At 50.6% G+C, this 120,154-nt stretch overlaps 4 protein-coding genes, 3 long non-coding RNA genes and 1 other non-coding gene across 15 annotated transcripts; 4 read left to right on the forward strand and 4 right to left on the reverse strand.

Annotated features, from left to right (window-relative positions):
- Window positions 1-6,260: 6,260 nt before the first annotated feature.
- LOC142871006 (uncharacterized) lies at window positions 6,261-10,129 on the reverse strand. Its single transcript, XR_012919358.1, has 2 exons — window positions 9,612-10,129; window positions 6,261-7,183 (listed from the first exon to the last, which is right to left on the reverse strand). It is a non-coding gene; the product is annotated as an uncharacterized LOC142871006 (long non-coding RNA).
- A 13,450-nt stretch (window positions 10,130-23,579) lies between these two features.
- Window positions 23,580-28,449, reverse strand: LOC105855403 (uncharacterized). 2 transcript variants are annotated; one of them, XR_012919360.1, is made up of 4 exons: window positions 28,305-28,449; window positions 27,586-27,835; window positions 27,279-27,413; window positions 23,581-27,181 (listed from the first exon to the last, which is right to left on the reverse strand). It is a non-coding gene; the product is annotated as an uncharacterized LOC105855403 (long non-coding RNA). The 2 variants fall into 2 exon arrangements; XR_012919359.1 differs by having other exon boundaries at window positions 23,580-27,181; window positions 27,279-27,835.
- Window positions 28,450-47,831: 19,382 nt separating this feature from the next.
- Window positions 47,832-61,296, reverse strand: LOC142870906 (uncharacterized). Its single transcript, XR_012919230.1, has 2 exons — window positions 60,624-61,296; window positions 47,832-48,334 (listed from the first exon to the last, which is right to left on the reverse strand). It is a non-coding gene; the product is annotated as an uncharacterized LOC142870906 (long non-coding RNA).
- A 14,712-nt stretch (window positions 61,297-76,008) lies between these two features.
- Window positions 76,009-77,343, forward strand: IER3 (immediate early response 3). Its single transcript, XM_012736355.3, has 2 exons — window positions 76,009-76,284; window positions 76,400-77,343. Exons 1-2 carry the CDS (start codon window positions 76,075-76,077, stop codon window positions 76,658-76,660), a joined length of 471 nt encoding a protein of 156 aa, XP_012591809.2. The 5' UTR covers window positions 76,009-76,074; the 3' UTR covers window positions 76,661-77,343.
- Window positions 77,344-77,732: 389 nt separating this feature from the next.
- FLOT1 (flotillin 1) lies at window positions 77,733-94,675 on the forward strand. 3 transcript variants are annotated; one of them, XM_012736352.2, is made up of 13 exons: window positions 77,733-77,891; window positions 78,227-78,283; window positions 78,555-78,630; window positions 78,709-78,799; window positions 79,031-79,174; window positions 79,305-79,424; window positions 79,520-79,615; window positions 79,770-79,922; window positions 87,641-87,822; window positions 87,897-87,942; window positions 88,046-88,183; window positions 88,404-88,568; window positions 89,761-94,675. In XM_012736352.2, the coding sequence occupies exons 2-13, from the start codon at window positions 78,241-78,243 to the stop codon at window positions 89,788-89,790; spliced, it is 1,284 nt and encodes a 427-aa protein (XP_012591806.1). In that variant the 5' UTR covers window positions 77,733-77,891; window positions 78,227-78,240; the 3' UTR covers window positions 89,791-94,675. The 3 variants fall into 3 exon arrangements, with proteins under 3 accessions (XP_012591806.1, XP_012591807.1, XP_075859657.1); XM_012736353.2 differs by lacking the exon at window positions 78,227-78,283 and having other exon boundaries at window positions 77,734-77,891; XM_076003542.1 differs by lacking the exons at window positions 77,733-77,891; window positions 78,709-78,799 and having other exon boundaries at window positions 78,228-78,283.
- On the forward strand, window positions 84,855-84,962 carry LOC142871223 (U6 spliceosomal RNA). The gene has a single exon (XR_012919485.1). It is a non-coding gene; the product is annotated as a U6 spliceosomal RNA (small nuclear RNA).
- Window positions 93,448-97,022, reverse strand: TUBB (tubulin beta class I). Its single transcript, XM_012736351.3, has 4 exons — window positions 96,772-97,022; window positions 95,347-95,455; window positions 94,984-95,094; window positions 93,448-94,674 (listed from the first exon to the last, which is right to left on the reverse strand). The coding sequence occupies exons 1-4, from the start codon at window positions 96,826-96,828 to the stop codon at window positions 93,617-93,619; spliced, it is 1,335 nt and encodes a 444-aa protein (XP_012591805.1). The 5' UTR covers window positions 96,829-97,022; the 3' UTR covers window positions 93,448-93,616.
- Window positions 97,023-100,582: 3,560 nt separating this feature from the next.
- On the forward strand, window positions 100,583-119,926 carry MDC1 (mediator of DNA damage checkpoint 1). Of its 5 annotated transcripts, none has more exons than XM_076003543.1 (15): window positions 100,583-100,667; window positions 103,591-103,729; window positions 104,269-104,646; window positions 104,730-104,805; window positions 105,133-106,631; window positions 106,785-106,850; window positions 107,018-107,110; window positions 112,897-113,688; window positions 113,800-113,843; window positions 114,377-116,338; window positions 116,414-116,533; window positions 116,653-116,835; window positions 117,055-117,180; window positions 117,288-117,398; window positions 119,184-119,926. In XM_076003543.1, exons 2-15 carry the CDS (start codon window positions 103,594-103,596, stop codon window positions 119,349-119,351), a joined length of 5,754 nt encoding a protein of 1,917 aa, XP_075859658.1. In that variant the 5' UTR covers window positions 100,583-100,667; window positions 103,591-103,593; the 3' UTR covers window positions 119,352-119,926. The 5 variants fall into 5 exon arrangements, with proteins under 5 accessions (XP_075859658.1, XP_075859662.1, XP_075859661.1 ...); XM_076003547.1 differs by having other exon boundaries at window positions 117,115-117,180; XM_076003546.1 differs by having other exon boundaries at window positions 107,021-107,110.
- Window positions 119,927-120,154: the final 228 nt, after the last annotated feature.

Raw genomic sequence — 120,154 nt, forward strand, 5'->3', positions numbered from 1 at the left:
CTGGTTTAGAGAAATAACATCGATTTGTGGCCCGGCTCTGCATTGCTAAGCTACAGGGTGTGGTCCCAGCACCCGGCGTGGGCTGCTAGGCTGCTTCAGGTGCGGCTGCTTGGCAACAGCACGCGGTTTCCAGGTGGGTGCGCAGCTCACAGGTGGAAGAGCAGCGTCACTGCCATCTCACTTTAACGTCTCTCTGGGTCTGGCAATTTAGGAGGACTCCCATTCCTCAGATAAAAGCTCTTTTCTTGGCCGGGCACGGTGGCTCACTCCTGTAATCTTGTAATCCGTTCCCCATCACTAGACATCCCTCCAAGCCCGTGGAAAAGCTCTTCCATGAAACTGGTACCTGGAACCAAAAGGATTGGGCACCGCTGCCCTAGAAGATGCGAGGTAAGTGAGTGGGGTTGGTGCCTGGAAAGCAAACAGTGGCTCTTACTCAAGACAATGAGCTTCTAAAACACAGGTCCTCAAACTTTTTAAACAGTGGCCAGTTCACTGTCCCTCAGACTGTTGGAGGACCGTAGGAGAGTGCGGGCACATTCCACACATGCACACCGTGGGCCCAGGACGAGTCGGCTGCTAAGCGGGACAGGCAGCGGTGGCAGAAACACCCGGCATGCCGGATAAATGTCCCCGGCGGGCCGCATGTGGCCAGCGGGCCATAGTTTGAGCCCAAGCCACTCAGGGCTTTTGCCTCTGCGCCATTTGCAGGTGGGCAGGTGCCCAATCTCTTGGTGGGGAGGGCTTGACCACTAAAGGAATCTGCACACATATATTCGGTGCTGAATCTCAGCACGATCGTGTTAGGGGGAAAGAAGTGGAAGATTGGTGGTAATCCAGATGGCTTTGGTAATAACAGAGTGGTAGAGCTGGCTTGGGAAACAAACCAGGTGGTAATATGGGTGGCCGGATGGACTTTGGTGCTTTCAGCATTAATCCAGCATAGGTGGCCGCAGCCCAGGCAGCGCTGGGCTTGAAGTGAGGGAACAGCCCTCGCTGTCCTAGATTTCCTCAGGAGGAGTAGCTCCCCCTTCCTGCTCCAGCCTACAGCCCCACCTTTATGGGGACACTGGGTGTCCTGAGACTGCAGAGGTGTTCTGCTACCTGAGGACTCCAGCCCCTTCCCTCTTTATTCGCCTCTCTTGCATTTAGGAAGTAGTTTAAACGTTTTAGAAGCCCAAATGCTTTACGCGAATTTAGTAATCTTTGGTAAATAAGCTGTGTTATTATTAAAAATAAAATAAAATAAAAGATGTTATTAGTAAAGTAATAGTAAAAATGCTTTCTAATTGTCAGCATACATTTGTTTTTGCTTGGGTTTTACTGGATATTTTTAAGTCCTTGAGGTGTAAAGATTTGATATAAAGGTTATAAAAATGTAAACTCAGCCAAAGGCAAAGTAATGTGTGACTTTTAATAAGTAAAGTAAATTTAATATTTGGTCAAATGATAATCACTAAATCTGGGTTACCAACAAAAATACTCATGTGTTTAACTTTAAGGTAAAAATGCAAATGTGCCTAAGTGTCAGCAAATTAAAATAAATAAAACACCAATAGAGCAAAAAACCAAATTTAATCGTCAAAGGTTTATAAAAAACATTTAATTTTGGTCTTTTAATCCTAACTGCAGATACAGTTTACTTCCATTAATTCAATGCCTACCGAGAGGTACACAAGGTGTGTCTGACTCACTATCATCTAATATTAACAGTACTGTTAGAAATTCAAAGTTGTCCTAAAAGTTGTAGTTAAAGAACTTAAATCGGAAGCTTTAGTTTTCCCTTGGTCTCGTCCATTTTTGTCCTACTCTTTACAAGCTAGCTGGTTATGCATACATTATGTTACTGTAACAGAATTTTTGCCTAGAAAAAAAAATTCAAAATTATTAATTTTTGTATAGTAATTTATTTTAAGATAAACAACAAATGATGGTTAAAATCCATGAAATCTCAAAGCAGTCTAACTCTATAAATGTGCTCAAGTTTATACACTAAAAAATTGTTTTGACACTATTTAGATTTTTTTACAAAAAACAGCTTAATCTTGATCCTCATGTAAAAAGCATGTTACCACTTTGTATCATTGTTTGAGGTGCTAACAATTGGTGCTACAAGTTTTTCTTTTTTCCCTCAGTCTACAGCCAGGTGATCTTATGTTGATGGGATTCAAATAACTAACTTAAAGGCTTCAGAAAAAAAATTTCTGACCTTGCCTGCCTCTTGTGCAAATTCTTCCCTTAAGCTAGCATAAAACCTAAAATTATTCTATATAAAATGGCCATAAAGTAATTATCTGAGAAAAAAAAAGAAATGATCAGAAGCAGAGTTTTTTAAAACAGATATAAGAAATTAACCATTGTTTTTATTATAGGGATATTGTTTAAGATTTCATTCATTTTTATCACTTTTGTTTTTTTTTTTGTTTTTTTTTGAGACAGAGTCTCGCTTTGTTGCACAGGCTAGAGTGAGTGCCTGTGGCGTCAGCCTAGCTCACAGCAGCCTCAAACTCCTGGGCTCAAGCAATCCTGCTGCCTCAGCCTCCCGAGTAGCTGGGACTAAAGGCATGCGCCACCACGCCCGGCTAATTTTATATATATATATTAGTTGGCCAATTAATTTCTTTCTATTTATAGTAGAGACGGGGTCTTGCTCTTGCTCAGGCTGGTTTGAACTCCTGACCTCGAGCAATCCGCCCGCCTCGGCCTCCCAGAGTGCTAGGATTACAGGCTTGAGCCACCGCGCCTGGCCCCATTTTTATCACTTTTTAAACTAGTATACTTTTTTTTTCCACCAAAAGCAACACATTTATTAGATATAAGGCACAATTTCCAAATTATTAAAGACAACAGCTTTATCAGATGCTTTTCTTTTTTAATTTGGCTTAATTCTTTTTTTAATTGAAAATTTTTTTGAGAGTATTTTTTTTATTTTAGCATATTACAGGACTAGTATACTTTTGATGAGAAATTAATGATAATTTTAGAACTTAAAATAGTACTTATGTTAGTCTAGTAAGAGGAGTTGATAAGCAGTAGTTGTTTACTGTGTAATGATTTCATCAGAATTCATTTGTGGGCATTAGTAGCCTGACCTACTTAGAACTTGGAAGTTACCTTTGATATTGAACAAAGAACACCACCAACAACGAAGTCTTTCTTCTGAGACGTTAGTTATAAGAGGTTTTCTGGGAGCATACTGGGTATAAGAAGAGTTTCTGAAAGAACTTTTAAGAATTCTAGGTCTCAGCCCGCCTCACACCGGTAATCCTAGCACTCTGGGAGGCCAAGGCTGGAGGACCCCTTGAGCTCAGGACTTTGAGGTTACAGTGAGCTATGATCAGGCTACTGCACTCTTCTGTTGCCTGGGCAACAGAACAAGACCCTGTTTCAAAAAAAAAAGAATTCCAGGTCTCAATCCATGAGGTAAAAATTTAATATGAAGTTTTAAAAGAATAATACACTGTGACCAACTAAGAGTGCAGAGACAACTTAATATTTTAAAATATATTCATATTTATCATATCTATAGGCCAAAGGAGATAAACCATATGATCATCTTGACTACCAACATTTGATAAAATTGAACAATCAATCCTATATGTAAATATTAAAAGAATTATTAGAATCTAGGAATGAAAAGATACTTTTTTATCATGCTAAAGAATGTCTCTTTCAAATCCACAACCAACATAATACTTATTGAAGTATTCCTATGATAGCAATAATTAGGTAAATTTCCCACTATAACCACTATTATTTACAATTCCTAGACAGTCATATTCAATACAATAAGATAATATAAAAGTAAACATATTGGAAAGAAAGAAGATATGAAAATATTCTTACTTGTAGATTTTATTATCTTTCTAGAAGATCAAAGAATACCATCTGAGAAGCTATTAAGTTCAGAAACGTGTACAATTGCAAAATAATATATAAAAGCAATAGCTTTTCTATTTATTGGCAGCAGTCTATTAGAAAATATAATTCAAATAATCTTCACTCACAACATCAATATATAAAATAGTTAGGAATATACTTCAAAGAAACATTCACATCCATGTAAATAATATTCCCCCCAAATTTTTTTCCCTGAGACAAGACTCTCACTCTGTTGCCCAGGCTAGAGTGCAGTGGCAACATCATAGCTCACCACAACCTCAAACTCTTCGGCTCGAGTGATCCTCCTGCCTCAGTCTCCCAAGTAGCTGGGACGACAGGTGTGCACCACCACGTCTGGCTAATTTTTCTATGTTTAGTAGACATGGGTCTCGCTCTTGCTCAGGCTGGTCTCGAACTCCTGTGCTCAAGAAATCCTCCCACCTCGGCCACCCAGAGTGCTAGGATTAAGGGTATGAATCACTGAGCCAGCCTATATTACAAATGTTCATAAAGGGCCATAAACATTAATACAAATGTCTCAAGTTCTTGAATCTGAATCCTTAACACTGTAAATACATTGATTTTCCACATGATCTATGAATATAAGGTAATTCCAATAATAGGGTTTTCTTTCTTTCTTTCTTTCTTTCTTTCTTTCTTTCTTTCTTTCTTTCTTTCTTTCTTTCTTTCCTTCTTTCCTTTTTTCCTTCTTTCCTTCTTTCTTTTTTTGTTGACAGAGTTTTGCTCTGTTGCCCAGGCTAGAGTACCGTGGCCTCAGCCTAGCTCACAGCAACCTCAAACTCCTGGGCTCAAATGATCCTCCTGCCTCAACCTCCCGAGTAGCTGGGACTACAGGCATGTGCCACCATGCCCGGCTAATATTTTCTATATATTTTTAGTTGACCAATTAATTTCTTTCCATTTTTAGTAGAGACAGGGTCTCATTCTTGCTCAGGCTGGTTTTGAAATCCTGACCTTGAGCAATCCTCTTGCCTTGGCCTCCCAGAGTGCTAGGATTACAGGCGTGAGCCACCGCGCCTGGTCCAAGTTTTTTTTTTTTGTTTTGTTTTGTTTTTTGAGACAGAGTCTCACTTTGTTGCCCAGGCTACAGTGAGTGCCATGGCATCAGCCTAGCTCACAGCAACCGCAAACTCCTGGGCTCAAGCGATCCTCCTGCCTCAGCCTCCCGAGTAGCTGGGACTATAGGCGTGCGCCACCATGCCTGGCTCATTTTTTCTATATATATTAGTTGGCCAATTAATTTCTTTCTATTTATAGTAGAGATGGGGTCTCACTCTTGCTCAGGCTGGTTTCAAACTCCTGACCTTGAGCAATCCACCCGCCTCAACCTCCCAGAGTGCTAGGATTACAGACATGAGCCACCACGCCTGGCCTAGGATTTTTAATATAATAAATTTTCAATAGATTTTTTGAGAATAAAAATAATGGAGTATGAGGCCCGGTGCGGTGGCTCATGCCTGTAATCCTAGCACTCCGGGAGGCCGAGGCGGGCGGATTGCTCCAGGTCAGGAGTTGGAAACCAGCCTGAGCAAGAGTGAGACCCCGTCTCTACCATAAATAGAAATAAATTAAAAATATATAGAAACTAGGCCAACTAAAAATATATAGAAAACATGAGCCGGGCATGGTGGCGCATGCCTATAGTCCCAGCCACTCGGGAAGCTGAGGCAGGAGGATCACCTGAGCCCAGGAGTTGGAGGTTGCTGTGAGCTAGGCTGAAGCCACAGCACTCACTCTAGCCTGGGCAACAGAGCGAGACTCTCTCAAAAAAAAAAAAAAATGGAATATGAGATCTATTCAATGTTAACAGTTATTGGAAAGTCCTACTAATAAAATTAAATGCTACTTGGTGCAAGAAGAGTTGTACTAGTGAAAGACAACACAAAGCCCCTGTCAACGGAAAAAAAGCCAAGCTCTGCTGTCAGGGCGTTCCACCAAAACCCACCTGTTTCACTTATCCCGCTCCTAAATTGAGCAGCTACTAATAGTCATAGCTGAGAGGTGATTTGGGGACATACTTCTGATTGGTTGACTACCATGTAAATGAAGTAACTTTGGGGACATACTTCTGATTGGCTGACTACCATGTAAATGAAGTAACTTTGGGGACATACTTCTGATTGGCTGACTACTATGTAAATGAGGTGACTTTTGTGAAAACTTCCCATTGGCTAACCGTAACCCCCCAAAAGGTATAAAACAAAAAGAAAACGAGAAAGGGGCGCTCAGGGTTTGGTGGCAGATATGCCTCTCTGGGCCCGCCGGGGAAATAAAGCTGACTCTCCAACTCTCCGTGTGCCGCTCCGGTTGTTCTTCGGCCAAGAGCTGCTCACGCCTGCTGGAACACTGCAAAATAATTTTTTTTTCCTTTTAGCAGTTTTTAATGAAAGTTGTACATAAGATTATTTTATTCTTGCATCTTCTCAAGTGTTTCTTCCTTGTACTTGCCCTTTTCCTTTCCTACTTGGTGAGCTTTCGCTTTCCCCTCAAGGATCTTTTTGCAGTCTTTGTCCAGTTTAACCCTAGTAATAACTGTAAGGTTTTTCGGCGGTGGCGAAAAGAAAAGAGACACAGAAAGAGAAAGAGTGGGGGGCCAAACCACGTGGCTTTATTATACACTTGTGGATGAGGTTCTGGGGCCCCAAGAGCTGGGGCCCCGGAAGTCTCCGCAGTTTGAAGGGGCCCCGAGGCCTTTTATACCCTTTGGGCGGGGCTAGGGACTTGTGGCGGGAAGAGCTGGGATTCTCTATTGTGACCTTGGAAGGTCGTTGAGAAATAGGAGGGGCTGGAGGTATTGTGGAATCCAGGAGCGAATCCAGGTGGAGATCTGGGTGTGGTTCCTCTCTGTGGGGCCTGGCAGTTTGTCCTTGGCAGGTCAGGTCACTAAGCGTTTTCTTTTTCCATCTAGGGAGGGGAGGGGGCCTCTGCCACCAGCCTTACAATAACCACCTTGCTGGGGGGATGCCGTTGGCCTTTTCCCGCTGCACCCGTTCAATGTAAATGACATATTTCTTCCTGCAAACCTGGACCACTTTGCCGATTTGCTGACCCTTAGAGTCCCCGAACCACCTGAACTTCATCATCCTTTCGGATGGGCATGGATCGAACATTGTATTTCTGTCTCAGCTCTTTGGAAAGAGGGGAAGACATAATCTTCCTGGGAACGTGGGACGGTGCATTGAAATGCCTTTTCTTGCTTCGGTCTGAAGTCACAAAGAGATTGAATTTCATTTTGGCCGCTGCCACTCCGTGATGGCCACCAAAAGGGAAGAGCGGAGCACTGCAAAATAATTTTAAAGAGGTTTATTCTGAGCCAAATTTGAGAACCATGACCCAGAGCCACTGCCAAGAGGCCTTGGGCAAGTGGACTTGCTGTGACTGGGTTATAGTTTGGTTTTTATACATTTCAGAGAGACAGGGCTTACAGGCAAAGTCATCAATCAATATGTGGGAGGCATACATTGGTCTGGCCCAAAAAGGTGGGACATCTCAAAGGGGGAGGTGCTTACAGGTTATAGGGTTAGAGCGGGAGACCGTAGGACCACGGAACAAAGAGAGAGGGTCACTGAGGCTGAAATCATCAAGAGGAGTTTTATTGACTAGCTCGAGCTAGGGTCTAAGTCCCAGAGCACCGACACAGCGACCTCTATTGGGACAAAGACCCCGAGCACTGTGGGACGGAGCCCTTTATGCCCCAGGTGCATAACCTGACCACGCGCTTGACCTTCATATTGATTGGTTGGCCCCTTATGCCCACGTGCTTGACCTTCACATTGATTGGCCCCTTGTGCCCACGTGCTTGACCTTCACATTGGCCCCTTGTGCCCACGCGCTTGCCCTTTACATTGATTGGTTGGCCCCTTGTGCCTGCGCGTTTGGCCTTTACATTGATTGGTCCCTTTTGCCCATGCGCTTGGCCTTTACATTGATTGGTCCCTTGTGCCCATGCGCTTGACCTTTACAATGATTGGTCCCTTGTGCCCATGCGCTTGACCTTTACATTGATTGGTCCCTTGTGACCATGCGCTTGACCTTTACATTGATTCGTTGGCCCCTTGTGCCCACACGCTTGCCCTTTACATGGATTGGTTGGCCCCTTGTGCCCATGCGCTTGCCCTTTAGTTTCATCCCAAAATTTACTGTGATCAGCCTGCTCAAACCAACTTCCTAAAACCAAGCAATATACATAAGCTAAAAGAAAGCATTTAGGGCCGGGCGCGGTGGCTCACGCCTGTAATCCTAGCTCTCTGGGAGGCCGAGACGGGCGGATTGCTCAAGGTCAGGAGTTCGAAACCAGCCTGAGCAAGAGCGAGACCTCGTCTCTACTATAAATAGAAAGAAATTAATTGGCCAACTAATATATATAGAAAAAATTAGCCGGGCATGGTGGCGCATGCCTGTAGTCCCAGCTACTTGGGAGGCTGAGGCAGGAGGATCGCTTGAGCCCAGGAGTTTGAGGTTGCTGTGAGCTAGGCTGACGCCACGGCACTCACTCTAGCCTGGGCAACAAGTGAGACTCTGTCTCAAAAAAAAAAAAAAAAAAAGAAAGCATTTAGCCTGAGGCTTCACATTCCCCCCTTCTTTTGGTCCTTTTTTTTTTTTTTTTTTTTTTGAGACAGAGTCTCACTTTGTTGCCCAGGCTAGAGTGAGTGCTGTGGCGTCAGCCTGGCTCACAGCAACCTCAATCTCCTGGGCTCAAGCAATCCTGCTGCCTCAGCCTCCTGAGTAGCTGGGACTACAGGCATGCGCCACCATGCCCAGCTAATTTTTTGTATATATATTTTTAGTTGGTCAATTAATTTCTTTCTATTTTTGGTAGAGACGGGGTCTTGCTCTTGCTCAGGCTGGTTTCCAACTCCTGAGCTTGAGCAATCCGCCCAAAATGCTAGGATTATAGGCGTGAGCCACTGCGCCCGGCCTGGTCCTTATGAGCATTCTTGCTGGTCCTGGGGTCTCTGACCTCCTGCATATCTACGCAGTCACGCCCAAGGCTTTGATATTGCTGCTGCAATACCATTAATTGAACAGTACTTATCTGCTCTTTAATGAACGCTATTAACCTATTTAATACACATGGTCCCAAAGTGAGAATTAGGAGGAACACAATGAGTGGACCTAATAATGTGGACAACAAAGTAGTTAACCAAGGGCAGCTATTAAGCCATGATTCAAACCATCCTGGTTGTTGTTCACGCTCCCGTTTCCATCGTGCAAGTCCCTCCCTGACCTTAGCCCTTAGCTGTCGACTCTCTGACTACCCCAGTGTGGTCTGCAGAGAAGCAGCACTCCTCTCCTAGGGCCGCACACAGCCCCCCTGCTGGAGGAACACTAAGTCCAGCCCCCTCCGGTTCTGCAGCACCCCTCAGACAGTGAAGTTAGGGCTTTTTCTAAATGGGAGATGGACTCCTCTAGTCTGGCTATGTCTTCAACTATCGCGGCCCTTAAGCTATTGAACCCTTTATGCTGCACTGCCAAGGATGAGATACCTGTCCCTGCTCCTATTGCCCCCAGGCCAAAAGGAGTAGCCAAGGTTATGGCTGTAAATGTCTCCCTTTTTTTTCTAGTTAACCTGGTGCCTTCTGTGCCCTTTGTCCATGCATCATATATTGTATTTTCTTGGTGGCAACTAATCTTAGGGAATACTAGTACCATAATGCAGTATTCCTCTGATTCATTAAAAACAGACAGGCTAAGACATGGAGTCAGACCTGTTTTGGAGCAAATCCACCACCCATCAGCGTGGGGACTGTCCATTTTGCGGCGGGTGGGCTTTGGCGCAGGGCGGCGACCAGAGGCCCTTCCTCAGCAGTCCCCGCGGCAGAGCGGGCGTGCGGGCGTGCGTCCTTCCTCAGCAGTCCCCGCGGCAGAGCGGGCGTGCCTCCTTCCCGCCTCTCCGCCCGCGGCCCGGGGCGCCCGCAGCGCGCTGCTTCCCTCAGCCGCAGCCCGATGCGGCCCAGGCGCCCGGCAGTGGCTCCGCCCGGCCCGGCCGCCAGGCTGACGCGAGAGTTAGCCGTCGCAGCCGGCGTCACACCGTCACTCCATTTCCGTTTCGCGGGAGCTGAGAAAAGCAGGAGATCCATTCAGGAAGCCATGAAAAAGGTGACCGCCCGTCATCCTAGCTCTCCGGGGCCGCGGCGGCGACCCCTCGGGTCAGGAGTTCGAAACCAGCCTGAGGGAGAGCGAGACCCGCCTCCACCCAAAACAGAAAGAGGGCGGCCCGAAGAAGGGGCGGCGCTCGCGGGGCTCGGGAGCTGGAGGTCGGAGGTCGGAGGTCAGGGCGGGAAGCCGCCGAGAGGGCGCCCGGCCGCGGCAGTAAGGGAAGGACCGAACCACATTTGTGACCAAAGAGGACCCGAAACTCCAAGTACGCCGAGCTGGTGGCGGACGACCGGACGCCAAGGGAACTGGGGGCTGGCGGCGAGGGCGCGGCGGTTCCAGTCGGCCCTCTGCGGCCTCCACCTCGGACGGAGCCTGTGAAGGGCTGCTGCCCGCAGAGCAGCCCGCCGCGCAGGAGCGTGCGGAGGCTCGGGCCTCCACCCCTGCAGGAGCGTGCGGAGGCTCGGGCCTCCACCCCTGCAGGAGCGTGCGGAGGCTCGGGCCTCCACCCCTGCAGGAGCGTGCGGAGGCTCGGGCCTCCACCCCAGCAGGAGCGTGCGGAGGCTCGGGCCTCGACCCCAGCAGGAGCGTGCGGAGGCTCGGACATCGACCCCAGCAGGACCCAGAGGAGGCAAGAAGCCAGCAGGACTCCCATAGGAAACGGTGCCAACCCACCCTGCCAAAAAGGAGGCCCCGGTCCTCCACACAGGGCAGCCTTCCGAAGCGGCTGCTGCCTCCCTCCGACAGCGCCTCCCTCCCGACAGCGCCTCCCTCCGACAGCGCCTCCCTCCGACAGCGCCTCCCTCCCCACAGCGCCTCCCTCCCCACAGCGCCTCCCTCCGACAGCGCCTCCCTCGACAGCGCCTCCCTCCCGACAGCGCCTCCCTCCCCACAGCGCCTCCCTCCCCACAGCGCCTCCCTCCGACAGCGCCTCCCTCCCCACAGCGCCTCCCTCCCCACAGCGCCTCCCTCCCCACAGCGCCTCCCTCCCGACAGCGCCTCCCTCCCGACAGCGCCTCCCTCCGACAGCGCCTCCCTCCCGACAGCGCCTCCCTCCGACAGCGCCTCCCTCCCGACAGCGCCTCCCTCCCGACAGCGCCTCCCTCCCCACAGCGCCTCCCTCCCCACAGCGCCTCCCTCCAACAGCGCCTCCCTCCCCACAGCGCCTCCCTCCCCACAGCGCCTCCCTCCCCACAGCGCCTCCCTCCAACAGCGCCTCCCTCCCCACAGCGCCTCCCTCCCCACAGCGCCTCCCTCCCCACAGCGCCTCCCTCCCGACAGCGCCTCCCTCCCGACAGCGCCTCCCTCCCCACAGCGCCTCCCTCCGACAGCGCCTCCCTCCGACAGCGCCTCCCTCCCGACAGCGCCTCCCTCCCGACAGCGCCTCCCTCCCGACAGCCCCTGCCTCCGGACAGCGCCTCCCTCCGACAGCGCCTCCCTCCCGACAGCGCCTCCCTCCCGACAGCGCCTCCCTCCCGACAGCGCCTCCCTCCCGACAGCGCCTCCCTCCCCACAGCGCCTCCCTCCCCACAGCGCCTCCCTCCGACAGCGCCTCCCTCCGACAGCGCCTCCCTCCCCACAGCGCCTCCCTCCCCACAGCGCCTCCCTCCCGACAGCGCCTCCCTCCGACAGCGCCTCCCTCCCCACAGCGCCTCCCTCCGACAGCGCCTCCCTCCCCACAGCGCCTCCCTCCCCACAGCGCCTCCGGACAGCGCCTCCCTCCCGACAGCGCCTCCCTCCCGACAGCGCCTCCCTCCGACAGCGCCTCCCTCCCGACAGCGCCTCCCTCCCGACAGCGCCTCCCTCCGACAGCGCCTCCCTCCCGACAGCGCCTCCCTCCCCACAGCGCCTCCCTCCCCACAGCGCCTCCCTCCGACAGCGCCTCCCTCCCGACAGCGCCTCCCTCCCGACAGCCCCTCCACCGGACAGCCCCTGCCTCCGGACAGCGCCTCCCTCCCGACAGCGCCTCCCTCCCGACAGCGCCTCCCTCCCGACAGCGCCTCCCTCCCGACAGCGCCTCCCTCCCGACAGCTCCTCCCTCCCGACAGCGCCTCCCTCCGACAGCGCCTCCCTCCCGACAGCGCCTCCCTCCGACAGCGCCTCCCTCCCGACAGCGCCTCCCTCCCGACAGCCCCTCCACCGGACAGCCCCTGCCTCCGGACAGCGCCTCCCTCCCGACAGCGCCTCCCTCCCGACAGCGCCTCCCTCCGACAGCGCCTCCCTCCGACAGCGCCTCCCTCCCCACAGCGCCTCCCTCCCGACAGCGCCTCCCTCCGACAGCGCCTCCCTCCCGACAGCGCCTCCCTCCCGACAGCGCCTCCCTCCCCACAGCGCCTCCCTCCCGACAGCGCCTCCCTCCCCACAGCGCCTCCCTCCCGACAGCGCCTCCCTCCCCACAGCGCCTCCCTCCCAACAGCGCCTCCCTCCCCACAGCGCCTCCCTCCCCACAGCGCCTCCCTCCCCACAGCGCCTCCCTCCGACAGCGCCTCCCTCCGACAGCGCCTCCCTCCCCACAGCGCCTCCCTCCCCACAGCGCCTCCGGACAGCGCCTCCCTCCCGACAGCGCCTCCCTCCCGACAGCGCCTCCCTCCGACAGCGCCTCCCTCCCGACAGCGCCTCCCTCCGACAGCGCCTCCCTCCCGACAGCGCCTCCCTCCCCACAGCGCCTCCCTCCCGACAGCCCCTCCACCGGACAGCCCCTGCCTCCGGACAGCGCCTCCCTCCCGACAGCGCCTCCCTCCCGACAGCGCCTCCCTCCGACAGCGCCTCCCTCCCGACAGCGCCTCCCTCCCCACAGCGCCTCCCTCCCCACAGCGCCTCCCTCCCGACAGCGCCTCCCTCCGACAGCGCCTCCCTCCCCACAGCGCCTCCCTCCGACAGCGCCTCCCTCCCGACAGCGCCTCCCTCCCGACAGCGCCTCCCTCCCGACAGCGCCTCCCTCCGACAGCGCCTCCCTCCGACAGCGCCTCCCTCCCCACAGCGCCTCCCTCCCCACAGCGCCTCCCTCCCCACAGCGCCTCCCTCCCGACAGCGCCTCCCTCCCGACAGCGCCTCCCTCCGACAGCGCCTCCCTCCCGACAGCGCCTCCCTCCCGACAGCGCCTCCCTCCCGACAGCGCCTCCCTCCTGACAGCCCCTCCACCGGACAGCCCCTGCCTCCTGACAGTGCCTCCACCCGACAGCCCCTCCCTCCCCAAAGCGCCTCCACCTGACAGCGCCTTCACCCGACAGCGCCTTCACCAGACAGCCTCTGTCTCAAAAAAAAATAAGGTGATCAACAGGACGACTGATTCCAGAAAGATGTCAGGAAGGAGAGAGCGAAAGTCCTTTCTGACTGAAATTCCGCGCCCCCAGCACCGCCATCGCCGCCCCACCCCGGCCTTGCTCCTCAGCAGAGACCCAGTGCTGGGCACGGCGCACAGGGCACTGAGGCGACAGCAAGCCACACCTTCATCACGCCATTCTGCAGCCGCCTTTTTTCGCGCTTAAATCTTCTTCTTTCTTTTTTTTTTTTTTGAGACAGAGTCTCATTCTGTTGTCCAGACTAGAGTGAGTGCTGTGGCCTCAGCCTAGCTCACAGCAACCTCAGTCTCCTGGGCTCAAGTGATCCTCCTGCCTCAGCCTCCCGAGTAGCTGGAACTACAGGCACGCGCCACCATGCCAGGCTAATTTTTTCCGTATATTTTTAGTTGGCCAATTAATTTCTCTCTATTTATAGTAGAGACGGGGTCTTGCTCTTGCTCAGGCTGGTTTCGAACCCTGACCTGGAGCAATCCGCCTGCCTCGGCCTCCCAGAGTGTTAGGATTACAGGTGTGAGCCACCGTGCCTGGCCTTAAATCTTCTTTAAGATGTGTTTTATTGGCCGGGGGTGGTGGCTAACACCTGTAATCCTAGCACTCTGGGAGGCTGAGGTGGGCCAATCACTCAAAGTCAGGAGTTGGAGACCAGCCTGAGCAAGAGCGAGACCCCATCTCTACTATAAATAGAAAGAAATTAATTGGTCAACTAAAAATATATAGAAAACATTAGCCGGGCATGGCGGCTCATGCCTGTAGTCCCAGCTATTCGGGAGGCTGAGGCAGGAGGATCACTTGAGCCCAGGAGTTTGAGGTTGCTGTGAGCTAGGCTGACGCCACAGCACTGTAGCCTGGGCAACAGAGTGAGACTCTGACTCAAAAAAGAAAAAAAGTGTTTTATAGATACAGCATACATACAGCAAAGTGCACACGTTGTAAGTGTACAGCTTGATGACCTCTCACAAACAGCCCACGCATGCAACCAGCACCCAGATGAAGGAGCAGACCACTCCTAGGGTGCTAGGGTCCCTCCTGGCCCTTCCCTGAGGGACACCCACTCTCCACCTTCTACAGTCTTGCCTCGACTTGAGCTGTGTATAAATGGAATCATTTCCTATTTGTTCTTTTGTGGCTTCTTCCACTCGATCTTATGTCTGCAGATTTACCTGTGTTGTTACACTGTGAACTAAAATAAAATATTAAGGCTCCCCCGAACTGGCTGACTGAAGGGACCCCCTCGTGCCTAAAGGAATATCCTAAAACTAAATTGCCTGCCACCAGGAGGGAGGTCAGACAAGCCTCATCACGCCCCCTCCCTTACTGGGGACTTCCTTTGTAACCCGTTAACAGGCCTAAGGGTATGCAAGACAAATCTGAAGGTCCTCAATTTATACAATAAACTATGTCTGTGGCTTATCTCTGATAACAGCTCCTCATGTTGAAACATTCCAAGCCTTTAGACAAAGCTTCCCGCCGGCCGCGACACCTCGCCACAGCCGCACTCGCAGTCCGCAGGATGGTCCGTGCCGTGCGTTGACGAGTCCGTGCTGCTCTTGCGTGATTTGGAAAGCTTGCAAGCGCTGAGAGCGTGTTTGACTGTACAGGCAGCTTTCCTTGTGATGTAACTATCAGAATAGGTAACATATACATATATGTTTTCATTACATTATTTTTAAATGTTCACAATTTTATTTTGATACATGAATACTTAGAAAAGTCATATCGTAGCTGTCGGCTAAAGTCGACGCTCGCATTCATCTGTGCCTGACGACTATAGTCGGTGCTGGCGCCGAAGTGGTTTACCAATCACAAGTCAAAGAGTCTTTAAGCCCACCTACAGCCTGTAAGCCCAGCTTTGAGATGGCCCACCTTTTTAGGCCAAACCAATGTGTGCCTCCCACGTATTGATTGATGACTTTGCCTGTAACCTCTGTGTCCCTGAAGTGTATGAAACCAAACTGTAACCCAGCCACAGCGAGCCCACTGCTCAAGGCCTCTTGGGAGTGGCTCCAGGTCATAGTCCTCAAATTTGGCTACGAGTAAAATCTCTTTAAAATCATTTTACAGAATTTGGCTTCTCTTCCCGTTAACAGCACATAGTTGCAAACAGATCCATTCTTGTTGCTGAGAGATGTTCTGCTACAAGAACATGCATGGTCCCTCCAGCCCCCACCTCCTGCTGAAGGCTGTCTGAGGGGTCCCCAGGTCCCCTGGTGGACTCCAAGAGCAGCTCTGCCCCTGGCGGAGTCCCAGGACACACTGCAAGGCTGGCTCAGCCCACACGGCACTCCCCACTCAGGGGTTCAGCCCCCGTGGCTCGAAGAAGCAGCAAGACAGACCCCACAAACCTTTGTCTGACCCCAAAACCTTTCTGCTGTCTTTACCACCTCCCCAGGGCCTAGCCCAGAGACCCTTTCTCCAGCACCCGCCGATGTGCACATCATGTCGTGTTTCTTCTGCCCTCCAACCCAAGGGAATGCCTTTCTGGTGGGGTGGGGAAGGTGGCACTCAGTCCCCATTTCTGAAAACTAGCCAGGGCTGCAAATCCTTTCCCTTCCCACAAGGGGCCGCGTTGAAACCGGGGAGGCAGAGGACACTGCTTAGATCTGCTAACCCCTCCCTAACTGCTGCAGGGGATGTGGGCGGGGGAGACACCTAGGAAAACAACCAGAGAACATTGCAAAATACCGTCCCTCCACGCCCACAGCTGAAAGGGTTTGGGCCAAGCCACGTGCGCCGTCGCTCTTAGGCGTTTGACACTGACGGTTACGGTGCCCTTAATTGGCTTCCACGAGGGCTTTTCCCACTCTAACAAGCCCAGCGCCCGGCCACTTGCACCCAGCCCCACGGCATCTGCGTCCGTCCGTGTCATTTGTTTGTCTGGGGCTCCAAAGGTCTCTGTCTGGCCTGGCGCAGAGTGCAAAGCCCTCCTCAGCCCAGCGGTCTCTCCTCAGAGCCTGGGGCCCTGTGTTGACATGGCCGGATGCTGTCTTCAGGCGCTTACACTCGGGTTTTGTTCCCGTGTTTTGCCATCGTTCCTACCGCATTCCAGGAAGCCTTTGTGTGTCCGTGGCCTAGAGGTGGCTGCAGGACACCCGCCCACCACCGGCCGTCTGCCTGGGAAGAGCCCCGTGAAGGCGGCAAGCCGCCCAGGGAGTGGAGGGAGAGTCACCGATGCTGGGGAAGGGGTGGTTTGGGGGCGTCCTTGGAGCGGGGAGGGCAGCCCCCTCCCGCACAGGCCCACACAGCAGTCGGGAGGCTGCTCAGCCTCCAAAGGAAACACAAGCTAAGAACTTTGGCCTTGGGAACCACAAAGAAAGACTCCAAGTTCCCAAGCTCAGCAGGGAAGCCCCAGCGCCCTAAACCTTCCAGAGCGGGACTGCATCCACTGGCAGAGGGCCCAGCGCTGGGGTTCTAGGCTGGGCCAGAGCCCGGGTAGTCAGTGGACCCCACAGGAGAGGAGAGAAGGGAGTCCTCACAGCACGGCAATTACACTCCCTGCCTGCTTCGTAGGTTAGTACTAAAGGCAGATGATGTAGAAAAATGAAGTCTGGCCGGGCGCAGTGGCTCACACCTGTAATCCTAACACTCAGGGAGGACGAGACAGGTGGATCGTTTGAGCTCAGTTCAAGACCAGCCTGAGGAAGAGTGAGAACCGTCTCTACTAAAAACAGAAAGAAATTAGCTGGACAACTAAAAATATATGGAAAAACTTAGCCAGGCATGGTGGTGCATACCGGTAGTTCCAGCTACTTGGAAGGCTGAGGCAGGAAAATCGCTAGACCCCAAAGGTTTGAGGTTGCTGTGAGCCAGGCTGATGCCACAACACCCTACCTAGGTGACAGATCAAGACTCTGTCTCAAAAAAGAAAAAAAAAAAAGAATTCGCCATGCTGTAGGGTCACGCCCAACGCTGTGGGGACACGCCCAACGCCGTGAGGTCACACTTAGGCAGGTGTTAGCACGCTCCTACTCTGGGCCCCGGGCCCACCAAGGAGACCAGGGCAGTTGCAGGCCCCTGCTGCACCTGGCAAGGAGGGCTTCATGCTGGAGGTGAAGGTTTCCCCACAGTTCTCTGAGTTACAACAAAAAAATTGCCTTTACTTTTTGTCCTCTCACCCCTCCGGTGGTTGGGGTAGAAGCATTGACACCTACTGATTAAATGTGTCTCAGTCTCTATCAATTTTTTTTTTTTTTGAGACAGAGTCTCACTCCGTTGCCCAGGCTAGAGTGAGTGCCATGGCGTCAGCCTAGCTCACAGCAACCTCAATCTCCGGGGCTCAAGCGATCCTCCTGCCTCAGCCTCCCGAGTAGCTGGGACTACAGGCATGCGCCACCATGCCCGGCTAATTTTTTCTATATATATTAGTTGGCCGATTAATTTCTTTCTATTTATAGTAGAGACGGGTCTTGCTCTTGCTCAGGCTGGTTTTGAACTCCTGACCTTGAGCAATCCGCCCGCCTCGGCCTCCAGAGTGCTAGGATTACAGGCGTGAGCCACCGCGCCCGGCCTCTAACAATTTTTAAGCAATCTCTTTTCTGTCTAAGACGTAGTGTCTCCAGTAAAGGGCCAGCCTGTGAGGGTCTCCTTGTCCCCTTTCCTCCTGGCGTGTCTGGCCGCAGGGAGAGCCGCTCTCTCCCTGCAGTGTGGCCGTGAAGAGCCAGCACCGCGCCGGGGCCTGGCGTCGTACCCGGGCTCTGCGCCACCAGGCGCCCTGCTGTCCCCTCCTGGCGTCCCTCCCCAGACCCGGCCTCGCCTGGCCAGGCTGCAGGTTTGCCCACCCCCGCTCTCAGGGACGTTGCACTTCTGCCGTGTCCTCCCTCTGCCCCGGCCTCAGCTGTCCACCTTGTCACAGAGGCCACGTGGGAGGCAGCCCACCGAGCCACCTGCCTGGTGCCCCAGGAGGACCCAGCCACCGGTGCTCTCCCACTGCCCTCAGGGCCGCAGGCCCTGTCTCCCTCCTGTCGTCTCTGCCCGCCTGGACCGTCCTCGCACGCCTGCTCACAGCGTGGGCCGCTCTGTGTTGGACATGGTGCCTTTTCTGGAAGAATTCGGCGTTTTCTCAGCCTGCACCAGGGAGTAACAAGCCCCGGTTACCCGGAGACGCCCTCAGACTTGCTGGGTCGCTTCCAACACCGTCACCTCCAGCACTTGCACCCCGCAGGGGCGTGGTGCTTTCCAGGGAGCCAGTCACGGCGGTGACGGGGCGCTCTTCTGTTCGCGGGTTCGCGCTGGACCAGCCGCTGGACCTTGCCTCTCCCTGCTCAGAGGTCTGCAGCCTCTCCCGCTCCCTTCCCTCCTCTCCCGCTCCCGCGGCTGTGCCACGCCATCCCTTCCTGAGACGCGGCCACGCCCGCCCACGCAGGGTCTGACTTAGCCGTCCTCCCCGTGTCCGGCCCAGCCTCGCCCTCGGGCACCTGGCGAGAGCAGGAAGGGGGACTTGCTGATGGCCAGAGCTCTCGGTCCTGCTGCAGGTGCCTTCTGGGGGCAGCGCAGCTAATCGAGACGCGCTCTCCTCCCACTGCCTGGGGCCCTAAAGCTAGAGGACAGTCTCATGACCTTGGTTACCAGCGGAGGGGACGGAGTGGCGTTGGGGCAGGAAGGACACGTTGCCACTCTCGTTTCTGCGTGGCCACACTGTCCTGTGCTGCTGCAACCCCGCGTAACTGCACCACGGCCGTGTCTTGAGCGGGATGGAACCTGAGCCACAGCAGCGACTCAGCTGAGCACGCCAGTCGGGGAAGCTGAGTCAGAATCCCTCACTGTGACCCTGTACAGACTGAGTCAGACGCACGCACGCACTCTGCCCCCAGCGAGACCCACACACCGAAGGAAGGCGAGGAAAGGGACGCCTGGTGCAACTGCCAGAGGTTCCCGCGGAACTGCCGAGGCCAAGCAGAGCGACCTGCTGTCTCAGCGGGACTGGCAGATGCTCGTTTGCTCCAGGGCCGCGTTATGAGCCCTGGCGTTCTCTGTGCTGAGGTGACACCTCGTTCCAGGAAGAACTCGCTTCTGGGACCAACTTGCACAGGCACCCAGGAGACCGCCTGGCCATGCGGGCTGGCCAGTGTGTCCGGTGCCAGGGAAGACTGCCCACATCCGCTCCTCAGTCCCTCCGGCCCGGTCGCAGGCCACTGGGTGTGGGACTCACAGCCAAGGTGGCTCCAGCAGGAGGCCAAGCTCCATTTACTGCAGAGGATGCACCGCTTCCGATGGCACTCCCTGTTAGGGCGCCTCGCCCGCGCGCCCTCGCCCGCGCCAGGGAGAAACGTCCTGCTGCAGCAGGAGAGGGATCGAGCCCGGGCCATGCACGTGCCTTGCCTCCATCTGGAAACAACTGCTGGAAGTTGGACAATTTACTCCCCGGGCTCTAGAAACAGAGCTACACACGCCCTGGCTGCGTCCTGGTTATCATGTGACCCTGGGAGGATCCCATCACATATGAAACTTCTAGACGTGCATCCAAGAGCCATGTTGAACTTCCGTCATTTGCTTGAGATCCTTGCGTGAGACCCTCCATGGAATGTCTGCATGGAGCTCCCTGGCAGAGACCGCCCTGCCCTGCAGCGCCCGCCCGTCCCGTGGGCCCAGGGTTCCTCTCACGCATCCTCGGTTGGGGGCTGGGCAGCACCACTTCCTCAATTCTCAACCTCAGGTGATGGCTACAGAGCCTCCCACCGGACCCAGCCTTGAGGCAGCGACTAGACTATGACTGGAGAAAACTATCAGAGTGGTCCCTGAATGCACATTGTAAGGCAGCAGCAGTTAATGCTTGTACAGAAATAGACACAGGAGTGACACGTAGGAGATGGCCTGGGACTTCCAGCACAGAGCACTGAAAGATACAATGTCAGAGGAAATAAAAAAGCCATCTGGGATATTCCCAGAAACGGAATACAATGCAAAGGACAAACAAGGCTGTGGCCTGCGGGGCTCTGGCTCAGTGCAGTCCAGGGCAGAGTCCAGGGCCTGTCGAGTGATGAGAAGGAATCAAACTGCCCACGAGGTGGGGGCCCAGCATCATGCTCACTGCTCAAAAGTCAGGGGCAGGTTTGCCCCTTCCCCACCCTTCCACCCTCCTCAAGAGGCTGAAACGAGTTGCTGCCGACTTTAGGGAGGCCCCTGGACACCAAGCGGAGCCACACCCGGCTTGGCTCGGCCTCCCACCACCGAGGGGCTGATCTGAGTCCTCCCAGGGTCCTCAGAAGGCAGGAGCTGTGACTGCCAGGCAAGACCCAGCTCTGGACGGACGCCAGCCCCTGGGAAGGGCAGCGCACAGCCTCTGGGTCGGGAGGAGTGAGGAACGGGAGGACTGAAACAGGGAGAGGAAACCTGGAACGAACCTGGAAACCGAAATTCCAAAACACACAAAAAGTAACGCTGAGAAAGGCAGCCAGCAGCACCAGCTCGTTGTAAGATCCTGGGCTGTACGGACAAAGGACACCTTCCAGCTTCTGTTTACTGACTTCTGTCTGCTAACCGCAAGGCATTGTGAGTACATTATGGGATTGAGGACTAAACTCTTAATTTTTTGCTAAAAACTCCTTCCTAAAGAGGCCAGCTGGGTTAGGCTGGCAAATGGTAAGAAGGCCAGTAGGGTTAGGCTGACAAACAGTAAATTCCCACTAAGCGGCTTTTGTTAACCAAACAAAGCAGTAGTTTGCTTCCTGACCTAATTCTGGTATAGCATTAACATCACCTAAAAAATAAGAAGCCCCTGTCTTAACTCAAACATCCTAGCAGGCGCCTATTATAAATTTAAAGTGTCCTCCTGTCTAGACCTCCCAGAGTGCTCATACCCTTATCTTAAAGTAAGCATATCCTTTCTGGTCTTCTAAATAAAGACTAACTCTCTCAGCCAATTGCCAGCCAAAGAATCTTTAAACCCACCTATAACCTGTAAGCCCCCGCTTAGAGATGTCCCACCTTTTTGGGCCAAACCAATGTATGCCTCTCATGTATTAATTTGTGACTTTGCCTGTAACCCCTGCCTCTCTGAAAATGTATAAAACTGAACTGTAACCCAGCCACAGCGAGTCCACTTGCCCAAGGCCTCTTGGCAGTGGCTCCGGGTCATGGTCCTCAAATTTGGCTCAGAATAAATCTCTTTAAAAATTATTTTACAGGCCGGGCGCTGTGGCTCACGCCTGTAATCCTACCTCTTGGGAGGCCGAGGCGGGCGGATTGCTCAAGGTCAGGAGTTCGAAACCAGCCCGAGCAAGAGCGAGACCCCGTCTCTACTATAAATAGAAAGAAATTAATTGGCCAACTGATATATATATAAAAAAATTAGCCGGGCATAGTGGCGCATGCCTGTAGTCCCAGCTACTCGGGAGGCTGAGGCAGAAGGATCACTGGAGCCCAGGAGTTTGAGGTTGCTGTGAGCTAGGCTGACGCCACGGCACTCACTCTAGCCTGGACAACAAAGCGAGACTCTGTCTCAAAAAAAAAAAAAAAAAAAAAAAATTATTTTACAGAGTTTGGCTTTTTCCATTAACAGGATGCAGAGGAGAAAGAACGCGGAGACCGGGGTCTCGCAGCTAGGACCGGGAGCAGGTTAGGGCCTATCAGGGGCAGGATGAAGTAAGAACCACAGTGGGGCGGATGCATGACCAGTGTGTAAACAACTGAGTTATAAAAGGGGACTAACACACAAAGGAGGGTCCCTGCCCAGAGAAGAGGCCACTGCGCTGGCACTCTGGGGGCTGGGACCCTAGCTCGAGCTAGACAATAAAACTCCTTTTGATAATTACAGCCTCGGTGACTCTGTCTCTGTCCTGCGGCCTTGTGAATCTCGAATATAACTTCGTGAGACAGAGTGTGCCAGGTGACGTGAAAAGAGTGGAACATTGCAAAGAGACTTCGGTATCCTCAAATAACTGGACACATAGTGCTCATGTAAAAATAATCCATTATGAAATAAAAGCCAAGCTGAAACATGCCCTCATTAAAAAATATTAATAGAACAGGAAAATATTATTCAATAAATGGTTCAGGAGCAAGGGTTGATGGCTGATTGTTTGAGAAAATAGATACAGTATATGTAAATTCTTACTTCATCTAATATATCCCACCAAATCCAAATATTTTCAATCTGTGAAAAGGGGAGCATGTTCTAAATTAGCTGAAAGAAGAAATGGGCCAACAAAAGAACAGACTGATAGATTTAACCACAAAATTTTTTTAAATGGTTGTATTTAATAGAAAAAAATGAAAGACAAATAAGAAAAATATTGGCAACAGGCTCTGAATCCAGACCTTCTGGGCAGACCTCAGCAGGTTTCTGGCCTCCTTGCGCTTCATGTCTCCCATCACATGAGGCTAAAGGCTGCACCTGCCTGGCAGTCAGGGCTGACTGAGTCTCTGCACGCAAAGCTCTCAGATCACTCGCCAGCACACGGAGAGCACCCCGCAGCTGCTTCTGTTGTGTGTCGCCCTATGTGAGGAGCTCAGACAGACAATTTGTGACACAGACATCATAACTAACAATTATCATGAAAAATTCGACTTCACTAATAATGAAAGAAAATTAAATTTTAATTTTTGCCTTTGTAGTTGGTAAAGACTGTTAAAGTAGCAATAGAGTATTCCTACCCCAACCACAGGGGACATGTTCCTAAAAATCTTCTTGGATGAAAACATTGTAATTAAGAAACTCAGGACTTTATGAAAAGTTAGGAATAGGGGAGATTACAATCTTTAGCAAACCTATGTTTTTAAAAGGTTTTATGTTTAAAAATAGTTTCTATTTGTACTAAATAAACTCAAAGAGATTATCAACTTTATAAAAACTGAGATTGGTAACTGTTTACCAACAATTCCACTCACCTGCCTGCCTGAGAGCAGCCTTCTAAGTCTCCCTCCCCGCAGTTTCAGTGTGGTGGTCTAGTTCTGTGAGCCTGTCAGGAAGGATTGAGGTGTTTGTTCGTTTGCATTTGGCTCCTCATCTAAACACTGGGTTCCTCCCCAATTATCAGCTATTGCATGCAATGTGCTGTTATGAAACAGAGAAAGAGGAAGTGTGGTCCAACAAAGAAAAAGAAATGAGAAATGGGCTGGGATGTCATCATGAAGATTTGCCATTTTGATTTATTCACAGTGAACAAAGTTTTGTTTTGTTCTGTTTTGTTGAGACACAGTCTCACTCTATCATCTGGGCTAGAGTGCCATGGCATCAGCCTAGCTCACAGCAACCTCAAACTCCTGGGCTCAAGCAATCCTCCTGCCTCAGCCTCCTGAGTAGCTGGGACTACAGGCATGCACCACCATGCTCAGGTAACTTTTTCTATATATTTTTAGTTGTCCAGCTAATTCCTTTCTATTTTTAGTAGAGACAGGATCTCACTCTTGCTTAGGCTGGTCTCGAACTCCTGAGCTCAAACGATCCACCTGCCTCAGTCTCCCAGAGTGCTGGGGTTATCGGTGTGAGCCACCGCGCCCGGCCTCAGCCGAGTTTCAAAGCACTTCTTTCAGCAGGAGAGCCTCTCCTTTCACGCCTCTGAGCATCGAGTGTCCCCTGGGGTCTCGACCAAAGAGCCTGTCCTGGGGTTCTGCTTTGTCCCCGTGGGACTAAAAACCAAAATTAGAAAACTCCTTGAAGGCTAGAACACTAACTTATTTGCTATTTATCTCCTGGGATATTTGTTGAATGAATAAATCCCATCACCTAAAACAAACATTAGAAATAGCTCTTTAAAATTCTCCAGGGTCAAAAATATAGGGAAGCACAAAACAAGCACTGAATGTGTTTACTTTCGCAGTTTCCTTCTTTCTGTAACCCAAATCCCGCAAGCACCAAATTGTGTCCAAATGTAACCAGAAGGGACAGGCTAACACTCGGCCTCATTCCTACGGGCTGTCAGCACTTCTCCTCGCAGGACGTGATGCATGCTGTGGTCCAGCCAGGCCACTGCTAGGGATGCTCTCTCATCGCTCCTCCGCCCACTCCGAGGTCGAAGGCCTGACAGCAGGAGTTCACCACAAAGGAAGGTGCAGGGTAGAAGCATGTAAAGACACACTCCTTTCTCATTCTTCCTCCCAGGTGGCTTTTTATGCACAGGCAAGGGAGGCCCATGTTTGGAATTTGAAGGTTCAGAAAGGAATTTGTCTGTACCTGCTGGCCAGAACACCACGTTGGAATGTCCACTGGCACCAGGACAGCCACGCGGCATGTGCTTTCTCACGGACTCTTTCAGCAATAATTATCTAGGGCTTTGGTTTTTGTTTCAGAGTGGCAGCCTCCCTCTTTTCTCTTTTTCATCTTTTTTGTTTAAGGCACTCAGTTATGCCATCTGGTGGCCAAAATAAATTAAAAACATGCACTTACACCATCAGTGGGCGTGGCCAGGGCCTTTGCAACTGCAAAAGTGCGAAGTGTCCTGTCCAGCCCCCATAGCACAGCCACTGACTGCAGGAGAGCAGCACCTGGCACCTCAGGCTTCGTGGTGTCTGGATGCCCACAGGGGAAAGGCAGGGAAGTTTGGTCTGGGTATGAGTGACACTGGTCATGACAAGAGGAAAAAGAAGGACAAGTTAGGGATGGGCCTTGCTCAAGGCCAATGCATGAGGTTTCCAGACAACAGAGAGAAAGCAGGACTTTGCAGTGCCCTGGCTTCTCAGTAAGAAGGATGGCGATTGGCTAGAAAGGGGTACAAGGAGCACTGGTAAGCGAGAATCAGAACCCAGCACCCGAGGAAGAACATAAGAGAAACCCCAGTGGCTCTACCTGTGTTCAAATCTCCTGGTCTGGGCCGGCGCGGTGGCTCACACCTGTAATCCTAGCACTCTGGGAGGTAGAGGCAGGCAGATAGCTCGAGCTCAGGAGTTCGAAACCAGCCTGAGCAAGAGTGAGACTCTGTCTCTACTAGAAATAGAAAGAAATTAATTGGCCAACTAATATATAGAGAAAAAATTAGCCGGGCATGGTGGCGCATGCCTGTAGTCCCAGCTACTCGGGAGGCTGAGGCAGGAGGATCGTTTGAGCCCAGGAGTTGGAGGTTGCTATGAGCTAGGCTGATGCTGTTGTGGCCCATTTACAGGATGGAGGATGAACACAGAACACAAAACACAAACTCAGAACATAAAGAAAAATGCAGACACATGTACAAATGGTTGATTCGAGTAATAATACACCGGGTCAGTTTTATTTTTATACTCTAAAAGATTAAAGTTGCAGTGGCTCATGCCTATAATCCTAGCACTCTGGGAGGCTGAGGCGGGCAGATTGCTCAAGGTCAGGAGTTCGAAACCAGCCTTAGCAAGAGTGAGACCCCGTCTCTACTAGAAATAGAAAGAAATTAATTGGCCAACTAATATATATAGAAAAAATTAGCCGGGCATGGTGGTGCATGCCTGTAGTCCCAGCTACTCTGGAGGCTGAGGCAGGAGGATCACTTGAGCCCAGGGGTTTGAGGTTGCTGTGAGCTAGGCTGACACTATGGCACTCACTCTAGCCTGGGCAACAAAGCAAGAGTCTGTCTCAAAAAATAAATAAATAAAAGATTAAAGTTAGTTCCTTGTACGTAACCACCCAGGCATGGCAGCGATAGCCATAAATTCCAGAATGGGTAGCCTTAGGGAAGCAGTTGTCCCCTGACTCGTAATCTCAAGGTGGTTGCTGTAGGCACTAGGCATAGATAAAGGACCAAGATTAGCAAGGATGGACAAAGTGAGCCACAGGGGGCATTTCTCATCCCCAGCTTCTCTTAGGATGACCCCCTAAGATCTTCGGCTGAACCCCGGCGGCTGTGCTGGCTTAGGTCGCCCCTCCCTTGAGGGGTCTTAACTGTCATTAACTAACCAGCCATCTTATGGGGTGTACGCAAAAAATCACAGGAACAATGTGTTTATCGTGTAGCCTCCTGACCCCCAATGCTGTGGGGTGAGGTAGCTCTTGCTTACTTACAACTCAGGTCCTTTGTTATGCCTCTAGGCAACACCTTGTTTATCACAGGGAGCCTGTCCCGAACAGGCTACTTTCAAACGCTCTGGGCAGAACACGTACATTACTCACTAACTTTAATTCTTAAACTAGGAAAATATATGTCCGTCCCCTCCAGATGCCACGGCACTCACTCTAGCCTGGGCAACAAAGTGAGACTCTCTTTCTCAAAAAAAAAAAATCTCCTGGTCTGGATGGAACACAGCTCAGAGTACCAGAACGAAAATCAATGAAGGGTAGCGCCAAGTCAGAGAGGCAGCGAGGTGTCAGAAGTGTAAGGCTGGTGGCAGCCCCCTCCCCTCCTTAGATCGGAAAAAAAAAAAAAATGCTCACGTGACCTGACCTGCCAAGGACAAACTGCCAGGCCCCACTGAGAGGATCCACACCCAGATCTCCACCTGGATTCCACAAATACCTCCAGCCCCTCCTAAAATCCCCAGCTCTTCCCACCAAAAATCCCTAGTCCCGCCCAAAGGGTATAAAAGGCCTCAACCACTTCATACAGGGGCGACTTCTGGGGCTCCCCTCTCTTGGGGCCCCAGAACCTCATCCAGGAGTGTATAATAAAGCCACATGGTTTGGTCCCCACTCTCTCTCTCCCTCTCTGTCTTTTCTTTTCGCTGCTGCCAAAAAACCTTACAAGACGGCTGGAGATAGTGCAGCTCTGACTCCCAAAGATGGGAAGAAAGATGAATGTTGGAAACTACAGTCAGTGGCCTTGACAATGATTGTAGGCAAAAATCCTCAAATAAGACACACAAAGGTATTTTGTGAGCCTGAGAAGAACTGAGTGTGGCCACCAGGGGCCCATGGGGTCTCAGCAAGGGCAGGGAACACCGGATTGTTCTTGTCTCGTGTCATCCTGCCGGGTTGCACACTGACAAGGCAGCGGCGCAGGCAAGGGGCTGCCTTTGATGAAGCATTTCACAGCGTCCCGAATCATATCCTGCAACAGATGGAGGAATATGGAGTAGGTCGCGGGACAGCCAGGAGAAACTGGAGCTGATTGGGTGGCAGTATCCAAAGGTGCTGGAGGGTCTCACCTCGATCTGGCCCAGCTCAATACTTCCACCGTGTCTTATGCATGACGAAAAGGGCATGTTTAGCATATGACTGGATGGCACAGTTTGAAGAAATAGCAAATCCTTTGAATTCTGGAATCGGTACACAGAATCCATCTGGACAGAACGAACAGTTTCTAACAGGATGAAGTCTTTCCTCTCTCTGCCCACAGCCCATGCTCCTACTTTATGGGTTTTGCCCAAGGTTTCTCCTGTGTTTACGACTGTGTCGGAGCCTCCCCTGCCTCCCCACATGCTCTCTCCCTGTGGGAAAAAGCATCTTTCCCACCTTAACCTCAGGAATCCTCCTTTCATCTCTCCAGTAATTGGCTGGACCGTCATGGCTGGAACTGAAGCCGCACGGCTGCCCAAGCACGCCCTCACGCTGAAGCTCCGGCGGCCACTCCTCTGTCTTGTTCCAGGCGACTCTCCCTGAGCCCTAAAGGCCAGCCCTCCGCTCTCCCCCCACCTGGCCCTGTCAGTCATCTGCCCTCTCTCCTGTAGCTTCAGGGACTCCTCCTCGGCTCCTTCCTCGCTTCCTACTCATAAAAGCAACAACAAAAACAAAAAACAAAAACAAAACACCTCTTTTTTGTTTTGCTCTCACCCCTTCTCAATCAACCTCTTCAAGAGACTTGTTTCCGCCACTCCAGCGACTGGGCTGTCGGAAGCAGACTCCGGGGACGGAGCTTGGGAAGCAGGACACTGGCTAGGAACGACACTGGCTAGGAACGACCCGTGAAGAGCGAGGAAGAGGCTGGGCTGCAGCCTCACGCCTGCAGCAGCTCCAGAGGGTAGCCCGCCCCCCGGAGCAAGCCCTGTGCCCCCGCGTCTGGGTCCCGTCTGCTCCGCAGCCGGCACCTGGCCCTTGGCGGGATCTGGGCGCCCCCTTCCTTTCTGGCACCACTGAAATCCACCTTCCGCCTCCACTTTCATTTCACTCATCCGATCCCTTGGCCCCCGTGAGGGATCCAATGGGCATTTCTTGGTTCTTTCCTTACAGCTCACCTCGCTTTCCGAAGTCTCGGCTCCCTCGAGTCCCACAGTAACGTCTTGCCCTCCCTCTTTGGACTGCTCCAGCCACAGTCCCAGCCCGCTCCGGGCTCCAGTCCTCCATGCACCACCCAAGTGCGGGGACTCCACCCTCGATCCGCCCTGCCCTTCCTCCACACCCTCCCGGTGACCTCACCTGCCACACGAGTTTCAGTGCCGGTCACGTGGCCTTGACTGAAATCAGCTCCCAGCCCGCCCTCGCTCCTCAGCCGCAGAGCGCCGGGCTCACTGGCGCTGGCATCTCCATGCTCCGGCTGTCACAGCGGGGAAGTTCTGCTTCTCCTTGCCCGCCACGGCCCCACCCTGCAGAAGGCTAACTTTTGCAGTGCGAGAATTCGGGGATCCTTTGAACCTGCACCATCTTTGAACCTAGAAAAGTTCCTTTTCTAGGCAGCCAGCCTTGCTCGGTCCTGCCTGGTGTGGTGTGAACTCGGCCTGACAACGTCCGGACCCTGCGGACGGAGATTCGCAGCGCTGGCGTGTAAATAGCCGGTGCTGGCTGCTGAGGCCAAAAGGGTATTTGTCACCGATCACACCCACTGCTTGCCCAACCAGGTGTGGGCCTCTGACTCAGTGGGTCCCCAGGAAAGAGTTATTCAGAATTTTCTTATTACAGGTGATGAGAGGTGATAGTGATTTTGTTTTATACTTTGCATTTCTCCTGAAGAAAAGAGTTCTCTGAGCAGGTGGGTTTTAGCCACACCTTTTATTCCCAGTCCTATGCCAACGTGGCAAAGGCTTGCAAAAAAGGCATTTCTCAGGGAAAATTATCTCCACTTCATTTAAATGTATCATGCTTGGTGTATATCTGTCCTTTCCAAATTGGACTTTCCGGTTGTGTTCAAGAGATAATTATCAAGTAAGTTCAATGTGCCGCTAAGTACAGGACAATTCTTGACTTCAGGAACCCAAAGGGTGGTGAAAGGAGTAAGTCCAACGCGAGCACACGCGAGTTTGCTGACCATCACAAAAGCCATCGCGACTAAGTGCTGTGGACTCTGGGCAAGGGAAATGTCTCCGTCTAGGCTGGCTTCACGAGGACTTAAATGATAGGGACCAAAAAGAGAGATCAGATTTCAAGGAGTGAGCACAAGACAGAAATAAGCAAGAAAAAATGATGACACACAAGGAATAAAGAGGAAAGAGTTCCATCAGAAGAACATCTTCAGAGAATTGCAAAATAAACAAAGTAATAGTAAGGAAATTTTCTTATAGCTGAAGCCAAATACTGAGACCATGGAAATACCCTGGGAGGTTAGACAGAGGCAAAGTCATGGGGGAAAGATTCTTAAAATGATATTACTAACAGGAGGTGGGTGGGAAAGGCCAAGGCCTCGCCCCATCAACCCTTCCTCGGCCCTAGCTTTGGCCCAACCTCTTTTTGGACTTCCCTTTCCGCCACCACAGGCAGCTTGGGTGTCGCAGCTCTGAGACCTCTCCCATCTGCTCCCCAAGAACAGTGCTCACTAAGAGGAGACGCTGGGGTGTTGATCTGTCTCTTCTGGCTTGGCAGAATGTTGCCCCTAATGTTGCCCAGGTGGGTACCTCCCACCTAGTTGTAATTAAGCAAGAACACTCTAGTCCTTGTTCTTAAATGAAGGAAATGAAGATTCATGAGGACAAGAATGTTTCCAGCTTGGTGACCTCCCAAAGTGAGCTTGGCAGCCTGTCTTCCCATTCTGGCTTTGGAAATACCCTAAGGAAACTGCGGAGGAGTGGAGGATGCTGATAGCAGTTATAATTGCTAAAGCGGTTAGGGATTTAACACATTATGTATGCCTGAAAAGTAGTTAAAGTTCCCATCTTACAGAAGAGGAAACCGGAGCTCAAAGATGCTACATCCAATGCCACTATGCAGAGATGCAGGGGCTGAGTCTAGTTTCCCAGAGGTCTCGGTGGGGCCCGAGGGACTGGGTAACATGGCCATCTCTTGCACATGCCTATGGATTCGCAGCTGGGAAGCAATCTGGGGAGACGGCAGGTAGCGCAGGGATGGATCAGACACTGTTAACCCAGCTCCAGACAAAGCTACATAGGCAGGTTGAGCTAGTTAAAGTTGCGTGTGGCTCTTGAGTAAGAAAAATTCAGTACCATGGCATGACTGAATAGGAGTTTACTTTTCTCTTGTTTCAAAAAGACTGGAGCAGGCAGCCCAGGGGCGAAACAGCTGATCAAAAGGGTACTAAGGGCCCAATCTCCTCCTAGGCATCTCCACATCTGTCTTCTGTGTCGCGGACACGAGACAGGTGTTCCACCTGCGGACATCACATCCACATTCCAGGCAGGAAGGAGGAGGAAAGAAAGAGATGTGTCCCAACTGAAACTATCTTTTAAAGAAGAAAGAGAAACAGGAAAGCAACGCTTCCCTGAAAGCCCCACAGCAGGCTTCCGCTGACGGCTGGCGTGCGGACGGTCACGCTGCGCTCTCGGTGGCAGGAGCCTGGGGAAGGAGGGGTTTCCGGGCGTGGGCATCACAGGCAGAGTCGAGGTGCCGCTGTTGAGAGGAAAGAGGCCCGCGGCCTTTGAGGAGGGATTTGGCTACGCCTGCCACAGAGGGTCACGGGACACCCAGCCAGAGGAGGGCTACCGAAGGGGGCACTCAGTCCAGACGAGCAGGAGATGCGGGAGAAATGCTCCGTCCGGGGAACGTGTGGGGCGGCGTCTCGTCCTCCCGCTCCCCAGGGTGCCGGCAGCCGGCGGACGAGGGGCCGCGTCAGCTGAAGCTCGGAGCACAGCGCCGCTCGGGCCGGCGGGCTGCCTGCCCTGGGCACGAGGACACTGGAAGGACTCAGAGGCGGCCTCGGAACCAAGGCCTCTCCGCCCTCTCCCGCCCTGTCTCTCACCCTCATTCTCCCCGAGGACAGGCTCGCCAGAGTCCTCTTCCGCCAGGCGGGCCATGCAAACCAGGCCCCTTTCCCCAAGCAAGCAATGAAAGCCGGAGTCATTACTCGGCCTTCCCACCCTCTGTCTAGGAGCTTGCCATAAAGACATTCTGCGTCCCTTGTCTCGTGGTAGGTCCCGAGACCCTCGTTCCAGAGGGGCCTGCCCCAGGCCTGGGAGGAAGAAACCCTACGACCAGAGGCCAAGGAGAATCTGAACAGACCGGCCCTGCGGGCTTCTCTGCCCCTCTGGCAGCATCACTTAGCCTCGCCCTCTTGTTCAGCCACGTTTCTACATGGCTGATCCTTCTTCATCTGACCTAAGCATTAAAATAGTTTTATGTGTCACATAAAACTTTTTTTATGGGTTTTAAAATTTTATTCATTTATTTATTTGGAGACAGGGTCTCGCTCTGTCACCCAGGCTGGAGTGTAGTGACATGACCATAGCTCACTGCAACCTCTAACTCCTGGGCTCAAGCGATCCTCCTGCCTCAGCCTCCCCAGTAGCTGGGACCACAGATGTGTGCCACCATGCCTGTTAATTTTTAATTTTTTTGTAGATGGGCTCTTGGTATATTGCCCAGGCTGGTCTCAAACTCCTGGCCTCAATCAAGTGCTGGGATTACAGGTGTAAGCCACCACCCTAGCCCATATAAAACTTTGATTAAATAACTATCTCATGTTTTTCTCTCATTAGCCTGTCTTTTGTTATAGACGTGTCACTGTGACCCCTACGACGGGGAGAAAAAGGATCACACGCTTTCTGCCCCTCGTTTCACCTGCCCCTATAAAGGCAAGGGGGACGAGGGAAAAGTGAGGAAGGGTGACTGGAGACAGGAGGCAGCGGCTGCCGTGGCAGAGGGTGAGGACTTAGAGCGGCGCGGCGGGGCGGACAGGAAGGCAGGCGCTGTGGGGGGACAGTGCCCTGCGTGGTGGAAGCGTGGCCACAAGCTTTGCCGCCTTGGGCGCCTGTGATGTCATGAGCTGCCTCGTAACATACTCAGCACAGGTTCTGGCTGTGGTTTCTGGCTCGTAACTGGCCGTGTGCCTCCGTTGTCGTGTCGGTGCTCTGGGCCCCAGAGCAGGCCGCAGGGAGCCAAGCGACTCTGGCCTCCCCGCCCTCGTCTCACTCGCTTCTCTTTCTCCCCAGGGCAGGGACCTTCTCCTGCCTTTCTACCTCAGACCTGCCTTAGCTGACTGTGGGTCAAAAGACCCTATTTCAGGGGTCCTGAAAGGGGTCCTGCCCCATGCGCTGGAGGAAGGAGACTGCATGGCGAGGCCACGAAGAGTCTGGACAGGCCTTGCTGGGTCTCCCACTCAGCCTGTTAGTGTTGGGTCCCACCCCTTCGTCCAGCCATCAACACCATTGTCTACATGTCGATCATGCCTGGCCAATGAAGTCACCTAAGAGGAGCTTCTGGGCAGCTGAACATGTGGGGGCTCCTGGAGACCGGGGAGGCCGTGGAGGCGGCAAGCCCCTCCCCCAGCCTCCACCCATGCTAGCCTTGTCATAAGCCAGTAAATGTGAGTGAGTGCCTCCCCGGGTTTCCAGAGCCAGTCTAGCAAATTACCGAGACCCAAAGAGGGGGTCAGGGGAACCCCAGCTTGAAGCTGATCTGTCAGAAGTTCCAGGGGCCCGGACTGGTAACTCAAAAAGCCAATAGCTAACCCTGGTAATAAACCCTGATGAAAATGTGAAATAACTGAGAAAATGACGATTCTCAGCAGTTGCAATCAGGTCAATTCGGCCGGGTGCGGTGGCTCACGCTTGTAATCCTAGCACTCTGGGAGGCCGAGGCGGGCGGATTGCTCGAGGTCAGGAGTTCAAAACCAGCCTGAGTGAGACCCCCCGTCTCTACTAAAAATAGAAAGAAATTAATTGACCAACTAAAAATATACATACAAAAAATTAGCCAGGCGTGGTGGCGCATGCTTGTAGTCCCAGCTACTTGGGAGGCTGAGGCAGGAGGATCACTTGAGCCCAGGAGATTGAGGTTGCTGTGAGCTAGGCTGACGCCACGGCACTCACTCTAGCCTGGGCAACAAAGCGAGACTCTGTCTCAAAAAAAAACCAAATCAGGCCAATTGGAGACTGGCACGGGGACCCTGCTGGCAGCTCAGCTCTGTCAGCCCACACTAAATGTAGATATTTGAAAAGGAGTTTGAGAAACTGTTTCAGGAAATGTTTCCAGTCAGCTCAAACATCTCTCACAGAGTAAGATACATAACTTAAGAGAAAGCAGGAACAGCAGTTAGTTAAATCGCCATAGGAGAACACAAACAGGAAACAGCAGCCTCTCGACATAAATCCAATTGAGAAAGGCCTAGAAACCCGGAGAAGCGTGTATGCATCATCTGCTTTGAAGACTCACAAAGACCCCTGGTGCCTTTTGAGGAGGTCAGGCCAGGGCAGCTCCCTCCCTGCGAGCACGGCCAGGGGATGCGCGCGAGTGGATTTGGGGCCGAAAGATTCTGAACGCCCCAAAACAAGACTGTCTCGTCCGTGGATGAGACGGAGGATGTCGTGGTGGGAGCAATCAGCCTGCCAAGCATCGCCCTGTCCAGCGGGACGTCTGGGCTGTCCTCCAGGGGCTCGTCCTCTTCCTGCCCACGCATTGGGCTGCCACGTGCACACCCGCCTCCCTTCCTCCCTGATTTGTTATTTTACTCTTGTTTGATGATATCCAGATTTATCATACTTATGTCTTTTCTTTCTTCCTTTTTTTTTTTTTTTTTGATTGAGACAGAGTCTGGCTCTGTCACCCAGGCTACAGTGCCGTGGCGTCAGCCTAGCTCACAGCAACCTCAAACTCCTGGGCTCAAGCGATCCTCCTGCCTCAGCCTCCCCAGTAGCTGGGACTACAGGCAGGCGCCACCATGCCCGGCTAATTTTTCTATATATTTTTAGTTGTCCAATTAATTTCTTTCTATTTTTTTTAGTAGATACGGGGTCTCGCTCTTGCTCAGGCTGGAACTCCTGAGGAATTTCAAACTCCTGACCTTGAGGGATCCGCCGGCCTCAGCCTTCCACAGTGCTCGGATTACAGGCCTGAACCATCGCGCCCGGCCTTATGTCTTTTCTTGTAACTAGCAGTGTCCTTTTGGATATCAGTTTGATGTACATAAATAATAACAATGGCTACCAAGTATTGACTAGAATATTCCAAACAATTTATTTGGTTTTCATAGCTAGTAAGTGGTAGACTCAGGGTTCAAACCCAGTGGGAAAGAGTCTGGCAGGACTTGTTTGGTGTGCGTCCCATCCGTGCCACTTTCTCAGCCACCGACAGAGCATTAGCAGTTTACGAAAACTGTTAACCAAGCTGAGCTGAAGGAGAATTAACTACATCACACACGCACGCACACACACACACACACACACAGGCGTGTGCACATACGCAGACACACATACGCATGGAGGCATGCACACATATGCAGACGCACACACGCACACAGGCGTGTGCACATACACAGACACACACGCACACAGGCGTGCGCACATACACAGACACACACACGCATGCGCACATACACAGACGCACGCACACACGCACACAGGCGTGCGCACATACACAGACACACACACGCATGCGCACATACACAGACGCACGCACACACGCACACAGGCGTGCGCACATACACAGACGCACACGCATGCGCACATACACAGACGCACGCACACACGCACACAGGCATGCGCACATACACAAACACACACAGGCGTGCACACATACACAGACACACACACACAGGCGTGCGCACATACACAGACACACACGCACATGCGCACATACACAGACGCACGCACACACGCACACAGGCATGCGCACATACACAGACACACACGCACAGGTGTGCGCACGTACACAGACACACACGCACACAGGCGTGTGCACACCCTTCGTGCAGCCATGCCACTTCATCCTTTCGACCGCACGTGCTGGTGCCGCTGCGCCCAGACGCGGGCACCAGTCAGCCAGGCCGGCGGCCCGGCCCTTTGGAGCTGTCTTCGCCGCGCTGCCCCGGATGTCTCCAGTGTGTCTCCTCCCAGGGCGTCCTGGCCGCCCTGCCCTCAATCAGGCACCTCGCTGTGCGCCCTGCACTGTCCCTTCTGACAGCCAGCCCCTTTAATGTTTGTTCAATGTCTTTCTGCTCATTGTCCTGCGACCTCCATGGGGCGCGGCGGGCTGTGCGGTCCGCCGCGGCGGCCAGAGCCCCGTGTGGCGCCCGGCACCGGAGAGGACCTCGGTACGTGTCGGATGAACGACGCAGCAAGCAGTCGGACCGGCTCTCGCAAAGGCTCTGGGAGACGGCGCACGTTGGCGACCAGCCAGTGCTCAGCGGCTCCTCAGTGTCCGGCCGCAGAGGCTGACCCCGCTTGACAGAGGCCGCGGCCCCCACACACCCTCTGCTGCCGCCCCAGCAGTGAGGCCTGCGGCAGGACGAGCCGGCGAAGCTTGCCTTACACAGGGACTGATCGACCCTAAACAGCACGTCAGCCCCACAGCTCCCGCCCTTGCGCACCTGCCCGGCGCAGGTGTCCCTTTGATCACAATCTCGAGCCCTGGGTTAAACTCCATGAGAGTCAACAACGCCTGGAACGAATGACCACATGCCCGCTCCACCCTCGCTGTGTGGGGACTGCCTGGAGAGGGCGGCTTCCCCAGTCGCCCTGCAGGACAAGCTCACAGGGCTGGGAATAAGTGTGGTCTCTGAAAGAGAGGAACGTTCTGGCACCAGGCAGGCCTAGGTGAGCAAGCCTTCAGAGAGGGACCTAACTCAGAAAGGGAGCCTCAGCAGGCGGGCTGGGAGGTCTGGGTGTCGCCAGCCTCTAGTGACACTGGCGTCTGCACGAAGGGGCGGCAAGCCAGGGAAAGGAGCGGCTCCTGTGTGGCCTTGGTGAGCCAGGCCGCCTCTGCTCGGTCTTGCGTTCCCTTTGCTCAGCCCTAGGCCTTTAGGGAAGTCCTATTTAATCATTCCGGGTCTCTGTGGTGCCCACGGCCTCTGCTGTGCTTGTTCCCAGGCACAAAGGGACGAAGCCTCTGCAGGTGTGGCAGGGCTGTGGCCCCAGCGTGGAGACGCCCCACGGCCCGTCAGGAAGGACGTGCCGCCTGCCCCGCTGCAGAGGCGGCGGCCCAGGCTCGCAGCAGCCGCTGCTGAGGGAGGCGCTGACTCCAGTCCTCAGGGGAGACACCCTGAAGCAGAGGGGTCCACTCTGCAGGCCCTGCCGCCCTGGGCAGTCTGGGGGCCGGCAGAGGAAGGCCACCTCCCGGCAGACAGAGGGACACCTACAGTCGTCCCAGGGCCTCTTGTCCGCAGGCGGGTCCCTCGCCTCCCGCTTCTGTGCCGGGCAGCACCCCGCCCAATCCAGCGCACTTCTCCAGCTCGTGAATTGGATCTCCCCTTTCATGGCTCTGAAGGAAAAGGACTCAGATGACAAGCCACAACCCTCCCCCGCCAAATCGCTGTGATTAAAAACATCGGTGCGTTGTTCATGTGCGAATAACCAATATTCTACAACCTCTTTTCTCTCCCGTGAGCACATGCCCTCATCTTCCGGCGGACATGCCTGCTCTCCCGCAGTCTCCAGCTGAGCCCTGACAGCGGCGGCCTGCCTTCCTGGCTCCTCTGGGCCTCAAGGTCGGTGCTCTGCCAGGGCGTTTGCAGCCTCGGAGAGTCCAGGACGGTGGTGTGCTAGTGACAGCTGGCGGGGGACAGAGACCCGTGATTGGTAGCAGTTACCAATTTCTGTGGTGTGAATACTCCCTTCCACGCCACTTTCCAACCACCAATAGTTCACCAAGCTGCCGGTAAAGTCCCTGAACGTTTAACGTTCTCGCCAGTGGGTCTGAGCCAGCTCCAGCACACCACTGATTCAGGGGAATCCGAGACTTCCCTAGGCCCTGAGATGTCTTGCCAAAATGAGTAATAGATCCATGGAAGTGAAGGGAGGGAGGGACCTCGCCTGACCTTTCTGCCCACTGTTCCCTTGGCTCAGAAGACTGGAAAGAGTTAGGAAAGGTCTGGGTTCAAATCTTATTTGACTCTGGGCAAGTTTCAGCATACACCTGTGCACAATAGGACTGATAAAACATGCCTGTAAGATGGCTTAGAGGATATGATGAGAACCCTAGATGAAATGCCTAACGTATACATGAAGCAAGTTCTTAACAAATGTTCTTTCTTTTACCTCTATCCCTATCCTGATTTTCCTGTATTTAACCACTTCCGTACGGCGCTCACCGGCCGCGACGCCTCGCCCACAGCCGCACTCGCAGTCCGCAGGGCGGCTCGTGCTGTGTGTTGGCGACTATAGTATCGAAGTGGTTAAAAGAATTATTTTCCATCGGGTCCAACAAGAGGAGCCCAAACTCAACACTGTCAAGATGGGGGCAGGTGAGTCAACCCAACTCACCCCAGTTTTGGCTTTAACTTTGGACTTCTTTGAGGAGTTGAGCTCTTTTTCCCTTCATCATTCTCCTCTGTCCTCGTTCCAAGGGGTGAGTCTATCAAATTTTCTATAGCTGGGGTTTATGCCACCTGGCTTCATTTTCCTCTGGTATGGCCAGCTGCACCCAGAATCAGAAACCAGAGGCCAAAAGGGTCGCCTCGCAGAAGCAGGGCAAGGCTCTGGGCTTCACCAAGACTGCACCCCACACAGCACACAGGCTTGCCGTGGCCCCAAATGCCTCCCATATCAAACCAGGCCCCATAATCAACAGTGTCACCAAACACTCGTGGGGAGTTATGGTACAACTATATAGCAAGAGACTGTGGCCAGAGATCGAGAAGAGCTTTCCAACTATAAAACAGCCATGGAAGGAAATGGAATCTTTGTCTCTGTGGCTGGGGTGGGGAAGGAGGAGTAAGAGGCAGATGGGATGCAGACTCACTAGATTTGAGAAGTTTGGCTGTTCACAAACAATGGAATAATTGAGATGACACAAGCAGAGACAGTGAATAAAACTTTGAAGAAACAAGGTTTCTTATAGCAAATAGCTTTTGTAAACCCAAGAAAGCTTCAGAAACTTACAAGTACAAAAACTCTTAATTAGAAATAAGTGGGGGCCAGGTGTGGTGGCTCATGCCTGTAATCCAAGCAATCTGTGAGGCCCAGGTGGGTGGATCGCTCAAGGTCAGGAGTTCGACACCAGCCTAAGCAAGAGCAAGACCCCATCTCTACTAAAAATAGAAAGAAATTAATTGGCCAACTAAAAAAATATATATCTATAAAAAATTATCTAGGCATGGTGGCACATGCCTGTAGTCCCAGCTACTCGGGAGGCTGAGGCAGGAGGATCGCTTGAGCCCAGGAGTTTGAGGTTGCTGTGAGCTAGGCTGATGCCACGTCACTCACTCTAGCCTGGGCAACAAAGCGAGACTCTATCTCAAAAAAAAAAGACAACCCAGGCCGGGTGCAGTGGCTCACACCTGTAATCCTAGCACTCTGAGAGGCTGAGGCAGGAAGATTCCTCAAGGTCAGGAGTTCGAGACCAGCCTGAGCAAGTGTGAGGGCCCATGTTTACTAAAAATATAAAGAAATTAGCTGGACAACTAAAAAAACATAGAACAAATTAGCCGGGCATGGTGGTGCATGCCTGTAGTCCCAGGTACTTGGGATGCTGAGGCAGAAGGATTGCTTGAGCCCAAGCGTTTGAGGTTGCTGTGAGCTAGGCTAACACTACGGCACTCTAGCCTGGGCAACAGAGTGATATTCTGTCTCAAAAAAAAAAAAAAACCAAATTAATAGTGGGCAAAGGATCTGAGTCAACAATCCAAAAATATACAAATGACCAATAAACACACGAAAAGATGCTCAACATCAACTCATCCTGCTCAACCACCAGGAAAATGCAAATCTAAACCACCACCAGATACCACTTCATACCCACAAAGATGGGTAGAACCAAAAGGACAGATGGGAGAAATTGGAATCCTCATACACACTGCTGGTGGGGTATCAAATGGTGCAGCCACATCAGAACAGTCTGAGGCCGGGCACGGTGGCTCACGCCTGTCATCCTAGCACTCTGGGAGGCCGAGGCGGGCAGATTGCTCGAGCTCAGAAGTTCGAAACCAGCCTGAGAAAGAGTGAGACCCCCATCTCTACTATAAATAGAAAGAAATTAATTGGCCAACTAATACATATAGAAAAAAAAAAATTAGCCGGGCATGGTGGCGCATGCCTGTAGTCCCAGCTACTCGGGAGGCTGAGGCAGGAGGATCGCTTGAGCCCAGGAGTTTGAGGTTGCTGTGAGCTAGGCTGACACCACAGCACTCACCCTAGCCTGGGCAACAAAGCGAGACCCTGTCTCAAAAAAAAAAAAAAAAGAACACAGTCTGGCAGTTCCTCAAAAGGTAAACACAGAGTTACTACATGGCCTAAAAATTCCATTCTTAGGTATATGCCCAAGAGAAATGAAAACATATGTCCACACAAAATATTGTACATGAATGTTCATACCAGCATTATTCATAATAGCTAAAATGTGGAAACAATGAACATGTCCATTGACTTGCATTGGATAAATAAAATGTGGCATATCCACACAAGGAAATAGTATTCAGCAATAAAATAGAAGCAAAGTACTGATACATGCTGCAACATCAATGAACTTTGACATTATGCTAAGTGAAAGAAGCCACACACAACAAAATGCCACGTGTTATATGATTCTCTTTGTATGAAATGCCCAGAATAGACAAATCTATAGAGACAAAAAGTAGATTAGTGGTTGCCTGGGCCGGCGCAGTGGCTCACGTCTGTAATCCCAGCACTCTGGGAGGCCAAGACAGGGAGGACCACTCGAGGTCAGGAGTACGAGACCAGCTTGAGCAAAAGCGAGACTCCATCTCTACTAAATAAATAAATAAATAAATAAATAAATAAATAAATAAATAAATAAATAAAATAGAGGCCAGGCGTGGTGGCTCACGCCTATAATCCTAGCACTCTGGGAGGCCGAGGCAGGCGGATTGCTCAAGGTCAGGAGTTCAAAACCAGCCTGAGCAAGAGCAAGACCCCATCTCTACTATAAATAGAAACAAATTAATTGGCCAACTAATTATATAGAAAAAATTAGCCGGGCATGGTGGAGCATGCCTGTAGTCCCAGCTACTTGGGAGGCTGAGGCAGGAGGATTGCTTGAGGCCAGGAGTTTGAGGTTGCTGTGAGCTAGGCTGACGCCACGGCACTCACTCTAGCCTGGGCAACAAAGTGAGACTCTGTCTAAAAAAAAAAAAAAAAATAGAAAGAAATTAGCTGGACAACTAAAAATATATAGAAAAAGATAGCTGGGCATGGTGGCACATGCCTGTAGTCCCAGCTACTTGAGAGGCTGACGCAGCAGGATTGCTTGAGCCCAAGAATTTGAGGATGCTGTGACCTAGGCTGACGTCACAGCACTCTAGCCCAGACAACAGAGCAAGACTCTGTCTCCAAAAAAAAAAAAAAATTGTGTTTGCCTAGGGTTGGGGAGGGATCTGGGGTAAAATTAGAAGTAATTGCTAATGAGCATGGGGTTTCTTTGGCAGGGGGTGATGAAAATTTTATAAAATTGTCCCAGCACTTTGGGAGGCTAAAGCAGGAAGACTGCTTGAGGCCAGGAGATCGAGATCAGCCTGGGCAACATAGCTAGACCTCATCTATATATATATATATATATATATATATATATATATATATATATATATATATACTACACCCAGCCAATTATATATAATTGGCTGGGTGTAGCAGCATGCTCCTGTTGTCCCCGTTACTCAGGAGGCTGAGAGGCAAGAGGATCACTTGATCCAAGGAATTTGAGGTTACAGAGAGCTACAGTAGGGCCACTGCACTTCAGCCTGGGTGACAAAGTGAGACCTTGTCTCTAAAAAAGAAAGTTCTCTCCACCTCACAGAAGGCTGACAAAAAAAAGTTCTAAAATTGACTGTGGTGATGGTTGCACACAATATACTAAAAATGACTTCAATTATATGGTACGTGGATTTATGTGGTATATGAATTATGTCTCAGTACAGCTATTATTAAAATCAAAGAAAAAACTTGAACAGATATTTGTAACTCACATTCAAAGTAGCATTATTCACAGTAGCCAAAAGGTGGAGGCAATCTGGGTGTCCATCACAAAATATAGTACGTACATATAATGGAATATTATTCAGCCTTTAAAAGGAAGAAAGTTCTGGCACATGCCATGTGGACAAACTTTAAGGATGTTATGCTAAGTGAAATAAAATCCAGTCACTGAAGCAAAAATATTAAATGATTCCATGTATATGAGGCACCTAGAGTGGTTAAACTGGCAGAGACAGAAGTCGAATGGTGGTTTCTGGGGGCCGAGGGGTGGGGGATTCCTGTCTCCTGGACACGGAGCTTCCGCTGGGGAAGATGAAGGAGTTCTGGAGGCGGTGACGGCCACGGACTCGTGACAGGTGGATATACCTCACACCACCAACTCTCGCACCACTGAAAATAGTAAATTTTATGCTTTGTATGTTTTGCCACAATTTTTAAAAATAAAGGCATAGTAATAGCTCTTACATCACGGGGCGTTGTGATGAGCGGAGGTGACGGGTGCGGCGCGTGGAGGCATGCACGCCGGGGAGCAAGGGGCGAAGGACAATTGAACTTTCTACCTTCTTTCATCTGTCTGTTGTTTAGGTTTGTCCCACACACTGTACTTTTTTTTTGAGACAGAGTCTCGCTTTGTTGCCCAGGCTAGAGTGAGTGCCCTGGCGTCAGCCTAGCTCACAGCAACCTCCAACTCCTGGGCTCAAGCAATCCTCCTGCCTCAGCCCCCCGAGTAGCTGGGACTACAGGCATGTGCCACCATGCCGGGCTCATTGTTTCTATATATATTAGTTGGCCAATTCGTTTCTTTCTATTTATGGTAGAGACAGGGTCTCGCTCTTGTTCAGGCTGGTTTCGAACTCCTGACCTCGAGTGATCCGCCCACCTTGGCCTCCCAGAGTGCTAGGATTACAGATGTGAGCCACCGCGCCCAGCCTCAAACGCTGTACTTTTATAGTTCAACAAAGTAAAGATGTGGGGGCTGCTTATGTTCCCGGGTTGCTGATTTGCCCAAGACTCAGAGTCCACAGAAGAGCACAAGTGGCTTGGGACCAGCAGTGCTCTCAGCCTGTGTTCGACCTTCCGTGTTGGTTTCTTTATATGTGTCTCTCGATTTACATAGCTTTGCTTGCCTTCTCCTCGTCCGCCCCCAATTTACTTGTGTCTGTTAGTCACGAAATCTTCAGCCTCCCAGCCTGATCACCGGATCCTCCCCTCCTGTCCCAAGAAAGGCTCCAGGCCCCAGACAAAGGGGTGCCCTGTCCCCTTTATCCAGTGTTCCTGAACTCTTCTTCCCCATTTTTACTGGATTTCCTATATCGAAATCTTCCCTGAGATCTGATATTTCAGTTCCTCACTTTGAAAATTAAGATCTGCCCCTCCAAGATGCCGGACATGGCTCGGAGCCCAGCCAGCCGGAAGCGTGTTCCCGGGCCGGAGAACACTGGCAGGGCTCCAGGCCGCTGACGTCACCTGGTCCAGATGGCGGAAGCCATTGCCCAACCGCAGGAAATTGATGCCAACTTCACATGTCTCTGTGGCTGTCCTCCGCAGTCCTGAAAGGCGTGTTCCCAGACGGGAGGCAGCTGAGCAGCAGCGGGAGGCGCCCGGCCTGCGAGCCGCGTGGCCTGCTGAGAGTGAGGCCGGTGAGGTGACCCGAGCGCCGGACCGCAGGCCAGAAGGCGCAGTCTGAGTAGGAGTGCTGCCACCAACCCCTGACCTCCGACAAATCGCTGGGTCTCCTTCCGTTGGCTTTGTAAGCTGTGAGTAACGAGACACACAGAAGCCGGCTGCGCGGCCGTGCCGGGCAGGCTGGAGCGCCCGCCCAGGCCGATCCGCGCCCGCGGGAGGCCAGCGCTGTGCGGAACAGCTGCAGCTGCCTGGCTCTGCCCCGGATGTGTAGCTTAACCCTCTGCGCCCCGTTACTCACTGTCAAAATAAGGATGATAAAAACACTCGCGTCACAGGTTGCTGTGTGACCGAGTGAGTTGCCCTACATGGCACGCACAGCACAGTGCCCAGGACGTGGCAGCAGTCACCAGCCGCTGGCTGGGAGGGTTCTCCCAGGGACCACCCCGTCCACTGGCAGGCCCCAGGCTGGGCATTCAGCCCAGTGCCAAGAGACCTCACACGGACAGGCTTCCTCAGCCTGCTGTCCACACAGCAGGCAGAACAGCTTCGCTGACATCTGACCATGTCATTTCCCTGCTTAACAGCCCAATGTGCCCCAGCCTACCCATTAAAAGACCAACATTGTTTTTCTTTTTTTTTTTTTTTTTTTTTGAGACAGGGTCTTTGTTCTGTCACCCTAGCTAGAGTGCAGTGGCATCATCATAGCTCACTGCAACCTTGAATTCCTGGGCTCAACTGATCCTCCCACCTCCGCTTCCTGAGTAGCTGAGACTACAGGCATGCACCACCACACCTGGCTAATTTTTCTATTTTTTGTAAAGATGAAGTCTATGTTACCCAGGCTGGTTTTGCACTCCTGGCCTCAAAAGCGATCTTTTCGACTCAGCCTCCCAAAGTGCTGGGATTACAGGTGTGAGCCACTGAGCTTGGCAGAAAAACTGTCATTTTTTTTAAGTTTTTTTTTTTTTCCAGACAGAGTCTCACTCTGTTGCCAGAGCTAGAGAGCCGTGGTGTCAGCCTAGCTCACAGCAACCTCAAACTCCTGGGCTTAAGCAATCCTCCTGCCTCAGCCTCCCGAGTAGCTAGGACTACAGTCATGCGCCACCATGCCCGGCTAATTTTTTCTCTATATAGTTTTAGTTGTCCAGCTAATTTCTTTCAATTTTTAGTAGAAACGGGGTCTCACTCTTGCTCGGGCTGGTCTCGATCTCCTGAGCTCAAGGGATTCTACTGCCTCGGTCTCCCAGAGTGCTAGGATTACAGGCATGAGCCACTGCGCCGGCCAAAAAACTAACATCTTAACATGACATTTGAGTCTCTGTAACAGGCCCCTGAGTCCCTGTCCAGCCTCACCTCCTGCTGCCCACAACCTCTCATCAAGGCTCCGGCAACCCCTAACTACCTGCAGCTTCTCACCTCCACCACCTGGCTCCTGCTGCCCCTCTGCCCGGCTTGTCCCTCCAGCCCCATGAGCCCCACCCTTGCTAACTCCTAGGAGTCCTTCAACACACTTAAACTCACGTCTTCCAGGAAGCCCTCTCCAGCCCCGCCCCTGCCGTAAGGCTGGTCCCCTTCTCCCTTAATTCCTTGCAGGCACTTCCGTCACTGAGCAGGCCAGGTGCGTCCTAACTGCTCGCGCGTCTGTCTCACACCAGACCGGGGCTCCAGACCGAAGGCAGAGAGCAACACTGGGATTGCTTTTCTCAGAAAACCCAGCAGGAGCCAGACACACAGTAGGCAGGAAACACTGGGTGAAAAGACTGAGAAATGCATGACCAGGAGCCACATTCGCCAAGGCTTGTTTGTTCATCAGTCCTAATAGATGATGTTTGCCCGGGGTTGGGGCGAACAACTCAAAGAGATACAGTTTCCATTTGCCTCAGCGGTTCGTTTCTTTGTTTCGCTTTTCTGAGACGCACCTGTGGCGATGTCTGGGGAATCCCTGTACCTCTCTCCCTGTTCTTACCTTTTGTCTTTCTTTATCACTTTGTTTCTTTTTCTTTCTCCAAGTCATATTTTTGTGCCCCTTGTGGCTTTGTAGCCTTTCCTCTGGCTCTTTCTTTGGTGGTTGGGTGCTGGCCGTCTGTCCTGCGGCTCTGGCAAGGGCTCTGGCTGGTAAAGGTGTCCCTGGGTCCCTGACTCCTCAGAAAGAAAGCAGAGTTTGAAAGGAGGGAGACCAAACCTGCTGTGCACCGACAAGTCCCATGCATTTCATTTCACATAACCTCGGTAATAAGTCTGTAACGTGTCATCTCACCCAAGCAAGTCAGGTTACGCTTCAGTAACAAACAACTCCCAAATCGCAGTGGTTTTGTGCAACAAATGTTCACTGACTGCTCCACCGTGGTGTGGCTGGGGCTCAGGATCCAGGCTGGTAGAGAAGCCACTATCTAGAATATCACCGGATCCCATGGCAGAAAGAGGAAGGAATGTGGAAAATCACACACTAGCTTTTACAATTTCCACATAGAAGGGATACATTTCAATCGGCCAAAGCAAGTCACATAACCATGCCTGTGTTAACTGGCAGAAGTTAAATGAAGTAGCAAAATACAGTTTTCCTATACACCTGAAAAGAGAGAGGGACTCTAACATATTTGTGATCAGGCCCCATAACCATAGGGGATATTACCCTTCCCACTTTACAGATGAGGCGGTGAAGGCTCAAAAAGATTCTGTGGTCTGCCCAAGAACATGCAGTGAATGTCAGAAAGAGGAACTGATCGTGTCTTTTGATTCCTGGGACTGTGCCCATGCCCCTTCACTGGATTTTTAGGGTGCCTAGGCCTTTTCTGCCATTTTCTGTCAACTTGTCAGACCCTGCTGTGAGGCTTGGCCTGCTAGCACCCAGGAAGCAGAAGGATGAGGATCCCAGCTCTGTTCACCAGCCTCCCATAGTACCTGGTGGGGCATCAGAGTCTCTCTCCAAGAGATTGGAGATCATGAACCAAGTAGGTCATAAAACTTGAAGTACAGTTGTTAGAAACTTTCCTGGCAAAACCAATCTATGGTGACAGAAGCCAGAATAGTGGTTATTTGGGGGGAGGGGACAGGAAAGAGGGTGCTGCATATTGACTGGAAAGAGGAACAAGGGAAATTTCTGGGTTGGTGTTATCTTGTCTGGAATGTGGTTAAATGGGGAGATACAAATGTAAAAATGCATGGGTTGGTACACTCGAGATTTGTACACTTTGCTGTGTGTCAGTTATAGTGCAATAAAAACAAGTAATAAAAAAGAAAACTTCATGAAAATAAAAAAATATTTACTGCACCAAAGATACTATTAAGATAATGAAAAGACACCAAGTGGAAGAAAGTATTTGCAACTCACATATCCCATAAAGGACATGTATTCAGAATACGTAAAGGACTCTCAAAACTCAACTGCAAGAAAACAATACAATTTAAAAGTACTAGTTCTTTTAGGGCCAGGCGCGGTGGCTCACGCCTGTAATCCTAGCACTCTGGGAGGCCGAGGCGGGAGGATTGCTCAAAGGCAGGAGTTCAAAACCAGCCTGAGCAAGAGCGAGACCCCGTCTCTACTATAAATAGAAAGAAATTAATTGGCCAACTAATATATATAGAAAAAATTAGCCGGGCATGGTGGCACATGCCTGTAGTCCCAGCTACTCGGGAGGCTGAGGCAGCAGGATTGCTTGAGCCCAGGAGTTTGAGGTTGCTGTGAGCTAGGCTGACGCCACGGCACTCACTCTAGCCTGGGCAACAAAGTGAGACTCTGTCTCAAAAAAAAAAAAAAATAGGCAACAGACTTGAACACCAAAGAGGATATGAGAGGCAAATAAGCACTTAAAAAGATATTCAACATTATTAGCCATTTGGGAAAGCAAATTAAAACCCTGATGAATTACCACTACAGATTTACTAGGATGACTGAAATAAAAATACAGCACTGCCAGGTGCTGGTGAAGACACAGCAACCAGAACTCTCCTACTTGCTGGTGAAATGCAAGATAGCACAGCCACCTGGAACACAGCTTGGCCATTTCCTGTCAAACTAAACATACACTTATCACATGACTTAACAATTCCATTGGTATTTACCTGAGAAAAATAAAAAATGTGTTCATACCAAAACCTGTGTACTAAATGATCATAGCAGCTTTGTTCGTAATTACCAAAAACTGGGTTAAAATGGGTAAATGGACAACTTGGCATAGCCATTCTATGGAACACCATCCAGCAATAAAATGAAACAAATTACTGGCACATGCAACAACTTAGATGGATCTCAAAGGCCTTATGCTAATTGAAGAAAAGCTGGTCTCAACGGCCAGGTATGGTGGCTCACGCCTGTAGACCTAGCACTCTGGGAGGGTGAGGTGGGCAGATCGCTCAAGGTGAGGAGTTCGAACCAGCCTGAGCAAGAGCAAGACCCCCGTCTCGACCAAAAATAGAAATAAATTAATTGACCAACTAAAAATATATATAGAAAAAATTAGCCAGGCATGGTGGCGCATGCCTGTGGTCCCAGCTACTCGGGAGGCTGAGGCAGGAGGATGGCTTGAGCCCAGGAGTTTGAGGTTGCTGTGAGCGAGGCTGACGCCATGGCACTCACTCTAGCCTGGGCAACAAAGCGAGACTCTGTCTCAAAAAATAAATAAATAAATAAAAAAGCTGGTCTCAAAAGGCTACATACTATATAATTCCTTTTATGTGACATTTCTGAAAAGATGAAACTGTGGCAAGAGACTGGATCAGAACAGCAAGGGAAGCGTGGGGGCGGGAGGGGGCACAGGGGACTTCCGGCCGGGCGGGAACTCTCTGCGTCAGCTGTGCCGATCACATGACAGAGTGCGGTGGTGATTGCATGACTCTCTCCATGTGTCAAATTCATAGACCCTGGACACTGAAAAAGTCAGTTTTACTACATGGTAATTTTTCAGATAAAAATATTTTTATTTTAAATTTTAATTAAAAAGAAACTTTCCAGCCCCTCAAACAGCACATAGGAGTTCCTGAAAGGAGGCACGAGGGACCGGCTGCCGTGGAACCTCAGCCCGCTGTCCGCACCCGGCCCACTCCAGGCCTGGGGGCTTCCTGGGCCGTCTGTGGCCCTCACGCTCAGGCTGTCCGGCGGGCGGGGGGTCCACACATCCCTCCTCTAACTCTGCGGCTGGCCAGGAGCCCAGCCTGCTTTGCTCACGCTGCGCCCTTGGTCCCCAGGACACAGGTACGAGGTGGGTGGTCATTGACAGAGGGAAAGAATGTTCTAGCACCAGGCCTGCTCCATCTCGGCGAACTTCACAGCCCGTCCTGTGTTTGCCTCCTCTCCTGCTGCCCAGAGGACACGCCACAGCTGAAGGAGTCACGGCCCTCCGACGGCCCAGGCCGGGTCACAAGCTACCCTCTCTGGTGAAGCAGGGTCAGCAGCTGTCCTGTGGTTTGAAGAATTCTGATGAGTTTATTGTGGCTGTCATTTTAATTTCTGAAGTACGTTTTTAGTATACAAATAATAACATTTGTTCAGTGTTTAAAAAAGCCTCAAACAATTAAAAAAAAAAAAAAGTCAAGCCTGTCCTGCTTCCCAGAAGCCACAATTGTTCCTAGTCTCTTCTCTGTCTATCTAGAAGCTTTCTGTGTAGGGAGGTGTGCACGTCTACACAGGCAGCAAGTGCGGCTGCTCCACAGCTCCTGGGTACAAGTGATGTCTTTATCTCTTTGTGGATTCACTCACATACAATCCCGTCACTGACTGGAACCCCAGACTGGAACCCCAGTGCCGGACACTTTTCAGGCTCCCTCCCTCGGGCCATACGAGACGCCTGGGCAGCCCCGAGGAAGCCAGAGTCTGCTCCTCTGGCCACATGGCCAGCACTGCCCTTGCCCAGGCCTGAGGGCCCGTTAGACGTCAGGCTGCTCTGGGCAGTTCCTGGTCTTCCAAGCATGGTCTCAGTGAAGGAGAGGAAACAAACAAATGAACAAATAAATCTTGAACATAATTTGACATTTAGGAAGAAGAAAGGGAAGAGGAAGAGAGGAAGGAGAAGATGGAGAAGACAGAAGAGCATAAAAGTAGTCATGGTCCTAGGAGCACATTTATTTATTTATTTATTTATTTATTTGAGAGACAGGTCTTGCTCTGTCACCCAGGCTGTAGTACAGTGGCATGATCATAGCTCACTGCAACCTTGAACTCCCAGCCTCAAGAGATCCTCCTACCTCAACCTCCCAAATAGCTAGGACTATAGGCACATGCCACCATGAGCAGCTAGTTGTTGTTTTTTTTAATTTTTTGTAGAGATGGGGTCTTACTATCTTGCCCAGGCTGCTCTTGACTGGCCTTAAGTGATACTCTCACCTTGGCTTCCCAAAGTGCTGGGATTACAGGAGTGAGCCACCGCGCCCAGCCTAGCACATCCTCAAAGCGGTTTTTGGTTTCATATACTTGTTGCTTTAATCGCACTGGCGAGGAGGGGACCCGTTATCTGTAGTGCTAGTCTGCAGTCTGGATCTGGCTGTGGCTGGGGCTGGGGCGCTTGCAGAGGCCCCGACAGTGCCAGACGCCAGCCAGCTCACACACACCAGCCTGGAGGCTGCTGGGGACAGGCCCAGGCTCCGCGTCCTTGCCCAGAAGCTGCACCCTCTCTTTGCGCCAAAAGTCCGCCCAGGGGTTGGCTCCTGCCCACACCCCCCCTCAGACTGGCCAGCACCTTCCAGAAACAAGGCCTACTTAGGGTGGGTTTCCTTTCAAGCCCCACCCAGAGTTATTCTTCCTGTTTCTTCTAAAACACACAAAAATGCCAAGTCCCTCAGGGGTCAGGGAACCCAGGGCTTCAAGGAAACAAAGTCCTGGCTTCCCAGAAAAGGCAGAGGAGAAGAACACCTTCATTCCTTTTCAATTCTCGATGGACTTTTACTACATTAAATTCATAGTAAATTGCCCTGCTATATGACATATTCTTTTAAATGTGATTGTTACTTGCAATGCGATGCCTATTAGAGAAGTTGTAGGGAGATCAATTAATAAATCATTTATGGGATGTTTCCTGAATGAAGCAGCCCACTGTGGGCACAGGGTAGGGGATTTGGAGACAGGAGCAAAGACTGTACTCTCAGGGATCATTTCTATAGTTTCTTACTCACAAGTTGCTCTGAATATGTAATGTTCAAAAGAATAATAATAAATAACAATAATAAGAAAAAGGAAAGAAAGAAAGAGGTGGACAGGATCCTGCTGAGAGATTTAGACAACAAAATACATAGACTATCTGAGAAACTCTACGAGGAGAACTCAGGCCAAGGGAGACTTATTGAGCATCTACCAACCAAAGCCAGTGCTTACCAAGCTCGCTGGGTGCTGGGCACTGTGCTGGCCTGGGGGTGCTGCGACCAGCCAGACCGTCATGCTCCACCCTGTGCTCAGCAGGACACACATGGAACATGCAGGACGGAGGTGGTGACCCTCACAAAGGTGCGTAGGTGCCGCAGGAATGTGCGGCCAGAGGACTAACACAGGACGGGATATCAGGGAAGGCCTCCCTTAGAAACCATCATTTACACTGAGACCTGAAAATGCCACACCTAAACACAAAGACGGGGGCGGGGGTGGGGGGGCTGGGGAGCTGCAAGAGAGCTGGACAAGTTCCAGGAACCGAGAGAAATCTGGGATAGAGAAATGCAGGCACAGAGGGTGGGAGGGTTTAGAAGAGGCCAGTAAGGGCAGCTAGACCAAGAAAGTCCATACCTATAATGGACTGAAGTGTGTCCCCCCAAATTCTTATGTTGAAACCCTAACCCCTAATATGACTATCTTTGGAGGTAGGGATTTTAGGAGGTAATTAAGGTTAAATGAGATTCTAAGGATGGCGCCCTAATTCAGTGGGACTGGTGTCCTTACAAAGGAGTGGGAGACGAGGGCACTCTCCCTCAGTGCACACGGAGAAGCCACGCGAGCACACAGCAAAACAGCGGCCACCTACCAGCCAAGAAAAGATGCCTCCAAATGAACCCTACCTGCTGGCACCTTGATCTGGGCTTCCCAGCCTTTAGAACTCTGAGAAATAAACGTCTGTTATTTAAGCCACCCAGCCCAGGGCACTTCGCTATGGCAGCCCACACAGACTGAGATACCACATTAAGGATTTTGGGCGCTTTTCTAAACACTGGAGTTTCCAGCTGGGATAGGCGTGCTCACACTTAGCGCTTACAAAGGCGAAGGCGGTCTGGCCGTGGCCTGGAGAGGGTGTGAGCAGGGCAGGCCTAGGAGCAGGGGGCGGCGCCAGGCTGGAGGGGATGGGCGGGGCCTGGAGAGGGTGTGAGCAGGGCAGGCCTAGGAGCAGGGGGCGGCGCCAGGCTGGAGGGGATGGGCGGGGCCTGGAGAGGGTGTGAGCAGGGCAGGCCTAGGAGCAGGGGGCGGCACCAGGCTGGAGGGGTGGGCGGGGCCTGGAGAGGGTGTGAGCAGGGCAGGCCTAGGAGCAGGGGGCGGCGCCAGGCTGGAGGGGTGGGCGGGGCCTGGAGAGGGTGTGAGCAGGGCAGGCCTAGGAGCAGGGGGCGGCGCCAGGCTGGAGGGGATGGGCGGGGCCTGGAGAGGGTGTGAGCAGGGCAGGCCTAGGAGCAGGGGGCGGCGCCAGGCTGGAGGGGATGGGCGGGGCCTGGAGAGGGTGTGAGCAGGGCAGGCCTAGGAGCAGGGGGCGGCGCCAGGCTGGAGGGGATGGGCGGAGCCTGGAGAGGGTGTGAGCAGGGCAGGCCTAGGAGCAGGGGGCGGCGCCAGGCTGGAGGGGATGGGCGGGGCCTGGAGAGGGTGTGAGCAGGGCAGGCCTAGGAGCAGGGGGCGGCGCCAGGCTGGAGGGGATGGGCGGGGCCTGGAGAGGGTGTGAGCAGGGCAGGCCTAGGAGCAGGGGGCGGCGCCAGGCTGGAGGGGATGGGCGGGGCCTGGAGAGGGTGTGAGCAGGGCAGGCCTAGGAGCAGGGGGCGGCGCCAGGCTGGAGGGGATGGGCGGAGCCTGGAGAGGGTGTGAGCAGGGCAGGCCTAGGAGCAGGGGGCGGCGCCAGGCTGGAGGGGATGGGCGGGGCCTGGAGAGGGTGTGAGCAGGGCAGGCCTAGGAGCAGGGGGCGGCGCCAGGCTGGAGGGGATGGGCGGGGCCTGGAGAGGGTGTGAGCAGGGCAGGCCTAGGAGCAGGGGGCGGCGCCAGGCTGGAGGGGATGGGCGGGGCCTGGAGAGGGTGTGAGCAGGGCAGGCCTAGGAGCAGGGGGCGGCGCCAGGCTGGAGGGGATGGGCGGGGCCTGGAGAGGGTGTGAGCAGGGCAGGCCTAGGAGCAGGGGGCGGCGCCAGGCTGGAGGGGATGGGCGGGGCCTGGAGAGGGTGTGAGCAGGGCAGGCCTAGGAGCAGGGGGCGGCGCCAGGCTGGAGGGGATGGGCGGGGCCTGGAGAGGGTGTGAGCAGGGCAGGCCTAGGAGCAGGGGGCGGCGCCAGGCTGGAGGGGATGGGCGGAGCCTGGAGAGGGTGTGAGCAGGACAGGCCTAGGAGCAGGGGGCGGCGCCAGGCTGGAGGGGTGGGCGGGGCCTGGAGAGGGTGTGAGCAGGGCAGGCCTAGGAGCAGGGGGCGGCGCCAGGCTGGAGGGGATGGGCGGGGCCTGGAGAGGGTGTGAGCAGGGCAGGCCTAGGAGCAGGGGGCGGCGCCAGGCTGGAGGGGATGGGCGGGGCCTGGAGAGGGTGCGAGGAGACTGCTGAGACTGGAGAGCCTCCACAGGGAGAATGAAAGGCCTGGGGGTTAATGGGCTGGGAGGAGAGGGGGCAGGGCACGCCAAAGGCCTCTAGGGCACAGTGGAAAGAGCACTGGGCTGGGAGCCTAAAGATCCAGGTTTTAATCCCACAGCTGCCACCAATTAATCACCCAATGGCTTTGGCAAAGTCACTTACCACCCTTGTTCGGTCATCTTTACAGGAAGAGATGGGCCTGGCGATCTCTGCGCCCACCTGACTCCACTAGCTCAGCACCTGGGACGGCCGTATGCCTGCGGGTGTGGGGAGCCCCGCTTACCGGCCTGTCCCCGCACAGCACTGAGAGCCCCTCGAGGGCAGGACCCCTCGGCTTGGGCTCCAGTACCTGGAACCTCGTGAGGCACGTGGCAACTGGTTACCTGTGTGTGCGAAACCATTTGAAGTGCTGAGAAGAGGCTCAGGGCCGAGGGGGGCACCTCGGCGCAAGGAGCTGCGCTGCCTGTGCAGCCTCCAGAGCAGCAAGGAGCCAGTCACAGACCTCGCATCAGGTCAAGCGGCTACACAGACATGAAACCCGGGGTGACGGCCTTCCCACAGCGAGGGTCAGCGGTGACTCCCAGGGTGCGGGGGGAGCGTGAGGGAGAGCCACTTTTAGGTAGAAGGAATAACACGCACACGTGAAGGTCCAGAGCGGGCAGGGCGGGGAGAACGCCGGAAGGAAACCCGCCAGAATGCAACACTGACCATATTTGGGTTACAGACTTAGGAGTACTTTTAATTTTCTTTTTTATACAATTTGCATTTTACACACTTTCCACAACAAACGTATATTATTTTAATCATGTGGGCATTGTTAGTGTAAACAAAATACTGCAGGGGTGGAAGGTGGGTGTCCTAGAGGAGGGCCATTCCAGGGGGACGGCGACACCCGCGTGGGGCGGCCGGAGACGCGCTGGCCGAGCAAGGCAGCAAGGGCGACTCACAGATGAGCCGGCTGCACAGGCCCACCAAGGTCTGTGAGGGTAATGCCAGGAGTCAGAAGTGACCTGGGGCATCACCCTGAGCTACTGCCACAGCGATGAAGCAGGGAGGTGTTCGCCAGCAGAGAGCAGAATGAGGAGAAACAGAAGGAAAGGCCCAGGAGGCCCCTGCAGGGCCGGTGCAGGGCAGTGGGGCCTGGTGGACGGGAGTCCTCCCTGTTACTCTCCAGTCGTCCATGGCTTAGACAGTCCTGTGCTTTCTGCCGCACAGAGGAAGTGGAACTGTTGTTTCCAAAGGCCCTTCCTGATCTGCAATCTCTGAGAAGGGAACTGAAGAGATGAAGTCAAAGATTGGCTGGGGGCCGGGCGCTGTGGCTCACGCCTGTAATCCTAGCTCTTGGGAGGCCGAGGCGGGTGGATTGCTCAAGGTCAGGAGTTCAAAACCAGCCTGAGCAAGAGCGAGACCCCGTCTCTACTATAAATAGAAAGAAATTAATTGGCCAACTGATATATATATAAAAAAATTAGCCGGGCATGGTGGTGCATGCCTGTAGTCCCAGCTACTCGGGAGGCTGAGGCAGAAGGATCACTCAAGCCCAGGAGTTTGAGGTTGCTGTGAGCTAGGCTGACGCCACGGCACTCACTCTAGCCTGGACAACAAAGCGAGACTCTGTCTCAAAAAAAAAAAAAAAAAAAGATTGGCTGGGGATGGCAGCAGCGAGGGTGGACGGCAGGGACGGGGAGGATTTGGAAAATTCAGGCCTAACTCAAGTTCTGGGACCTGCTCCTACCCACTTGGGACCCTGATAGGCACCCACCACCCACGCTGGGCTGTGATGTGCTGCGGGGGAGGAGGAATGGGCCCCCTCCGCCCTCGGAGCTGGGCCTTCAGGGAGCTGCCTCGCCCCTCCTGCGCAGGGCCCCCCACCGGGGCTGATGGCTCCACCTGAGCATCCCCGCTTACCTCACCCTCCTTGCCTGGTGCTATCTGCTCATCACAGGGACAGATTGATGAGGAGCACCTTCATCCTGGCCTTCTACCCATCCTGGAAGCTGAATTTAGCTTGAGGATCCTAGTCCTCGCCCTTGCCTGCTCCCATGAAAAAGAGATGCCAGATCATCTTAAATCTTCATATTGAATCCTGACGAGTGGTGACGGAGCCCCGCACACAGCCCTGCGGCTGGCCCTGCACTGCCACGAGGGTGCAGAAGGCAGGCACCGAACAAACGGCCCCGCACCCTGGGCTTTAATTTGCTGTTTGGAGGCAGCAAGTTCTTAATAAAAGCTGCATCAACCCAGAACACCTCAGTCACATGGGGCAGACCATTCACCCCTCAGTTTCTTCCACTGCGAAACGGTGATGACAGCTAGTTTAGGATCAAATGATACTGCGTATGTGAAAAATAGATGATAGAATTAAAAGGATTCCCTCCTTCCACAGGTATGTGTTATAGGCCTGTTACCATGCAAATGCTCAGGAGGTAAAGATGAAGTAGACAGAAGTAACGGGCCAGACCCTGTCCTCAGGAGGCTCCTAGAGCTGCTGTTACTGCTGACAGGGGGACTGTCACAAGAAGCAGGTGGAGAGCGCTGACAGGGCGGAGGTCCCGTTCTCCAGAGGCGAGGCCCCTCTCCACACCCCCTTCTGCCCACGGGACTGTCCAGGGTGGGGCCACGTGCCTCCCTTTGAATCTGGGTGGGGCTGTGTCTGCTCTGACTGGTGGGCAAAGAGGAAGTGAAGCAGATGGTTAAAAGGCGAGACCATAAAAAGAATGCAGGTCCTGCCTGGCCCCCTCTCAGCAACCCGGTCCCGGAGCAAGAGAAACTCAAACTCGACGGAGAAGACCTGCGGCCTGAGCCAAGCGGGCAGCTAGCCGTGTGAAGAGTTGCAGGCGACCCAGCCCTAGCCCCAGATGTCATGAGGCAGAGCCGAGCCATCCCCACTGTGCCAGTCCAAACTCCCGACCCACGGAATCCACGAACATAACAAAGGGTTGTCTCATGCCAAAATCGTGGGGTGATTTCTGAGGCAGTATTTGATAGCCAAAACACAGGCTATGTTAGGACAAGCCAGAATGAGCAGTGTGTGAACAGGAGCGGAGAGTACCCTAGCTGAGTCAAGAGTTAGTCAGAATGGACTGGCATTAAGTGCGGACAGCATTGCTAGACCTCACCATATGGTTTCTTATGCCATCCTGCTGGGAAATTGTTCCTTCGAAGGCCACCAACAATCCCCAAACTGACAAAAAAAAAAAAAAAAAAAAAACCCTCGACCTTTTCTCCGAACTCATTACCCTTCAATTTGTTCTACCTGCTTCTGGTCATAATGCAAGGCCAATAACTGCGCTAACGTGCTTTTCTGCTCACCTCTGCTTTGTTCATCGGCTCCCCAACCTTCCCACTAGGGTGTAGCCACGTTAGTTTCCTGAGGGCTGCTGGCTTCTGCCTACCCAGGGCTTTCCAAGAGCTCATTCCTTCTTGTTGAATCAGTTACGTGTCCCAAGGCCCCCACTCCAATAGCTATGTGACTAGTTCTAGTTTTTCATGTGAACTCCTGTCCTGGATCTTCAATTTCCCACTCCTCATGTGCCAATTCCTTATTTCTTTGCTACCTCAAATTCAACACAACCAACATGGATCCCCTGTCACGGATGCTGTTTGGGCCCAGCTCCTTTCTACCAGCTGGACCGCTCATCTTCCACCTGCTGAGAATGTTTTTTCATGTGGTTATATGAATTTAGGGGGCACAAGTACAATTTTGGTGCATGGATATATTGGGTAGTGGTGAAGTCTGGGCTTTTAGTGTAACCATCACCCAAATAACATACATTGTACACATTGAGCTATTTCTCATCTCTCAACCCCCTTCCACTCTCCGACCCTTGCTAGTCTCCAATGTCCATTACTCCATTCTCTACGTTCACGTGTACACATTATTTAGTTCCCACTTATAAGTAAGAACATGAGGTATTTGACTTTCTGTTTCTGAGTTATTGCACGTAAGATAATCACCTCCATCCATGTTGATGTAAAAGACATGATTTCATTCTTTTTTATGGCTGAATAGTATTCCTCTGTGTGTATACACAGAGGAATTTTTCTTCATCGAATCATCTATTGATAGATACTTAGGCTGATTCCATATCTTTGCTATTTTGAATAGTGCTACGATAAACATATGAGTGCAGTTATCTTTTCGATATAATGATTTCTTGTCCTTTGGGTTTAACACCCAGCAGTAGGATTGCTGGATGGAATCCAGGGTACTGAACAAACAGTCCCCGCACCCTGAGCTTTAATTTGCTGTTTGGAGGCAGCAAGTTCTTAATAAAAGCTGCATCAACCCAGAAGACCTCAGTCACATGGGGCAGACCATTCACCCCTGAGTTCTATTTTTAGTTCTTTCAGAAATCTCCATACTGTGGAAATATCATCTGGTAACCACACACAGCTGTGCCCTTTCTGGTGAATGGCTCTGGGCCAAACAGGAGCCAAGACATCTTCCCTTACACACACTTTGGACAGACCTCAGCCAATGGCTGCCTGGCGTAGGGCTCCCCAACAGCAGCCTCCTTGCGTCCAGGCACAGCTGGCTGTGGTGCAAGCTCTGTGCAGCCCTGAGCTTCTCCATGGGCTCAGACTGATGCTCAGCCCACATCCTTGCTTAGCTTCTTTCCTTTTCCTATCCTGTTTCCCTCAGTCTCTTTCTCCTGAGAGCCACCCACAATATATGACAATTATGAGCAACTATATTGCAATAAATTGGAAAACCTAGAAGAAATGGATAAATTTCTAAACACAGACACCTATCAAGATTGGACCAGGAAGAAATCCAAAACCTAAAAAAACTAATAACAAGTAACAAGATAGAAGCAGTAATAATAAGTCTCCCATCAAAGCCAATCCCAGGACCCAATGCCTTCACTGCTGAATTCTACCAAACATTCAAAGAAGAACTAATATCAATTCTACTTAAATTATTCCAAAAAAATCAAGGAGGAAGGGATACTCTGAAACTCTATGAGGCCTGTATCACCCTGATACCAAAACCAGACAAATACGCAAGAAAAAAAGAAAACTATAGGCCAATATCCAAATTCAAAAACACTTAAAAAAGATTATTCATCATGATCAAGTGGGATTCATCCCAGGGATGGAAGGATGATTCAACACACGCAAGTCAATCAATGTGATACATCCCATCAACAGAAAGAAGGACAAAAACCATAGGATCATTTCCACTGATGCTGAAAAAGCATTCGATGAAATTCAACATCCCTTCATGATAAAAACTGTCAAAAAACTGTGTATAGAAGGAACTTACCTCCACACTATAAAAGCCATATATGACAGACCCACAGCTAGTATCATGCTGAATCGGGAAAAACTGAAAGCCTTTCTTCTAAGATTGCCACTTTTAAGATTGCCACTTTCACCATTGATAGGCATCATAGTACTAGAAGTTCTAGCCAGACAAGAGAAAGAATAAAAGGCATCCAAATTGGAAAAGAATAAGTCAAATCATCCTTGTTTGCAGACAATATGATCTTATAGCTGGAGAAACCTAAAGACTCCACCCAAAAACTGTTAGAACTGATAAGCAAATTCAGTAAAGTTGCAATACACAAAATGAACATACAAAAATCAGTAGCATTTCTATATGCCAACAGAGAACAATCTGAAAAAGAAATCAAGAAAGTAATCCCATTTACAATAGCTACAATTAAAATAAAATACATGGCCGGGCATGGTGGCTCACGCCTGTAATCCTAGCACTCTGGGAGGCCAAGGCAGGTGGATTGCTCGAGGTCAGGAGTTCGAAACCAACCTGAGCGAGACCCTGTCTCTACCATAAATAGAAAGAAATTAATTGGCCAACTAATATATATAGAAAAAATTAGCCGGGCATGGTGGCGCATGCCTGTAGTCCCAGCTACTCGGGAGGCTGAGGCAGGAGGATTGCTTGAGCCCAGGAGTTTGAGGTTGCTGTGAGCTAGGCTGACGCCACGGCACTCACTCTAGCCTGGGCAACAAAGCAAGACTCTGTCTCAAAAAAAAAAAAAAAAAAAAAGAAAGAAAGAAAGAAAGAAAGAGAGAAAAGAAAAGAAAAAATTAGCTGGGCATGGTGGCACACGCCTGTAGGCCCAGGATTTTGAGGTTGCTGTGAGCTAGGCTGACACCATGGCACTCTAGCCCGGGCACAGAGTGAGACTCTGTCTCAAAAAATAAATAAATAAAATAAAATACATAGTAATAAACTTAACCAAAGAAGTAAAATATCTCTATAATGAAAACTATAAAACATTGATGAAGTTGAAGAGGACACAAACAAAATTAGAAGACATTCCATGCTCATGGATTGGAAGAATCAATATTGTTAAAATGTCCATACTACCCAAAGCAATCTATAGATTCCATGCGATCCCTATCAAAACACAGATGACATTTTTCACAAAAATAGAAAAATAATCCTAAAATTTACATGGAGCCATGAAAGACCCAGAATAGCCACAGCCATCCTTAGCAAAATAGAACAAAACTGGATGCATCACATTACCTGACTTCTAGAACTCTAATAACCGAAAGCATGGTATTGGCATAAACAAAGACACATACCGTATTTCCCCGAAAATAAGACCTACACATAAAATAAGCCCTAGCATCTCTGGGAGGCAGAGGCAGGCGGATTGCTCGAGGTCAGGAGTTCGAAACCAGCCAGAGCAAGAGCGAGACCCCGTCTCTACTAAAAATAGAAAGAAATTAATTGGCCAACTAAAAATATATAGAAAGAATGAGCCAGGCATGGTGGCACATGCCTGTAGTCCCAGCTACCTGGGAGGCTGAGGCAGAAGGATTGCTTGAGCCCAGGAGTTTGAGGTTGCTGTGAGCTAGGCTGACACCACGGCACTCTAGCCCGGGCAACAGAGCGAGACTCTGTCTCAAAAAAATAAAGAAAGAAAGAAAGAAAACGTGAGGGAAACACTTCAGGACACTGGTCTGGGCAAGGACTTCTTAAGTAACACCCCCAAAGCACAGGCACTCAAAGAAAACTTGGACAAGCGGGATCACAGCAATCAGAAGTCCCCAACCCAAGCTCTGCTTCTAGGTAGCTGGACCTAGAACACCTGGCAAGCCCGCATGCTCCATTAACCCTGCTGCCGTGGGTCCTGTCTCTCCCCGTCGCAGACAGACCAGCCGTCCCTTCCAGTACATCTCCTTGCAAATGCCTCTCTCACATTTGTTTCTTCCTCCTCATTCCTGTTGCCCCGACATAATCACCTCACACCTGGCTTGTGAAATTAGTCTCCTTTCCAACCTCCCTGCTGCTTCCTGTTTTCCCTCCCTCCTCCAATATGTCTAGCACATAAGTGTCAGATTAAAAGTTATCACATGCCTCTAAAATTTATCACATGTAGCTCCCCTACTAAAAAGTTCAATGCCTCCTGTGTCTAATGGCATGAGATAAAGATTCTTTTGTCTGCTTCCTGGACCCTCACAGAGATCCGGCTTCCACCTTGTTTGTTTCACCTCTTTTGTCAGTATTTCTGATTTTCTATTCCAGTCAGCTCCTTCAGAGTTCCACAAACTACGCCCATTCCCATCACAGGCTCAGCAGTGTTCCCTGTCCTCCGAGTTCTGGCTCCTGTCAGGTCTCCTGCGCTGCCCGGGCCTCCGCTTCCCCTGCTCAGCCTCGGCAGCGCACCAGCCTCTCTCTAAACTAGCCCCCCTGCAGCCAGGGACGGCTGAGTGACTCTGCTTCAGCCTGTTTCAAATGGGCTCCCTCCGTCCATGGAATTAAGAAGAGAGAGTGTGTATTTCTTTGTCCTTCTCTTTCTACCCGCTGGAACGTGGAGCTTCAGCAGTCAGCCCCGACCACAAGGAAAGCCACGCATGGAGGCCGGCGGGCAGTAGCTGGAGCTGCCAGTCCAGCCCTGACCTGCCGCCTCCAGCCAGGCTCTGCTCTGCCAGAGAGAAGTGGACTCATGCCTGGGAAGCCGCTATTCTGTTTGTTTTTTGTCACTCACAGCTCAGCTGAACCCGACTAGCGCAGCCCTTCCTGCCTCTGCTCACACTGCGCGAAGGAGAGGAAGGGGTGGATCCAGGTGGCTGGCAAACGGCTAACAACTGCCCCACCGGCGGGGGAGGAGTCCTGATCCACCCATTTCCAGTTTCTGTGGTGCGAATACTCCCGTCAGGGTGCTGGTGCTCAGAAAATAATACCCCAAGAAAGTGTGGTGCTTTGGCAGGCCGAGGGCTTTGAACTGGAGAGCACCGGAAGGGCCTCAGAAACACAGTCTCCCTCAGACCTTCTCCTGTTCCCCTTTGTCCTCCAAGGCCAGCCATAAAAGCTAGACTCCCCTTCCTCAAAGCCAGCTATAAAACCTAGAAATATTACACTAACTTTCCTCTGCCTTTCTGGTAGGAGCTGGATGTAAAAACATTCTCCAAGCTACCTTTTCTGATAGTAGGCCATAAAACCCTCATTCCAGAGGGCCCTGCCTGTCCCCATGAGGAAGGATTACTGCGCAGAGAGGCCAGGAGGAATCTGAACAGACAGACCTTTCTGGGTTCCCCCTCAGTCTGTTCCCATCAGACTATTCCCTTCTTGTTCAGTCACATTCTACACAGCTGTCCATTCTTCATGAACCTAAGCAAAGAAAATAGATAGTTTTCCCTGAGTCTTGGGTCTTCACTTCTGCAAGTTCCCATGTCAGGTAAAAAAAAAATTTTTTTTTTGAGACAGAGTCTCACTTTGTTGCCCAGGCTAGAGAGAGTGCCGTGGGGTCAGCCTAGCTCACACCAACCTCAAACTCCTGGGCTCAAGCAATCCTCTTGCCTCAGCCTCCCAAGTAGCTGGGACTACAGGCATGCGCCACCATGCCCGGCTCATTTTTTCTATATATATTAGTTGGCCAATTAATTTCTTTCTATTTATAGTAGAGACGGGTCTCGCTCTTGCTCAGGCTGGTTTCGAACTCCTGACCTCAAGCATTCCGCCCGCCTAGGCCTCCCAGAGAGTTATGATTACAGGCGTGAGCCACCGCAGCCAGCCTAAAACTTTAATTAAATAAATCTGTTATGCCTTTCTCTTGTCAACCTATTTCTTGTTATAGCAGTGTCAGCCATAACCCTTATGATGGGTGAAGAAAGAGATCACATCTTTCTGTCTCTACAAAGACCAACTCGAAGCTACCAATGTTACATCGGTCGGCTCACACAGTCCCCGGAAATGCACGAGTCTGCTCTCATGAGCTGGTGAGCTGGCTCCAGCACTCTGCTGGGTGAATGGAAAGGGCTGGAATAGGACTCACATTTTATGGACAGTGCTATGTGCCAGGCACTATAACAGGCATTTTGCATACAGTATCTTCTTTAGTCCATATGTTTAACACCGAGGGGTAAGGCTGGACTTCCCCCAACATTCATCCTTTTGGGGAAAAATTACAGTACAACTGGATTTATTTTTATGTATCTTTTTCACAACTTCAGAAGATATGTTGGTCACCCTATTATGGATAATTAGTAGAAGTAGGAAATGGAGGTCAGGAAGAGAAAACGGGGACATTGCGGATGTTTCTGGGGTCTGATCATCTTGCCTGCGTTCGCTCCTCCTCCAGTCCCAGCCGTCGGAGTCTGTGGGAATTACGCGTATGCAGGCCTAACGAGCCACCTTTAAGGCGTCCTTTCCCTCTGGTGTCCACCTAGCTAGGCTAATCAGACTCTCCCTTCTGGGGCTTTGGATGACGAACACAAATAGGATGGAAAAACTAGTTTTTACTTAATCATTTCAGCAGATAGCCAGGGAAGACTGTTGATTCCTGCCATCTCACCATCCTGGCTGCCCTGTCTGGGCCCTGTGCTTCCTGAGCCTGGTTCCCTAGCTCCCGCGTGACACTGAGCGACCCGATACCCTCCCAATACTCAACTTTTCTGTTTAAGTTAGCCACAATTCCTTTCTGTGGCTCGAAGCCAAAGAAATCCAAATGCCAAGCAAGAAAATAGAAGCTTCAGTAAAACTGAAGGCAGCTGAGGCAAAGTGCACAGAGCTTTAGAAGAACATTTTTTTTTTCAAGACACAGTCTCGCTTTGTTGCCCAGGCTAGAGTGAGTGCCGTGGCGTCAGCCTAGCTCACAGCAACCTCAAACTCCTGGGCTCAAGCAATCCTCCTGCCTCAGCCTCCCGAGTAGCTGGGACTACAGGCATGCGCCACCATGCTCGGCTAAATTTTTCTATATATATTAGTTGGCCAATTAATGTCTTTCTATTTTTATAGTAGAGACGGGGTCTCGCTCTTGCTCAGGCTGGATTTAAACTCCTGACCTCAAGCAATCGTCCCGCCTCGGCCTCCCAGAGTGCTAGGATTACAGGCGTGAGCCACCATGCCCGGCCTAGAAGAACATTTTAAAATCACTACTGGCAGGGGAGTGGTTACAATTATGTAATGAGAACGAGGCAAGACTAGTCAGAGTGCAGGGTTGGATTTTTGTATTTTCTGCAGGAATTTTGGGCAGAGCAGATGTTATATAACCCTGAGTTGTAAGGTAATTGAGATATGTCATTGGGTGCTCATCACAGGGTTATTAAATAAAGGCAACTCAAACCATTTTGCATCTACAGTATCCAAGTTACTCTGTTTCTAGAATCACTGTGAAACATGTGGAAGTTTTTTGTTTTATTTTAAGCCAAGAAGGTACCTCATTCAAGATTTTTTTTTTTTTAAATATGTTGATCATTTGGGTGGAGGACTGGAGAGAAAAACACAGACTACTAAGAATTCTTACTATTTTATTTTCTAGAAAATTAAATGAGTTTACATTATAAACTATAAGCCATGGAGCACCTGGCAAGTTTCTATAAGGAAGCTAGGAGTTATACCCAGGTTCCTGCAACGACATTCCTTCTAGTTCTGTGCCTCAACCAAAACTGTCCCCGTCACCCCTGCAGTGACCTCGCCTTGCTGTGAATCCCTAGAATGCCTGCTACCATGTCAGCATTCTGTTCATTTGACACTGGTCATGCTGATCTGCTGGGTCTTCGCAAGAGGAAAAGTGCTTGTTAAGCTTTAATGTAACAAACAAATATTAGTTAATTATGTTATTAGATAGATAGATGTATTTTTGAGGCTAGGAGTTCGAGATCAGCCTGGGCAACAAGGCAAGACCCCATTTCGAAAAAAATTAGCTGGGCACGGTGGCACATGCCTGTAGTCCCAGCTACACAGGAGGATCTCTAGTCTCTAAAAAGATAAATATAGCTATAGATACAGTTATGGTTATATATAGTTATATAGTTATGTGCTGATCTCTGAATTTCCCTAATTTTCCTTAGCTAGGTGTCGCGCCCGCCTCGCCAGCAAGGAAGACGCGGCAACTGGAGTTCTTCTGACAGTGCTTTAATGGGGTTCCCTTTAGACTTACATGATGCGGAAGACCCTGAGCACAAGCTCTCACACACTTATATACTCTAAGGAAGGAGGGAAGTGATGGGGATAGGTTAAAAGCGCGCGAGGGTTATTACTGATAGGCCAAGCTAAGATCCTTCATATGCATACTTATAGAACGGGCCAGGACTTACTCTGCGCATGCGCTGAACTTGTTTACTACAGGCGGGCCACCGGAAATCGGCGCCATCTTGTAATGGCGTTGTCACCGCGCCCCACAGCTAGGTTATAAACTTCTTCTCCTTCTTCTTCTTCTTCTTTTTTTTTTTTTGTGAGACAGAGTCTCGCTCTGTTGCTCAGGCTAGAGTGAGTGCCATGGCATCAGCCTAGCTCACAGCAACCTCAAACTCCTGGGCTCAAGCAATCCTTCTGCCTCAGCCTCCCGAGTAGCTGGGACTACAGGCATGTGCCACCATGCCCGGTGGTTTTTTCTATATATATTAGTTGGCCAATTAATTTCTTTCTATTTTTAGTAGAGACGGGGTTTCACTCTTGCTCAGGCTGGTTTCCAACTCCTGACCTTGAGCAATCTGCCCGCCTCCCAGACTGCTAGGATTACAGGCGTGAGCCACCACACCCGGCCAGTTACAAACTTCTTAAGGCCATCTTTCTCCCTTCTACCACTCTTAGTTCGAACATATTTGAGAGTCAATATACTGAAGTTTTGGCCGGGCGCGGTGGCTCATGCCTGTAATCCTAGCACTCAGGGAGGCTGAGGCGGGTGGATCATTTAAGTTCAGGAGTTTGAGACCAGCCTGAGCAAGAATGAGACCTCGTCTCTACTAACAATAGAAAGAAATTAATTGGCCAACTAAAAATATATAGAAAAAATTAGCCGGGCATGTCCGGCTACTCGGGAGGCTGAGGCAGCAGGATCGCTTGAGCCCAGGAGTTTGAGGTTGCTGTGAGCTAGGCTGACGCCACGGCACTCACTCTAGCCTGGGCAACAAAGCCAGACTTTGTCTCAAAAAAAAAGAAAAGAGAAATGTGACTAATGCAATTGGGGAACTGAATTTTAAATTTTAATTAATTAAAGCTGAGCCACATGCAGTAGCTATGTATTAGTACAGAGTTAAATTAAGGGAATCTTAGTCTCTTCATTCATTCATTCATCAAACGAAAATCCACTGAGCACCTAATATATGTCATGCACAGAGCTAGGCACTCACAGTGGAATCAAGGATTAGTCTCTCATCTGAAAGAGCTCAAATTTTGTTTGGGGAAACAAATGATCTTTGGGATGACCTTAAAACCTTAAAGTATCTTCTGGTTATACCACCTCCTTTTAAGGAAAGTAGTTGGTGGAGAGTCCGTAGACATGGGTCACCTTGGAGATGACTTTCTTGCCTTGACCTCACCTGCTAAATTAGGGCCTTTGCCTGCAGGTCCCAAAGCAAAGGGCCAACAGCATGGCCAGAGGTGAGACTGTCACAACAGGGCTGCCCAACAAGGTCCTCTGTGCGGGGCCCTGTGGACACAACACCTTCAGAGTTTGGATGTGAGACACAGCTAGGACACAAACGTCAGAGCAGCGTAAAACTGCAAAGACACAGAGAGCTGGAGCAGTGAGCTGAGTAATAACATTAATAATGAGGATTGCTGAGAGGCAGGAAAGCGTGGAGGCTGACAGCTTTGTCTCTGTAGCCAAACTTCCCGGATGCCAAACCCAGCTCTGCCATTCCCCTGCTTCATAGAGCCTCTGGACTGTCTCTCAGCCTGTAAAATGGGCATTATCATAGCCCTCCTCTCAGAGGAGTGTCATGAAAATTAATGAATTCAACCAGGTGTAGCAGTGCATGCTATAGTCCCAGCTACTTGGTAGGTTAAGGCAGGGGTATCATTCCTGGGTTAAGCCCAGGAATTCAAGGCTCGCCTCAGCAACGTAGCAAAATTCTGTGAAAGAAAGAAAGAAAGAAAGAAAGAAAGAAAGAAAGAAGAAGGAAGGAAGGAAGGAAGGAAGGAAGGAAGGAAGGAAGGAAGGAAGAAAGAAAGAAAGAAAGAAAGAAAGAAAGAAAGAAAGAAAGAAAGAAAGAAAGAAAGAAAGAAAGAAAGAGAAATAAAACATGGAATTGAACCTAGGTGTGGACTGGCTCCAGTGTCCACACTTTGACCAATAGGCTGTGATGCTGGGCTTTGGAATGAGCCACACCTGGATTCAAACCTAATTCCCATTACTTCTTGGTTGTACAATCTTGAGAAAGTGAACTGCCTCATTGATCCTCATTTTTCTCATCTGTCAAATGGGAATATAAGTAATAATAACAGGCCGGGCGTGGTGGCTCACGCCTGTAATCCTAGCACTCTGGGAGGCCGAGGCAAGCAGATTGCTTGAGGTCAGGAGTTCGAAACCAGCCTGAGCAAGAGTGAGACCCTGTCTCTACTATAAATAGAAAGAAATTAATTGGCCAACTAATATATATAGAAAAAATTAGCCGGGCATGGTGGCGCGTGCCTGTAGTCCCAGCTACTCAGGAAGCTGAGGCAGCAGGATTGCTTGAGTCCAGGAGATTGAGGTTGCTGTGAGCTAGGCTGACACCATGGCACTCACTCTAACCTGGGCAACAAAGCGAGACTCTGTCTCAAAAATAATAATAATAATAACAATAACAATAACAGTAGTCATAACAGGGTTATGAAGGCTTCATGAATTAATTAAAATATAGCACTTAAAACAGTGCCTGTGAAGCACTGCATGTGCGCAGAAGTGTGGGCAAGTGCTACTTCACATGGAACCACAGGGCCTGGGCACAGCCAGGCGGCAGCAGAGATGAGGAGCCACAGGGTGGCTGGGGCAGGGAAGAAGGCTGTGCTCTTGGGGCTGTTGCTGTGGCAGCTGCTGTGGCGCCCCGAGGACAAGCCAGGTTTCAGGGTGCAGGTTGCTGGCCGCTGAGATGGCTGCATTCCAGCCCACCTCTGTTCCCTCAGTGGGAACCTGTTCCCGACAAAGAAAACATTTTGTCTTGGCAGATTTGAAGCAAGAATTTACAAAAAGGACATTTTGATGCAGCTTCCTTAAAACCATTCTGTCAGAGTATGAAATGATAATAAATCACTTTGGAAAACAGCATGGCAATTTCTTATCAAGTTAAATATATACCCGGTTATACTACTCTTAGATAGTTACTCAAGAGAAATAAGAATACATGTCTACAAAAAGAATTGTCTACAAATGCTCATAGCAGCTTTATTCATCATAGCCCTAAACAAGAAAAAACCCACAAATGTCCATCAATGGTGAATTAATAAGCCAACTGTCATATTTATACAATGGAATATTATTCAGAAATCAAAAGAAAAGAACTATTGATTCATGCAATAACATGGATGAATCCCAAAAATATACTGAGCAAAAGAATCCACAGCTGGATGTGGTGGCTCACGCCTATAATCCTAGCACTCTGGGAGGCCAAGGCAGGAGAATCACTTGAGCTCAAGAGTTTGAGTCCAAGCCGGGCGCGGTGGCTCACGCCTGTAATCCTAGCTCTCTGGGAGGCTGAGGCGGGTGGATTGCTCGAGGTCGGGAGTTCGAAACCAGCCTGAGCAAGAGCGAGACCCCGTCTCTACTATAAATAGAAAGAAACTAATTGGCCAACTAATATATATAAAAAAAAAATTAGCCGGGCATGGTGGCGAATGCCTGTAGTCCCAGCTACTTGGGAGGCTGAGGCAGTAGGATCGCTTGAGCCCAGGAGTTTGAGGTTGCTGTGAGCTAGGCTGACGCCATGGCACTCACTCTAGCCTAGGCAACAAAGCGAGACTCTGTCTCAAAAAAAAAAAAAAAAAAAAAAAAAGAGTTTGAGTCCAGCCTGAGCAAGAGCAAGACCCCCATCTCTACTAAAAAATAGAAAAATCAGCCAGGCGTGGTAGTGCATGCCTGTAGTCCCAGCTACTCGGGAGGCTGAGGCAGGAGGATTGCTTAAGCCCAGAACTTTGAGGTTGCTGTGAGCTAGGCTCATGCCACGGCACTCTAGCAAGAACAACAGAGCAAGATGCTGTCTCAAAAAAAACAAAAAAAAAAAAACTCCAGACACAAAAGAATATCTACTACAATTTTAGTTACACAAAATTCTAAAACAGGCAAAACTACAGGGACAGAAATCAGATCAGTGGTTGCTAGGAGCTAGGAAAAGGGGGATGGAGAACTTTTTGAGGTGATGGAAATATTGTATATTGTGATAATAGCGGCGTTTACACAACTATTTGCATTTATCAAAACTCATTGAACTGCACTCCTAAAAAGGATGGATTTTGCCAGGCGAGGTGGCTCACGCCTGTAATCCTAGCACTCTGGGAGGCCAAGGCAGGCAGATTGCTCAAAGTCAGGAGTTCAAAACCAGCCTGAGCAAGAGTGAGACCCCGTCTCTACTAAAAAAAATAGAAACAAATAAATTGGCCAACTAAAAATATATAGAAAAAATTAGCCAGGCATGGTGGCGCATGCCTGTAGTCCCAGCTACTCTGGAGGCTGAGGCAGAAGGATCGCTTGAGCCCAGGAGTTTGAGATTGCTGTGAGCTAGCCTGACGCCACAGCACTCTAACCCAGGCAAGAGAGTGAGACTGTCTTAAAAAAAAAAAAAAAAAAAGATGGATTTTACTGTATGTAAATTATACTTCAATTTACCTAATCTTTTTTTGTGTGGACTAGAGATTTGACATGAGACCCAACTTTTAAAAACAAAATGTAATATAACCATATATTATCAAATTCTACGTGAAAGAGTGGGAGTCAGAGATAGGATAAGCTCATACCACAGGCATGGGTTGAGAATACCTGGTTTATACATTTCTTACTGATTTTGTTTTTAATGTCAACAATTTAATAATATTTTTAAAGCATTGTCAAGCCACTCCTAGCATTACGATGGCTACATCACAATACCATGTACACCTCCAGGTAGTCAGAAAGACAAATAGACAAATGACTACAATGCAGTGTGTTTGGTGCTTCTACGTACAAAGCAGAGGAGCTAATTCTGCATGAGACAGTGAGAGTGGGGTGTCCCAGAAAGATGGGGAGGAAAAGAAGAGGAAACACCATGGGTATAGGATCCAACAGGTAAGAGTTTGGCGTGGGGGGGAAGCACACAATTAGAGGTGCACAAATCAGGAAAGCAATGTGGGCGTTGAAAAATAGCCTGCAAGGTGCCTGGATTCAGGTTGTGGGGCCAATTTGGGCCCCAGGAGAGAGTTTGGAGCCACTGAAGTCACTAAAGCAGGCACTGACTTTTAACAAGAGTCCAGGTTGGGAGGGAGGGCACAGAAGGTGAACTGGAAGGACAAGAGATAGGAAGGTTCTTTGTAGCCCATGATGGTCATCATTCACACTAAATAAAACGCACCGTTCTGGTAGTGAACTGTCCTGAATACCAAAAGTGTTAGGTAAGTTGGTCCCAACTGGGATACAGCAGCCTTAAGGGGAGCTCAGCTGCCCAGTAATTTGGGTCCCCCAGATTTCTTCCTGAACTGGGGAATTCTATTAAACAGCTCTCAAGAAACTCCTTAATTCATGATCCGGGGGTTAGCATCACTCGGTCCATTTCAGAGACGCAGCAGTTACAAAGCAAACCCAAATGGTCGCGGCCCACCAGGGAGGAGCTCAAGGGACAGTGTCATCTCAGCCCCCTTGTGAGCAGTCCCCCTTCTGTGTGGGTGGGATTCCCAACCTGGGGAAACAAATGACCAATTGTCTGGGAAGGGAAAGTGTCACAAAAGAGCCAAGACCCAGGAGCCAAGATGAAGGTGGCCTGAGGCCAGACACTGGGGAATGGATGAGGCAGTGGAGAGGAAACATGAGGGAAAGCAGGGCCTCCTGTCTGCCCAGCCCAGCTTCCTCTTTCATGAGCTCATGGTCAAATCCAGGCCAGGCTGAGGGTTCTCGCGATTGAGTGAGCTTGTTTTTTCCCTAACTTGGATCTGACTCACACATGGCATCTACCTTCCCAGAAAGCTCCCGCAGGGCTCAGCCGTTGGCAACCCACCAAACCCCAGTCTTGACACGCGATCCTCACCCGGCAGGGCCGCAGAGGCCAGGCAGCCAGCCCAGCCCCCACCGCCGCCCCCAGAGGCCTCTGGAAAGGACACTTGGTACTGCCCAGCCTTAGGAGAAAGGGCCTATGGCAGCTGCTTTGGCGGGAGGAGGGGAGGCACGTCTGGCTTTTGAGCTCTCGTGGGAGCCACTGCTGATTCATGGGGTTTCCGAGGAGGGAGAAACATTAGAGAGCCTTTCATCTGAGCCCTGTGCTTTATGGCTCAACTCACTCAGTGAATACAGGGTTCCTGAAAAGGCCAGGCAAAAAGGAAAATACTTTATTTGTTGCACCATTCGTCCCCATGGTTATGTTTTGACTTAAATCTCAATCACATTCTCCAACAGCTGACATCGGAGCAATCTACAGAGAGACGGAGGCTGCTTCCTGCCTCCCACGGGAACGGCTGTCGCAGGATGACAGCCTGGGCCCATCTCTCTAGCCTTCTCAGGCAGCCTGCATGGATGGAGAGGCACAGTTCCAGGCACTGACAGTAGAGCAGTGAACAGGATGGATGAAGCCCTGTCTCATGGAGTTATGATCTGGTGGGAAGGAAACTGAGGCCAGAGGGAGGAGCCAGTGTGGGAAGCAGTGCTGGCAGAACAGGAGGGCTGGGCCGGTCCACTCTCAGCCGCCGCTGGTGCATCTGGGCTGAGCAGGGCTGGGCTGGAGCGACCCCCATGCCAGGATAGGGTCACTGTGTCACTTTTGTGGCCTTGCCTTGGGACTCTGGGCACTCTCGCCATGGTTTTACGTCAGGGGAAGCCGCCAGGGCCTGATCTTGGCTCTCCTAAAGCCTAAATGAGCATTGTCAGGGGTCATTTATTAACTTGCTGCCTAGAACTTACCATCCCACCTGCCTCCCCCCATGCCTCTGGAAAATTGTTCCAGCTAAATTGAGTGTGGGGGGAGGGGAAGTGGGGAGAGTGTTTAAAAACCACTCTCATTGGCTGAACAAAAACTAGAAATGCATAAGTCTCCCCTTCTCTGGGGAAAAGAAAGAGCCACCAAACTGCCTGAGACACAGAGGGAAAGAAGAGGGGATGCAGAGAAAGAGAAATGTATCCCTGGTGATCTAGCACTTGGAGCCTGTTTTCTCTTTCTGGCCTCCTATCCTGCCTCGGCTCCCTGCTGCCCATCCTGCTCCGAGGCAGCTCCTCTTCCCAGCCCTGTGCAAGACGCACCCCCCGTGTGCCTAGGAACAGTACATTTAAATTCTTAGTCCTTGCAATAACCTAAAGGCCAATTTGTCCATTTATTAAGGAAAAGATTGCCAGAGAAGTTAAGAGGCCCAACATTGCCTAGTTAATAAGTAGCAGAGCTGGAATTTAACCCCAGTTTCCTGTTACACCGCCAGATTACAACATGCTCTTTTTGCTACTCTGTTTACTTTCTATCTCAAGCCAAAAAACGGTTACGGTGTATCTCCTGGATGCCAGGTACAGCTGAGAGCTTTCCGTTGTCATTCCCCGGCCCCAGGACCACGGTTCCCGTCCCTCCACCCTGCTTCCCTTCTCAGATGCTCCCACTGCCAACTCCGTCTCCCTTTCCCTGCCCATCTGCGTCTGCCCCGCCACTGCCGCCACCCCGCAGCGGCCTGCGGCCGGCAAGGCCAGGCGGCGGCAGGCCTGGCTCGCTCCGTGTCGGGACTGCGCGGCCACAGGCAGGACGGAGCTGTCTCACTGCGCAGTCGCAGTTGCTCCTGCGCGGACCGGACGGGCAGGTCAGCCGAGGGCCCGGCCTCCTCTTTGCAGAGAAGCGAGGCACAGAGCCAGACAAACAGACGTGGGGGGCGGCGGTTAGCTCCTCCGGGAAGATGGATCGAGGAACATTGAGCCCCTGGTGGCAGGCCCAGAGCGGAGACACCACGGGGCCGCGAGGGCCAGGGTGGAGGCGGTGTCCCGCGGGACCACAAACAGCAGCGAAAAGCAAGCAAAGACGTAAAATGCTTCCCCAGTGCCATGTGTGTTATGGGGAAAACAAACAAGGGACTGAGAAAGAGGTCAGTGGGGGGGTCAAGAGAACAGGTCACACGGGAAACGCAGGGACACAGACGGCAGGAAGGCAGGAAGGCAATGGGGAGGAGACCCAGCAAGGAAAGGGGCTGAGGGCCTGTTTCTCTGGGACTAGGGCAGTGGGACCCCGGCCAGCTGCTGGTCCAGCTCCTGGCACTTTCTGGCCCTAACTCATTCCCCAGCCTGCACCCCACACCCAGCCACCGCTTAATGATTCACTCAGCCTTTCCCCGGCTTCCTGCGCGGCAGGGAGGGGCGGGGCAGAGCCCGGGGCTCTGAGGGAAGCCGATGGGGACAGGATTGGTGGGAAGGAGTGGAGCCCAGCCTGGTTCTCTGGCTCTTGTCTCTGTCCCGGTCTAGTCTCACCACAAAGCAAGTTCTCTCCGCGGAGATGGTGAGGATAACTAGACCCAGCTGGAGGCCCAGATTCCAGATGTGGGAGGTAGTGGCGAAACAAGATCCTGGCATCCCTTCATTCCTCCTTCCTGCCTAATGCCCTGGAGAAATTTTCCATCATAAACAAGTTATGCGCCCCTGATCCGGTGCCTCCCCTCTCCCCCACCACGCAGTTCCCCTCCGTCATATCTGTCCCCCCATTCCCAACTCACGTTGGTGTGAGAGTGAGGGTCTGTCCACCTGTGTAAGCAGCCACCAACTTAGCTGGTCACTGTGTAGCCTGCCAGTTGCCGTGGAGTAAGGCTGTGGGAGGCCCCATGCCCCACCACGGGGTGCAAAGGTGATGGCAGGCGTGAAAGACATGGTGGTGGAGGAGCTATGTTTTATGCCTGCCCAGAAGAGGTGTGTAATGCAGAAGGGGTCTTGTGACGGGAGTAGTGGGTGTGAAATAAAGTAACATACAGGCCCAGGAAGCAATTGCATGTGCAGTAACGATGTATCTATTTCTAGCCCAATTACTGGGCTGTCCTCTTACTTGCGTTCCTACACATTACTTGGTTGAAAAATGCCCCTTAGTGTTTCTCGTTTGGTGTCTATGTAAGAATCGTGCTAGCTTTTCTCAAGATGTTGCGAATTTGTACAGGCAGTTTGGAGGAACATACCCATGTCTCCAAAGCTCGGGATGACCCAGCCAGCGTGAGAATGCCATGTGGGCACTTATAGTTCAGCATTTTCATCTTTCATGTAACAAGATTATCGAGCAACTATTGCCTGCAAGGTGCTGTGCTGGATTCCGTGGAGGACGCAGGCAGGTGCAGGGCAGCCAACCGCAGAGGCCCAGCCTGCGCTCACTCTGCGCCCCAGGCTTAGCATGGTGGTGTTTACATCTGAGCCAGACGCACTTCAAATCCCTGGAGTCTGCGGGCCGGTGGCTCACGCCTGTAATCCTAGCACTCTGGGAGGCTGAGGCAGGCGGATTGCTTGAGGTCAGGAGTTCGAAACCAGCCTGAGGAAGAGCGAGACCCTGTCTGTACTATAAATAGAAAGAAATTAATTGGCAAACTAATATATATAGAAAAAATTAGCCGGGCATGGTGGTGCATGCCTGTAGTCCCAGATACTCGGGAGGCTGAGGCAGGAGGATCGCTTGAGCCCAGGAGTTTGAGGTTGCTGTGAGCGAGGCTGACGCCATGGCACTCACTCTAGCCTAGGCAACAAAGTGAGACTCTGTCTCAAAAAAAAAAAAAAAAAAAAATCCCTGGAGTCATCTCTGATCTTTCCATCCTCTTGCTGTCAGCAACTCTCCTTTCTCCATGCTCCCCTCCCCAGTGATATCCATCTCATTGCCAAATTCCAGTGATCTCATGCTAGGAATGTGGCTTATGGCCATTTTCTCAGACTGTTGTCACCTCCTACCTGGGCCCTTCCAATAACCTCCTGTCCTTTTCCTCAGTCTCTTCCCATCCAGAGAATACTCCTTGTCCCAGTCAGTTTCTGGCTTGAATTTTTCTCCTTTTATCTCATCCTGCAACCCACAAGCTTCATGGTCTTAGAGTCAAAGGAGGCTCCAGGCCTGGCCACTGAGCTCCCCCACTCTGCCCAACTCTCCTAGCCATACTTACTTCCCACTCCTCCCTTACAGGAAACTTACTCTGACATTGTTTTTCTTGTGATTCCCCAAACACATCCTGTACTTTTCCAGCTCAAGGCCTTTGCTGATTCCATTCTTACAGTCATCCTCCACATCTGAATTTGTCATGTCCCATCTACTATTCGAGGTCATCTCAAATACCACTCTTCCATGAAGCTGTCCCTGATTGATTAGACAGATGTGAACATTAGCTCTTTTGGGTCCCCCTTAACTTGTGGTCTTTAGTTTTCTTTCTTTTTTATCTTTCTTCCTTTCTTTCTCTCTCCTTCCTTCCTTCCTCCCTTTTTTCTTTCTTTCTTTCTTTTTTTTTTTTTTTTTTTTTTTTGAGACAGTCTCTGTTGCCTGGGCTAGAGTGCTGTGGCGTCAGCCTAGCTCACAGCAACCTCAAACTCCTGGGCTCAAGCGATCCTCCTGCCTCAGCCTCTCGAATAGCTGGGACTACAGGCATGCCCCACCATGCCCGGCCAATTTTTTCTATATATTTTTAGTTTGCTAGCTAATTTCTTTCTATTTTTAGTATAGACGGGGTGTCTCACTCTTGCTCAGGCTGGTCTCAAATTCCTGACCTTGAGTGATCCTCCCACCTCAACCTCCCAGAGTGCTGGGATTACAGACATGAGCCACCATGCCTGGCCTCTTTCTCTTTTTTTGAGACAGGGTCTCCCTCTGTCACCTAGGCTAGAGTACAATGGAGTGATCGTAGCTCACTGTAACCAACTCCCGACCTCAAGCAATCCTATAGCCTCAGCCTCCTAAAGTGCTAGGATTACAAGCCCAGCCCTACTTGCACTTTAGTTTTCTTAGGACCCTCAAGAAAGTCCTCCAGGTTCTGCCTGATTGTTTGAGGGCAAAGAAAGAAAGAAAAAAAAAAAAAACCAAAAACCAGTTCTCCTGGTCATGGTCCCCTCCCCATGCTAGAAGGTAAAAGCCCCCAAGGCTGCAGTGTCTGCTATAATTGGCTCACCCTTCACACAGCACACACACGGAAATTAACCTCAGTACTCACGACTGCACCATCAGCAGGCGCAGGTGAGTGTTCAAAAGACGTTAAATTCTGTGCCCATAAGCAGCTTTCTTTGAGGCAATTATAGAAATATGTCAATTCTAAGTTGAGTAATTACCATTACCACAACATTTGTACAATGTCTCATAATTTAAAATGTTCTTCTCATAAATTTTGTTATTTGATCCATACAACAAAGGGCAAATCTGGATGGCTGCTAACCTCTTGCCTTCGTATTTTGTGGTCCTCTGCACCAGCCTTTATGCAAATATTTCTGCACACACCTGAGTGGCTTTGCTGGGTTGTCCTTATGCAGTCTTTGCTCCTTTGCTGTGTTGCATGTGTGTGCATGTGTGTGGGTATGTTGTGTTATATGCAGATGTGTGTGTTTTCACCTGAGCTAAGGCAGGCACAGTTGTGTCTGTGTGTGCTAGTGTGCTCATTTCTCTTAGTCTTCTTGACTATTTCTGTAATGACTTCTTTCTTGGGATGTTTTCTATGCATACCTACAAGTGCATGAATGTGTTTGGTTCCTCGACCTTGCTGGGTCAGCATTGTAGCAGGGTGGCCAGATATCCTTAAGTAAGCCCTCCACCCTCCCCAGCGATGGGGCCTGTTGGGGAGCCTGTGGCTGAACCATCCGCTAAACCAAACTGTCGTGGGCCCTCTCCAGCCGCCACATGGCTCAACATGTGTCTGTGGGCCCGGATCTCACCCACCCCCACTCCCGACTCACTCACAGCGTGCAGTTGAGCGTAGAGTTGCGCAGGCCAAGGCTCCGCCCCTCCCTTTGTTTAAACGTCGGAATTTCCAGCGGGCTCCTGCCAAATGCCACCCCCAGCTGTGGGCGGCGGCGTTGGGAGAGCCCGCCCAAGTCTCTGGCACCCTTAACTAGCTCTGCCGGTGCCGGGCCGCTCTCCGCCAGACGCTCTGCTCGTCGCGCCATGTGTCGCTCTCGCAGCTCCCTGCCCACCATGACCGTCCTGCGGGCCCCGACCCCGGTCCCCTCCACCAGCCCGGGACCCCGGCGGGGCTCCGGTCCTGAGATCTTCACCTTCGACCCTCTCCCGGAACCCGCAGCGGCCCCCGCCGCGCGCCCCAGCGCCTCTCGCGGGCACCGGAAACGCAGCCGTAGGGTCCTCTACCCTCGAGTGGTGAGTGTCGCCGAAGCGAGCAGCTGGAGGCGGAGCACAAGCAGCCCTGGCGCCGCGGGGGAACGACCGGACTCCGGGGCCTGACCTGACCGGTCTCCTGTTATTCTCCCCTTAGGTTCGGCGACAGGTGCCAGTCGAGGAACCGAACCCTGCCAGAAGGCTCCTCTTCCTGCTGCTCGCCATCATCTTCTGCCAGATCCTGACGGCTGAAGAAGGTGTGCCGGCGTCCCTGGCCCCGGAGGACGCCCCCAGCGCCGCGTCTCCGACGCCCGCATCTGCGCCCCCGGTCCTTGAGCCCCTTAACCTGACCTCAGAGCCTTCGGACTACGCCCTGGACCTCAGCACTTTTCTCCATCAACACCCGGCCGCCTTCTAACCCTGACTCCGCACAACCCCAGAAGAATCCGAAAAACCAAAGAATCACCAGGCGTACCTGGTGCGCGACAGCGTATCCCAAACTGGGACTTCAGAGGCAACTCAAACTCAGGACACTACAGTGGAGACGCCAGCCGGTGCCTGGAGCGAGACCGCGGCTCGCCGTGACGGGCGCAGACCCGGCGCAGCGAAGGCCGAGTGGGAAGGAGGGCGTCGTTAATTTATTTCTCATTGCTCCTAATTAATATTTATATGTATTTATGTCTGTCCTCCTGGGTGATGGAGGATGTACGTAATATTTATTTTAACTTATGCAAGGGTGCGAGATGTTCCCCCTGCTGTAACTGCAAATCTCTTGGTATTGACTGAGCTCTCGCGGATTGGTGGAGGCGGAGCGCCTGCAATTGAGGCTGCGCGGGAGGGGAACGGGGGGTAGGGGAGGACGCCTGGGCTGGGAGTCCAGGCTGGTGGCGGGTCGTAGTTTAGGGGCCTCCAGCAGCTCAGCTCCGTGGGTCTACCGTGTGAGGCTTCTGCGACACGTGGGAGTACGGCCTTGGCCTTCGACCTCCTCAAAGTCGCCCCTAAGGGACGGCTGCCGGGTTGGGGGTTGGTGGGCTGTCACGGGGCGGCTGCGTGGGTCCCCCAGTATGTTCTGTGAACACAAATAAACTCGATTTACTGTCAGCAGTCATTTGAGTGTGTCTTTGCAAGCGGCGGCCCAGCCCCCAGCCCGCGCTCCTCCGGGCACGGAGCCCCTTTCCAGGGTCACGGGACCCAGCGCCCGCCTGCCGGAAGCCGTAGTGCACTGCCCGGTCTGCGGTTTTCCGGGTTAGTTACGCCGCGGCGAACCCGAAATGTGGCAATCTCCCTCGGCCCGGGTGCCAGGCCCGCGGAGGTCACGTCCCGCGCCCGGGGGCGGAGCGCGGAGCGGCCTGCGCGACACCCCCGCTCAGGAAGGGCGGCGGCGGGGGAGCGGGCTGCGCCCTGGCTCGCCCTGCACCCGGGGCTGCCGCCCGCCCGAGCGGGGCCTGCGGGGAAGGAGGCGGGGCGGCGGGGAAGGAGGCGGGGCGGGGCGGGTCTCCGCAGCTGCGGGGTGCGGCCGCGCAGGGGGCTCGGGCACCCGCCCAGCTTCCGGGAAGGCTGGTCCGCGAGCCGCCCCTGCTCGGCTCCCAGTCCCTGCGCACCCCCGCCCTTCCCGAGACCCCGGCCCGCCGCCGCCCGCGCCCGGGAAGGTGAGTGGGGCAGGGAGATGGAGCCTGCGGCTGCGCAGGGACGCGAGGCTGGGGAAGGAGCTGCGGCCTCCGAGCCTGGAGCTTTATCAGATAAAGGGGGCACCGTCTGCGCTGAGGCGAGACGCGGCGAGGGGAGGGGTCGACCGCGGGCCGGCGGGGGCTCTTCGGGATTTCACGGCGAACAGCTTTAGCGGGCCCTTGGGTGCGGAGGGACTGGGCCGCGGCAGCTGCAGACCGGCAACCTAACGGGAAAGGGCAAGGGTTCGCGCCTGTGGACGCCGTAGGCCCTTCCCCATCCGCAAGGGCTTTCTCTCCTCCTCCTCCTCCTCCTCCAGCTCCAGCTCGAGCCATGTTTTTTACCTGTGGCCCGAATGAGGCCATGGTGGTCTCCGGTAAGTATTGTTCTCTTCCCAGCCAGGGACCCCAAATCCCCCGTGAATCTGGCCTCTGCTCCTTCCTCTCCCTTCAGCTCCTCAGCGCCAAGCTTCTACCCCTGGTGGCCGCAAGCCACCCACCTGGGAGTCCCAGCCACCACCCTGCCAAGACCCAGACTGCTACCCCTCCAGCTCCCAGTTCTCTGCTGTGGGTTCTTCCCAGCCCCCAGTTCCCCAGTCTTCCACGTGCCGGATCCACCAGGGCTGCTCACTGCCCTTCACCTTGCAGGTTTCTGCCGCAGCCCCCCAGTCATGGTGGCTGGAGGACGTGTCTTTGTCCTGCCCTGCATTCAGCAAATCCAGAGGTAGGTGGGAAGAGAACCAGGGAGGGGGAGCCTCAGTTTTCTCTTTTTCTTACTATCTGTCCCTTCTTTTTCCCTTAGGATCTCTCTCAACACACTGACCCTCAATGTCAAGAGTGAAAAGGTTTACACTCGCCATGGGGTCCCCATCTCAGTCACTGGCATTGCCCAGGTGAGGCTCTCAGAGCCTTTCCCCAAAAGTCCACTCCCCATCACCTTCTCTGCCAGGCATTAAGACATCCTCTGACCATGACCTTCTCAATCCCTGCCTGCAGAGAGATTTCTCCACTAGTCCTGCCTTCTCTAGGCACCCTCCAGTCACTTGATTCCTCCTTTCTCTCCTGCTGCTTCGCTGGTTTCATGGGACCTCCACCACACCGCCCTACCTCCACTCTGGCTACAGGTAAAAATCCAAGGCCAGAACAAGGAGATGTTGGCGGCCGCCTGCCAGATGTTCCTGGGGAAGACGGAGGCCGAGATTGCCCATATTGCACTGGAGACACTGGAAGGCCACCAGAGGGCTATCATGGCCCACATGACTGTGGAGGTGGGCCTGGGGGCACAGAAAAACCTGGAAGGGATGCCAGGATGAGGGGAACCTAAGGACCAAGCTAGTCTGTGAGAGACAGTGGATCTGAGACCTCAAGTTCCTTCTTCCTACCATCCTGTTATCATAGGAGATCTATAAGGACAGGCAGAAATTCTCAGAACAAGTTTTCAAAGTGGCCTCCTCAGACCTGGTCAACATGGGCATCAGTGTGGTCAGCTACACCCTGAAGGACATTCACGATGACCAGGTAAAACTAGGCAGTTGATCCCTCCTGCTTCCTGCTTCCTTGCTCCCACAGCTCAGACCCTCCTGAGGACTCTGATCTCTGCACCTCTCCCACAGGACTATTTGCACTCTTTGGGGAAGGCTCGAACAGCTCAAGTCCAGAAAGATGCTCGGATTGGGGAAGCAGAGGCCAAGCGAGACGCTGGGATCAGGGTGAGAGACACAGTGGCTTGGTGGGGGTGGGGAGAGGAGGCCGCCACTGCACAGGGGCTGTAGAGGCTGGCTAGGCAGGGGAAATAGAGCAAGCTCTGACTGTGGCCTTCCTCTCCCCGCTTTGGTGCTTCCTACCTGATCTCTGCGTGGGTAGGAGGCTAAAGCCAAGCAGGAAAAGGTGTCTGCTCAGTACCTGAGTGAAATCGAGATGGCCAAGGCACAGAGGGATTACGAGCTGAAGAAGGCTGCATATGACATCGAGGTCAACACCCGCCGAGCACAGGCTGACCTGGCCTATCAGCTTCAGGTCAGAACCACCAGCCTGGGCAGATGGCCAGGCTGTCCTTTGCCCCACCCCGCTCCTCTCAGCTCTCCATCTCAAGCCACCGTTCTCACATTCTAACTTTGGCCTTATCCTGGCTCTCCATTTCTGCCCCAGTGAGGAGAGATTTAAAAGACCCAAATGTTTCAGCCACAGTGGCTCATGCCTGTAATCCCAGCACTATGGGAGGCCAAGGCAGGAGGACAGATTGAGTCCAGGAGTTCAAGACCAGCCTGGGCAACATAGTGAGATGAGACCCTGTCTCTACAAAAACTAAAAAAATTAGCCGGGCATGGTGGTGCATGCCTGTAGTCCTAGCTGCTCAGGAGGCTGAAGTGGGAGGCTCTCTTGAGCTCAGGAATTTGGGGTTACAATGAACTATGATCATGCACTCCAGGCTGGACAACCGAGTTAGACCGTCTGTAGGGGAAAAAAAGTTTCAGCTGAAAAGCAAAGAAAAATCCAAGAAAGGATAGGGCTGGTCATACTTTGGGAGCAAGTTGTGCCCTGCGCAAGGTACTTGGCTGAAAGAGTGGACTAGAGCTAAGATCTGGCCCATCCCCCACTCGCCAAGTGGTACGTTCTGGTTTGGGTCTTCATATGTGCAGAAGAAGGGGTACCTTTTTCTAATTTGCAAAAGGGCACCCCCCACAGTGGCTAGCAGGAGCCCTGGTGATCGAAGAAGGGTGTGAGGAAGGAAAATACGGACGTGGGCACTGAATCCTGCAAAGGGAGACGTGTGCAGCCCTTGGTGTTGCAAGGAGGTACCGTTGATCCTCTTTATTCATGGATTCTGTATTTGAGAATTTGCCTATTTACTAACAGGTATTGGTAACCCCCAAATCAGTTCTCATAGCACTTTTATGACCATTTGTGGACACGCACAGGGTGAAAAGTGTGAGTCGCCTGATGTATGGTTCCCAGGTGAGGTCAAACAAGGAGATGCTTTGCCTTCTAGTTTCAGCTCTCAGCTGTAAACAGTGTCTTTTTTTTTTTTTTTTTTTTTTTGAGACAGAGTCTCACTTTGTTGCCTAGGCTATAGTGAGTGCCATGGCGTCAGCCTAGCTCACAGCAACCTCAAACTCCTGGGCTCAAGCAATCCTGCTGCCTCAGCCTCCCGAGTAGCTGGGACTACAGGCATGTGCCACCATGCCCGGCTAGTTTTTTCTATATATATTAGTTGCCAATTAATTTCTTTCTATTTATAGTAGAGACGGGTCTCACTCTTGCTCAGGCTGGTTTCCAATTCCTGACCTTGAGCAATCCGCCCACCTCGGCCTCCCGGAGTGCTAGGATTACAGGCGTGAGCCACCACGCCCGGCCAACAGTGTCATTTTCATAGTACATTTACTACCACTTTTTTTTGCATTTTAGTGCCTTTTTTGGTGATTTCACTGTTTAAAATGGCTCCTAAGTATAGTACTGAAGTACTGTCTGGTGTCCCTTGGCACAAAAAGGCTGTGATGTGCCTCATGGAGAAAAATATATCTGTTAGTTAAGTTTCATTCAGGCTTGAGTTTTTAGCGCTGTTAACTGTGAGTTCAGTGTTAATGAATCAACAATATATGTTGTATAAGGTATCTTTAAACAGAAACACATATAAAACAAGGTTATATATTGATTGGTTGATGAAAATGTTTTGACCAGGGGCTCACAGGAACCTAACCCTGTACTTCCTTTAGGAAGAAAATAAGTATTAGCTGATTCAATGTTCATCGCTACTTTATAGAACAGAACTGCCATGAATAACAAGAATCAACTATACTTTGAGACCTTTTACCCGAATGATAGGAATATCATGAATTTTGTTTTAGCCAAGAGTTGAAAGTGCAGTGAAGGTACAAAACATCTTTAGTTGTGATGCTAAATTCCAGGGTGGCTTGACAGGTTGAGTGTGGCATAGAGCTTTGCTACTCAAAAGTGTGGTCCACCTGGCAGCAGCAGGAGCTGCTGCTGAGAAGCTTGTTAGAAATACAAAACTGTAGGCTCTGGCCCAGACCAAATGAATCACAACCTACATTTTAACAAAATCCCTAGGTGAAGTCCTAGGTGATTTGTGTGCACATTGGAATTCGGATTTGAAAAGCATTAACATAATGGAAACCACTAGCTTGCAGCAATGCTATGGATAAGGTTCTTAACCTTATAAACATGGGCTTCCTTGTTTGCAAATCAGGGATTGGGCTGTTCACCTTTTTTTTTTGAGACAGGGTCTTGCTCTGTTGCCCTCTAGTGCAGTGGTGTCAGCCTAGCTCACTGCAGCCTCAAACTCCTGGCCTCAAGTGATCCTCCGGCCTCAGCCTCCCAAAGTGCTAGGATTACAAGTGTGAGCCACCGTGCCTGGCCTCTGTTCATTTAGCCTTTATCGGTTTCTTGGTTTGTGCCAGGCACTGTGCTAGTGCTCAGGAAATAAGTGTTCATTCAGCGAAGATCTATTAAGTGCTTACTGTGTGCCAGACATCATTTTGGGGGTGAGAATATAAGTGTGAATGCCACAGAAAAGATTCCTGCCCTCATGGAACTTACATTATAACACAGGAAACAGCTAATAAGCAAGTAAATGACCTTCGCAGGCAATAATTATCCTATTTAAGTGCTATAAAGAAAACAAACAGGGAGATGTGGAAATAGCGGGACGTTGCTGTAGGTTGGGGTGGTTAGAGAAAGCCTCCATGGGGAAGTGGTGTTTCAAACCAAGCCTGAAGATGGGAAGGAGCAAGCAGTGTGAAGTGGTGAGGGCCAAGAGCATTATAAGCCAGCACTGTTTAGATAGTCTTATGTAGCTAGTGGCTGTGTAGGGCAGGGGTCCTCAAACTTTTTAAACAGGGGGCCAGTTCACTGTCCCTCAGATCGTTGGAGAGTGGGCACTGTGGGCCCGGGACGAGTTGGCTGCTAAGCAGGACAGGCAGCGGCAGCAAAAACACCCGGAGGCCGGATAAATGTGCTAGGTGGGTAGCATGTGGCCTGAGGGCCGTAGTTTGAGGACACCTGGTGTAGGGAGACCAGCAAGTACAAAGACCCTGAGGTGGAAAGAATTTGGCCTGTCTCAGGAACAGAAAGGAGGTTTTGATCAGGGGTGGCCTGTGTGCTGTGAGAAGGGGAAGGCATTCAGGGCCAGATCATAAAGGGTTTGGGTGACCACAGTGGAGACTTAGAAGAGAATTCAAAGCACAATGGAAAGCTATTGGGCCAGGTACAGTGGCTTGTAATCCCAGCTACTCAGCAGGCTGAGCCAGGAGGATCACTTGAGCCCAGGAGTTCAAGACCAGTCTGGGCAACATAGTGAGACCCTGTCTCTAAAAAAAAAATTTAAAAAATTAGCTGGGCGTGGTGGCACACGCCTGTAGTACCAGCTACTCTGGATGCTAAGATGGGAGGACCGCCTGAGCCCAGGAGTTCCAGGTTGCAGTAAGCTATGATGATGCCACTGCACTCCAGCCTGGGTAACAGACCCTGTTTCTAATTTTTAAAAAAGAAAAAAAAAAAAAAGCTACTGGAAAACTTAAAGCAGGGAGGTACTTTAGTCTAATTTGCAATTTTATGAGGACCAGTCCGGTCGCATTGTGGAGAATGGAGTGTCAGAAGAGAGGAAGCAAGAGATAAGTTAGACTCTTTTTCTAACTTATGGAGATGATGGATCAAATAAATGTACCTAATTGTACTCTCTCTTAAAACTTCTCTGAAACCACCTAGGGATGTTTTTAAAGAGCTAAAGATGAAGAATATGGGAACAGAAACCACAGCATCATTCTAGAAGCTGGAAGTCAGTGATAATTGACTAAGCAGATCTGGGCAGCTGAGCTTAAAGCCTGCAAGGGAAGAAACCATGGAATGATCTGAGGCTTTGGAGCTTTGTAGACTTGTAAAATAAGGGGGACTGGTGAAAAGTGCTTTCCCAGTTACAGCCCTGCTCTGGCTCCCTGCCTCTGCACTTGATCTTAGCCAAAAGGCCGGAAAGCGATGGCTCCCTGCCTCTGGGTAATGGTTTCTCCCCAGCCCCAGCAGGTGTCTGCAGGCTTATTATCTGAAGAGAATAAATCAGAGGATGTGACAGAGCTGGCCTGGCACAGGCGAGGGCCAGGGTTGTTTGCCGGTAACAGGGTCATGAGGCAACCATAAGTCTCCTGAATGCTAAGTGCTGACAGCCAACCCCAACCCCCTCAATCCCAGAACCTCTATCTTCCATAAAAGATCAAAAGACTGCCCTAGGGAACATGACCAATCCAAAAGGAAAGACTTACAGATCCTGAATCAGAGGTTCCTCTGTATGCGGCCTGTCCAAGTTACCCTAGAGTGAAGTGCAAAGTCAACAAGCCTCACCCACACACTCAGGGCTTCCTTCAGTGTTTTAGACCTTCTTCACTATGAGCAGACAACAGAGGATTACCTGATAAATGGGAATTCTCTAACATGGAAGACCAAGACCAAAATGAAACAGAGCAAAGCAATTTGAAGGATACATACTGGGTAGGGAGAAGAAAACTTTTTTTTTGAGACAGAGTCTCACTCTGTTTCCTGGGCTAGAGTTTCATGCCATCAGCCTAGCTCACAGCAACCTCAACTCCTGGGCTCAGGCGATCCTTCTGCCTTAGCCTCCCAAGTAGCTGGGACTACAGGCATGCACCACCATGCCCGGCCAATTTTTTCTATATATTTTTGGTTGACCAATTCATTTCTTTCTATTTTTAGTAGAGACGGGGGTCTCACTCTTGCTCAGGCTGGTTTTGAACTCCTAACCTTGAGCAATCTACCCACCTCGGCCTCCCAGAGTGCTAGGATTACAGGTGTGAGCCACCACACCCGGCCTCGAAGAAAACTTTAAAAAAAAATTAATATTCTCAGACAAGAGAAGAGTTCACTTTCAGGAAATCAGAACATAGAACAAAAGAACGAAAAAAGGCATTAACAAGATGATGTTTGCTTTGGTAGCACATATACTAAAATTGGAACAATGCAGAGAAGATTAGCATGGCCCCTGCACTGCACAGGGGTGACATCCAAATTCATGAAGTGCTCCATATTTAAAAAAAAATTAGTAAGATGACAAAAATGAATGAAAAATCACATTGGAAGAGAAATTCTAATAAACTTCCCAGAAAATGTAACAACAACAATAACAAAACAGATGGAAAAATTAGAAAAGCTAAAATGATCAGTGGCCAGTCCAGGAGATCCAACAGAACCAAAAAAATGGGAGGAAGTCACCAATGAGATAATTCGCTCTAAAGGACGAGTTGTAGATTGAAATGATTCACCAAGTGCCCAACACGATGAATGAAAAATGTAGATATTAAAACACATCAGTGGCTCACGCCTGTAATCCTAGCACTCTGGGAGGCGGAGGCGGGCAGATTGCTCAAGGTCAGGAGTTCAAAACCAGCCTGAGCAAGAGCGAGACCCCGTCTCTACTATAAATAGAAAGAAATTAATTGGCCAATTAATATGTATAGAAAAAATTAGCCGGGCATGGTGGTGCATGCCTGTAGTCCCAGCTACTGGGGAGGCTGAGCCAGGAGGATCACTTGAGCCCGGGAGTTTGAGGTTACTGTGAGCTAGGCTGACGCCAGGGTACTCACTCTAGCCTGGGCAACAAAGCGAGACTCTGTCTCAAAAAAAAAAAAAAAAATACATCAGTGGGAAATTTCAGAACACTGAGGACAAAAAAAATCTAAAATGTTCCAGAGAGAAAGAACAGATCTCAAAGGGTCAGGCATCAAAATGACTTCAGATTTCTTAAGAGTCTAGAAGCCCATGAAGCAATATCTTCAAAATTCTGATGAAAAATTCTAACATTGGCCGGGCGCGGTGGCTCACGCCTGTAATCCTAGCACTCTAGGAGGCCAAGGCGGGCGGATTGCTCATGGTCAGGAGTTCGAAACCAGCCTGAGCAAGAGTGACACCCCGTCTCTACTATAAATAGAAAGAAAATTAATTGGCCAACTAATATATATAGAAAAAAAATTAGCTGGGCATAGTGGCGCATGCCTGTAGTCTCAGCTACTCGGGAGGCTGAGGCAGCAGGATTGCTTGAACCCAGGAGTTTGAGGTTGCTGTGAGCGAGGCTGACGCCACGGCACTCACTCTAGCCTGGGCAACAAAGTGAGACTCTGTCTCAAAAAAAAAATAAAAAAATAAAAAATTCTAACATAGCAGTGTGTACTCAACATAATTGTCATTTAAATAGAAGGATAGAATAAAAACCTTAGAAAAGGCAAAAAAAAAAAACCCGTTTCATACTCTTTCTCAGGAAGCTACTGGAGGTTGAGTTTCACCGAAGAAAGAGAAAGCCAGAGACAGACAGACAGAAGCAGTTGGCGAGAGGACACAGGAGAGGGCAGAGTTGATTGTGCACACTGGCATGGAGGGTAGCTAGTCCGGCCAGTTTGAACAGGTTTGAAAATTTAGGGTCAGAGACAGCACAGAGTGCTGTGTCTAGAGCCACGCATGTCTCTGGAGTGAACAGTAGAGGGCAGGGGGCCGTCAGTTGTGCTGACGAGACCTGCAGGGCTGATGGCGTGTGGCTGGGCCTAAGTAATGGGACAGGTAGGAAGTGTGCTCCGCGCCAGGTACCTCTCCTCACCAACATCTTGACAAGAGCTTTCCGATCCCTGTATGCTACAAGGAATAAGAAAATGAAGTTTGCTTAAATAAGAGGAATTCTTTATGTACACATGTTCCTGTGGGTGTTTAGAGTACCCCTGGAAGGGTACATGAGAAGCTGGTCACAGTGGCTGCTTGTGGGAAGGGGACCCAGATGGTTTGGGGAAAGAAGTAGAAAGAAGCCTTAACTCCCACTGTTTTTCTTTTTTCGAGACAGAGTCTCACTCTCTTGCCTGGGTTAGAGTGCCGTGTCGTCAGCCTAGCTCACAGCAACCTCCAACTGCTGGACTCAAGCGATCCTCCTGCCTCAGCCTCCCGAGTGGCTGGGACTACAGGCATGCGCCACCATGCCCGGCTAATTTTTTCTATATATATTAGTTGCCAATTAATTTCTTTCTGTTTTTAGTAGAGACGGGGTCTTGCTCTTGCTCAGGCTGGTTTCGAATTCCTGACCTTGAGCAATCCACCTGCCTTGGCCTCCCAGAGTGCTAGGATTACAGACATGAGCCACCTTGCCCTGCCTACTTTTTTCTTTTGAATCTGTACTATATACAAGAGATAAAAATGAAAAAGATCACCCCCCCTCAAAAAAAAGCCCCCAAAGTCAGTTAGCTATTGCAGTAGTAACAGCTAGAACTGATTGTGGCTTTCACTAAGATTATGGTAGCAATGATGGAGAGTGGATGGATTTGAGAGAGACAGTGGAGGTAGAAGACGATGACGGTGGCCACCGTGTGTTCAGGGCCCTCAAAGTGTTATAGTCTAGTGGGAGACACAGGTGGGAAAACAGATTAAGTTGGGGCTCATGAGCGGGACATTTCTCCCGGCCCGAGGGAGAGCAGGGCCCAAGTCCCAGCCCTATCCAACTTTGAGCCGGGCCTCCTTAGCAACATCCCTAACGCTGACGTTGGCTCTGAGGAGCGGAGCGCCAGCCGCCCGCAGGAAAGGGGCTCCTCCAGGCTGGCCGAGCAGACCCGGAGCCCCTCCTGTGTCCATGTCCCCGGGAGCCCCAGCTTCTCTGTCTCTCCGGGCGCTTGTGCTTCAGCTGTGACTCTGAGCGGGCGCTTGCGCTTCAGCTGTGACTCTGAGCGCCCTCCACCCAGGTGGCCAAGACCAAGCAGCAGATCGAGGAGCAGCGCGTGCAGGTGCAGGTGGTGGAGCGAGCCCAGCAGGTGGCGGTGCAGGAGCAGGAGGCCGCCCGGCGGGAGAGGGAGCTGGAGGCCCGCGTGCGCAAGCCCGCGGAAGCCGAGCGCTACCAGCTGGAGCGCCTAGCCGAGGCCGAGAGGTAAGCGCCCTCCCTTGCCCCGGCCCAGGCTGGGCTTTTCCCGGGCTCCTCCCTCTACTTCCTTCTGTCCCCAGGTCCCAGCTGATTATGCAGGCCGAGGCCGAGGCTGAGTCTGTGCGGGTGAGTTGGGAGGCGTGGGCAGAGTGCGGGTCGCTGCTTGAGTTAGGGTTTCTTGTTCTTGCTCCCATCAACCCCACGACAAGTACCCGGTAACCCTCTTCAGATGCGTGGAGAAGCGGAGGCCTTTGCCATAGGGGCCCGAGCCCGGGCCGAGGCTGAGCAGATGGCCAAGAAGGCAGAAGCGTTCCAGCTGTACCAGGAGGCGGCCCAGCTGGACATGCTGCTGGAGAAGCTGCCCCAGGTCTGGAGGATGTGTGGGCACCAGGAGAGGCCCAGACCAGAGGCTGCAGGGGGGAGTGAAATGAGATGAGGGGACCATAAGTTACAGAGGGGAATTATTAGCCAGTGACCTAAGGGAGAGATGGTGATCAGCAGGATAAGGATCTTAGACCCCAAGTAAGCTGTTTCATGAGAGGTGTGTTCAGGTCAAGGGCACTGAGTGGGCATCTCTCACCTACCAGGTGGCAGAGGAGATCAGTGGTCCCTTGACCTCAGCCAATAAGATCACACTGGTGTCCAGCGGAGGTGGGGCCGTAGGGGCGGCCAAAGTGACTGGGGAAGTACTGGACATCCTAAGCCACCTGCCAGAGAGCGTGGAGAGACTCACAGGTGTCAGCATCTCCCAGGTGAGGATCTCTGGGGTGGTGACTGGGAAGCAGAATTGCTGGGTTGCTGTGTTTTGTGGTGCAGTGGGCCTAGCACTGGACTAGCACCCAGGCCTGAGGGTTGCTGACATTTATTAATCACTTTCTAGGTGCCAGGCACAGTGCTAAGCTTCTGCATAAGTGAATTGTTTTAAATTAGACTACCCTTAGGGTATGTAGTATTTTACAATTAAAGAAGCTGAACTTCCAACTCATTCAGCTGGACTTCGAACCCAGGCCAACTGTCTCTGGAGCCTGTGCTTGTGATCACCCCACTAGTACAGGGGACTAGTGGCAGCCTGGTGACAATTCTAAGGCATAGCACTGCTTTTTTTGGTGCCTCCGGTAGAGGCCAGAGAGCAGGCTCTGGAACCACTGTTTTGTTGTGAATCCTGGCTCCAGTGCCCATTAGCTGTGACCTTGGACAGTTATCAACCTCTCTATACCTGTTTCCTCACCTTAAAATTGGGTTAATCATAGAAACTACCTTGTTGAATTGTTAAGGCGATTGAGTAAATATTTGCAGAGTATTTAGAACGGTGCCTTAAACATAGTAAGCATTATGTGTGTGTTAAATACATATATAAATAAAAGCAGTGGATCAGGCTGGGTGAGGTGGCTCTCACCTATAATCCCAGCACTTTGGGAGGCTGAGGCAGGAGGACCACTTGGAGCTAGGAGTTCAACATAGTGAAACCCTATCTCTAAAAATAATGAGCCAGGTGTGGTAGTGTGTACTGGTAGTGTCAGCTATGCAGAGGCTGAGGTAGGTGGAGCTCTTGAGCCTAGGCGTTCAAGGGTGCAGTGAACTATGATTGTGCCATTGTACTCCAGCCTGGGTAACAGAGCAAGACCCTGTCTATGTGGGGTGGGGGGGAGTGGATCATACCAATAACCTTTAAGTTGGGATCCTGGGAGCTTCCTTGAGGCCTGCAATGAGAGATTCAGAGCTATGGAAAGACTGCAAGCAGGTTCTGGCCTCCTCTACCCTCTCAGTGATTTACTATTCATGGATCCTGATGCATTTTCTTGGGGAAATGGACTGAGGTAGGGCACCAGAAAGAAGACTCCTGGACATGCATGTCTTCCATACAGCCCATTAGTCCAAATGGGGGGCCTGGAAGGCCTGAAGGTACCTAGTTACCAAGTGTATCCACTGTTGTCTCTTTGACAGGTGAACCACAAGCCTTTGCGAACAGCCTGAGCGCTCAGGCCTTGCCGATGCCCAGCCCCATGGCTTAGGTGCCTGAATGGTCCCCCTGTTTTGCATGTACCCCACCTGGCCTCCCTGAGCATGTCCTTTGACAGTGGAGTTCCACTCCTCATCTCTCCTTGCCAGATAGTCCGTGCCTTGCCTTGGAGGGGTTGCTCCTCTTCCTGACCCCACACTACCATGACTGTCAGTGCCAGGGGTCCCATGTCAGCCTTCGGATGACCCACCCCACCCCATCCCAACTTACTTAACTTCCTAATTAAATTACTGTCTGAGCCCATTGTCTAGACTTCTTTTCTGACCGAGACTGAGGGATGGTCTGGAGGTTCTCAACTTTACCTGCCAAATAAATTACTGTAAGTACTAATACTTAATGAATAATTACTTAATAAAACAGAACCAAATTAAAAATGAACACTAGTTCTCTGGGAGGCCGAGGCGGGCAGATTGCTCAAGGTCAGGAGTTCGAAACCAGCCTGAGCAAGAATGAGACCCTGTCTCTACTATAAATAGAAAGAAATTAATTGGCCAACTAATATATATAGAAAAAATGAGCCGGGCATGGTGGCGCATGCCTGTAGTCCCAGCTACTCGGGAGGCTGAGGCAGAAGGATCGCTTGAGCCCAGGAGTTTGAGGTTGCTGTGAGCTAGTCTGACACCACGGCACTCACTCTAGCCTAGGCAACAAAGCAAGACTCTGTCTCAAAAAAAAAAAAAAAAAAAATGAACACTAGAGTGTAGCTTGCTCCCTTGACTACAATAGGCTTTCTAGAATGGGAGAAAAGGAAACTATACACTGTGAAGAATTGTAGAGGACTGGACACAGTGGGCTGACACCTGTAATCCCAGCACTCTGGGAGGCTGAGGCAGGAGGATTGCTTGAGCTCAGGAGTTTGAGACCAGCCTGAGCAAAAGCGAGACCCCATGTCTACAAAAAATAGAAAAATTAGCCAGGCATGGTGGCGTGTGCGTATCATCCCAGCTACTCAGGAGGCTGAGGCAGGAGAATCACTTGAGCCCAGGAGTTTGAGGTTGCAGTGAGCTATGATCATGCCACTGCACTCTAGCCTGGGTGACAGAGCAAGACTGTCTCAAAATGAAAAAATCGTAGAGGTATTTTTCCCAAAAAAGTTGGTTATAGTCAGAAAAGCATGCTACAATAGAAGAAACATTGAGGATAACAGTCCCTAGAATTACTGAAAATATGGCTAAAGGAAATAAATTATTGTTTCCAAGGCAGCTTTGTTTTGACTTATTTGTGCTGTTAGAGAAGCATGAAGTATTAGATGATTATTTTGGAATGAGACATGAGGTAGCTGTACGTTGGAAATGGTACAATAGTTTTCCACTGTGTGCCAGGTGCGGTGGCTCACGCCTGTAATCCTAGCACTCTGGGAGGCCAAGGCGGGCGGATTGCTTGAGGTCAGGAGTTTGAAACCAGCCTGAGCAAGAGCGAGACCCCGTCTCTACTATAAATAGAAAGAAATTAATTGGCCAACTAATATATATAGAAAAAATTAGCCAGGCATGGTGGCGCATGCCTGTAGTCCCAGCTACTCAGGAGGCTGAGGCAGGATGAGCTAGGCTGATGCCACGGCACTCACTCTAGCCTGGGCAACAAAGTGAGACTCTGTCTCAAAAAAAAAAAATAGTTTTCCACTGTGCACATTCATGTGACTCTCCTGGAGCACTGCTAAAACAGACTGCTAGGGCCCATTTCTGGCTCAGTACATCTGGATGGGACTGAAAACTTGCATTTTTACAAGTTCCCAGGGGATGCTGATGCCTGTCTAGGAACCAATTATGCATTCTCATTCATCTCCATTTCCACTTCCCATACCTAGATCCTGTGTCTTGGCCTATACTTTCCCAGTTATTAAGACTGACTAGGTGGCTCACGCCTGTAGTCCTAGCACTTTGGGAGGCCGAGGCGGGTGGATTGCTTGAGGTCAGGAGTTCAAAACCAGCCTGAGCAAGAATGAGACCCTGTCTCTACTATAAACAGAAAGAAATTGGCCAACTAAAAATATATAGAAAAAATTAGCCGGGCATGGTGGCACATGCCTGTAGTCTCAGCTACTTGGGAGGCTGAGGCAGCAGGATTGCTTGAGCCCAGGAGTTTGAGGTTGCTGTGAGCTAGGCTGATGCTATGGCATGCACTCTAGCCTGGGCAACAAAGCAAGACTCTGTCTCAAAAAAAAAAAAAAGACTGACTGATACTAGTGGTGGTGGTCTGAGTAAGAGATTAAAGATAAGAGCCAGGTGTGGTTAAAGATAAGAGCCAGGTGTGGTCGCTCACACCTGTAATCCTAGCACTCTGGGAGGCCAAGGCAGGATTGTTTGAGCTCAGGAGTTCAAGACCAGCCTGAGCAAGAGTGAGACCCCATCTCTTCTATAATAGAAAGAAATTAGCCAAACAACCAAAAATAGAAAAAATTAGCCGGGCATGGTGGCGCATGCCTGTAGTCCCAGCTACTCAGGAGGCTGAGGCAGGATTGCTTGAGCCCAGGAATTTGAGGTTGCTGTGAGGTAGGCTGATGCCACATCGGCACTCTAGCCCAGGCAACACAGTGAGACTGTCTCAAAAAATTGGTTATTGTAAGTAATCTAGTAAGTTATTCTATATTGTTTAGAAATGACAAAAAAAAGTGTACTTGTTCAGTAGAATTTTTCCCCCAAATATCCTGTTGGTGGACTCCCTGGATGCAGAACCAGTGGTGACAGAGGGCATTTATTGTGATACGATTGTCTATTTCAGGAGAGCACAGCATAACTGAATTTAAGTCCCATGTCTCCACCACAATCCTTCCCTAAATAAGCACACGTCTTGTAACTTTTTTCAATTCCCATTTATTTTTGGCTCTTGGGGCATTGTCATCTTTTCAATATGAAAAAAAGTAGCAAGTTCAACACAAAATAGAAATCTGAAGTGTAGGATATGACAAAACCAAGGGTAGAGAGAGAAAAAAGCAAGAGAAAAGAGATGAAATTTCAAAAAAGAGGGTGTCCTGTACCCTCTCTGGGGAATGACTCATTATACACCTTTCCACACAAGCCAGGGATGTTACTACTTTTTTGTTGGTAAGAAAAGGTAGGGATAGGGAGGGCATTTCTAGAGGTTTAGGGACCAAGGCTGGTCTCTCTCCCCTCCTGATCCCCTTTCTCAAGGGAAGGGAAGGAACCCAATGTATGAGTGAGGTGGAGAGGGGAGCACCTCTACCCCACAAGGTGGGGCAGAACCCGCCAAAGGGCAGAGCTTGGAGAGATATTGAAAATGGAGATAACACTGCTAACACCTCCCTTGAAGCTGAGAGATAGAATATGCAAATACCTAGAAGTTGACCTAAAGCCTAGATTTCCCTCTCCAAAACTGTTCTAGAATGGAAAATCCCATCCCTTCCTCATAGTGACCTCTGCCCCCACCCCACCCCACCTTACTACTTGAGCTTAGGGTGGTCGTCATCTGGGTTTTCAGCACCCAGTTGATTCTAAATGGCAACTGGATGAGACCCAGCTTCTTAGAATTATTTTAAAAACAAAGGGACATATTAACTGGACAGATGGGAGGATAGGGCACCAGAAGGAAATACAGGGTTACCCAGAAAGGCAGATATATAGGTTTCCCAGAGTGGAAAGAGAGAGGAGACATTCAACAAACAAGTATTTATTGAGCGCCTACCATGTGCCAGGCACTGTTCTAGACCCCCCCCAAAGAAGAAAAAAAGAGGCAGCAAACACCAATTCCGAGGGAGAGGACAGGGGTAGTTGAGGAAGAAAGCTAAGGGGGCTGGAAGCCTGAGGTGATGGAGGCTGGGCCTTAGGCCTCCTCTTCAGCCTCCTCACCGAAATCCTCCTCCTCTTCCGCGGTGGCATCCTGGTACTGCTGATACTCAGAGACGAGGTCGTTCATGTTGCTCTCGGCCTCGGTGAACTCCATCTCGTCCATGCCCTCGCCCGTGTACCAGTGCAGGAAGGCCTTCCGGCGGAACATGGCTGTGAACTGCTCTGAGATGCGCTTGAACAGCTCCTGAATGGCCGTGCTGTTGCCAATGAAGGTGACTGCCATCTTGAGGCCACGCGGCGGGATGTCACAGACAGCCGTCTTGACATTGTTGGGGATCCACTCCACGAAGTAGCTGCTGTTCTTGTTCTGCACGTTGAGCATCTGCTCGTCCACCTCCTTCATGGACATCCGTCCACGGAAGACAGCAGCCACAGTGAGGTACCGGCCATGGCGGGGGTCACAGGCAGCCATCATGTTCTTGGCATCGAAGACCTGCTGAGTGAGTTCGGGCACAGTGAGAGCCCGATACTGCTGGCTTCCACGGCTAGTGAGAGGGGCAAAGCCAGGCATGAAGAAGTGGAGTCGTGGGAAGGGCACCATGTTGACTGCCAGCTTTCGGAGGTCAGCATTGAGCTGGCCAGGGAAGCGGAGGCAGGTGGTGACACCACTCATGGTAGCTGAGACAAGATGGTTCAGGTCCCCATAAGTCGGCGTGGTCAGCTTGAGGGTGCGGAAGCAGATGTCGTAAAGGGCCTCGTTGTCAATGCAGTAGGTCTCATCAGTGTTCTCTACCAACTGATGGACGGAGAGGGTGGCGTTGTAGGGCTCCACCACGGTGTCAGACACTTTGGGGGAGGGCACCACACTGAAGGTATTCATGATGCGGTCAGGATACTCTTCTCGGATCTTGCTGATGAGCAGGGTGCCCATTCCAGAGCCTGTGCCCCCACCCAGCGAGTGGGTCAGCTGGAAGCCCTGCAGGCAGTCGCAGCTCTCCGCCTCCTTCCGTACCACGTCCAGGACCGAGTCCACCAGCTCCGCCCCTTCTGTGTAGTGGCCCTTGGCCCAGTTGTTGCCTGCCCCTGACTGACCTGATATGGTGTAAGGAGAAAAATTTAATTAATTAGTAGAGTGTGGAACATACATGAGGTTTATACCTTTCAACCTTCGGAATAATTCCCTCGGTTGTATCTTTTTTTCTCCTTCACCTTCTTCTTTCTCCTCCCACCTCCCCATACTTTACCAGCTAAGGCAGTAACTACCTCTGCCCTCCATCAGCGAGTGCATGCGGCAGCTCTGCACAAGCTCTCCAGTACAACAACCATCTAACTTCTGCTGTCTTCTTGCTCCCAAATAAATTTAATCTGATGGTGTCCACTAATGTCCTCTATATAACTCACCAAAAACAAAGTTGTCTGGTCTGAAGATCTGGCCAAAAGGACCCGAGCGAACAGAGTCCATGGTCCCAGGTTCGAGATCCACCAGGATAGCACGAGGAACATACTTGCCACCTACACGGAATCAAGTAGAGGTGTGAGACCTGACAGAGGGGAAGGTAAATATATCGGGGTTGGGGGAAAGCTGGGGGCCCACGCTTGGCATTCCGGGCCCTACCACGTGGTAGAAGAGTTAGTCTTGGCCCCAATGGTGGGTCACCAAGGAGAAAGGGTGACACATTCATCCAAAAGGGATAAAGGGTCCCCAAGGATGGAAAGAGAACCCGGAGAAATGAGAGAGAAAACTTGCCGGGCTCCCGTCCTCACCTGTGGCTTCGTTGTAGTACACGGAGATGCGGTCCAGCTGCAGGTCGCTGTCCCCGTGGTAGGTACCGGTGGGGTCGATGCCGTGCTCATCACTGATCACCTCCCAGAACTGCCGGAGAAGAGCAATGAGCCCTCCACAGCTCGAGTCCCCGCCGACTAGGCCCGCCGCCCACTGCATTCCAGCGCGAGCTGGGAGGACCGGCGCCCGCCGGCCACAGCCCTGCGCAGGCACGTGCCCCGCGGGAGGGCCGCAGCGCGCCCCCGCCACAGCCCTGCGCAGGCACGCGCCCCGCGGCAGGGCCGCAGCGCGCCCCCGCCACAGCCCTGCGCAGGCACGCGCCCCGCGGGAGGGCCGCAGCGCGCCCCCGCCACAGCCCTGCGCAGGCGCGCGCCCCCGCCACAGCCCTGCGCAGGCACGCGCCCCGCGGGAGGGCCGCAGCGCGCCCCCGCCACAGCCCTGCGCAGGCGCGCGCCCCCGCCACAGCCCTGCGCAGGCACGCGCCCCGCGGCAGGGCCGCAGCGCGCCGCCGGCCGCGGACTGTGCAGGCGCGCAGCCACGAAGGGCTGGCGCTCGCAGGGCCGCGAGGGCGGAGGGAGGGCGACCCGCCGGGACAGGCGCCCCTCCCCGCCACCGCCCACACGAGGGCGGGGCCGGCGCGCACGCGCGCGAGGCGGGGCCGGCGCGCCCCCGCGGCCCGCACTGTCGCCGCGCGCCCGGCCCCGCCCGCAGGGCCCGCCCTTCTGCTACCACGTCGCCGCGCGCTTCCTCCCGCCCCTCCCCCGCTACCCTGTAACCGCGCGCAAAAAATCCCCCTGGGCCCCAGAATTTTATTCCTTCGCCAGATCTTTTTCTTCTCCAAAATTCTTTCTCCCCCTATTTGTTTAATCTGGAGACTCATTAAAGAATGCACGCCCTTTCTCTCTCTCCAAATCCGTCCACGCCCTAAGACCTCTCCTAGGAGCAAAGAAAGGGAGCAAGATTAATACAGCCCGCACTCCCTTCCAGGGAAAGCGGCAGGCCGCCCGCCCGGCCGCGCCCCTCGGGCGAGCCCGCGAGGGTGTGCGCGACGCAACCGGGCAACTCGCGGCTCGCTTTGTCTCGGGCCGTTTCCGCATGTCCCCGCCCGGTTCTCGGACCGTTAGAAAATTCCCTTTTAGTAAATCTTACAGATGCTCGTCTTTCCGCCCCCGAAGGATGCTTTTAATAGTTCCTCCAAAATGTGCTGCCAAGAAGAATACCCATTTCCAAAAGCAAATGCTAGTTACAATGGTGTATTTATTTCTGTATTAAAGAAAAACTTGGGAGGGGACAAAGCTTGATTAAGGAGTAAGAGTGCAGATGCCCCACAACCATTTATCATAATTTATCTGGACTTTTCCTCCCAGAAAGAAATACTACTAAAAGAAGAGGGTAAAAATTCTTACCTTGGCACCGATCTGGTTGCCACACTGCCCGGCCTGGATGTGCACGATTTCCCTCATGGTTAAAATTTATTTTAATTTTTTTTTGCTGGCCTCAAAGTATGTACGGAGCAAAAAAATATATATGTAGTTTTTTTCTTCTCTGCTGATGGCAGGCTGAAAGGAAGGGACGCGCCCCGGAGGCTGGAGCAGCGAGGTCCGCGCGCGGCGGCAGGAAGGCTCTGAGAGGGAGAAAGGAGCGGGAGGCGCGGGAGGAAGGCGGGCGGGCGGGCGGGGCGCGCGTGCGCGGGACCGGGAGGCGGGAGGACCGCCCCGCGCGGTCTGCAGACAAAGCCGCGTCGAGCCTGCCCCTGATTAGTCGGTGTCGCGCTGCTACCAGGCGTCCATTGGTCCCCGCGCCAGGGACGGGCGCAGTCCTCTTTGGGAGCTGTAGTCCTCCATTGTTGTCCACGCTGCAAAATGAAGGGACAGATGGGTGGGTCCTGGGCTTGTATTTGGTGGGTTTGTCTTTTAAATGAAAAAATGACCTTGCGCAAAATTCCTTTCCAACATGCCTGAGTTTTTGGTGGAAAAGGAGAGCAGTTTTCGGGGATGCAGGAAGGAATTGGGAACTCTGGGGTTCCAAAAGTTGGGTGGCGGGGTAGGCACGCCCTGAAAGCTCCCGACTGCGGTAGCTCTCGGAAAGACAAGACTGCTTAGCTCAGCGAAAACCGGGGAGAAGTGTGGCACCCTGCTCTGCTACCTAAAGTCTGGCCCTTGGTGACCCCGAGGCATGAATTTTAGTAGGCCGCTGCTCCCCCACATGCCTCAGTAAGGAGGGAATTGCCCTTCTACTATTTCCCTGGGAATTTTCGAGTGATGTTTCGAAAGAGAAACAAAATTGTAGCAAGGACCTTTCAGGATAGAGATGTTATCTGAAGGGTATGTTAGAAGATAATTGAGTAGAGAAACTGGTATCTGGGATTTGAGAAGCCAGAAGTCTCCATTCAAGTTGGGTATCTGGGTCTTAGGGCAGTGTTTGTGGACACCGTGGTCTTGTCAAACTAGGAACTAGGGGATGAAACGCCAGTCTTTCCAATCTGCCACTCTAGACACTTTGATGAAGTCAGTGGTTTTTTCTTTTTCTTTTCTTTTTTTTTTTTTTTTTTTTGAGACAGAGTCTCGCTTTGTTGCCCAGGCTAGAGTGAGTGCCGTGGCGTCAGCCTAGCTCACAGCAACCTCAAACTCCTGGGCTCGAGTGATCCTCCTGCCTCAGCCTCCACAGTAGCTGGGACTACAGGCATGCGCCACCATGCCTGGCTAATTTTTTCTATATATATTAGTTGGCCAATTAATTTCTTTCTATTTATGGTAGAGACGGGTCTCGCTCTTGCTCAGGCTGGTTTGGCCTCCGCCAAACTGGGAGCAATCCGCCTGCCTTGGCCTCCCAGAGTGCTAGGATTACAAGCATGAGCCGCCGCGCCCCGTCCCGGTGGTTTTTCAATTCACTTAGCCCCAGGATTGAAAAAAGGAGAGAGGGGTAATTGACGAAAGAAAATTGGATGGGCTCCAGTAAGAGTCCACCTGCTTCTTCCTAGGGCTTCATTCATTCGCTCATTTGGTAGATACTAAGTATTCACCAAACTAGGAACAAAGGATACAAAAATGATTAAGAATTAGCTCCTCTCTGGGAGGCGGAGGCAGGCAAATTGCTCGAGGTCAGGAGTTTGAAACTAGCCTCAGCGAGATCCGTCTCTACTAAAAACAGAAAGAAATTAATTGACCAACTAAAAATATATGTACAAAAAAATTAGCCGGGCATGGTGGCGCATGCCTGTAGTCCCAGCTACTTGGGAGGCTGAGGCAGGAGGATTGCTTGAGCCCAGGAGATTGAGGTTGCTGTGAGCTAGGCTAAAGACACAGCACTCACTCTAGCCTGGGCAACAAAGTGAGACTCTGTCTCAAAAAAAAAAAAAAAAAAAATTAGCTTCCTATCATCTAGGATGTTGCCATTTAGTGAGAAGTGTATGATAAAGTGTGCCTAGCACTATAATAGAGATGATGTAATATCAAATTATCAAATTAAGGTCATTGTTAATTTACATTCAGTCAATACACAGATCAACATATTTTTTTTTCCATCATATTGTGGGGGCACAAATGTTAAGGTTACGTATATTGCCCTTGCACCACCCCCCTCGAGTCAGAGCTTCAAGCGTGTCCATCCAGACCAGCCTGAGCAAGAGCGAGAACCATCTCTACTATAAATAGAAAGAAATTAATTGGCCAACTAACATATATAGGAAAAAATTAGCCGGGCATGGTGGCGCATGCCTGTAGTCCCAGCTACTGGGAAGGCTGAGGCAGGAGGATTGCTTGAGCCCAGGAGGTTTTTTCTTTTTTTAAGACAGAGTCTCACTTTGTTGCCCAGGCTAGAGTGAGTGCCGTGGCCTCAGCCTAGCTCACAGCTACCTCAAATTCCTGGGCTCAAGTGATCCTCCTGCCTCAGCCTCCCGAGTAGTCGGGACTACAGGCATGCGCCACCATGCCCCGCTAATTTTTTCTATATATATTAGTTAGCCAATTAATTTCTTTCTATTTAAAGTAGAGATGGGATCTCGCTCTTGCTCAGGCTGGTGTCAAACTCCTGACCTCGAGCAATCTGCCCACCTCGGCCTCCCAGAGTGCTAGGATTACAAGCGTGAGCCGCCGACCGGCCTGAGCCAGGAGTCTGAGGTTGCTGTGAGCTAGGCTGACACCATGGCACTCACTCTAGCCTGGGCAACAAAGTGAGACCCCGTCAAAAAAAAAAAAAAAAAGAAAGAAAAAAACAAATTAATTGGCCAACTAATATATATATAGAACAAATTAGCCGGGCATGGTGGTGCATGCCTGTAGTCCCAGCTACTCGGGAGGCTGAGGCAGGAGGATTGCCTGAGCCCAGGAGTTTGAGGTTGCTGTGAGCTAGGCTGACGCCACGGGCACTCACTCTAGCCTGGGCAACAAAGCGAGACTCTGTCTCAAAAAAAAAAAAAAAAACTTCGAGGAGTTTCGAATCCCTTGTTTGTAAAATCTACTTCTATTTGATTGTTGTAGACAACATTGAGATAACAAGTGGAACGGGCTTCGTAAGTTACACAAATGTCACATTGTTACAATTTCCTTAGTATCTTACAGTGAAATAAATGATTTTATCTTTTCTTCGCCCCTTAAAAGTTGAGGACAGCATTTAAGATAGCAAAACAGTTTTCTCTGTTCGCCTGCAGATCTTTGCTTTAGGATCTTGCATTTAGGAAAATGACCTCAAAATGTCCGTCAGGGATGTATTCCCAGAAAGAAATGACATGACTTCTACTAAACAAGCCAAATCAAAAGAAAATGAAATTCCATTGCAATAAGAATTCCTCAAGCGCCTCCAGCCACAACTGCAACTCGCAGCCCAATCTCATTTCTCCTGAGTCAGCGGACACCATGTCTGGGAGGACCGAGGAAGGGCCCTCTGGCCGCACACAGCAGACGTCGTCTATGGTACAGCGCCTCTATCCGCTGCCAGCAGCTGACGCTAGATTCTCTGGCCGCGGTTTGGAAATCTGCGCGGGAAGCGGGTGGTGGGCAGGGAAGCGATAGTGGGTCGTCCCTTGGAACTGCCCAATCGAAGTGCACTATTCCGTGCGCGCACGGCGGCCTCCAATTATCGTCCCACTTAACTGATTTCAGTCTCCTCCCTTTTGACGCAAAGGGGGCGGGAGGGGCGGGGCTTTGGGTGAGCCTAGCCCTGCGGGTTTCATCAATCAGCCCGCAGCAGGAGTGTGAAAGACAGCGGCAACAGCCAATCAGAGCATCGGCTCGCTTCTGGCTTGCTCACTCGCGCCACCCTGGTCGCAGCCGTTACTGCTGGCGCGCGCGGGGACTCAAAGTAGGTGAGTTCTGGGGGCCTCGCCCACGGCTCCCCGGGTGCCATCTTGATTCCCCCAGAGGGCGGGAGGGGCTTGCTTGGGTGCGACTGGGCGGAGGTGACTTGGAAGTTTGCTTCTCGGATTGTAATACTAGTCCTTACCTGGCGTCCCGCCCTGAGTTTAGGTACGAAGACAGTGGAGACATTGAACCACGGGGGAACCCACTGGTGTGGGGATCAAAGATGGTGGCCCTTTGAATTGCAGCCGAGGGTCGTGGGCACCCTCTGAGTTGGCCAGTCATAAGGAAGGAGTGGACACTTTCTCCATGAGGCATCTTACTTTCCTCTACCTGTCAACATCTTTAGCGTGGCATCTTTTTTTTTTTTTTTTTTTTTTTGATACAAGAGTCTCACTCTGTCACCGGGGTTAGAGTGCCATGGCACCAGCCTAGCTCACAGCAACCTCAAACTCCTGGGCTCAAGCAATCCTGCTGCCTCAGACTCCCGAGTAGCTGGGACTGCAGGCATGCGCCACCATGCCTGCCTAATTTTTTCTATATATATTAGTTGGCCAATTAATTTCTTTCTATTTATAGTAGAGTCGGGTCTCGCTCTTGCTCAAGCTGATTTCCAACTCCTGACCTTGAGCGACCACGCCCAGCCTAGGGTGGGGTCTTTCTAGGAGAATTCCACTCAGGCTCTTTTGAATTTCCATATCCTCTCATTTCTTTTCTTTTCTTTTCTTTCTTTTCTTTCTCTCTTTCTCCCTCTCTCTCTCTCTTTTCTTTCTTTCCTTTCTTTCTTTTTTTTTTTTTTCATATTTTTTTTTTTTTTTGAGACAGAGTCTCACTTTGTTGCCCAGGCTAGAGTGAGTGCCATGGCGTCAGCCTAGCTCACAGCAACCTCAATCTCCGGGGCTCAGCGATCCTACTGCCTCAGCCTCCCGAGTAGCTGGGACTACAGGCATGCGCCACCATGCCCGGCTAACTTTTTTTTTTTTTTTTGTATATATATTTTTAGTTGGTCAATTAATTTATTTCTATTTTTGGTAGAGACGGGGTCTCGCTCAGGCTGGTTTCGAACTCCTGACCTTGAGCAATCCGCCCGCCTCGGCCTCCCAAAGTGCTAGGATTACAGGCGTGAGCCACCACGCCTGGCCTCTTTCCTTTCTTTCTTTTCTTTCTTTTTTTGAGACAGAGTCTCACTTTGTTGCCCAGGCTAGAGTGAGTGCCATGGCGTCAGCCTAGCTTACAGCAACCTCAAACTCCTGGGCCCAAGGGATCCTTCTGCCTCAGCCTCCAGAGTAGCTGGGACTACAGGCATGCACCACCGTGCGCCACTAATTTTTTCTGTATATATTAATTGGCCAATTAATTTCTTTCTATTTTTTAGACAGGGTCTCTCTCTTGCTCAGGCTGGTTTTGAATTGCTGACCTTGAGCAGTCTGCCCGCCTTGGCCTCCCAGAGTGCTAGGATTACAGGCGTGAGCCACCACGCCAGGCCCCATTTCTTTCATCAGTAGGCTCAGTGATGTAGCCTCCATGAAGGCAGGGTTCCTTTTATGCTTGGTTCACAGATGTATCCCAAATACTGCAAACAGTATCAGGTATGCCATCACCACCGTTGAATGAATATGATGGACCCTAGAGAAAAAGATACAGTTTCACTAATCCAGTCCTAGAGATGAGGTGGGAAGGCAGCAATGGAAAGTAATTGTTACAATATGGTGAGAAGTGTTAGAATAGGCACACTCCATTGACCACTGTGGATCACCAAAAAGTGATCCAGGAAAGACTTTGCTGAGAAAGTGACATTTGAACTGACTCTTAAAAGATGGGTAGGAGTTGGACCAGAAAACTAAGACTGAAGGGCCATGGAACGGGCCTGAGGCATGAAGATGTGGGGGACAACAAGGGCAGTATGTTCAGAGATTGGAGAGAAGGGCTGTGGCTGAAGCATAAGCAGAAGGGTGTGCATTACAAGACAGGAGGTAGAGATCATGGACGGTCTTGCTAAGGAGTTTAGATTTTATTTTATCCTGTGGGCCAGGAAAGGCATCAGAAAATATCTGGGTGACTGTGGGCAAATTCCTTAACCCAGCAATGTTGCAATTTCTTTGTCTGAAAAAATAGAATATAATACCTACTTTTTTTTCTTTTATATATTTTTTATATATTTATATATTTTAAAGGCTGGTCAAGTGAAAATACCTACTTTACAGCATTGTTGTGAAGATTAAATGAATTAGTCAACATAAAGTAATTAGGACAGTGCTTGACACAGATGAAGCATCTATATATGTCAGCTGTTGTGACTCTTTACAGTTTGGCTTAATCATACTAAGGTGGTCTGGTAAAGTGTAAAAAGCCTGGGCTTTGCAGCTAGAAGCACCTTTAATCCCATCTATTTACCTGCTGTTATCCTGAGCAAATTATGTAACATTTTTATCATTAGTTTCCTAAATGCCTGCCTCATATGGCCACTATGCCTGACACATAACACAATGCCTGACACATACTTGGCATGTGTTAGCAAAATGGTGTTTTTCAAATTGTAGGTTGCAACCCAGTAGTGGACAGTGAAAATTTAGTGGGTTGCAAATCAGTTTTTAAAAATATGGAGATAATAGAAAAAAATAGAATGAAAAATATCAGTGTATTTATTGTACATAGTAAGGCTAAGCATTGTTTCTCAAAACTTCTGTTTATATAAACAAGCATGTGTTTATACCTATTTATGTACTTGGGACCTTATAATATTTCTTACTCTGTGTCATGGATATGTTTTAAATGCTTTGAAAGGATAACACCAGAATGATTGGTAGAAAGAGAAGCATCAACCTTCATAGCAATCCAGGTTACCCGCAGTTATCAGTCTGATCAGTCTGATGCATGATGCAGTTGGTGTGAACCAATGATGGGGACGATGATAATGTGTTTCCTTCCCAGATTATGGAGGATACACAGGCTCTTAACTGGGACATTGAAGAAGACGAGGAGACAGAAAACTCCAGTGAATCCTTGGGGTGCAGCTTGGAGCCTGTAGGGCGGCTCCATATCTTCAGCGGTGCCCATGGACCAGAAAAAGGTTAGGGGATACTGGATGCTGAAGTATTGAGCTAGGTCTTTTATTTTTGTGGGGAGGTAGTTGGAGGGTTGCAAGGAGATCTGAAAAAAAGTTTTTTTAATTAGGAATGGAAAAGAAGGGACTAATTGAGTTGATTGTTCCAGGATAGTGCCCTGGACCTACTGGGAATGATTTTACTTTGATAGAAGATTAAGAGATTCAAATAAAAATCCAGTGTGGTCTGCAGATGGATGGTGGTGATGATTGCACAACAATGTGAATGTACTTAATGCCACTGAACTATACACTTAAAATTATTAAAATGGTAAATTTTGTGTTATGTATATTTTATCACAATTTAAAAATCCAGTGTGGATGGATGGGGTATTGCATATGAATAATACATTGCGTATACTTTTCATTGCCTAGATATCCTAGGGCCTTTTATTTTTCTAATGCATGTGCGGCCTTGAGTGAATAGTGGGTACCTAATAGGACCATTTTCCTAATGACAGGCAAGGACTCTGACCTTAGAATCTATCTACCTCTCTAATTTTTAGATTTTCCACTATACATCGGTAAGAATATGATAGGCCGAATGCCTGACTGTTCTGTGGCCCTGCCCTTTCCATCCATCTCCAAACAACATGCAGTGATTGAAATCTTGGCCTGGGACAAGGCTCTCCTCCGAGATTGTGGGAGCCTCAATGGTACTCAAATCCTAAGGCCTCCTAAGGTTCTGAGCCCTGAGGTGAGTTATCGTCTGAGGGACCAGGAATTGATTGTCTTTGCTGACTTGCCCTGCCAGTACCATCGCTTGGATGTGCCCCTGCCCTTTGTCTCTCGGGGTCCTCTAACTGTAGAGGAGACACCCAGGGTACAGGGAGGAACTCAACCCCAGAGGCTTCTGTTGGCTGAGGACTCGGAGGAGGAAGTAGGTAAGCTTATGTATTGGGAGGGTGGAGAGGAGGAGATGGGCATGATGAGTGTGAAACTGTCAACTTCTTTCTGTTCTTGACAGATTCTCTTTCTGAAAGATGTGTGAGGAAAGAATCAAGGACCACGTCCTCCCCTTTGTCAACAGTAGTTCCAGAGAGGTAAGTGCCAAAGGGCCAGACACCTGAGTCTTCAAAAGGAGGAAGAAACAGGGGCTGGAGGATCAATCTCTAAGAGAGATAATTATCATGAAAGTTGGGGCTGGGGTATACATATTCATTCACTCATTCGTTAGCTGGAGAACTAATTACTGGAAACAGAAAACAAATAATTACCTTGTATCTGCCTTCAAGGAGCTTACAACTGAGTGGGGTATCCCTTTCTTGGAAATAGATTCTACAGTCTTTCTCTTTCTCTCTCTCTCTCTCTCTCTCTCTCTCTCTCTCTCTCTCTCTCTCTCTCTCTCTCTCTCTGTCTTCCCTTTGCAGTGATGAAGAGGGGCTTTCCCATGCCCTGGGTGACCCTGGGCCACATTGTACCTTCAACTTGGACAGTGACACAGATGAGGAGGAAGGTCAGCAATCAGCAACAGGGGAGGCCTCCTCCACTGCCGGAAGACATGCCACTGCAGAGGCACAGCAGCCTGCAGCTGATGGAGTTGCAACCAAAGTCCAGTGTGAAAAGCATCAGCCTTCAGTGAAAGAGAGGGACAATGACACAAAAATCAAGAGAGATGCAGGAAATGGGGTGGTTCCAGTTAGGATGATTCTGGAGAGGAGCCAGCCTCCTGGGGAGGACAGTGACACAGATGGGGATGATGAGAGCAGGCCTCCTACAAGGCCAGCTGAGGTCCATTTGGAAAGGGCCCTGGCTTGTGACATTATTGATAGTGACACTGATATGGAAGAAGAAGGAATCCCAGCAACCCCAGCTGTAGTTCCTATGAAGAGGAGGCAAATACTCCATGGAGTTGGTACAAGGGGTCCTGGAGCACCTGGCTTGGCATATCTGCGGGAGAGCCAGGCTGGCAGTGATACAGATGTGGAGGAGAGTGAGGCCCCACAGGCCATCCCTCTGAAGAAAAGCCAGGCTTCCATGGAGATCAACAGCGATACAGATGATGAGGAAGAAGTCTCAGCAGCACTTACTTTGGCACGTCTGAAAGAGAGCCGGGCTGTTGTATGGAACAGAGACACGGATGTGGAAGAGGACAGGGCCCAACCTGTGGTCCTTCTGGAGCAAAGCCAAACCACCAGTGGGAGAGACAGTGACACAGATATGGAAGAGGAAGGGCCCCCAGTGGAAAAAAGAGAAACCGTCCCTGAGAGTCACACAGACAAAGATGGAGCCATTGTTATAGCACATTCAGAAGAGAAGCAACCTCCTCCTGGGGACAGTGATATAGGGGTAGAAGCAGATAAGAGTTCACCTGGGATCCACCTGCAGAGAAGCCTAGCCTCCAGCACAGTGGACATCAACACAGAAGGGGAGGAGGATGTCCCACCAGGGCCAGCTATTGTACATCTGGAGAAGCATCAGGTGTCTGTGGAGGGGAGATATCAAACAGATGTGGAAGCAGAGAGGGGGCCAGCAAAGCTGCCTGTAGTGCCTCTAGAGGAAGGCCAGCCTCCTCTGGATGGGGACTATGAGACAGATATAGAGGAGGGCATGTCCTTAGCAGCCTCAGCAGTGACAGATGTAAGAAAGAGCCAGCTTTCAGCAGAAGGGGATGCTGGGACAGAGCAGGCTGCAGCTGTTCTTGAGAGGGAGAGAGCTCTTGAGGTGGGGACCCAGGGTGGATCACCTGTGGCACAAGTGGAGCAGGACCTTCTCCCTATCTCAAGGGAGAATCTCACAGATCTGGTGGTGGACACAGGCACTCCAGAGGAACCCATCCAGCCACAGAGAGAGGGAGCCCAGACCCCCACAGGGAGAGAGAGAGAACCACATGTAAACATGACCAAGGACTCTGAAGATAACCAAGATGGTAAGTGCTGGCCTTTCTTCCTCCCATGATCCCTTAAATAAACCATGGAAGTTCCAAGGTTGGTGTTAGAGAGAAAAGAGTAGACATTAAGTAAGGAGTTAAGGGACAGATATGATTTCTTTTATTATCTATCCTATATTCCTCCCCTACCAGATTCTGAAGATCTGGCCCTACAAGCTACCCAGTGCTTTGTGGAGAGAGAGAATGAGAGCCTGGAAGGTGAGGACACCTGTATTGTTTGAATCCTGGTACCAGTGGGAGCTGGGAGATTAGACTAGTGGTCCTTGAAGGGTATGAAGGCTGGCATGGATAGGGTAGGAGACCAGAAATGGAATCCCCGGGGTTCTATGGGGGGGGCTGTGCCTAAGCTGTCTTTTCTTGTGCAGCAGTCCAGAGCATGGAGGAGGAACCCACCCAGGCCTTCCTGATTACTCTCCCCCCAGAACCTGGCCCTTCCCATTGCAGCTTCCAGGCCCCAGGTACAACAATCTGTCCCTTCCTCTGTGCTCACAACTTTGCATCCTTTATTGTTTTTCCCCTCTACATATTTCTGTTATATTCCTTAACTACAGTTGGCCCTCTGTACCTGTATGTTCCTCATCTAGGGATTCAACCAACTGTGAATTGAAAATATTTGGAAAAAAATAATAATAAAAATTTTAAAAATGCAATATAACAACTATTTACACAGAATTTTCATCATAGCAGGTACTATAAGTAGGCAGGCTAGAGGTGATTTAAAGCTGCAGTCCAGGCCGGGCGTGGTGGCTCGCGCCTGTAATCCCAGCACTCTGGGAGGCTGAGGCGGGCGGATTGCTCCAGGTCAGGAGTTCAAAACCAGCCTGAGCAAGAGCAAGACCCCGTCTCTACTATAAATAGAAAGAAATTAATTGGCCAACTAATATATATAGAAAAAATTAGCTGGGCATGGTGGCACATGCCTGTAGTCCCAGCTACTCGGGAGGCTGAGGCAGGAGGATTGCTTGAGCCCAGGAGTTTGAGGTTACTGTGAGCTATGCTGATGCCACGGCACTCACTCTAGCCTGAACAACAAAGTGAGACTCTGCCTCAAAAAATAAAAAAATAAAAAAGAAATAAAGCTGCAGTCCCCAACCCCTGGTCCTCCCCATTGTTGGCTCGCATCACCACCTGAGATCCACACACCACTCCCATCTGTGGAAAAGTTGTCTTCTATGGAACTGGTCCCTAGTGCCAAAAAGCCTGGGGACTGCTGATTGAAAGTATATGGGAGGCGGGGCACAGTGGCTCGCCTGTAATCATAGCTCTCTGGGAGGCTAAGGCAGGAGAATCGCTCAGGTCAGGAATTTGAAACCAGCCTGAGCAAGAGCGAGACCCTGTCTCTACTAAAAATAGAAATAAATTAATTGGCCAATTAAAAATATATTAAAAAATTAGCTGGGCATGGTGGTGCATGCCTATAGTCCCAGCTACCTGAGAGGCTAAGGCAGGAGGATCACCTGAGCCCAGGAGTTTGAGGTTGCTGTGAGCTAAGCTGACACCATGGCACTCTAGCCCGGGCAACAGAGGGAGGCTGTGTTTCAAAAAAAAAGAAAAGGCCAGGCGCAGTGGCTCACGCCTGTAATCCTAGCACTCTGGGAGGCTGAGGTGGGTGGATTGCTCAAGGTCAGGAGTTGGAAACCAGCCTGAGCAAGAGCGAGACCCCGTCTCTACTATAAATAGAAAGAAATTAATTGGTCAACTAATATATATAGAAACAAATTAGCCGGGCATGGTGGTGCATGCCTGTAGTCCCAGCTACTCGGGAGGCTGAGGCAGGAGGATCGCTTGAGCCCAGGAGTTTGAAGTTGCTGTGAGCTAGGCTGATGCCACGGCACTCACTATAGCCTGGGCAACAAAGCAAGACTCTGTCTCAAAAAAAAAAAAAAGGAAGGAAGGAAGGAAGGAAGGAAGGAAGGAAGGAAGGAAGGAGGGAAGGAGGGAAGGAGGGAAGGAGGGAAGGAGGGAAGGAGGGAAGGAGAAAGAAGGAAGGAAGAAAAGAAAAAAGAAAGAAAGAAAGAAAGGAAGAAAAACAAAAGTCTATGGGAGAGCTGGGAGCAGTGGCACTTGCCTGTAGTTCCAGATACTTGGGAGGCTAAAATGGGAGAGTCACTTGAGCTGAAGAATCCAGCCTGGGCAACATAGAGAGATGCCCATCTCTTAAAAGAAAAAAAAAAATTTAAGAATACAGGAGGATATGCATAGGTTATCTGCAAATACTATGCCATTTTATATGAGGCACTTGAGCATCTGAGGATTTTAGTATCCATGAGGGTCCTGGGACCAATCCCCCATGGATACCAAGACATGACTGTATTTTGCTGATGTTTCTCCATCTCATCAGGAAAAAAATGCCATATTATGGAAAACAGTATGGAGATTCCTGAAAAAACTAAAATTAGAAATATCATATGATTCAGCAATCCTGTTGCTGTGTGAGGAGATCAGTACATTGAAGAAATTATCTGCACTCTCCTGTTCACGGTAGCACTATTCACAATAGCCAAGATAATGGAATCAACTTAAATGTGTCCATCAGTAGATGAATGGATAAAGAAAATGTGGTGTATTTATGTATACAATGGAATAAAGAATGAAATCTTGTCATTTGCAGCAACATGGAGGTCATTATTTTAAGAGAAATCAGGCACAGAAGGACAAACACCACATGTTCTCACTCATGTGGGAACTGAAAAAGTTGATCTTATGGAGGTAGAGAACACAATGGTGGTTTCTAGAGGCTGGGAAGGGTAGGAGGAAGGAAGGGAAAAAGAAAGGTTAGTTAATGGGTACAAGAACAACAGTTAGGGCCGGGCACGGTGGCTCACGCCTGCAATCCTAGTACTCTGGGAGGCTGAGGTGGGTGGATTGCTCAAGGTCAGGAGTTCGAAACCAGCCTGAGCAAGAGCGAGATCCCATCTCTACTATAAATAGAAAGAAATTAATTGGCCAAATAGTATATATAGAAAAAATTAGCCGGGCATGGTGACGCATACCTATAGTGCCAGCTACTCGGGAGGCTGAGGCAGAAGGATTCCTTGAGCCCAGGAGATTGAGGTTGCCGTGAGCTAGGCTGACGCCACGGCACTCACTCTAGCCTGGGCAACAAAGCAAGACTCTGTCTCAAAAAAAATAAAAAACATAAAAAAAAAAAAAGAGAGAGAGCACATAGTTAGGCCGGGCGCGGTGGCTCACGCCTGTAATCCTAGCACTCTGGGAGGCTGAGGCAGGCGGATTGCTCAAGGTCAGGAGTTCGAAACCAGCCTGAGCAAGAGCGAGACCCCCGTCTCTACTATAAATAGAAATAAATTAATTGGCCAACTAATATATGTAGAAAAAATTAGCCGGGCATGGTGGCACATGCCTGTAGTCTCAGCTACTTGGGAGGCTGAGGCAGGAGGATTGCTTGAGCCCAGGAGTTTGAGGTTGCTGTGAGCTAGGCTGACGCCACGGCACTCACTCTAGCCTGGGCAACAAAGTGAGACTTTGTCTCAAAAAAAAAAAAAAAAAAGAACACAGTTAGATTGAAGAAATAAGTTCTAGTTTCGATAGCACAGCAGGGTAACTGTAGTTAACAATAATTTATTGTGTATTTCAAAATGGCTAAAAGAGAAGATTTGTAATGATCCCAACACAAAGAAATGATCAATGTTTGAGGTGATGGTTATCTCAATTACCCTGATGTGGTCATTGTAATTGTATGCATGTATCAAAATATCACATGTACCTCATAAATATGTACAATTATGTATCAATAAAAAAAGAAAATGTATATATACACAGTGCAATGGTATTCAGCCTTTAAAAATAAGGAAATTCTATCACTTGTGACAACATGGATGAACCTGGACGACATTACACTGAATGAAATGAGCCAGACACAGAAAGACAAATACTATATGATCTCTTATGTGAGCTCTACAAAAGGTAGCCTCAAAAGCAGAGAACAAGGCCAGGCACAGTGACTCACGCCTGTAATCCTAGCACTCTGTGAGGCTGAGGCGGGCGGATTGCTCGAGGTCAAGAGTTCGAGACCAGCCTGAGCAAGAGCGAGACCCCATCTCTACTAAAAGGAAAATAGAAAGAAATTAGCTGGACAACTAAAAATATATAGAAAAAAAATTAGTGGGGCATGGTGGCACATACCTATAGTCCCAGTTACCTGAGGCTGAGGCAGGAGGATCACTTGAGCCCAGGAGTTTGAGGTTGCTGTGAGCTAGGCTGATGCCATGGCACTCTAACACGGGCAACAGAGTAAGACTCTGTCTCGGGGAAAAAAAAGCAGAGAACAGAATGGTGATTACCAAGGGGCTGAGGGGAGACAGGGGAGGGCATTGGGGAGATGTTTGTCAAAGGATGCAAAATTTCAGCTAGACAGAAGGAGTAACTTCAGGAAATCTATTATACAACGTGGTGACTATGGTTAATAATTGCATTATATACTTAAAAATTCCGAAGAGTAGGCCAGGCGAGGTGACTCACGCCTGTAATCCTAGCACTCTGGGAGGCCGATGCAGGCAGATTGCTCAAGGTCAGGAGTTTGAAACCAGCCGGAGCAAGAACCCATCTCTACTGTAAATAGAAAGAAATTAATTGGCCAACTAATATATATACAAAAAAAGAAAATTAGCCGGGCATAGTGGCATATGCCTGTAGTCCCAGCTACTTGGGAGGCTGAGGCAGGATTGCTTGAGCCCAGGAGTTGGAGGTTGCTGTGAGCTATGCTGACACCACGGCACTCACTCTAGCCTGGGCAACAGAGTGAGACTGTCTCAAAAAAAAAAAAAAGAAAAAAATTCCTAAGAGTAGATTTTAAGTGTTCTCACCACAAAAAAATAAGTATGTGAGGTAGTTGATATGTTAACTAGCTTGATTTATACATTACACAATGACATATATCAAAACTTTATGTTGTATCCCATAAATATATGTAATTTTTATTTGTTAACTAAAAATAAATAAAAGAAAATATAAGGAAACTCAACAAAAATAAAATTGCCAAAGTTATGATGTCAAAAACAAAGTATTCAAAAAAACAATAAAAATAAAACTAAAAATAATGCAAATAGAAATACAATATAAATATTTATATTTTATGAGGTACTATAAGTAATCTAGAGATGATTTAAAGTATATATATATATATATATATATATATATATAGGTTATATGCAAATACTATGCCACTGAGCATCCACAGAGTTTGGTATTCACAGGGCGTCCTAGAGCCCATCTCTTGCATATACCGAGGGATGACTGTATTTCGCTGATGTTTCTCCATCTCATCAAGGAAAAAAATCACATATTAAGTCAGACTCACAGACTAACTAGTTTAGATTTTTTTTTTTTTTTGAGACAGAGTCTCTCTCTGTTGCCCGGGCTAGAGTGCCGTTGTGTCAGCCTAGCTCACAGCAACCTCAAACTCCTGGGCTCAAGCAATCCTGCCTCAGTCTCCCGAGTAGCTGGGACTACAGGCATGTGCCACCATGCCTGCCTAATTTTTTCTATATATATTAGTTGCCAATTAATTTCTTTCTATTTATAGTAGAGACGGGGTCTCGCTCTTGCTCAGGCTGGTTTCCAACTCCTGACCTTGAGCGATCTGCCTGCCTCGGCCTCCCAGAGTGCTAGGATTACAGGTGTGAGCCACCACGCCTGGTCCAGTGTAGATCATTTTTAATTTTATTTATTTTTTTATTTTTATTTTTTTTGAGACAGAGTCTCATTCTGTTGCCCAGGCTAGAGTGGGTGCCATGGCATCATCCTAGCTCACAGGAACCTCAAACTCCTGGGCTCAAGCAATCCTCTTGCCTCAGCCTCCTGAGTAGCTGGGACTGTAGGCATGCGCCACCATGCTCGGCTAATTTTTTCTATATATATATATATATTAGTTGACCAATTAATTTATTTCTATTTTTAGTAGAGACAGGGTCTCGCTCTTGCTCAGGCTGGTTTCGAACTCCTGACCTCAAGCGATCCTCCCGCCTTGGCCTCCCAGAGTGCTAGGATTACAGGCGTGAGCCAGTGCGCCCAGCCTAGATCATTTTTAAAGAGACTACTGAGGAGGCTTTCATATGAGAGTATGGTCTTTTTGAGACAAACATTAAATGTTATAACTACCACCTTTATTCCCAGCTTTCCTTTAATAACTCATTTAGATTTATTATTAATGAATTTATCTTAATCTTTTCAACCTATTTATTATTCCAACCTGTACTCCTTTTTCTCTCTCTCTGTCTACTTCCAGGTGCCCTAGATGAGCCATGGGAGGTCTTGGCTACACAGCCATTCTGCCTGAGAGAGTCTGAAGCCTCTGAGACCCAGCCTATTGCCACCTACCTCGAGGCACATGGGTCTTGCCTGTCTCCACCTAGGGCAACACCACAAGACCAACATCCAGAGCGCCCAGTTCACACAGAGCCACTGGGGATTCAAGGCAGAGGGATGCAGACTGTGGATAAAGGCATGGGTATACCAAAAGAAATGGCCGAGAGGGGGACCCCTGAGAGAGGACCATTGGAGAGGGAAACCAAGAAACTGCCTCCAAGGAGAGAGAGAGATGTGATGGGAGTGGAAGAATTAACCAGGAAGATACAGGACAGAGAACAAAAACAGCTGTTAGCTAGAGACACTCAGAGACAAGAGTCTGACAAAAAGGGGGAAAGTATGAGTCCTGAAATGGATAGAGACAGTTTGAAGGTAGAAGTTGAGTCATCTAAGGAAATCCAGGAGAAAGAAATAGAGAAGCAGACCCTTATAAGAGGAATATTTGAGAGAGTAGAGAGCTCAGTACCAGAGGGAGAGTGTGAGCCAGCTGGACCGGAAGTGAGGGGCCCCACAGTGATGCCGGACAGAGGCACACAGGGAGGGAGCCCAGAGGGAGGGAACCAGGACCAAAAAGAGCAGGCCCCCTGCCCAATACCAGAGCCTGGAGTGGGGACAGGGGACCTTCAGGGACCTACTTCAGCCTCAGTAGCTTCTGGGAGGCAGTCAAGTGGAGAAAGGGGAGCCCAAGTGGGCCCCAAGAGGCAACGAAAAGGTAAGTAAAGGTGGAGGAGAACCCAAGTTGGTATGAAGCCCTCATGATAACCAACCCCTGAGCACCCAATCACTTAGAATTCAGCCACCCTTGTGTTTACTTTCTATCTAGGCAAACTGAATTCTATGATGCCACCTGCTGAGAAGGCTTCCAGAGTAAGAGCTGCTTTCTCTACCAACCCCATACTTCCCAAGTCATCTTGACACCCCCTCCAGTGCCCCTTCCCTTGGCCTTGCTTCAGTCCATTCCTGTCTCCATATCCTAAGTTTTCTTCCATTTATAGAAGAAAGAAGCTTGGTTCTTTCATGGCATGAAAGAGGCTTGGTTGGCTTCTATTCCTTTACCCTTGGTACTCATTGTTTTCTATATCTGTTTCCCAAGTTGCATCTCCTTCTGCCTGAGAAAGAGTCCCTTCCTTCCTGTTCTTTCCTTCTTCACCCCAGCCATCCTCTTCATTGCCATCATCCATGTGTGAAGAATGTTATAGTGGCATTGTGAGGAGAGGGCCGTGGGAAGGAGGACTGCTTGCTCCCCAGGGAGTTCCCAGTCTAATGGAAGAGAGGTCCTAGACAGAAAGATAAGTCCCGTGGGCACAGTTTAACCATAAACAAGTATCAAGAACAGCATCCAAGTTCTAGCTGTCTTCTCTCTACCTCTTCCTCCCTCACTTGCTTCTGTTTCTCCCCAGGAAGATCAGGAATCCCCAGATGCTTATCTGCCTCCTACAGTGCCTGAAGCTTCAACTCCACCCCAAGGCCCCCTTCTCTCCCAGAGCCAAAGACATTTTGCACCTCAGTCCCTTCTTTCTCCTGTCCTGCGTTCTCTCGAGCCACCCATTCCTAAAACCAGGCAAAATGGAAGTCAGGAAGCTTCAGAGACTCCCTTGTCCTCAGAGTTGGAATGTTTCTACCCAAAGCCTAAAGTCAGACACCAGGGGTCTTCCAGGATGACACCCTCTCCAGTTTCCTCTACTACCCCTGAGCCCCACCCTACCACCCCCACAGCCCAGCCTGTCACCCCTGAGCCCACATCTTGTGCCACTCGGGGCAGGACAAATAGATCCTCTCTCAAGACCCCTGACCCAATTGTCTCTATAGCTCCTGAGCTCCAGCCTTCCACTCCCACAGCCCAGCCTGTCACACCAAAACCCATATCTCGGGCCACTCAGGGCAGGACAAATAGGTCCTCTGTCAAGACCCCCAAACCAGTTGTCCCAAAAGCCCTTGAGCTTCAGCCTTCCACCTCCACATACCAGCCTGTCACCCCCAGGGCCACTCAGGGCAGGACAAATAGGTCCTCTGTCAAGACCCCTGACTCAATTGACCCCACAGCCCCTGAGCTTCAGCCTTCCACCTCCACAGCCCAGCCTGTCAACCCCAAGCCCACATCTCGGGCCACTCGGGGCAGGACAAATAGGTCCTCTGTCAAGACCCCTAACCCAGTTGTCCCCAAAGCCCCTGAGCTGCAGCCTTCCACCTCCACAGGCCAGCCTGCTACCCCCAAGCCCACATCTCAGGCCACTCGTGGCAGGACAAATAGGTCCTCTGTCAAAACCCCTGATCCAATTGTCCCCACAGCCCCTGAGCTCCAGGCTTCCCCTTTCACAGGCCAACCTGTCACCCCAAAGCCCACATCTCGGGCCACTAGGAGCAGAACAAATATGTCCTCTGTTAAGGTTCCTGAACCAGTTGTCCCCACAGCCCCAGAGCTGCATCCTTCCACTTCCACAGCCCAGCCTGTCACCCTCGAGCCCACATTTCAAGCTACTCGGGGCAGGACAAATAGGTCCTCTTTCAAGACCCCTGACCCAATTGTCCCCACAACCCCTGAGCTCCAGCCTTCCACCTCCATAGCCCAACCCGTCACCCCAAAGCCCACATCTCGGGCCACTAGGGGCAGGACAAATATGTCCTCTGTTAAGGTTCCTGAACCAGTTGTCCCCACAGCCCCTGAGCTCCAGCCTTCCACTTCCACAGCCCAGCCTGTCACCCCAAAGCCCACATCTCGGGCCACTCGGGGCAGAAATCATAGGTCCTCTGTCAAGACTTCCAAACCAGTTGAACCCACAACCTCTGATCTTGAGCCTCCTACTCCCACAGACCAACCTGTCACCCCTGAGGCCATAGCTCAGGGTGGTCAGAGCAGGACACCAAAGTCTTCCACAATAAGTGTTGTGCCAGTTCCCACCACCCCTGAATTCGAGTCTCCTATCACCACAGAAAAGCCTGTTTACCCTGAGCCTATTCCTCAAGCCAGTTGCAGCAGGAGACAGAGAGCTGCTGGGAAGCATGGTTCCCTCACAGCTCCCGTTGTCCACAAGACTTGCTCTGCATCCCCTGAACCTAAATCCCAATCCTTAAGGAACCAAAGACAGGGAACAGTGAGAGCAGCTGAGTCCATTACAACCATTCCTGAGCCTACCTTTCCCCAGCTGCTTGAGGCATCCCAGATCGAAAAGGTGGAGGCAGCAGATAGATCTGGGATCACCTCAGAGCCCCAGCATAAGGCCTCTCAAAGCCGCAAGAGGCCTTTAACTACCATGGCTTCACCCCCACTTCCAAAACGGTCCCAAAGAGGGCAAGTCTTCCAGAAGACTACATTCCTCAAGGAAGAGGAAGAAGATACCGCAGAGAGGACAGGAAAAGAAGAGGTGAGGAGAGGGCTAGGGCCACAGAACTGGGAAAAAGGGCTCAGAAACTCCCACCAAGATCTTTCTCAATTCCAGGACGTAGTGATTCCAGCACCAGGCAAGAGAAAGAGAGACCAGGCAGAGGAGGAGCCCAAGGGAATACCAAGCCGCAGCCTCCGACGGACTAAACCTAACCAAGAATCACCAGTCCCCAAAGTAGGAGAGAAGGGGCATGGGGGAGCGATGAGGGAGGATAGGAGGAGACCTGGGGGATTGTAGAAACAGGTGCCGATGGCATGGGCTGCTGTGACCAGCTCAGGCCAACCCCTCCACAGGTGCTCTTCACAGGAGTGGTGGATGCTCGAGGAGAGCGGGCAGTGCTGGCACTGGGGGGAAGTCTGGCCAGCTCAGTGGCAGAGGCTTCCCACCTGGTCACTGATCGAATCCGCCGGACAGTCAAGTTCCTGTGTGCCCTGGGGCGAGGGATCCCCATCCTCTCGCTGGACTGGCTGCATCAGGTGAGAGGCCAGGACATAATGACAGACCAGCAGAGTCAGTGACAGGAGAAGATGCTCATGTAGCGCTTTAGAAAGTGGTGGGAGGGAAGAGGGGATATAGGAAGATGGGACATTAGTGAGGCTGAATTCATTGAAATGTTTTGTGAGCTCTCAAGTGCTAGGCAGGAGAGTGGGTGAGGGGCTGGGCTGAGCTTTGATGCTGACTGCTGCCACTCTTAGTCCCGCAAGGCTGGTTGTTTCTTGCCCCCGGATGAATATGTGGTGATTGATCCTGAACAGGAGAAGAACTTTGGCTTCAGCCTTCAAGATGCTCTGGGTCGGGCTCGGGGACGAAGGCTGCTGGAGGTGAGAGGCTGTCTTCTGCCCAGTGCTTCAACCCTCCAGCCAGTGGTTTCCCAACAGTCCATGGCCTCTCAGTGGTACACCACTGGCTCTGCATTGCTTTCCCTTAGGGCTATGAGATTCATGTGACCCCTGGAGTCCAGCCACCCCCCCCTCAGATGGGAGAGATCATCAGCTGCTGTGGAGGCACTGTCCTCCCCAACATGCCCCGGTCCTATAAGGTATGATTGGCACATTCTGGGTCTGGTGAAGTGGCAGATAAAGAGGTGGCTGGAATGGGAAAGGCTGGGGGAAAAAACGGAGGTACAGATGGGAATGTAGAGTCTTGAGAGGGTGGGGAACAGAGCTGTAGTACAAAAGGGATAAGAATTGGGGAAGATATCTGCTGATACCAAATGGACTTATCTTTATTAGGTATTTTTGAAATTTTCAGGCCGGGCAAGGTGGCTCACGCCTGTAATCCTAGCACTCTGGGAGGCTGAAGTGGGCGGATAGCTTGAGGTCAGGAGTTGGAAACCAGCCTGAGCAAGAGCGAGACCCCGTCTCTACCATAAATAGAAAGAAATTAATTGGCCAACTAATATATATAGAGAAAATTAGCCAGGCATGGTGGTGCATGCCTGTGGTCCCAGCTACTCGGGAGGCTGAGGCAGTAGGATTGCTTGAGCCCAGGAGTTTGAGGTTGCTGTGAGCTAGGCTGATGCTATGGCACTCACTCTAGCCTGGGCAACAAAGGGAAACTCTGTCTCAAAAAAAAAAAAAAAAGAAAAGAAAAGAAATTTTCAAATATACATAAAAGGAGAAAGAATAATACAATACAATGAACCCACATATACCAATTACCCAGATTCAACAGTTTAGATTATGCTACATTTGCTCCATCTATCCCTTCTTTTCTTTTGTTTTCTTTGCTGAAGTATTTTATTTTGTCAATTTTTTTTTTAGAGACAGAGTCTCTCACTCTGTCGTCCAAAGTTCTGGGCTTACAGGCATCAGCCACCACACCCAGCCTCTTTGATAAAGTATTTTAAAGCAAATTGCAAATATATTATTTCCTCTTCCATACGTAAGTATACATCTCTAAGAAATATGTACATTTTATTACATAATCACAACATCATTGTTTATCCCTAACAATGTTTATCCCTTTGTTTATCCCTAAAAATTAACAGTAGTTCTTGGTCATTTTCTCACACTCCAGTAATAAAATTTCTCCACTTGTCTGAAAAATGTCTCTGGAGTTTTTCAAATCAGGATTCAGATAAGGTCCACGCACTGCTGCACTTGTATCTCTCTTTTCTTTTTTTGAGACAAAGTCTCACTCTGTTGCCCCAGCTAGAGTGCTGTGGCGTCAGCCTAGCTCAGAGCAACCTTAAACTCCTGGGCTCAAGCCATCCTCCAGCCTCAGCCTCCAGAGTAGCAGGGACTACAGGCATGCGCCATCATGCCCGGATAATTTTTTCTATATATATTAGTTAGCCAATTAATTTTTTTCTATTTATAGTAGAGACAGGGTCTCGCTCTTGCTCAGGCTGGTTTCAAACTCCTGACCTCAAGCAATCCACCCGCCCCGCCTCCCAAAGTGCTAAGATTACAGGTGTGAGCCACCGTGCCTGGCCTGCACATGTATCTCTTATTCTCTTTTACTCTAGAGCATCCCCCGACCTACCCTCCCTTTTTTATGCCATTGACTTCCTGCAGAGACTAGGTTAGTTGTCCTTAGAATGTTCCCCATCTGGATTTTTCTGTTTGCTCCTTTGATGTATCATTTATCTTGTTCCTGTATCTTTTGTATTTCCTGTAAATTGTAGTTAATTTTAAAAGCATGCATAAATTCAGATTCAACTTTTCTGTCAAGAATAGCTCATAGACAGTGCAGTGTGCTTCATATGAAGCCTCATATCAGGAGGTATTATTTTAGTGGTGCTAAGTGTGATTATTGGGTCCTGAACTCATTTCTAAGATTTTTTTCACCCCAGACTTTCTCTTTTCTTTGTCTTCCTCAGCCTCAGAGAGTTGTGATCACATGCCCCCAGGACTTCCCCCGATGCTCCATTCCATTGCGGGTTGGGCTGCCCCTCCTCTCACCTGAGTTCCTGCTGACAGGTGTGCTGAAGCAGGAAGCCAAGCCAGAGGCCTTTGTCCTCTCTACTTTGGAAATGTCATCCACCTGAAAACTCCAGTACCCTATTCTCTCCCAGACCAATGAATAAAGTATTATAAAATATTTGGAAGAAAAAATGGGCTTTAGAAAAGATTGGGATATATTAGTGTGACTCTAGGGAATATGGGTGGGACCAGAAAGGTTTATAGGTAAACAGAAAGAGAGATTGGGAGCCACAGATTTTTTTTAAGTGGACATTTTAAAATTGGCTAATCCCATGCTCAGATATCTTAAGTAGCTGTTCATCTTTAGCCAGATTGATGTAGTTATTGCTCCATGTCACTCAGAGTTTCCTGCCTCCTATTTGGAAACCACCTCTCTTTTTCTTACTGGGATTCTTACTCTTTCTCGAAAGATAGTGGAAACAACTTTGGGGTCAGGAACTTGAAGAGATGCTTGGAGTGAGTAGATTTGAAGGTAGAGTTAGAGAATGCTATTAAAACATTTTCTTCTTTTCTGGCCTCTAGAAGCATCCTTTAGCTTTGATTTTGAGCAAGTCTCTGTACTTTTCTGGCCTGCTTTTCTAGTATTTATAAAATTAGAGCTTAGGCTTGACCTCTGCGATAAATAAATATTCACTCTGTGCCTTATGGTATAGTGCAGTTTTTTTTAGTATCTGGGTCTTGAGACACAAACTTTTTAAAAAATAGTTATGGACTTTAATTTATCATTATCTTCTATTTAGGGCAAATTATATAACATTTCTTAAATTTAAATTTTAAAAGTTGGTCGATTACAAGTATGTGGAGAAGTTGGAACCTTTATACATTTGCTAGTGGGAATGTAAAATGGTTCAGCCTCTGCGGTAAACAG

Source organism: Microcebus murinus, chromosome 5 (assembly GCF_040939455.1).
Source record: "Microcebus murinus isolate Inina chromosome 5, M.murinus_Inina_mat1.0, whole genome shotgun sequence".
Taxonomy (NCBI): domain Eukaryota; kingdom Metazoa; phylum Chordata; class Mammalia; order Primates; family Cheirogaleidae; genus Microcebus; species Microcebus murinus.

Bases quoted from the DNA above. Each gene is read 5' to 3' on its own strand.
- IER3 (XM_012736355.3), top strand. From the start codon at position 76,075: ATGTGTCGCTCTCGCAGCTCCCTGCCCACCATGACCGTCCTGCGGGCC. The intron at 76,285-76,399 runs GTGAGTGTCGCC...TTCTCCCCTTAG, and splicing joins GGGTCCTCTACCCTCGAGTG to GTTCGGCGACAGGTGCCAGT.
- FLOT1 (XM_012736352.2), top strand. From the start codon at position 78,241: ATGTTTTTTACCTGTGGCCCGAATGAGGCCATGGTGGTCTCCG. The intron at 78,800-79,030 runs GTGAGGCTCTCA...CTCTGGCTACAG, and splicing joins CAGTCACTGGCATTGCCCAG to GTAAAAATCCAAGGCCAGAA. The intron at 88,184-88,403 runs GTCTGGAGGATG...CTCACCTACCAG, and splicing joins TGCTGGAGAAGCTGCCCCAG to GTGGCAGAGGAGATCAGTGG.
- TUBB (XM_012736351.3), bottom strand. From the start codon at position 96,828: ATGAGGGAAATCGTGCACATCCAGGCCGGGCAGTGTGGCAACCAGATC. The intron at 95,095-95,346 runs GTGAGGACGGGA...GATTCCGTGTAG, and splicing joins GTACTACAACGAAGCCACAG to GTGGCAAGTATGTTCCTCGT. The intron at 94,675-94,983 runs GTGAGTTATATA...ACACCATATCAG, and splicing joins ACCAGACAACTTTGTTTTTG to GTCAGTCAGGGGCAGGCAAC.
- MDC1 (XM_076003543.1), top strand. From the start codon at position 103,594: ATGGAGGATACACAGGCTCTTAACTGGGACATTGAAGAAGACGAGGAG. The intron at 106,851-107,017 runs GTGAGGACACCT...TTTCTTGTGCAG, and splicing joins AGAGAATGAGAGCCTGGAAG to CAGTCCAGAGCATGGAGGAG. The intron at 107,111-112,896 runs GTACAACAATCT...GTCTACTTCCAG, and splicing joins TTGCAGCTTCCAGGCCCCAG to GTGCCCTAGATGAGCCATGG.